The sequence below is a fragment of the Pagrus pagrus genome, assembly GCF_965226575.1.
Source record: "Pagrus pagrus genome assembly, chromosome: 12".
Taxonomy (NCBI): domain Eukaryota; kingdom Metazoa; phylum Chordata; class Actinopteri; order Spariformes; family Sparidae; genus Pagrus; species Pagrus pagrus.
The window spans coordinates 5,726,819-5,867,649 of NC_140196.1; the positions used below are offsets into that span (position 1 = coordinate 5,726,819).

The 140,831-nt window shown below is 42.1% G+C and overlaps 11 protein-coding genes across 16 annotated transcripts in view; 8 read left to right on the forward strand and 3 right to left on the reverse strand.

Annotated features, from left to right (window-relative positions):
* Nucleotides 1-5,736, reverse strand: part of LOC311266742 (calsyntenin-2-like) — a 151,844-nt gene extending 146,108 nt beyond the window's left edge. Inside the window, exon 1 of the mRNA XM_084369264.1 lies at nt 5,550-5,736. Coding sequence (XP_084225390.1) covers nt 5,550-5,622 — 73 coding nt within the window. The 5' untranslated portion in view covers nt 5,623-5,736. The remainder of the gene's footprint in view (nt 1-5,549) is intronic.
* A 3,073-nt stretch (nt 5,737-8,809) lies between these two features.
* On the forward strand, nt 8,810-17,824 carry nmnat3 (nicotinamide nucleotide adenylyltransferase 3). Its single transcript, XM_084368581.1, has 5 exons — nt 8,810-8,887; nt 10,870-11,015; nt 12,710-12,893; nt 14,652-14,737; nt 17,059-17,824. The coding sequence occupies exons 2-5, from the start codon at nt 10,904-10,906 to the stop codon at nt 17,472-17,474; spliced, it is 798 nt and encodes a 265-aa protein (XP_084224707.1). The 5' UTR covers nt 8,810-8,887; nt 10,870-10,903; the 3' UTR covers nt 17,475-17,824.
* A 1,957-nt stretch (nt 17,825-19,781) lies between these two features.
* Nucleotides 19,782-23,640, forward strand: rbp1.1 (retinol binding protein 1, cellular, tandem duplicate 1). Its single transcript, XM_084368764.1, has 4 exons — nt 19,782-19,929; nt 20,273-20,451; nt 21,152-21,253; nt 22,963-23,640. The coding sequence occupies exons 1-4, from the start codon at nt 19,857-19,859 to the stop codon at nt 23,011-23,013; spliced, it is 405 nt and encodes a 134-aa protein (XP_084224890.1). The 5' UTR covers nt 19,782-19,856; the 3' UTR covers nt 23,014-23,640.
* A 2,272-nt stretch (nt 23,641-25,912) lies between these two features.
* Nucleotides 25,913-27,896, forward strand: rbp2b (retinol binding protein 2b, cellular; the record flags this gene model as incomplete). Its single annotated transcript, XM_084368763.1, has 4 exons — nt 25,913-25,985; nt 26,440-26,618; nt 27,604-27,705; nt 27,843-27,896. The coding sequence occupies 4 exons, from the start codon at nt 25,913-25,915 to the stop codon at nt 27,894-27,896; spliced, it is 408 nt and encodes a 135-aa protein (XP_084224889.1).
* Nucleotides 27,897-29,842: 1,946 nt separating this feature from the next.
* On the forward strand, nt 29,843-36,805 carry copb2 (COPI coat complex subunit beta 2). Its single transcript, XM_084370240.1, has 22 exons — nt 29,843-29,958; nt 30,430-30,567; nt 30,736-30,822; nt 31,002-31,128; nt 31,261-31,409; nt 31,586-31,732; nt 31,999-32,098; nt 32,192-32,334; nt 32,487-32,686; nt 32,796-32,906; nt 33,000-33,088; nt 33,182-33,288; nt 33,535-33,678; nt 33,917-34,047; nt 34,248-34,455; nt 34,716-34,826; nt 34,930-35,144; nt 35,274-35,412; nt 35,572-35,709; nt 35,819-35,896; nt 36,028-36,180; nt 36,352-36,805. Exons 1-22 carry the CDS (start codon nt 29,956-29,958, stop codon nt 36,445-36,447), a joined length of 2,814 nt encoding a protein of 937 aa, XP_084226366.1. The 5' UTR covers nt 29,843-29,955; the 3' UTR covers nt 36,448-36,805.
* Nucleotides 36,806-38,050: 1,245 nt separating this feature from the next.
* Nucleotides 38,051-53,478, forward strand: LOC311266120 (segment polarity protein dishevelled homolog DVL-3-like). Its single transcript, XM_084368317.1, has 15 exons — nt 38,051-38,846; nt 40,678-40,747; nt 43,477-43,592; nt 44,072-44,184; nt 44,586-44,718; nt 45,443-45,533; nt 45,660-45,729; nt 45,990-46,129; nt 46,714-46,790; nt 47,233-47,300; nt 47,447-47,596; nt 49,400-49,531; nt 49,962-50,129; nt 50,288-50,491; nt 52,154-53,478. The coding sequence occupies exons 1-15, from the start codon at nt 38,686-38,688 to the stop codon at nt 52,510-52,512; spliced, it is 2,052 nt and encodes a 683-aa protein (XP_084224443.1). The 5' UTR covers nt 38,051-38,685; the 3' UTR covers nt 52,513-53,478.
* Nucleotides 53,479-54,213: 735 nt separating this feature from the next.
* LOC311266333 (AP-2 complex subunit mu-A) lies at nt 54,214-67,050 on the forward strand. Its single transcript, XM_084368656.1, has 11 exons — nt 54,214-54,368; nt 55,822-55,943; nt 60,117-60,382; nt 60,783-60,869; nt 61,716-61,871; nt 62,738-62,882; nt 63,742-63,861; nt 64,057-64,192; nt 64,347-64,444; nt 65,112-65,223; nt 65,846-67,050. The coding sequence occupies exons 2-11, from the start codon at nt 55,870-55,872 to the stop codon at nt 65,978-65,980; spliced, it is 1,329 nt and encodes a 442-aa protein (XP_084224782.1). The 5' UTR covers nt 54,214-54,368; nt 55,822-55,869; the 3' UTR covers nt 65,981-67,050.
* Nucleotides 67,051-67,339: 289 nt separating this feature from the next.
* Nucleotides 67,340-77,283, reverse strand: pcyt1aa (phosphate cytidylyltransferase 1A, choline a). Its single transcript, XM_084368485.1, has 9 exons — nt 76,873-77,283; nt 74,164-74,277; nt 72,960-73,059; nt 72,637-72,753; nt 72,000-72,151; nt 71,742-71,820; nt 70,604-70,746; nt 70,308-70,496; nt 67,340-69,717 (listed from the first exon to the last, which is right to left on the reverse strand). Exons 2-9 carry the CDS (start codon nt 74,275-74,277, stop codon nt 69,499-69,501), a joined length of 1,113 nt encoding a protein of 370 aa, XP_084224611.1. The 5' UTR covers nt 76,873-77,283; the 3' UTR covers nt 67,340-69,498.
* A 3,872-nt stretch (nt 77,284-81,155) lies between these two features.
* Nucleotides 81,156-83,644, forward strand: LOC311266620 (uncharacterized protein). Its single transcript, XM_084369051.1, has 5 exons — nt 81,156-81,188; nt 81,600-81,663; nt 81,887-81,931; nt 82,452-82,600; nt 82,700-83,644. Exons 1-5 carry the CDS (start codon nt 81,177-81,179, stop codon nt 83,378-83,380), a joined length of 951 nt encoding a protein of 316 aa, XP_084225177.1. The 5' UTR covers nt 81,156-81,176; the 3' UTR covers nt 83,381-83,644.
* A 1,020-nt stretch (nt 83,645-84,664) lies between these two features.
* On the forward strand, nt 84,665-92,372 carry LOC311267235 (dynein, cytoplasmic 1, intermediate chain 2a-like). Of its 4 annotated transcripts, none has more exons than XM_084370178.1 (17): nt 84,665-84,807; nt 86,281-86,389; nt 86,475-86,607; nt 87,042-87,177; nt 87,553-87,615; nt 87,844-87,971; nt 88,062-88,151; nt 88,323-88,485; nt 88,574-88,673; nt 88,809-88,934; nt 89,030-89,176; nt 89,276-89,389; nt 89,483-89,616; nt 89,716-89,860; nt 89,955-90,095; nt 90,627-90,752; nt 90,921-92,372. In XM_084370178.1, the coding sequence occupies exons 2-17, from the start codon at nt 86,282-86,284 to the stop codon at nt 91,020-91,022; spliced, it is 1,956 nt and encodes a 651-aa protein (XP_084226304.1). In that variant the 5' UTR covers nt 84,665-84,807; nt 86,281; the 3' UTR covers nt 91,023-92,372. The 4 variants fall into 4 exon arrangements, with proteins under 4 accessions (XP_084226304.1, XP_084226305.1, XP_084226306.1 ...); XM_084370179.1 differs by having other exon boundaries at nt 87,093-87,177; XM_084370180.1 differs by lacking the exon at nt 87,553-87,615 and having other exon boundaries at nt 84,666-84,807.
* LOC311267234 (electrogenic aspartate/glutamate antiporter SLC25A12, mitochondrial-like) lies at nt 92,317-105,015 on the reverse strand. Of its 3 annotated transcripts, none has more exons than XM_084370175.1 (18): nt 104,943-105,015; nt 100,907-100,960; nt 99,791-99,936; nt 98,674-98,789; nt 98,206-98,345; nt 97,935-98,081; nt 96,875-97,013; nt 96,661-96,754; nt 96,414-96,498; nt 96,137-96,218; nt 95,859-96,017; nt 95,530-95,582; nt 95,071-95,151; nt 94,439-94,579; nt 94,187-94,325; nt 93,800-93,958; nt 93,614-93,704; nt 92,317-93,342 (listed from the first exon to the last, which is right to left on the reverse strand). In XM_084370175.1, exons 1-18 carry the CDS (start codon nt 104,994-104,996, stop codon nt 93,132-93,134), a joined length of 2,091 nt encoding a protein of 696 aa, XP_084226301.1. In that variant the 5' UTR covers nt 104,997-105,015; the 3' UTR covers nt 92,317-93,131. The 3 variants fall into 3 exon arrangements, with proteins under 3 accessions (XP_084226301.1, XP_084226302.1, XP_084226303.1); XM_084370176.1 differs by lacking the exon at nt 104,943-105,015 and adding an exon at nt 101,718-101,789; XM_084370177.1 differs by lacking the exon at nt 104,943-105,015 and adding an exon at nt 101,326-101,668.
* Between the last annotated feature and the right edge of the window lie 35,816 nt (nt 105,016-140,831).

The following is a 140,831-nucleotide window of genomic DNA, read 5'->3' on the forward strand; positions in this document are numbered from 1 at the left end:
GTGAAATTAATGAAATTATACCGATTCAGAAAAAAAGGGTTAATTTTACAGTCTAATTCTCAGGTCATCCGATGCCGATGCTCCTACTACTCTTGCCACAGTTACATGGCTGTTTCTGTGGAAGTTTTGGTCCACGGGCGCCGTACGGTGGCTATCCACTGCTCCTCAGGGGTGGGTTTAATGTAGAGAATGAAGTTTCACTACATTGTACTAAGTATGCTTGTATGTGACCAACAAAGCTTATTCTTATTCTTAAACTCGCGCATAGAGAATTCTGGTCCTCTGCACCAATGTCCACCAGATGTATGAGCGTCTCACTCGTGGCTTACATACAGTATGGCTCTAAATGCCTCTATTTATTGTCATGAAATTAAAATAATTAAAGATATAGTTCATTCATTATTGGCTTCATCTTTTAGTACACAGAACTTTGTAAAAAATAAAGGGCAAAGTAAAAAGGAAAGTAAGAACTGTGGCATGCATTCCTTGATTATGTGGATATCTAGGATATCCAATATATTTTGGAAGGCATTTCCGAGACAAAGAAAACATGGTTGAATGCTCAAGGGAGACTCTGTTGTCTGGTTTTTATTTTTCTCTGTTTTTTGGTGGATTTTTTCGTTATAAAAGATGTTTTTATTTATTTTTATCCATTTGTACTACCAGATTTGTGTCCCAGGACAATGCTGTGTTATGTGTACAATTTTGGAGGGACTGTGCTAGGGAAAATACTGTGTATGATGTAATTACTGTTTGATTAACAATAAAAACATGTTCAAAGAAAAAAAATGTGTCATGTATAACCAAAAAGGATCTCTTACCACATCGATTACAAATGAACTTCGATTGTGTGCAGGGCAAGCAGTTTTAAACACTATTAGAAAAGTGGCTGCTTGAAGACGCTCGACTTAGTTTGAGACCTTAGTTTAAATGCAACAGAGACCCGTTGGAGCTGCGGGGCAAACTGATTGTGACTCGGCTGCACCCAGTTGATATGAGGGCTTCTCTCCTGAGCCTTAACATTACACTGAGTTAATTCACACTTCCCACTAATGACATGACATGTCCTTAAGTGGGACTGACTAAAGCTTGAGACAAACCTGAAGCCGAACTGAAGTACATACACTGCAGGCAACAGTATGTACTTTGCAAGGGCAGCTGCATTGTGTATGCAATTTAGAACGCAACCATAGACTGAACTTGTGCTGGCCGACCAAGGTATATTAACAGTCACCAAGGCCTATTTCAGCACTTTCTCTTTCATTTTTTTAGCAGTCTGAGAGAACAACTTCAACCATGATCAGTTAACTATTGGACAACCTGCCCTCGCTCTACCCCTCTCATCTACAGACACTCACACACTCTGCAGGGAAGCACATAGCAACAAAGGGAGAGCGATGTTCTCTAATAACATGTCCCTCCTACAAATGCAATGACTGTGATGCAACCTCTCCTATTTAATGTTGGCCTTGTACGCCGTTGTTTCGTAAAAGCTTGTAAGTGCACCTGGTTGTTGCAAAGTCATTCAGTACCCCACTGGTTTTCATAGTTTCCAAAAGGCTGCATAATTAATGACAAGCTTCCTGTTATGAAAAGGGAATCAGGGCTGAAAAAATCCCGAACATGAGGTGAGTTTTTTGAAGCAACTTATAAAACAAACTGCTGACGAGAGAGAGCAAAACAGAAAGTTAAGGCAAGCAAGCGTGTGTGCATTAAAGTACAGTTAAAGCAACACTATGTAGGTAAACTTTTAAAGTGATTCAGAAAAAGAAGTCTCATTGTCATGTTGTCAAATACCACCCCTCCCTCCTACAAGTACATGGCCATTTTGCAGGAGACAAAGCAAACTGTGTTTCTTAATCTCTTGATGTCTAATACATTTGTGTCCCTAAAGCATACAGAGGAAAATTATGAAATAAAAATGTGAAAGGGTTGTGATGAAATAATTATAGAGAATCATCAGGCACGTTACATAAGGTTGAAAAAAGAAAATCATGTTCCTTTTTTTTCCTCTTTTTGCTCGTTCCTCTCCCATTACTTTCTCTGTCTCCTCTACGGCACCACAGCAGCCATTCACTGACAATCAGCCACCTGGTGAAGCTTGAAGGGGAAAATATGTGTGTGTCTTTATTAAGAGATAAAAACTGTTTACTCAGATAGTTTCAAGGAGTGACCGGGTGTGCAAGTGTGTGTGTCGCGTCATTAGTGACAGAACGGGGAAGAGAATGCAGAGGGTGTCTCTCAGAAGTCAGGACTGCATGCAATGTTTATCCACCACATATTGAGCAGCACTAACCAGAAAGCCCCACCGGGGCCATTGGACCAGCTGGTGTAATACTGGCATATACACACAGCCCTAAACACAAACACCTCTCTGTGTCTGTCACATACACACACACACACACAACAGACACACTCATTCTCTGATCACCACACATACATCATCCTATGGCAGCCCTTCCATTCTCACTCCTCTCCTCCACCTTACGCCTCATCAGACATATTATAATTAGCCGTGCTGAGTAATTAACATCCAAATTAGGACATTAATTTACATATCTGCCCTAATTTGCATATACTTCCAGCAGCACACAGACCTGACGATCCTCTGCACACTTATAAATGCCAGTGCAAAGCACAAGGGTACTCCGTCTTCTTCAACACAACTGCCTGCCATTGCAACTCATGCGCACGTCTTTCAACACAAAGCAAACATGTCTTTTTTTCTACTTTGTGAGGCATTTAAAAAACAAAACTGCAGATGGCAAATAAGAGAGAAGTTGGAGGGAGGCTGAGAAAAGGTACAACAGGAGTAAAAGACGGGAAAAGTCTGGACAGGCTAGGAAAGGGAGAGAATATAGATGGGACTGAGGAGGGGGTCGGTAATAGAGGTACCCGGGATAGAGTGAGAATGTGACACTCTCCAGATGAGAAAAGGCAAAGTAAGACAGAAAGAAGACTGCCTCGCCATTTATACATCTCACTTAAGCCCATAAAACTTTGAAATTGAATCCATGGCTGTGGAGAAAGAGAAAGAGAGAGAGAGAGAGAGGTAGAATCGGCTTTGGAAATCAGGACCAAGACTGCTCGAGCTTGGAAAGAGAAGTGAGGAGGAGAATGACGAAACACTTCTCTCTCTCTGTGACATTTGCCCTCTGAATGGCATCAGCTCAACGGAGCGAAGCAACCAAACAGTGATGTGGAGTCAAAGGGGGGGAGAGAGAGAGAGAGAGAGAGAGAGACAGGAGGAAAAGCACGAGTGAGACAGCGGAGGAAAGACAAGAGAAATAGAAAGGAAATGAATGACAGTAAAGAGGAAAAGAGCGACAGGACGGGCCGAAGAGTTCCCGTCAGACATTGTTTCACCAGTCATTGCACAGAAGAGGAAAACCTGAGTTATGCTTCTGTGTTCCACATCGCTTTCACGATTTATGTTCCAGCGAGGATAATGCAGCTAGACGGCTCTGTTGAAAAGACACCCATAAATCTGATCTTGTTTTCGATTTTTTTTTTTTTTTTTTTCCTCCCTTTCTTTCTCTTTCAGCGCCCCTCTAATCCTCTCAGTCTGTGTTCTCTGGCATTCATCTGCTCTGGTCTATTTCCTGACTTCTTATGTAAAGGTATTCAGCAGCAGGCCTTTGTCTCATGTTTACTGTATTCTGCTGAGCTTGTAAATACCAAATCTACACTCACACACACAAAAACTCACTCTCGGTGTCCCTCTCATACCCCAAGCAGACATCCAGCCAGGCGGGCGGCACACAGAGGCCGTGATCCGTTGCTTTTAAAATGGAAATGGCTGTACTTTAATGCCAAGTATTATCACAATCTAAGAGATTACCTTGCTTTTATTACTGAGTCAATGCAAATTCAGCCATTTCATAAAACGTGTGCACTCCATAGAGAATGATAACCGTGGATATTTACAGTACGTGAAGCATATAGCAATCAAGGTGTTTACACATCACATTTACCTTTCACTGAGTCAATTAAGTGAGTCATTGGGGTCTCTAAAGAAAACAGGCTCCTCTGTGAAGATAGTCTGAACCTAGTTAGCCTTCCCTATGGCTCACGGCCATATGGAGGTCTTTTATAAACAGGGAAAAAAACTGATAATGTTTGGTTGAGCGCAGACAGCCAGTCAGCCCTGCGCTCTCACTCCAGAGACCCAATTAATACCACTGTAAACCGCCGCTGCCCTTCATAGGCAACACCAGCCGACGCTATGTGTGTGTGAGAGAGAGAGAGAGAGAGAGAGAGAGAGAGAGAGAGGGGCAGAGTGAGTGGCAGAGAGAGAGAGAGAGGCAGAGAGAGTATCACAGGGTGAGGGTGTGATTGAATACAACGCCCTGACCATGGCTGCCCTCCTCGAGCACAAAACGATTATCATAGACAGAAATCATCTTCAGTTCACTGGCCAACCACTCAATGATGACCGGCAACACGACCGCTGATATCCTCGGTAAATATTATGTTCATGGTGTTAATCATTTCAAAAGCAACTGAGGCATGTAAGGTTGCCTCCAAGACATAATAATAGTCTGTGGGGAAGATCTTTAAGGGTGACATATATAAATACCTATAGTGAGTTAGGGAGACAGTGGTGAGTTGTGCCTATCATTAGAGCTGAACGATTGGTCAATTAGTGTCAACTGATTAGTCAATTGACAACATGTCTGATATTTAATTAATTAATTGATTGTTTAAGTCATTTTTTCAAACACATTTTCATAGTGCAAGTCTCTGCTTGTGATGATCTGCTGCTTTTTCATTATTATATATATATATAATATTAATACATAGCCTAAATTAAATTTTTTATTTAGGGGTTTCTAAATGTCAGTTAGTCGAAGAGACGAAATATATCTGACAAAACATTAGTTGTTTGAGCACCAACCATTTTCTAGTTTAACTTTCTTGTTTGTGAGGATCAGCCTTTAATACAGACCTTAAATCTAATATTTTTTAAACGTTAGTTAGCCTAATAGACAAAATATCGCTTAAAACACCAACCATACTCTAGTTCAAGTTTCTTTTTTTGTGAGAATCTTTTACTTTTCATTTTATGTACTGAAGAGATTCAATTTAATAGCTTATATTAAGGTTTTCTTAATGTTAGCCTACATTTTCATGGCTGTTTTTCCACTATTATCTGTCATGTTTTAGCTTAAAGCAAACAATTACTCAGTAGTGGCCCTAATTTCTATAATGGCGGTTATTCATAAATCTTTATTTCATTTATCCCATCAAGAAGCTGAAGCACCAAACTGAACACCTGTCTTGCTAACTGCTCTCCTCTCTGCCAAAACGTAACTTTGACTGACAAGTCATATTTCCCCCAAAAAAGAAAACAGAAAAACATTTAGCACAACTTCACTTGAGACAGCCCAAAAATTCAAAAACAAAAAAAAAACACCTAAATGGCGACGAAGTTGTTCAACGGCTGTCGCTCGCGCCGCTAAACTTGCGCAACTCAAACGCGAAAAACCAGCGAAACACTGAAGCCAAGTTAATTTCTCCTGAACAATTTTCTTTTTTCGTGTTCCTACCTTTGCCGCCGAGAGCGCAGGAGTGGCCCCAGACGAGCCAGAACAGCAGAAACGGGAGCCCGAGTGTCTGCATGGTTGTCGAGCCGTGGAGGTGATGGTGTCTGCCCGTCCGCTCCTCTTCTCAAATCCTGGAGCACCTCCCGAGCGCGAGGATGTTTTCAACTGGCCGGGCGCGCGAGGGCTGCTCGGCGGGTCGAGAGACACTCACTGAGTACTGTAAGAAAGGAGAGAGAGAGAGAGAGAGAGCGTGTGACGTTTAATAGCGTCAATAAAACAACGTTTCCGGTTAAGACTTTTCAAAATAAAACATAACCGACCGTTCATGTTGAATTATATCAAAAAACGGGGCTAAAACGAGACCAAAATTATACAAAGTAAAAAAAACATTTTCAAAAAAGCGCCATTTCACACACAAGTAATCACAGGCGCTCTGAAATATGTTTCCTTCAAGTATGACACATTGTAGACTTTTATGTTGAAGAGTAAAACCGTCCTTTTCGGGCTAAACCTAGCTAACTTGACAAAACTATTAATAAGGGAGAATGAGGGGAAGAGGTGTGGAGAAAAGGATGTGCTGGAGTGAGATGAGTGTGAATGTGCTGCTAGTTTGGTGTTGAGAGGGGAAAATGATTGATATTGACACCACCCGGAGAAAGGCCTGCCAGTTAGCTGCCAGTGATTGCAGGAATACAGCTGCAGTTGTTTAATCAATTCAATAAACCCCGAGCTATGGCAAGGCAAGGCATCACGCACACATTCTTGAAAATAAACCACACAGAGAACTTTAATTATCCTGTTATTCGGGTGTTTTAACGCATGAAACTTCTCCAAGCTTTCTGGCTTGTGACCCGATAAAACAAAGCAATTTCCTGCCCAAATGTCTATTAATTGGAACCTGTTGGACCAAAAACTATTTTTTTCCCTGCTTTGCATGAATCATTTAAGAGGCCTGAAGAGGGAGAATAATCCAGTATTCACTACAAGACAAGCATGGATAAGTGAGAAATCTATGTAACTAACATTTGCATCATAATACATACAGAGACAAGATCAGATTTGATATTAGATCAGGGGCTTCACATTTTGATATTCAGATTAGTCAGCAGCCACGGTGCATCCTTGAGTCAGTTTATTAGCTGTCATCCTGCATTAATTGCCTGTGTAAGTTGGGAAATGTAGAAAGATATCACGTTAATTGAGGAGTAACATCGACTGCAGTTGTTGTTGTTTTTTTCATTTTCTTACAGCATCACTCCTTTCATAATCGAATGAAGCAGCTGCTGCATGATGTTTTTCCAGCTGTATCCTCCTAACAAGTGCCCAAACAGCGCAGCTATACTCCCCCTCACAGATTTGAGTCTTTCAGTTTTCACCCTGTGGCAGAATCACTGGCTCTCTCTAACGGCCGTATGTTCCTCAATTATTCCCCCATGTTTCGTCTTCTGTTGGGTGTGGGAGTGCGTTCTGGGGATTAGAGAGAGAGAGAGAGGGCAGACCTCAAGTGAGTTAAGAGGATAACAAAGATAGAACAGACACACACACACATACACACACAGGCATGCAGGACCACATTTACATGCACACATAGTCACTTACACACACACATTCCCAATTGGCTGTTTCCATGGGTAGTGGCAGCTAAGTTACAGCAGAGCAATGATGCGGGAAAGATGGTGCAATGAGCAGATTGTCCTTCTAATTGTGGTCAAAACCATGAGCTCAGGAATCATTCAGGACAGGAGACAGAGGAGGTATATCACACTGGCATCACTGAAGTTATGGCATTGGCAAATATCCATTTTACTCTCAACACTCACAAGCTGATTATCTTTTTGACTTTCTGCTTTTTACAGGTTCTCCCACAAGCACAAACAGTTTATGACTCATTCATTATTTAACAGTTTATGACTGCTAAATTATTCATTTATTAGTAAATAGATTAACAGATTAAGGTACTGAAACCTCACTGCCATAGGAACCTGAATCTAACTTTAAAAACAAAAAAACACACACAATTGTTAACCCTAAGATCTTGATTAGTCTGATCAGTATACAAACAGACCACTGAACCAGCGATGCTGTCAGGGCACACTAGGCCTGCATGGTTGTCACATCATCAATCTGACACGTTAACCTCATGTCACAAGTATTACCCTCAAAACAAGTCAAATCACAAAATGTTCCCTCAATCACAGTAAATGAATCTGTGGGCTCCCTTTCTGTCTATCTGCACTAATTGTGGTGTGGTATCACAGATGTTTGGCTCAGACAAACTTCTCTCTGGTATGAAGGCAGTTGAGGATTTAATGGATACAGTCCAAGCTATCTGATGAAAAGCACCTTTTAGCCCAGAAAGGTTGCAATAATGAACCTAGACTTAAAACACGAAAGGCCTTCTGTGTCCCACAGATCATGAAATTAGCCACTTGTTCGTCCATGCGCATTCAGTATGCATGCATGTGCTATTTTGTACCCTTAACTGTCCACACTGGGCACTGAGCAGGGTTACTCAGTTTTCCAGTGGTCTGTGAAATGCCACGGCGCTTACTGAACCTTCATATTATTTCAAAGTTATTCTTGTCCCTCTGCGACAAAGTGGAGTTATCGGAAAAACCATTTGCTTGTACAGCCATTTTGTAATCAGTGGCAGCTTGCACTACAGACAGTCAATTAGTGTTCGACAAAGCTTCTCCTTTTCATCTGACAAGCAGCTAACAACAAAGGAAGGAAAGGTTACCAGGAACGCGTAGGTGTTTGATGCTGCACCACTGTAAAGGTCATCTGAAGAATGTAGTAGGTTTGGGGCGCCTTAGTAGCTCAGTCGGCAGAGCGCATGTCCCTTGCACAGAGGCTTTGTCCTCGCTGCAGAGGCCCAGGGTTCGAGCCCGACCTGTGGCCCCTCGCTGTGTGTCATACCCCCTCTCTCTCATCCTATTTCCTGTCATCTCCAAAGCTGTCCTATGAACAAAGCCATAAAGCCCAACAAATACTTGGGGGAAAAAAATAAGATTTCAGTAGGTTTCTGCTGGGAAGATGTCCTCAACCATAGAGACTGCAGGAGAGGAAGTCTCTTCTGCAATCTGAAGTCACAAACCATTAGGCCCAGATATTATAATAAGGCTGGCCCTCCCTCCACTGCGTAATTACAAAAACTTAAACTGCTTGTGCAGTGTGTTTCAGCACCACGGAGAGCTCCGTCACTGTGCCTACCATCCTCCACCAGGGGTCGTAGTTGAGTCGGCTTTTCTCTGCGGAACCATGGAGCAGTAGCGCCTCAGAACGGGGGAGTGGAAAGAGTGTGACACGCAGTTACCAAACAGCAACAATGTGAGAAGAAGGTAATACAAATCTTTGTCATTGCTGCTCTTTAAACGTGTGTTTCGCTGTACGACCGTCTGAATGTGCTAATGTTTGTTTTTCATTCATACTTCCGCTCTGATTCGTGTTTGTCGCTCTGTGTGTAGCTGGTTTGGTCCGTTAGGCTAATTAACGTTAGCCGCTTGTTCAATGTCAAGACTGACTGGACGTCGTTGCAATTTGTTTGTAGTCCTCCGACTTAAATCACAACATAACAACCATATATATATAAAATTAACTCGTATGAGCTCGTAACAGTAGCTGTAATGTGAAAGGCGACAGTCTGTGATGTATTGACGACAGCCTGCACCTGTCAGCCTGAACTACACAGCATCCAGATTCCTTCACAGGAAGTTACTCATGATGTCTGAAGTCAGTGACAGGGAGCATCTTACAGTTTGTTCACTGTCTGCCATATTTTAGAAGAGCAATGACCCTAATGCAAAATACATTAGAAATACAAGAAATAATAGTCCTTTTAACAGTCCTTTGGATAGTATTTTTAATGCAAGGAGCACTAATTTAAACCAAACTGCAACCAAAACTTTAATATGACACAATGACACAGACAGGAAATTAAAAGCAGTTGTGGAGGGATCTGTAAAATTATGGTAAAAGGCAAAACAGTCCATGAACAAATACATGATCGAATGTATTGAGAGGAAACATACACTCTTATGGTAACATGACAGGGCTTTATTATGTGAACACTGTATTTAGTGATGTTCAGACAGGAAGCTGACACTATAGTTAATAGTCTTAGAGGCATGATATACATTAGACAGCATATTATCTGTTATTTAGGGCTGCGCGATATGGTCAAAAAGTGATATTGCAATTATTATGGAGGATTGCATTTTACATCACAATTGTATTTCTCCTGGTCTCTGCCAAACAGACATGTTTTATTACATCTGGAGAACCAGACGCCAGAGCATCTCTGCAGCACTACATTTCATTAAAACACTGGTTTGTGACACATTGTACCGTCATAAAATAATTCCAGTTCTTACAATTTGGAGTCTTCTCTTGCGAGTCATATTGCGATTTTGATTATTTTTGCGATTAATTGTGCAGCCCTACTGCTATTACTCTGTGTACATATATTTAATAACGTTATTTATGGAGCACCTTTAAAAAAAGAGTTTACAAATTGCTATGGCAGAACAAAAGCAGGACACTCAGTCAGATAATATGACAGGATGAATGTTTAGAAGTCAAGCCAAACTAGGAGAAGTTAAAACAAGAAGGCGAATAAAAGAAAGCACAAATACATAGATACTTATATACATATACATACCTGTACACACATAGGAATATACATCAATATATACATATACGTCAATCAATTAACCACGTAACTTAAGTGAAATAAGTTACTGAGATGATGGCTGGACACCTTCCAGATGGTGGTGGTGGAAATAAACCATCTTTCCAAATATGTTGAGTAATGCTGCTGTTAACTGAACTTTAGGCTCTCTACACAAACATGTACGCATTAAGACAAAATGCCGCTGCATTCGTTCCCCTCCTCCAGTGTCTGACTCCAGCAGAATGCCACCACATATATTTTCACCGGTGCTCCTAACTGCTTTGTGTGTCCCAATGAGGAATGGGCAGAGAATGGCTCTGCTATGGGTTTCCTCTCAGTGGGGTCACCTGTGCGAACGCCGTACTCATACATTGTCAGGCTGTCTGATATTACAAATTCCCAACAAATGACAAATTGGTTGTTAAGGGTAGTTGCAACTGAGGGGAACCTCTGCAAAATGGCACAACACAGCATGTACTCAGAAGTGCAGACTGACTTTTTGATATCTATAAAATATTCATCTTTCTGCACTGTAGCCTGTATAATGTGTGAGAAGAGGACTCCCTGTGCTTGCTTGCTTCCTTCAGTCTTCTCTCATTTGCATCCCCATTCTCACAAAGTTAATAACTCCCTCTTCTGATTTCCTCCAAGCTTCTTTGAAAGTGGTGTAAGGTGGTTAACCAAGATGGCCACCCGCCGTGTTCCACTCGTCTTGCTCGCCTGCGGCTCTTTTAATCCCATCACCAACCAGCACATGAGGCTTTTTGAGCTGGCCAGAGACCACATGCACAGCACAGGTGAGACCTCACAGACACTGTGTCTGCTAATCGTTTGTGTGTTTTATTTGACTTTGCTTTTAACCTTCAGGGTCAAAGCAGCTGCTGTAAAAGCTCCTCGATAATGGCCACCAATTCTTTTTATTAACAGTTAATCAAATGTATATGTGTTCAGAGAAAGAGGGGTTGCTAACAGTGATTAACCTATAGAGAATTATGACCCAACTCTGCCGCTCCACAGGCTTTTTAAACTCTAGCTAATTTTTTTCTTTTACAGTCTAGAAAATTTATGGTGAGGTTTCCCATCCACCTTGCTTCCAGCGGCAGCAGCAGGCTGCAGCTGTTTCCAGCAAACAAGCCCTGATAAACCTAATGTCTCTTGTTTATCTAGCTCCAAACAGACGACAAACAAAGTTAGCTGGAGAAGAAGCCGGAGGAGTTAGTTGAATCCAAGAGCTCAAAGGAAAACAAATATAAGACTAACATATGTCAGGTTGCCTTAAACACAACTCCAGTTGAATGCTAATGTTGCTTCGTGTCCCCCTCATGTGAAAACAGGCTGTTTGCTAGCACGTTAGCTGCAAAAACTTAATCAAATAATGAAGGGTTTTGTTTTTTAGATTGTTGTGGAGTCCTATCCTCCTAGTGGCCTAATATCGATTAATGCAGCTTAAAGGAAATGTTCACCCAAAGGTGGAAATTGGATCATTATCTCCTCATCCTCATGCTGATGGAAATTCAGGGGAAGTGTCCTAGTCCACAAAACATGTTTGGAGCTTCACTGCAGAACAGCTGCAGTAGATGGGGACTTTAAACGTAACAAAGCAAACAAAATAAAACATAAATTGGCTCCATACAGCTCATCTGGTGTTATCAAAGTCTCCGAAGGCCCCGAGATCCCAAATTAATCTGAAAAGAAGTTATTTAAAATGTAATCATTTTATTGATTGTATACAAATAAACAGTCTTTGTTTTTCTGATGCTGCAAAGATCAAAGTTGCACTCCTTGTTCATATCTTCAAAGCTCAGTCACCTTTGGGTGTTCTGTGTTACATGTAGTGTCAGCAGGTCCAGTCTCCTTATACAAACCCAGGTCCATTCATTCCCAAAGCTGCTCTGCTAAAGACCACTGGTGTGGTCACATGGTCAGAACAACATGATTACACCTTAAGCGTTATACTGGGTCCACTCTCTCTAAGATGCTGTTTGAATCTATGCACAGTGCAGCATATAAGTGCACTGGAACATAAATAATGCTCTTACAGTTTCACTTTGACCCCTCACTCATAACACGTCAGGTGGCTAATCGGAGGCCAATCAGGAAATCACAGCGAGCTGAATGCAGAAGCTGTTTGGTGAATGGTCTGTTTCTAACTAAGTTTTAAAACACTAGAATTAAAACAGTTTGAATCTGTACCCCTCGATCAAAACAACACATTTTGAACTTTTAGTCAAACTCATTGTTTAAAGCTTTTTCTAAACCCTTCAAATCAGTTACACATAATACGTTAAGCAACGATGGAGTTTGAAACAAGCGCCCTCATCGCCCCGTTTTTAAAAGATCAGTTGTAGCGTTTGTCCTTAAATTTGCAATCTGACAAAGCAGTAATAATACTAACATCAGTATCTCTTAGAGATTACATACTGATTTATATTCCATGTCTGTATCGGCTGTCATGACCCAGAAAAACTGTATTAATCTTCTCTCCCTGCAGGCCAGTACCAGGTGGTGGGTGGCATCGTGTCTCCAGTGAGTGACGGCTACGGAAAGCAAGGCCTGGTACTGGCTAAGCACCGAATAGCCATGGCAAAGCTGGCGCTCCAGAGCTCCAACTGGGTCAGGGTTGATGAATGGGAGAGCCAGCAGCCAGACTGGACAGAGACTGTGCTCACCATGAGGTATAAATCACGTTTGCAGCAACAGCAGAGTTTAAATGGCTGCATGTGAAAAAGACAGTTGCCACGGTCCAATTAGGAGAAACTGCAGGATAATATCAGCCGTCGGTCCTTCTGTGCTGCCTGTCACCTGTCGACACAGTACATCATTAATGACATCCACTGCTGCACAAGATATTTATAATACAGCTGGTAAATCCCTGTCCTTCCACTGTAGAATTAAGGATGCTTCAGAGACAAGATTTACCTCACAAAAATTTAATTTGTGCAGAGAATTGAAGAAGCGGTACTGCTTTGTGTAACCTGACATTGTGCGAGTGCATTTATTGTGCAGCTGGGCGACGTGTTGGGGCCTTAATATCGGCAGGGAACAATCTTATATCGCCATGTGGGTGTTGTTTCAAGAACATCATAATGACCTTACTCTCTTCCCTCACTCACTATGTGGACTTCTGTTTATTATGATGACAACACCAACACAGTTATATCAGATGAACCATGAACAGGTGTCCCATTCCTTCATTTTTATTCCTGCGTTGAACTACAATATCTTAGCTGTGATTACCCAAATTACTGATGGCTACACATAAGGATTTCTCTTGCATTCTCCAAAGCAGTGTCCTTCACTGACATGATAAGCGTGTCCTGTCATGGAAGATCTTTTGGGCTGTGCACTTCTTTGACCCAGTTTATATCGGTTAACGCAGTAGCTTCTTCCTGCAATTTCTTTCTTTTCTGACACATCCTAGTTGTACTACAGCGCCGGCAGAGTTCACAAGGATGTCCTCCTCCTCTGACTGCCCTGCTGCATGCCAGCTTCTTCCACTGATGTAATGGAGTGTTGCCAGGCCCTTTGAGGCTAATTTACAGTTTCTGGTCAATTGGGAGCTGTCAGACTAGACTGGACCCATGTCAGGTCTTGGTGTTTCATGAGGGGGAAATCAGGGACACGGGCTGTTAAATTCACTGGACAAGTGGGAACTGTGCAGTCGCAAAAGGCTGACTGGGACATGAATATGAGTTAAGAGAGGCAGGCAGAGGTGATGTGAATAAGAGATGTCTGAGTAATTGGCCCGCCACCATATTGCAGAAGTTTACTGTGTTGAAACATGAAATTAAATTCTGCAGTTTGGCCCAAAGGAATTAATCATCTGCCTCACACACCTGCTGTATGTCATGTATGACATTAAGTCTTCGATAAAAAAAGTTCTCTAACACGTTCTTCATTGAACTTTTTCATTTTATTCACTCTCCCTCTCCCCTGCTCTGCATTTCTCGTAAATCCCCTCATGAATTAACCCTCCTCCCTCTAAGCAGCGTTTGCGCAACAAGGGTGCTGATCAGGCATGAAGTGGCCTGTTGTCCGGAGCAGGCCACGTCACACGCCTCTCACACACACACACACACATGCACACACACAAACATGCACGCACACACACATGCACATGTACCAGAACACCTTTAAGAAGCTTTACTTGAACACAGTGAAGTTTTTCATTCATCTTTTTTACATGATCCTCGGTGACTCATGCATATTTCTCTCCTCAGCTCAGGTTGACAAGGCTTTATTGGCATTAGGTTTAAAATAGAATAGAATAGAATGCATTTATTGTCATTGCACACACACACACACATAAACAGAGGAGGGTAAACAATGAGAGAATACACATGAAGTAATGACACATATCACATGTGTACAACAACCTGTAACAACCTTTAATGACATGGAAGAAATGACCCCTCTGCCCGTCTTTCTCTCAGGTATCACTACGGGCGTGTTCTGAAGGATTATGAGCAGAGCACGGGAACACACATCGACTCCAATAGAAACATCATCCCCCTCTCAAGTAAGGAACCTCTTACTGTTGGGAACCTGGGATCAGCTCAGAAACTCTTTGACCTTTTTTCAGGTATTTTATGTATGGTTTTAATTTGTGGCATTGAGCCGCAGATTCCTCGATTTTTGGGACGGCAATGTCGGTTCACCACCCTGGTGCCTATGTACAATTAATATTCATATAAATATAATAATAAATACACATCTCAACAACTATTTGACGGGTTGCCATGACATTTTCTACAGACATTCAAGGTCCCTAGAGGGTTAGTTTCTAGTGTATTTAATGATCCCTCTTAGCCACCAGCAGGTTTGACTTTGTCCAAAACTAATGACATTGCCATCAGTCTCAGCTGTATGTTGTATATAGTGCTAATTAGCAAATATTGGCATGCTAACACACTTAATAATAAACATGTTAAACATCTTCTCTACTGAACATCTTCATATTAGCATTGTAAGGCAGCAGATGCTGTCAAAGTTTCACTGATCGTCACAATCTTAGGATCTACTTCTATGATGAAAAGCACGCCGTCTTTCCCCGTTACACCACAGAAAACGTCCAAGCTCAAAGTGTACGAGATTTCTTTTTAATCAGTCGCTCTTCCTTAACCAAATCATCTCGCTTCAAAGGAAAACACAGCATGCGTCCGTCTTTTCTTTTATCGTCAGCTCTGCATTGAGATTTCGGGAATGATTACCTTAAAAATGAACAGTGGCAGTCAAACTGTATTTCACACTATAATGGTTAAATTTTGCAATTAATCTGTGGTTCACATTCATGTGAAATGGTGGGGGGTTCAGGGTCCGTATGGATCATTGATCAACTCTGTTCAGTTAAACCACAGCTACTTTTTAATTTGCCAGAACAAAAACAAGCCCCATCAGTCGTGTAACATCAAACCAGTTTCAGTTCGTACACTGGATCGGTGCCTTTGTATGCCCTCACAGATGCATTAATGTAGCTGTAGAGGATCTACATAATAACAGGATTCTTCCTTTGTACAAAACATACAGTGCTTCATTTAAAAAACAAAATCAGAGTATCTCTTATCACATCTTTAACAAGCTCTCTAACAGTGTCGGGGTTAAGGATTCGATTAATCCCACATAATGTGCGTGTGTGTGCTTAACACGTGCAAAGTAGAAGCCCAACGGTGCTCAGTGGTGCTAAAAAAGAGTATTAGGGATACTTGTGATGTGTGTGCAAATGGACGGACAAACTCAAACTCAAATATATCACTACAGCGTGTGTGAACATGATGGTTGGAAGCCAGCCAGTCAGTAATCAGCAACATTTTCCTGGATTATCTGGGATTTATTGAAAATCAAAATCAAGCCCTGCTGCTTTTTTAACACAACGCTGCATAAAGATGAGAAGTTTGCTGACAAGTAGAACTGTGGGTAGGAAGAGCCAGGAGATCCGTTAGAGATTATGGATTGACTGCATTTATTATTTCATTTGTTCTGCTTCTTTTTAGGTTATTCTATTTCGAGTCCTCTCAGCACAAATTGCAGTTCAGTTTGTGTTTTTGGTGTTTTCATGATTTGCTTTAGCCTCCAGCGGCATGAATATCTAAGTTGTGTACTTTGAAGAAGGGGAAAACCAGCTTTAGTCATCATGTTCTGATTATTCATTTGCCAGGTCCACACTCAAAATGTCCACTTACTTTTTCCTGGATATTCTCAGCGCTTATCAGAATAGTAATAATAATTGAATTTTGCTCCTGAACAGTGTGGGCACTCTGGGATCGCCAGTATTTTAAGCTTGATTGTGGACCAGCCAGTTGGCAAACGCTCACTGGACTGTTTCCATTTATCCCAACCAGCAATTCTTAAGGATTATGTCACTCTTTGCCATAATGTTTGCTCAGAATTAGAGAACAGAGAAAAAGGACTGAAATATAAGTCATTTAGTGAACAGGCCGATCACTGAATTACTATTTCTGGGTAAAATCGTTTGAAGAAAACCAGTGACCAAGAAAGGTGAAATTAAAATTGTACAGGTGACTTGTTGAAGATTAAAAAAAAGGATGCAGGTGTTTGAGGTGAGGCAAGATATTTTTATGGGGCATACTTTGCACCAACAAGCATCATAAACTCAAAATGAATCAAAATGAGCTGTAGCTTTGGCCCCTTCCTGCATATCACCATCTTTCAGCTGTAGGAAGCTTAAAAATAACAGACACCACAACCTATTTAAATGAAGCCTCTGTGAATATATCATATTTGTCATGCCATGTTTTTTTTTTTGTTTTAAGCTATTTATGGTAAATATTCAAAGACAGCCTGGTTAGTGCAGAAGAAATCTCATTCCCCCTCTCCCCTCAGGCCCGCGTCCCCAGCTGAAGCTCCTGTGTGGAGCTGATTTCCTCGACACTTTCAAGATCCCCGACCTGTGGCTGGACGACCACGTGGAGGAAGTCGCCGGACGTTTTGGACTCGTCTGCATCAGTCGAGGGGGGCTTCAGCCGGAGCGAGCCGTGCACGATTCAGACACGCTCTCGCGCCACCATAACAACATCTTCCTGGTGAGGGAGTGGGTGAGGAACGAGACGAGTGCCACCGAAGTCCGCCGGGCTCTGAGACGGGGGCAGAGCGTGAAATACTTGATCCCAGACTCTGTGATAGATTATATTCACCAGCACAACCTCTACACTGAAGACAGTGAGAGGAGGAACAAGGACACAGTGCTGAGGCCACTCAGCAAACAGGCACAACAGCCTGTGAAGAGTCTGGATGACTGATAGGTGGAAGGCTGCAGCAGTGAGCTGAACACGGGAGTGTGAATTCAACCCACAGATCAGTGCTTCTCTTCAGGGACTGGAAGCTCTGCTACCTTCCACTGTTCTGCAGCACAACCTGCAAAAGAAACACCACCTGGCACCAAAGGTGTTTTCCAGGCATCACTTGTTTTCAGTAGGAAGCATCTACACAGTGCCACAGTGTTTTTTTAATCATACACATCAAGTGTTGCAAATACTGAGCCTCATCTTTGTTTCAGTGTGAATGAACAGTTTTCATCCTTTGTAGTTTTACACATTGCAGAGCATTGCCGAGTTGGATAAATTGGAATAAAACCTGTATATTTAAAGTATTTTCCTCGGCTGGCTGTTTCTTCCTTGTTGCTGTCGAAATGTATACAATGTAAACCATGCAGGGCTGTAAGCCTTTTAGAAATAATGAGCTCGCTCCAATAAGCTCAAAAATTCCCAGCTGCAAAAACACCATAAGAGGGTTTGAACAATGCACTTCACTACCTTGGGAAAAATACAACATCTCAGAGTTTGTCAGGAATAAAACGAGGCCACAACTTACCATCGTTGTCACTGGTGGAGACTAGAGTTACAGTAATATACTGATTTCAAGGTCTGAAAACTGCTTTTAAAGCATTGTGATTCTAGTTTTTTTATTATTTACTTATTCTGTAGGCCTGCTGTCGAGAATCAGCCCATAAAATACCCTTTGTGTGTTTGTGTGGTTTTTTATGACGTGCAAAACCAATGTAGGCTACTTAGATAAGACAGAACTTTATTGATCCCAGAAAGAAACGAAGGAAATTTGTCTGCAAGAAATTAGACTAACATAAAAATTAGAGAGAGTAATAAAAAGTGTAAAAGTAATTAATTCTGGGATCAGTTCCTAGCCGGACAATAAAAGTAAGATACATTTATTTAACTACCTCACTGCAGAGTGCATACCTCCACCAAGACCCAACTCACACTCATGCTAGGACTCACTCATAGATACCAGCCCCCTAAATACACCTGAGTTTATTTTCATCAAGATCCGTGCATTATGCTATGAGAAATTAAAATAAATGTCGATATCACATGTTAAAGAAAGTGAGAAAGAAATTTCTGGATCTGTACTTTTATCAAGAACCACACCAGAAGTTAATGGGGTCAATTCTGGGTCGAGACCCATCCTCCATCCAAGTCTGGTGGAAAACCGTTTAGTAGTTTTAGTAGCGACCAACAAACGGACAAAGGTGAAAGCAGAAACTCCTTGGCGGAGGTAATGAGAAAAAGTAGTGTTGCAAATACTAATTAAACGGGGATGCCGCCATGTTTAAGCTTTTATTGTGAAAGTTTGAACTGCAGCCTGTTTTTAATTTCTTCTCCAATGTGAATCATAGCTGGTGTTTACTCTGCAGCAGTCCTCCGATGGCAGTTCGTTGTAGATGTGTTCAGGTTCCTCATTATCATCCACACAGTGTCTGTGGCCTGCATTTTTTTTTTTCACTAAAGGATTTAAAGTAATCCTGACAGTTGCTCAGCTACAGGAGGTGTTTTCTCACTGAGGCCGATGGCTGGAAGCGCCACTGTGAGTGATACTAACTGGCATCCTTTGAAAGATGCTGTGTGTGTCCGTGTGTGTGTGTGTCTTTGTCTGCCTTCCAGTCAGTGAAGGATTTAGACAGCGGGTTAGCTGCAGCTGGCCCAGAAGAGAGATTATCAAATTAATTGAGTTATTTAAGCGAGACAAAAGATGTGACAGTTCTATTGTGCTTCGTTTAATTGTTCCAGTTGGATCATTTTAAGCTCAGGTGATTCTGCCTTTGTCGTGTGCTGCACATTATCCACACTGCGTGCTCCATTCAGCCGCATTCACAGGCTGATCAATGTTTGTGTCATTTCACCCCATTAGTGTGATTGTTGATGGCCCAGCAGCATGATTATAATACTGATTTAAACTGCTCCATCTTATACAACAGAGCCAGACCAAATCTGCCACACGTGGGACTCTATGTAACGACTCCTGTGTCAATTAATAAAGGAAGTGTGTTCATCCTAATCCCAAACAGGGGGAGTAAGCATTTCTCCAACATAAAGCACACAAGTGTATCACACATTATGTATGCATGCCACATGTTTCCAGCATACAATGTGTAGGGAGAGCGTGGTGAGGATTGAGGGGTTACGAGGTGTCAGCAGAGGGAGGGGTAGTGGGAGGTGCAAATGCCTTCCAATGAAAAAAAATGAAACCTGGCAGATAATCGGATTAAAGCGAGTTTGGTTCAAATGGAGGCTTTTTGAAAGCAGGTTCTGCACTCAGCCACAAGTAGCCATCCACAGCGGACCTCCTCGATCACTGGAAGTAAGGAAAGCAGCAGAGAAACAGTCAAGATGCCTGTCGATTTGAACGGATATTGGAAAATGATTTCCAGCGATAACTTCGAGGAGTACCTGAAGGCCCTTGGTGAGTAGAGTTCAGCTGGTGGTACGGATGACTGGCCTCTACTATTCCTAAAAATCCTCATATTTCAACTGTAGTAGAGCAAGACTGCAGCCATCTGATATTTTGTTTTATATCTCACATTGTATCAGTACAATAATGCAAGACATGCAAATTTGTTGTGATACTTGCAATTCCAGTAGTGTAATAACGATAGTTGCAATCAGACAGACTGCTTTTAAAGAATCTGTACATACATACATGCATCTGTCTGAATGTGTATACATGCACTAAAACGACCTGCATCTCCTCGTCCTTCTCTCCTCTGTCTCACTTATTTCTCGCCTTCCTTGTGGACCTGTTGCAGATGTTAACGTTGCCATCAGGAAAATCGCCACCTTGTTGAAGCCGGACAAGGACATCTCGCACGACGGGGACCACATCGTCATCAAAACCCTCAGCACCTTCAAAAACTACAACATGGACTTCCATGTGGGCAAAGAGTTCGAGGAGGATCTGTCCGGAGTGGATGACAGGAAATGCATGGCGAGTATTCCCACAAATGTATTCAGAAGGGAATAAATACGATGCATTCGTTTTTTAAACTCTTGAGAAACTTGTCACTTAGTCGCTTCAGTGAAATTGCAGCTGCAGGTGAGGGCACCTGTGGCGTTAACACATCTCCCATTGGTTTAAAACCTGCAGGTGTATAACTAACTTTTCTTGGTGGCACCCCTCCAGATTATAATGAGCATATGGTGTAGCGACATTTGGCCATTTTATTAAAAAAAAGAAACTTTCTACTCTCTCACAAAACTTTCCTCACACATCTCACACTCTTGCCAATGAGCTGATGTAATGAAGACCGATATCAGATACTGCAGAAGGAGAACTTGAGAGAGGCGAGAGTCAAGACTTGCGCTTTTTTAATCAGATTGAGTCGGCCCATACTAAATAGGATCAAAGATTATCTGTGGTCCCTCTTGAAAAACCTTTTTTGTATGCTGATTATAGATAAGCTATAAGCTGTTTGGAGGGTGGCTGAGAGAAAAGAGCCACGTGCCGCTGCCTGTATGTGCAGATCTTTATCAGGATAATTATTTTCAAGAGACATTAGAGCCTCTTGCTCAGCATTTATGTTTTCACATATGTATCCATGAGAGGAAACTTGCATCCACATGGTTACATTTTTAATTAACCCCTGTATTATAATCACATTTCCTCACTGACCTGTGACCTCACACAGACCACCATCACCTGGGAGGGAGACAAGCTGGTGTGTGTGCAGAAGGGAGAGATCGAAGGCAGAGGCTGGACCCACTGGGTGGACGGAGATGAGCTTCATCTGGTGAGAAAACAGCAGCTCCTGCCATGAATATTAATGCGGGCAATTTGGAAACTTTAATCCAAAACCCAAATGCCTCTCAGCGCTGTATGTGCAGTGCATATATTTTTACGTGTGGCTCGTGAATCAGCCCACCAGCCCCGGCAGCAGTGAGATTACATGTGTGCTGTGTGAGGTGCATGAAAACATTAAATGAAAAGTGTGTGGATGGAGCTCATGTTTTGCCAAATCAATCATAGTATTCCTGCATAAAGAAAAGGTCTGTCTTCAGGGAAAAGAAGACAGATATATATTTGGATTCTCAACTGTTCCCTCCAGATCAAACAGGAAGATTGATACAAGGAAAAAAAAGTAGAAATTAAACTTTTGTATTTATTTTGAAATGAAAAGATTCTCATTCATCTCGTCTCCCAGTGATCCGGCGCGTATGAACATCAGCTTCTGTCGTGTTACTATCTCGACTTTTCCAATCTAATGTCTGTAGAAGGACTTCATTAACTTTTTTTTCTTTTCAACATCTCCTCTGTGATATTCATAGTGCGGCCCAGTGTGGCCTGTAATGAAAGCATTAACATCTGAAAAGACTTTAAAGTAATGACTAGCGCATTACCATTTTCATTAGCTCAGCATTATCAGATTTCCCTCTCTCTGATTACTGCAAATCAAAGCTAAGCAAAAAATAATCTGCCAAATTATTTGGTTTAAGTGATGCCAACAGATGTTTTCAATCAGCAGCCATGAAATTAGTTATTAGTCGGAAGGTCCCAAGAGCTGGAGGAGGGTTTCAATTACAGCAACAGTGACCTCTGCTGGCAGAAAACTACTGCTGTCCTTCAGAACAAGCTGGTTCTCAAGCTGAGGGCTGCCAGCTGATTTCCAGGGGTCGACAGATGGTTGTGGAGAAAGAAATAAAAGAGTGAACGGGAATATTCTTTATTTTAAATTGCACATACCAGTGATATAATTTGCCTAACAACAGATTTTATTGTGTGTGTTTTCATGAGTCAAAATGTGCGTGAGTTCTGATTGGACACAAATACTTAATTACTAAAAATAGTCTGTGTTGTAAAAAGTACCCTAATAAAATCAAACGCACCCAAACAAATACTACTTGGATAAAACTCTTAAAGTATCTGATACTAAATGTACTTGAGCTTCAAAAGTAATTTTCTGGGAATAAATTTGCTAAAGTATCGTAAGTATAAGTAGGCTAGAAGTTGTTTTTATTTTTATGTGTACTGTGGACACTATGGGTCAACCAATTATTGTATCTGATTGCCTTGTTACTAGTTACTAAACATCAAACAACATCAAATAAATATAGTGAAGTAGAAAGTACAATATATGCCTCCAAAATGTAGTGGAGTGGAAGTATAAAGTAGCCTAAAAATGGAAATACTAAGGTAAAGTACAAGTACCTTAAAATTGTACTTAAGTACAGTACTTGAGTAAATGTACTTAGTTAGTCAAATGCCTCCTTACATCCTTTACTAACAATTGACCCATCCTCACCCATAGTTACTGTTGCTAAGTCAGACCAGCTTCTTTCCCCCTGTAATTGTACGATTTAGGGATAAAAGTAACAACAACAAAAAACAAACAGAAAAACGAAGACAGACAATGATCCAATAAAAATGTAGCAATACAATACAAAAGTTCTCAGTCTGTTTTGGTCAGTTTAACAACTTTCACCTGTCCTTTGTCCTCTGCAGGAGCTGAGAGCTGCAGGAGTCGTTTGCCAGCAGGTCTTCAAGAAGACCTAAGATGGCGCTCGTGGAACCAGACGGTGCCCCCGGCTGACACTGGCTCACAGAGACACACCATACACATCACACGCCTCCGACGTACCATCTAACTTCCCTTTTGGTCCATGCATGCATCTCATCATAGGTCCATACCAAACTTTCACCTGTTCTTTCTGTTAAAAATGCTATTTTTGTCACATTTGACAAAATATACCATCAAAGCCATTCTCTGCCAAAGCCAATTCATATTACTACACAAGTCATTCCAGTGAGGTCAGCCTGTGCATCACGTACCATCACGTGATGCATTACTGTATATCTGTCTCAGGGTGGGTGCTCTTTTGATTAACAGGTTCATGCATACTGCTACTGTAGGTGTAGCTGATCTGAGTTAGCCAGATTGATGACACTGAAATGACCAGTGGGGAAGAGAGAACAGTAATAAGCAAATTGAAAGGGTTAATCCTGTTGTAGTTCTCTGAATGATGGCTGAGGGTGGTAGAAGATGAAGCTATGAGCATGATTGAGGGCTTTGCCACTGCTTAGTCTCCAGAATGGATATCAGATATGATGTGTGTATTTATCTCTCCCAGTTCCTTTGAGATCACGCCAGTGATAGTAAAATGAATCAATCAATAAAGTAAACAGTGCTCAATAATGTCATTTGTCTTTTGTCTGAGTGGTCATTTTCCTCGTTTTGTTTTGTTGACTTTTTTGGGAAGATTAAATGGTTTGTTTTTGGCAGGTCAGTCACACACCAGACAAACAAGTGACATGATTGGTTGTTATTTACTGAAGTTTCCACAGGCCAACAGATCAGGTGTTAGAGGCTCCCTCTGTCTGAAAATGCCTCTCCAGACAAGTTCGGCCAATCTAAAGGGGCCTCGGCTGGAGAATTTCATTGACTGAAGTGAAGCCTGCGGAGCTTCAGCCAGACAACTCGAGTCACGCTGTGCTCTGAATCAGCTCATCTGTCAGCTCACTTTGTGCCGTGCCATTACCAATTGGGCAGTCTATATAAGCTGTCCAACTCACTTGCTCATTCTTTGCTGCTGCTGCTGCTGCCGCTGTTCTCACTGAGGTTCTGTATCCTGCTGCTCCTTGTGCATGCACACCCCGCCTCCACGCCCAGCATCCACCTGCAGACTCTGTTTATTTATGGCTCCCCAGGGGGTAGTTATTGATCTCTCCTTGCTCCTGCTTTGGCCGGTTAAAAAAAATTATGCTCCCAGGGAGGGGTCGAAACAGAGTCTGGCGCCAGACTAAATTCTGCATTTGCATTTATTCTCAGCAAAACGTTTATACTAAGTGCATGAGCTGTCTGGCTGAAAGTCAGATGCCCGCCTATCATTTTCCATCAACAATCAACAGGCGAGCAGCTCACTAGGGAGAGAATCTACAGCAGTCGCTTTATTTAAAAACCCCCCTCTGCTCAATAATGCGTTATTATTTGTTGAATTGGATGTTTGCCCTTCACTGTGCAGAATGATTTATGTTCAGAGTTTGAGATGAGAAGATTGTTTTCACATTATTTGTTTGACGGGGGAAAGCTTTGTTTTTTGCTTAAATCTGACCTTCTGTGACGTCACAACTAGCATGCAAGCCAATCATGGTTCAACATACAACTTACAGAATATGATATGGAAACATGAAACCTCAAGCACAAACACTGGACACTGAGAATGGACTTTTAAATGAGGAAAGAGGCACCTTGTCTTGAGGAGTTAAAGATGTAATTGTTAAAATTTTAGTACTGGCTGATTTGGCGCCTCCTGTGGTTACAAGTGGTAATGCTAAGAAAATAAATGTTGGCATACGTATCTGCAAACAATGGATGAGTCAAATTTCACACCAACCCTATCAACATTTCTACAAAATGTGTCGTATCACGTTCAGATAACGTAATAATGTATGTGAGCTTACTTTAAAGTCCGGAGGACGCAGGCATGGTGGTGACGTGGCAGCTATGAGAGAGAACTGTTTGAGGCGGCAGTGAAACCATTTTCCAGCCATGTTAGTGGTGGGAAAACCGGACGTTGGGACAATTTGCAGCCAAAAAACAGGTATTTTTAATGAGACAATGGGACAATTTTCCAGCTGTGTTTGTGGCGAAAGAACTGGGGGAGCCAAAACTTGATTCCCCCCCCACATTCAGCTAACAGAGAGCAACATCAGCTGACTTTAGTTCAGAAATGGTGTCCGCTAACATAAACTAACGACTGGTTTCTAGCGCAATACACAAGGTCCACAGGGCCCCTTTAATGGCTATAGCAGTATAAATGCAAGCCATCAAAAAGTTAGATTTGATCTGAGGAAAATCTCAAGGATCAAAACTTCTGAAATAGAAAAATTAAACATTAAAGACAAAAATACCCACATTTGAGAAATCTATTTATTTTAATTCAAAATTAGTCACAGATGCTGATTTTTTTTTTTCCACACCAGTTGAACTTTATTAACTTTCATGCTCAAAGTTCGGGGATCCAGGTTTAGTATTTGACCTTTACAGAGAAAAAAGATTAAATACACAAAGTGCAGAATACGCAAGTGAGCACACACTGTTGGCAAATACCTTCTCCTGTCTGTACATTGCACAGACTACCACCGGGATGTCCGCATGTGTGTGTATTTGAAAGTGCATGTGAGAGAGTAGTGGTGTGTGTGGGCACCCTCGCATTTGCCCTTTGCAACCTCCCCATATGGCCGTGCGAAGGCTGAAAGAAAAGGGTGAGTCTGCCCCCTCCCCCTCCAAATCGACTCCCCCTGCCAATCACCTGCAAGCCATAAACTCACTTATCAATAGTTTTCTGGCCTCATGCCCCCTGACTCCAATAAAAGCTGCAGGACTCCCTGCACCCTCCCCTTTCCTGCACTGTCTAAAGTCTACACACACACACCGGCATCACAAGCTGACACCATGCCTGCAGACTTCAATGGGAGATGGATACTGGAAACCAGTGACAAATTTGAGGAATATTTGAAAGTGCTGAGTAAGAAACTTTTACTTTGGTTTTGGTTTCTTTTTGTTCTGAGATATCTTAGTTCTGTGTTACAGGGTGATGTGACAGGTTGGACAAGCTCCACAAGTAACAAAATCATCCAATTTCATGCTCTCTTGATCTTTCTGTGAACGCTGTGCTTGCGTGTTACTGTTTGATTTAATGTGGAGCCAGTGCATTAAGGTTTTTCTGAGGCAGTTATTTCACCACAGACTCTGAGCATACAACTATGATATCAAATACAAAAATTATTCAGATTTTAAAATTACACCTTGTCCGTCTAAAATGATTTATGATCATGGATAGAAATCTGAAGTATACTCATAGAAGCGATTGAAACTTTGCACATTATCTATTCATGTAAAAATGTGATTTATTCACTGTAATATGGCTGCTCTGAAAAGTATAATATGTATAATCAAGTCTCTCCCTGTTCCTGCCCTAGATATTGACTTTGCAACAAGGAAAATTGCCATCTCCCTGTCTCAGACTAAAGTGGTTACTCAAAATGGAGACAATTTTGACTTCAAAACACTGAGCACCCTGAGGAATTACGAGCGCTCCTTCACTGTTGGGGTTGAGTTTGATGAGTACACCAAAGGACTAGACAACAGAAATGTCAAGGTGGGTCGACCTCTCGTATGCAGAGTCCTTGAAGTGACAATAGTCAGTGATAGTTTATCTGATGAGGCAATATTTCCCTTTTTTTGTGGCTTATATGATAATGTGAAGTGTTATCTATGTGTGTCCAAAGCAAGGACTGGTCTTTGATATCAGTGCTGAAAACACATGCAATCCACAGCGGTGTGCCGATGATAAAAAATCAACAGAGATTAGCAATGATGCGCTGTTACACTGAATGCCAACGGATGGAGGACTTTTGAAAAAGCAGTCCAGGGAAATGGGGCTTAAATATGTTGCTCACATCTGCAGGCTCTCATTATATCACTGACATCCAATCGCTTTGTTCTACAAAATGAGATGCCAGTGGTACATCAGCTAGCCACAGGCGTTTTAGCCTGTTGATTATCCAGGAACAAGGAAACTTATGTGCGTCACTATGTAACAGGCGTAATATAAATATATATGTTTTAATATTTATTATAAAATATATTCACTTCAGTCGGTCAGCAGACATACAGTTGCTACTGCTGTAGCAGCATTATTTTAGATCACACTACCTTGCTCGGCATGACCTGCCCTACTCTACCTCTGATTGGCTAAATCCTGGCTGTCAAGTAATGCACATGCAACTCTTACAAAAGATTGAATTAGATTGAAAAAGATTATTCCAGAAGTAGAGCAAAATAATAAGTCTTTACAAAATGCTGGTTTCATCCAGTGCTAATTGAAGTTGTTATACGAAGTTATCTAACACTGAACTTAAAAATAAACGTATTAAAAGGTGAAATACATATGAATCTTAGTTTGAAACATTCAAAAATGACAACAAAATGTGAAGAAGTAACAGTGATGACTTCAAAGACGTCTATGAATTGTATTAGCACGCTAACCAGCTAGCCCCTATCCACTTTGTAGCTCAAGAAGTGAGCCTGTGAGTGGTAAAAGTTTGAATTTAAACTTAAAGTTTGTCTATGTTGTCTTGCAGTGTCTGGTGACCTGGGAGGGGGACAAGCTGGTGTGCACACAGAAAGGAGAGAAGGCCAATCGTGGCTGGAAACACTGGGTTGAAGAGGACAAACTCTACCTGGTGGGTTCACAGTATCTGTCGTGATTACTGAAGTTGAAGTTGATTGAAGTTGAAGTTATCAGTATGGACACTTTTAACAGTTTGTTGCTCTTCATTTCTTGCTTAATGATATTAACTGATTCATTTTCCTCTCACAGGAGCTGACGTGTGAAGATGTAGTTTGTCTTCAGGTGTTCAAGAAAAAAGAATAAAAGCCCAAAATGTCTGTTTGTATTCATTTACTCGGATAACAAGGTCTCTTTTGGTGCTCAATAACATATTTTCCTCAAACTGATAAACAAAATGAATAAAGGTGCTTTTCAGACAACGTATTGTGTTGTGTATGAGCAGAGACAAACCTGTTAATATCATGAATCAGCAGTCAGTTTGGCTGTTAAGGGTCTAACATTAAATGGTAAATGGTCCGCATTTATATAGCGCTTTTCCAGTCCTCTCGGACAGCTCAAAGCGCTTTACAACACATGCCACATTCACCCACTGCAAGGTGCCAGCTGCTCATCAGGAGCAATTTGGGGTTCACTATCTTGCTCAAGGATACTTCGACATGTAACTCGGGGGAGCCGGGATTCGAACAGTGACCTTCCGATCACTAGACGACCCGCTCTACCTCCTGAGCTACAGCCGCACAGAGAAAGTGATGGTGAGAAGATGGTGAAAGAGTCCAAGTCCAACTAATCAGCATTTCTTCTTTCTAAAACTTTGTAATTGAAATCACACTCCTTCCTTAGAGACGGCAACAGCATGCCTGAGTAGTCACATACTGCACAAAAGACTAATGAACTAACTCACTCTCAGACTAATTTTCACATTGTTTCATCAGCAACACGTCCTATCAAACTAAGCTTCTGGTTAATGTTGGGTATTTTATATAGCAATGCTTAAACTGCCCTCTGCTGGAGAACTACGGTAGCATGTTGGACGTGAGATGAGATTATCTGATAGTAAAATAATAACTTTAATGGATGTAGGCTCACAGTAGAAATGACACCTCTGACCTCTGTTCATGTTACGTGAGAATAAACCAAAATAACGTGTAGTTACCAAAGTACTGTGTGACTTAAGAAACTAAAAGTTAATGTGACTGACTTTACTACTTCTACTATCAGACTATATATACAACAAACAAACTAAAAAAAACAAACTAGATGATTTAAACACATTGAATCTCTGTTTAAATTTAATTAAAAAAATGTAAATCCTTAACATGTGCATAAACCATGTGTAAAGTGATTGCTTGTTTTTATGTCCTCACTCAGGTGTAGGTTACTTTTGAGGGAGCACATAGATAATTTGTAAAGTATATAAATTACAGCTATCGCTGATCGTATAGGCTAAGACAATCAATGCATCAGATAAAAAATGTTACTGCAACATTTTTCTTGTTATAAGACAGCCTTCTTTAATGTCACAATACACTCATTATAAACAAACCAACTTACTCCAATCAATCAATCAATCAATCAATCAATCAATCAATCAATCAATCAATCAATCAAGCTGTTACAGTAGGAAAGAGGTAAAAAAAAGAAAAAAACAAATCAAAAACATGACACCTTGCAAAAACTCAAGGCCATGCCAGTGTTTTCAACAACAGTAATAATACTCAATGTTTCCAGTTAACTATAATAACAAAAAACAGTCATCTCATGCTCACTGCTCAACAAATCTCAGACATATGAAATACAGCAAATTTGTAAATATGTTGGTATAATGGCATCTGAACTTAAAGGGCACTATGTCGTTTTGGAGAAGAAATTCACACTCAGAGTTTTAATAAATACAACATTAATGAGATAATCATATAAACTCAGAATATTTAAAATATTTATTTTTTTCTATAACTGAATAAACAAGCTAATCTCACTGTTTGAAGCTAGTAAGGTGGCAGGGTCCGCCAAATATAAAAAAATGTAACAGCATGAAACTGTGTTTGTCCTTTAAGGTCAGTTTGTTGACCTTGGATAAAAAAATCAGTCAATAATCCTCTGATTAACATTCCCTCCCTAACACTACGCAGTGCACCTTTAACAACTCATTTTCTCTTCCTGTCTCGGTGGCAGTCCACCGCAGCTGACCGACCTTCATGTCACGTCACCACTTCCACCGCGCAACTCTCGCGAGATTGGGTTCCAGGAACTTCCACGTCAGTATCCAGTGCCCTGTTCACTGAAGTCGCAACATTTGGACCCCGGATTGCAATTGTTCACAACACATTTCTTTGATCTTATTGCGACAACACAGGGATAAAACATGGTAAGAGACATTTAACATAGTTTAGAGCACGTTGTGTGTCCGTACGTGTCATCCGGTTCGTTTTAAAGGACGTAAGCAGTGTCAAATAATAATAATGCATCATTGTAAATAGCTTAGCGGCTAACTAGCTTGAGTTAGCACGACAGCTTGAAGCTAACGGCTTTTAACATCTCTAACCGTGTCTGTTTGTTAGATTCGTATGTGCTTACAGTTTTTTTTTGGCCAGTTAACGAATGATTTTGTTACAGGACATGTAAGTAAAGGATTATTTGAACCACTGGAATGAATTGGGCTCAATGTTAGCATGCTAACCGTTACTTTGGCTTTACTACCTGTTCTACTATTCCGGGTTTTGACACTGACGCGACAGTCAGTGTTTTTACCAAAATCGCCATATGCCAACATGTAACGTAAATCATATTGACAGTTTGAACAGCATAGACAAGATACTGATGCCCTCTGTCTTTTCAGCCTCTGAGGCTGGACATTAAGCGGAGGCTGACAGCCAGGTCGGACCGAGTGAAGAGTGTGGACCTTCACCCAACTGAGCCATGGATGCTGGCCAGTCTGTACAACGGCAGTGTCTGTGTGTGGAACCACGAAACACAGGTACAGATCAATGGTCCACCCACACAAAGATGCACAATATAGACTGATTGGTAAAAATTTCATGTTTGAATATGTTACTTTATGATAAAAGATGAATTGACAGGCACGTAAAAGCAGTGATGATGCAGCAAGACATAACCAAATCATCACTTTTCTCTTTTTTTCCAGACTCTTGTCAAGACCTTTGAAGTGTGTGACCTCCCTGTCAGAGCCTCTAAGTTTGTGGCGAGGAAGAACTGGGTCATCACTGGAGCGGTGAGCTACATCCAGTTGTTTTTATTGGGATCACAACTCCGAGACTTGTCATCCATAACACCAACAGCTTTGCAAACTAGTAGCGTAAATAGAGTATGATCTTAATTTGGGCTGTTTTAAGTGCTATGTGCATATTTGGCCTTTTGTCTCATAGTCAAACTATTTTTCTCCTGGTGCAGGATGACATGCAGATCCGTGTGTTCAACTACAACACCCTGGAGCGAGTCCACATGTTTGAGGCCCACTCTGACTACATCCGTTGCATCGCTGTCCATCCGACCCAGCCCTACATCCTCACCAGCAGTGGTATGCTAGTAAACTTGTGATACTTTGATTGGTGAACATACTAGACTTTTCACATTTATTTGTCACAAAACTCAAATGTGTCTTTATACTGGTGTCCTCAAATGCATGTGAATGGTTTCTGTTTCTGCGCAGATGACATGTTGATCAAACTGTGGGACTGGGAGAAGAAGTGGTCGTGCAGCCAGGTGTTTGAGGGTCACACTCACTATGTCATGCAGATTGTCATCAACCCCAAGGACAACAATCAGTTTGCCAGTGCCTCCCTGGACAGGACGATTAAGGTAGAGACAGCTTGCTTTGGCTGTTGTCACCTTTACGGCTGCTATTTTTATCTCATTATTGGAGTACTGTGGGGACACCCAGATCTCACTGCAGTACTGCAGCTTGTTTAAGGACTACAGTTATTTTTAAATGTTTACCTCACACATATATATAATCTAAAGGTCTCCTGTTTCAGGTTTGGCAGCTAGGCTCTTCGTCTCCTAATTTCACTTTGGAGGGTCACGAGAAAGGAGTCAATTGCATTGACTACTACAGTGGAGGAGACAAGCCCTACCTCATCTCAGGGGCTGATGACCGACAAGTCAAGATCTGGGACTACCAGGTTAGACATTTTTCAGTTCATTTCCCTAAGGGAAAGGTGAGAGTAAGCCACAGAACACAACATGATACTAACAAGCTCTTAAGCAGTGCACAGGCTAATTTCATGCTAAAAGATAGCTGCTTAGTTACATTATGTTTCATAAAATGATTATAGCCTACTCAAGAGTTGATAGTTCTAAAAAGAATGTATGTTTTCTTCACTGATCGGCTGCATCGTTTCTGTGAGGATCCATAAATGTTTCCACTATCTTCCTATGGGTGTTGTAGAATAAGACCTGTGTTCAGACTCTGGAGGGCCACGCCCAGAATGTCTCATGTGTTAGCTTCCACCCGGAGCTGCCCATCATCATCACTGGATCAGAGGATGGTGAGCAGTAACCCAACTCATCCTTATATCTCTATGCTAAAGCATATCATCATTTATTATGGCTTCATGCAACGTTACCTCCTCCCTCTGTAGGTACGGTGCGGATCTGGCACTCAAGCACTTACCGCCTGGAGAGCACTCTGAACTATGGCATGGAGAGAGTGTGGTGCGTGTGCGGCCTCAGGGGCTCCAACAATGTGGCGCTGGGCTACGATGAAGGCAGCATCATTATCAAGGTGAGTGGAAGAAAGTGCAACATTTAAAAATATATTTTTATTAGAGTTCGAAAGTGACATTTGAAATTTGCAAGTATTTAGCTTTGCACAATATCCATAACTTCTTTCTCTTTCCATCTTTCTGCTTTGCTTTCCGTCCCTCTGCTGTGTAGGTGGGTCGGGAGGAGCCGGCCATGTCTATGGACACGAACGGAAAGATCATCTGGGCTAAACACAGTGAAATACAACAAGCCAACCTGAAGGCCATGGGTGACGCTGAGATCAAGGACGGTGAGAGGCTGCCACTGGCTGTCAAAGACATGGGCAGCTGTGAGATTTACCCTCAAACCATCCAGCATAACCCGAATGGAAGGTATGCATACACTCAGCCCAGGACCTCTGACTGTCTTCAGTAGCCAGATTAGAGATTAATTTACAATTTGATTTCTGTCACTCATTTTGGGCGTTTTTGTGTGCTTTAGGTTTGTCGTGGTGTGCGGAGATGGAGAGTATATCATCTATACTGCAATGGCTTTGAGGAACAAGAGCTTCGGCTCAGCTCAGGAGTTTGCCTGGGCCCATGACTCATCTGAGTAAGTGTGACGTTTGTAATACATGAGGTAATTCCCTACTCTATGCCTCTGTATCAGAGCTGATATTTCACTAATGCACTCCTCTTTTTATAGATATGCCATCAGAGAAAGCAACAGTATCGTCAAAATCTTCAAAAATTTCAAAGAAAAGAAATCTTTTAAGCCTGACTTTGGAGCTGAAGGTAATGCGAACATTGTACTATAGAAGACTTCTGATTTTGGAAGTGGAAAGTTCCTACTGTATTGCTCACTTGATGTGTTCCTCTTCCCTGCAGGGATTTATGGAGGTTTCTTGCTTGGGGTGAGGTCAGTGAATGGCCTGGCGTTTTATGACTGGGAGAACACAGAGCTGATCCGTCGCATCGAGATCCAGCCCAAACACGTAAGACTGGCTTACTTTTTTTTTTAAGTCCTGGTCTCCATATGACATAAATGTAGTGTCTGGCAATGTTTATCAAATTATTTGCTTCTACATGTTTGGATTTTTGTGTAATTGTATGTAACAAAGTAGCTATGAATGTGGCTTGTGTTTCCTATCTTGATCTTTACCAGTGCAGCATGTAAATAATTTATTAGACTTGTTGTTCTCTCCTTTACCGTTTTTCCCTCTTGTTCATAATTTTCCCAGATCTTCTGGTCAGACTCTGGTGAACTGGTCTGCATCGCTACGGAGGAGTCCTTCTTCATTCTGCGTTACATGGCAGAAAAAGTAGCTGCCTCTCAAGAGAACAATGAAGGAGTGACTGAGGATGGTATTGAAGATGCCTTCGAGGTGGGTGTGTGAATATGGACGCCTCCACAGCCCTTGTTAGGATGGCATTTTTATATTTAATATTTTTACTTTCTATGATAAAATGATAAAACACACATAAAACCAATAAATTAAATCTTAATGTGTGTTCATAGCAAAGCTTCATCTTGAAGATTTATATTTACAATGGAGGCATGTTCTTCACTTAAAAACTCTACCATACATGTCTCACCTTTGTGTCCTTGTTTCTTATGTCCAGGTCCAGGGAGAGATCCAGGAGATTGTGAAGACTGGACTGTGGGTGGGGGACTGCTTCATCTACACCAGCTCTGTGAACAGACTCAACTATTATGTTGGAGGAGAGATTGTCACTATTGCTCACCTGGACAGGTACAAACAAGATGGTTTAGCTTGAATTTAAGTGGCCATATTGTATATATTTAGACTGTGAATGCTGTGTATATCTCCCAAGAAACTTGTAAACTTTAAGCTGAAAACAATAATACAGTCTTGACAGTTGCATACAAGGTCTAGAAAAACAGCAGCTACGCTTTAAGAGTTTATTGGAGTGCTCCCTTCCTTCCCTGCAGAACCATGTACCTGCTGGGCTACATACCAAAAGACGACCGTCTCTACCTGGGAGACAAGGAGCTCAACATCGTCAGCTACTCACTGCTGGTCTCCGTCCTGGAGTACCAGACTGCTGTAATGAGGAGGGACTTTCAAATGGCTGACAAGGTGCTGCCCACAATTCCTAAAGAGCAGCGGACCAGGGTGGCACATTTCCTGGAGAAACAGGTAAGAAAATACAGTCAGAGTCGAGTTCCTTTTTTATTTAACTGCAGTTTCTCAGTTTAAAAACAGAAAATATCCAGATGCAGTATTATTTGGCTTGATACGAGGTTGTAAGTGTAAAGTTGCTCTGCCATCAGCAGAACTATATGATAAGGCTGTGCAGTGGCACCATCAGTAATACCATAATAACTGATGACATTATTTTTAAATGTCATTTTTGTGCTTGTAGCATGCTGATGGGTTTTATTTCTTTGTCTCTTCAGGGTTTCAAGCAGCAGGCCCTGGCTGTGTCCACAGACCCAGAGCACAGGTTTGAGCTGGCGTTGCAGCTGGGAGAGTTAAAGATCGCCTACCAGCTGGCTGTGGAGGCCGAGGTAAGAGCATACTAACTCTATAGCATATCACATCTTCCCCCCTCCTTAAAACACTGCCACTGCCACACTACATTTCTAATATTTGTCATTCTAACCCCTGCAGTCGGAGCAGAAGTGGAAGCAGCTAGCAGAGCTGGCTATCAGTAAGTGCCAATTCGGCCTGGCCCAGGAGTGCCTGCACCACGCCCAGGATTACGGCGGCCTGCTCCTCCTTGCCACAGCCTCTGGTAATGCCACTATGGTGGGCAAACTGGCCGAGGGAGCAGAGAGGGACGGCAAGAACAACGTGGCCTTCATGACCTACTTCCTGCAGGGGAAGTGAGTACCAGATATATGAGACTGAAAGGCGCTGACATTGGTGGACAAATTAGGGAATAGATATGTATTGGTCACACCGAACACGTGGCAACATGTTTGACTGTTCTAAATGTCATCTTTTCTCCGCAGACTGGATCAGTGTCTGGAGCTTCTGATCAAGACAAACCGACTACCTGAAGCTGCCTTCCTGGCTCGCACTTACCTGCCCAGTCAGGTGTCCCGTGTGGTTAAACTGTGGAGGGAGAACCTGGCTAAGGTCAACCAGAAGGTCAGTTCTGTTTCAGGATTCTTAGGAGGTTTACCCCGCCTGTAAGAGTTTAAGACCAGAAGTTTTGCCCTTTAAAAAAGAGATTAAAGGAGTTTGGATGTTTGGATATCTGTTTATTACTTCTTGACCGTGACACATTGCTCTGAATCTTGACTGCAGGCGGCCGAGTCCCTAGCAGACCCCACAGAGTACGAGAATCTGTTCCCCGGGCTGAAAGAAGCCTTCGCAGCTGAGCATTACCTCCGAGAGTCCTGCTTGGGCACCACCAGGCCTGCTACAGATTATCCTCTTGTCACGGTGAGTTTTAAATAGCCAAATAAGGTGGCCATGTTCTGTGCAGACAATATTTCTGTAGTTGCATCTCAAGCCTGCCTCATGTATTTAAACAAACTCCGACATTTTTCAGCTCAATGAAGACAGGAATATTCTTGAGGAGGCTCAGGGGTATGAGCCCAAAGGAACCTTCATTCCTCTTGTGTCCAAGGTTCGTCTGCAGTCTCAGACACGTTCTGCTGAGCCAACTTTGTTATAATAGTAACCTGATTTTATACCAACAATTTGAGGAATCAATTCTCAGTAATGTTCAAGCTTTCTTTCATTCATGTTTTCTGGCAGACACAGGATAGTGAGGAGTCAGTGGCACCAACTTCCGTCGCTGCAGCAGCTGTGACATCTGCAACACCTGAACCTGCTGCTCCTACAGTAGAAGATGAAGAAGAGGAAGAGGAAGAGGAAGAGGAACTCCCTGAGATCTCACAAAAAGATAAGGTGGGCCTTGTCTTTATCTTTTGAGCATAGTGTTTGTTCTCAAAAGGGACAGACCAATTTAAAGGCCTGGCCGATTATATACATCTATAACCTTTTCATCTGATTCCAGAGAATAATAATTATTCTTGTAAAAAAAAATACTCATTCTCCTTTGTGTGTGTCTTTGTGAAGGTTCTGGACGAGCTGGAGGTGGACCTGGACAACATGGAGTTGGACGACATCGACACCACAGACGTTAACCTTGACGACGATTTTCTAGATGACTGAGACGTGTGTGACCGCTCTGATCCCCAGCACTCTTCAGAGCCTATTTAAAACAGAGAAAGAGACCAAACTCCCTTTTCCCCCTTTTTTTGTATTTGTACGTAAAAATATTATATTGTCCACCAACAGGAGTGACAGGATTACAGTAGATGATGATGATGATGATGATGATATCACTTATGTTTTATTCGCAGAAGGTAAATAGACAGATCATGTCCATTTCAGACTCTCCATTTTGTACCCCATTTATTGATTGTTTCACTAACTGTCCATTGAGTGATATGTTATATTTACTCTTTGCTTTGTGTTGTCAAATCAGAATGCATTCAGTCCAATAAACTGCGGTTGCTGTACATATTCACATTTGACTTCAGAGTATTGAATACTAGACGCTACAACATGGTTATACTAGTTACATAGTTTCAACATGTAACCTATGAGGGAAGCCTTTGATTAAAGTGGAATGAACCTTACATGTTCCAGTTAACAAGGTATTAATTGGTAATTGTTGGCAATTATTGGTATTCAAGGACTACGTACAGTCCTAGTGCCAGACCAATTGGTAATTGGACTTGTGTCTACTGATCGCTCAAAGTGTTTTACGACACTTCTCACATTCACCCATTCACGCACACATTCATACACTGATGGCAGAGGCTCCTGATGCCAACCTGCCCATAAGGAGCAATTTGGGATTCAGTCTCCTGATCAAGGAAACTTAGACATGCAGCCAGGGGAGCCGGGCAGTCGAACCAGCGACCTTCCAATTACCGGACGACCCGCTTTACCTCCTGAGCTACGGCCGAAGGCTATTTTCTGAACGGGACCGCTTTCTGAATGGGGAGTATTTAACCTTTACCAAACCCACGAGACTTATTATGTGTCTAAATGAGGTTACTCGTCACTCATGTACACGTATGTAAGGAGTCTACTGGCTATTGGACTCTTAACAAGAAACTATGTCTACCTGTGTTATCCTATGTCACGTTGTGTGATCCTGAGGTCACATGTAACACAATCTAATAGGACACTGCCTGTCTGTGAGAGTCTGAGGCCGAGTACATCACATCTATTGGCCTTGGTTGCCCTGGAGCCTGAGGCGGAGTTATCAGGACAGCTGCCCTGACCAGTCAATCTTATGAGACACAGAGGTGAACTCGCTACGAAGGTTAACTGGTACCAGTTGTTTGGTTTGATTACAGTGCAAGTGCAAGGACATTTACTGTTAAAATGCAATTATTATGAAGTAAATCTCAAAGTAAAAGTAAAGTACTGAATCCCAAAAAATGCACAGGACATCTAGACCAAATCCTACAAGGAATAAACTTGTTGATATTTCCCAGTGTATACTGGAAAACACTACTCAAAAAACCCCCTGCTGTCAATCAATCAATCAATCAATCAATCAATCAATCAATCAGTCTTTATTTGTATAGCGCCAGAGAAACTGTGGGAGAGAAGGCAGGAGGGGGGGATACAGTAGCCACAGCGGTTATAACAGCTTTATTAACTGAGATATGAATAGTAATAACACTAAAAGTATAATAATAATAGTAATAATAATGATGATGAACATAGAAATCAGGCAACACTGCAGCAGCAGGGCCAACCACCATCCATGGTTATCTCACATCATATGATTTTTGTCCCTCACGGCCCCCCGTCCTTTGACTGCAGGGGCCTCAGCCCTCGTGTGTGGCCGCCTCTGTTGACTCATGCTCTGCAGCAGGGATCCTGTCCCGGGGAAGGCTGTCGCTCTCCTCCTCTCCTCTGGATGGCGCCCCTCCGAGACAGGCTTGGACAATTTTTGTGCAGTTTCGTGTGCAACAAAGTCCCGAGCTTGGCAGCTAGCGAGAAAAGAAAACCGACCCTCTTGAGACTGTTTATCTCTCCTGCGCTTTCAAACAGTTTTTCCACATATTTCTAAGCTTTCAGCGGCGCATCGGAAGTTTAATACAAACGGGAACTAACGCGATTCGGTCTTCGGGCGGTGTTAGGACGCTTCGTGGAGGAGCAAGGTGCTTTTTTTTTTTGGTAATAGAAAGGCAGGCGTCACATTAGCAGGCTGGCGTAGAAAAGAGAGAACCAGGGCTACGCAGCGTGTCGGTCAGCCAGGGAGAGCCGGGAGGACCACGGCACAGCCGCCGCCAGCGCCACGGGGAGTCGGGGCCCGAGAGGGAGCCTGCTGCCAGGCCCTCGGCTTGATGCACCCTGCCTGCTTCGCCTTAGCCGCAGTCCGAGATGGGGGAGACCAAAATTATCTACCACCTCGACGACCAGGAGACACCGTATCTGGTGAAACTGTCGGTGCCGGCGGACAAAGTCACTCTGGCAGACTTCAAAAATGTCCTCAAGAAACCAAATTACAAATTCTTCTTCAAATCTATGGACGATGACTTCGGGTAACTGTTAAAGGGTTCATTGTGTTCAACATCAGCATAACAGCTTTTCTCCACAGCTAGATTAACGCTAACTTAGCTAGGTGTTACCCCCCCCCCCCCTCTCCAGCTGGGTTGTCATCGGTTAACGTTACCTGGCAGCCGATCGTTAGCTAGCTACTTCCATTGCATTTCCTTTGTTAGCTGCTAGCCGCTGCTAGCTGGTCTGTTTAGCGTCCCGACCCCGTTTGTTTACATTGCCTGTGTGGCTAGCTTACGCGTCTTGTGCCTCGACTTCGCCTGACCAAGTTTGGTATTTGTCAGTTACGGGAACACCAGCGAGAGTCCTGAATCACAATTTTAACTCATTTCAGATAACGAAGGGACAGGGGTGGTTAGTGATAACCACGTATCGGCGTTGCTTCTGTCAGTTGCCGTGAAGCTAATGTATGGTATGTTTATGCTAACGGGCTAATGTCAGAATGTAAACGGGCAGTGGGAGTGAGTCGGTGAGGGCAGCAGGCCCCTGCTGTTGTTGTCTATTAGCCCGAGGAATGCAGAGTTGGACACAGGAATGCCCTGTTCATCACTCTGGCAGCTTTATGAGCGTGTCCTTTTGTGTTAAAACATGGCTGCAAAAGTAGACGCTTTATGTCCCACCACACACAGTCCTCTGCATAGTTTTAAAGAAGAAGAAGAAGAAGGGGGGATGTACTTTTTTTTTTTTAAAACATTTCAGCCAGGTTTCCTAAGTTGTTTTTGGCTTAACTCAAACTAGGGTGGGGCAACAACTTTTTTAACATTTGCAAGTGGAGAAGGCATGTTTTGAAAGGAGCCACAGCTATTCATGTTGTGAAGAGCGGAGCTGGATCTTGTAAAGAAACCATAGAAACCTTTAGTCTGAGCTGTGGTATACATTGAGCAACCTGTCAGACTGGAATAGAGAGACTGGCCTCCGCACTTGGCCCAGACTCTCAAAGGATGTCTCATTAACCGTCACTATTGATTTTTCTCTGAAAGGTGCAGCTAATCTTATCATTGCCTCAGAAGTCTCAGGTTGGTTTGTCCTCTGGACTGTTTCACGAGGTGTTGTCGAGGTATCATCTGACACCTGATTCAACAGACCGATGACGCAGTTTGCTGAGAATTCAGACATTAGAATCTGTTATAAAAACCCAGCTTTCCCTTTCAGCAGCCTGTGATGTAGAGACAGACATTAAGGATTTCTTATAATTATTTCCTGATCAAATTTATTCCCAACTCGCCCTCTTTTCACTGGGTCTCCAAGTCTGTGCTGGTGGCCTCTGACATGCAGTGATGTTGGCTGCTCCAACAGCGATTTTCTGGGCTTTTGCACAACAATGCTAAACTGTAAAATCTTGATTGACACATCTTGCACATTAAGCCAAATTCAACTAGCTCCAAATCTGCATCTAGTTAGCGAGCAGTAATGTTGCTTTTATTCTTTCTTGGGTTCCTTAAAGCAACAAAATGTATGAGACTCAACAATCAGCTGTCTTTCTTCCAGAAGTTACATTTTGTTGCTTTAAACATGGTGTTTCTTGACTTCTGGTGAAAGTATCAAGGAGTATTTTTTATCTTTGCAGAAAAGTTTCAGGGAATTCATTTATTATGCATTAATCATCACTGACGTTCTCTGTGGTCAGTGTTATTCATCTTGCTGGAAATGTTTTTAAACTAATGTGCATTGGTTGTCCCAGTTTCAAGTGTCCATCCTTGTTGATGGTACTATTGTCTATCTCCATTGCCTGTAAATGCAACCCCATGTTTTATTACCCTGAGAGTGCTTTTGTGTGTAAAGGTTTACTGAGACAGAGCTTTGTTCTCTTTACAGGGTGGTAAAGGAGGAAATATCTGACGACAACGCTAAGCTGCCCTGTTTTAATGGACGCGTGGTGTCATGGGTAGGTTCAAAATACATCCTGGAGTAATTTTCTCATTTGTTCATTTTTTTGTTCTTCTCTTGTCTGTGTTCGCTGTATTCTTGTGGTCAAGTGGCTGTGTGGCAACTGCATGCGTTCGTGTGTAACAATGATTCCCATCTGTTGACTAGTGACCACAACCATACTCGCTCTCCAGGGAGAGGCCCTGTGCATCTGTGTGATAATGTCATCATCACATAATGATCCGAGCAGCAGCAGCACACACATGCATCTTGTTTTTTTTTAAAGTACTTGTTCAGAGAAAGAGCTGCAAAGGTTTTTAAGTAATTTCATACAAGTCCCCCACGCATGCTAGTCACCACACGCAGCACATGGGCCACGTACATGTACTCGCATGTAGTAAATCATTTTAACTCAATAACTCTGTCTCCACAACACAAGAGACATCTGGTGCCGGTGCTCAGCCTCCCTTCCTCTCTTGTAGACGCTGAAATTGAATTAAGAGCAAGTGAAATCACAGGATAGAGAAGAAAATACCACCTAACAAAGAGCCCCACTGCATGTCATCTAACAAGAAGATTGAATCTCACAGGGTGGGGAGACTCAAGTTGAGAGAAAAAGAGTGTTCTGTGTCCTGATGCGAAAGGCCAAAGCATTAGGTTAATTTAGCGCAGCATGGTTATGATTATAGGTTTTATTTCAGAGTCATCAACACAGTCTTATCGCTAGATGCGCGTGTACGTACTCCAACGTGCTCGCCTTGATTTCCCTCTGTTGTGGTCATTTTCATTAGAGGTTTGGTTGGCTGTGGTTCAAAGCCAAGTCCTCTCTTTCTATGTGTGTGTGTGTGTGAATTTGTTATCTCTCGGGGGGGCTGTTGAAAGGTTCCACGTACAATGAAACGTTATCTCTGTTACAGTGCGTCCATTTGTTTGTCTCCACCGTTCATCTGTTGTTTCAATGACCTGATTGATTGTCCCCTTGGGTCTGAGGGCCTGGCTCGCTATCATCACATCACAACAGGCCCCCACCCTCAACTGGCATGTTATATTTTATCGTCAGCTGACAAACAGATTGTCTCTCACGTTATTCTTTTTCAGTTTATGTTTGTGCACCTCAACCGTCCTGCTGTAAATACACTTCTCCCCTCTCTGTCAGCTGAAAATAAAGCAGAATAAACACAGTATAACAGTATAAACTGGATAAAGAGGTAAATAAAATGAGTAGTTGGGCCTGTGTTTATTATTCTGATATATAGATGCTTCTTTGACCTATTACAGCGCAGAATAGTTAAACTGCGCTCAAGGCACCACTTGTTTGCTTTCATTCAGAGTTTCTGTCTCACATATCGAATCACTCACACTGATAAACACATTAATCAGACATTTTTAGACACCCCCGTCGCCTCAGAAACTGAACTGAGTCATTTTATTTGTTCATGTTTTTTTCCTACATATACTGAATTTGCAGTAAAAAGCCTGTTTGTCTGATTTGATATCATTTGATGGCTCCAGCTTCTCAAATGTGAGGATTTACTGTTTCTCCACAGTCTAGAAAACTGAACATCTTTGGCTTTTTTCACAATCAGCTGATGATTAATCAGTAAAGAAAGTTTATTAGTCCTACTTATGACTGTGTAATAAGTTAAAAGTCTAAGTGCATTATCCAAATTGCAAGAAGCTTTGACTTGTCTTTGATAAAGGCAAAATGTGTTAAAAAATAGCTGACAGAGATTCAATTGAATTCAGTTCAAAAAACTTTATTTGTCCCCGAGGTGCAATTAAAGAAAGCTCTTGTTCTCCAGATGTAACAAACATGTGTGTTGTGTACAGACCAACAAACATCACATCAGCTTGATCTTAGTACATTTTTTGATGAAAATGAATGAAATGAAATGCTTCCCAGTAAATCGCAATATCTGACAAACAATTTTTTTGACCATATCGCCTGCTGTGTATAAACTGATATTGAACATGATTCTTTGCATTGGACTCTTGTTCAGAAAGCCGTACTTCTGTACCGTTACAACACAGCACACTTGTTGAATTACAGCCCAGCTATAAACAGTTAACCAGATGCAGGCTGCTTATAGTGGAGACCGTTTCTCACTGATTTCATGTTAGCTTTAAACCGGTTTTTGCACGCAAATCATGCAAGTACATGCTTCATATCTAGTATGGACAACATCCAACATGCCGCAGAACTCGAGATCCATGGCTGAATGGGAAAAAAATCTGAATAAGTAGGACTAACTATTCAAAGGAATGTCCTCACAGTCAAAGGAAGTAATGATGGAAATACAAATAGCCCTAATACTCTAATGTTACAATTCATATAATTTCCCCTGAAAACACAGTCATGGATGATTGGATCCCACTTTTTCCCACACTTCGGTAACTTAGGCAACATGTCTGTTAGACAAATCACTACTCCTGGCACGAATCCATTATTTCACAACTCTTTGAATCCAAAGCTGCTTATGTCGAGCTTTGTGCTTTCAGCAAAATATCAGTTAAAGACAGAAATGTTCCATTTAATCAGACGTTGTGGTCCATAAATGCTGAGCAGCCTTAAGGGAGTGACATTAAGATGGCATACACGACCCAGCCATTGACCACGGTGTAGTGTAAACACAGTGGTGCTCTGACGTGGGTCTGCTGCCGACTTGCTCCATGTCTTTCAAGTGTGTTCTTCCTTCTTGAGTGTTTGTCTCGTCCCTCTGACTGACCCGACTCTCTGTCTGTTGACAGTTGGTTTCTGGAGACGGGGCCAACACAGATGCAGTCTCGGTGGCAGATAGTTTAGAGGCCGCACCCCCTTTGGAGAGGACCGGGGGCATCGGAGACTCAAGACCACCTTCTTATCAGTCAGTCTTTATGTTGTTTTTCTTTTAGCGTGCAACAGGGAGATTTTGTGAAATGTGTGAGAGAGTTGCCATGCGTACTTGTGTTTGGCTCAGTGCATGCGTCCTGAATAAGTCCGTCTGTGTTTCCTAATAAGCTCAGTAACAGAGGAGACGGCAAATTGAATGAAAAAAAGTATGTCACCTTGTGACTGCCCAGTAGGAAACTATCCTGTAAATTAATTAGACATATATGTTGTCAAGTTGATTTCTTAGTCATTGCCGTTTTCTACATTTGTAATTGCAGTTTGTTTCCATCTGCAAGTAAAGCAAAGTGTAAAGTGTTTCAACACAGTTTGGAATGGGATTATAACAAGAAGCATTTCAAGTTAAAGTGTGTTTTAGTGGCTGTAAAATTAACTTTGCCTTGATAATGATGCGGTGTAATGTGTAATCTCTTTTAAACACTAACTCTGGCTTCTGTTCACCGTCTCTGTCTGAAGTGGGAAGGCAGCGAGCGGTCGGGACAGTCTGGACAACGACACAGAGACCGGCTCCATGGTGTCGCAAAGGAGAGAGAGGGAGAGGCCGCGACGGAAACACACGAACGACCACGGTCAGAAAGATGTTTGCTGCATAGTGTTTTTCACATCGTACTCTGTGTGACAGTTTTATCTCCATGATGTAATGTATCTGGTGCTTTACTCGGCTTTAATAAAGGCTGACCCTATGGTATAGGCACAGTGACTTTAGAGACTCGCATCTCCATAATCCTATAAGCATGCTAGGCCTGTGCAGATTTTGGAGTAACTAGGAGAAAAGTTGCAGAAAAGCATCAGTATCCCACAGTGAGAATAACATGTAGGTGCTCTGCAGTCCTGAAGATTTATTGATCTTTATGACCAATGTAAACTGTGGTAAAGGTGTATGAACCCTGTCTGAGCTTTTATCTGTTAACAAAACACCAAGATTTTCATGCATTTACGTCATCCTGATCCTAATGCTGTCTCACTGCAGGTGGAAGGCAGAACGGCTACTCGCGACCAATGGGACGTGGGGGCCCCGAATACGACAGCTGCTCGTCCTTCATGAGCAGCGAGCTGGAGTCTACGTCCTGCTTTGATTCAGAGGATGATGACGCAACCAGCAGGTCAGACATCATGTGTAGCTCCTCAGCTTGTTGTTCACAATGAGAACAGTCTTTTCTGTTTGAGGAATGCATCTGGAAATTCAGTTGAGGGGTCTTGGCAGAGATGAGTGCAACCTAATTGTCTGGTGGTTTTTGTGGTTACCCCACGGGTTCTCCTCCAGGAGCCGTATAAATATCTGCAACCCACTTAGAGACTGTGCTGTTCTCAGTCTTCAGGATCTCTCAGGATGTTTTTCCTGTTGATGCAACTTCTAACAAATCTGGATAAAAGTTTCATCAGCATACGAGTTTCTCTCAGCAAAACAAAGAAATGGATTTTTGCCTCAGCCTGTGCATATTGGTTTCAGCCGATGCTTTATTATCAGTCAGATCACAACTTCCAGATGAAGTGGGTTTATAGTAGTTTTAGAAGCAGTTAAAGCTGGTCAAGCACCACTTTCATTATGGAAACAGTGTTTAAAGCACATTTTATTGGGTAGTTGACAGAAAGGCTTTAATTTGATGTTTAGACAAGTTACATTGGGGAAAATGTTTTCTGTTTCCATCCTGGTGGTTTTTAAGCTTAATTCAGTTCCAAATGTTTTCCGATAACTACGTTTATATTGTATAATTTCTTTACTTAAGTTAATAGTGTAGCAATAAATGATAGCTTATAAATTGCAGCCATTCCGTACGTCCGTATAATTTCTAAAAAAGTATGTTTTTCCTCTTTTCTTGCGTTCAGATTTAGCAGCTCCACTGAGCAGAGCTCCTCTCGTCTAATGAGACGACACCGCCGCCGCCGACGGAAACCTAAGGCCTCCAATATGGACCGGGTGAGACCACGCACACTTTAGACGTACAGGACTGCAAACCAGCACCGGACTTCCCAATTAAAGTCGTATTCCATTTTATGACTCTTAATTCTTCTACTTCTCATATTTCCTTTCTTTTCTTCCCAGTCTTCATCATTCAGCAGCATCACAGACTCCACCATGTCTCTCAATATCATCACTGTCACTCTGAACATGGGTAAGTGGCTTTTTCACGTGGAAGTTTAGATCTGTTGGGACAAGTACAGCCAGCTTTCTCTGCGTAAAGTCTCCTTTTACAGCTGCACACTGAGCCTAAATTGAAAAATTCCTTCCACAAGATAGGAAAATATGCATGTAACCAATTTGTTCCATATTGATGCAGGTCAAGATTATTATTATTATTTTGTTTTTGTCTTTACTTTCATCAGTGCTGCTTCTCTTCACTCTTGGGTACACATTGTTTGTTCCTTTTCACAGAGAAGTACAATTTCTTGGGTATCAGCATTGTGGGTCAGAGTAATGAGAGAGGAGATGGAGGAATCTACATCGGCTCGATCATGAAGGGAGGAGCTGTGGCTGCAGATGGACGGATAGAGCCCGGGGACATGCTGTTGCAGGTGTGTGTCTGTATGTGTGTGAAAGACTGAGAAAGAGAGATGCACACGGAGAAAGAAAAATGTGTGCTTGTGCATACCTGGGACTTGGACCAGGAAAGTCTGTGTGTGTTTGGTTTTAGTGCCAGCACCTGCAGTGAAGTAAAAGTAGTTAGTAATGTGAAACCAGTCACAGGATTTTGATTCAGATCTCCATGTGTAAAGGATTAAAAAAAAAAAAAAACATCTTTCTTAACTGAGATCAATGCAATTAGTGCACATGGCAGTGACTCATTACACAGCAAGTAATTTAATATTTTCCAAACTGTTGTCCTGCAGTCTGTTTTTTTCCCTTATTCTCATTCCCACTTTTTCTATGTGATCTAACTCGTATTGTAAAATAATGTACAAGTGTCGGCCAGCTGGATCCAATGATTCTTTCAATTTTCATTAATTGTCGAAAACCCACTTCCAGTTTTTTCATATGCATGTTGAGCAGTCCCAGTAATGACTTTGCGCAGGGGGGTTTATTGTAATAAGTGAAAGTGTTTATTCCTATAACAATTTGTTTTTTTGATTTTTTTCTTTGTTTCATTTTATCCCTGTAGGTGAACGACATAAACTTCGAGAACATGAGCAATGACGATGCAGTTCGAGTACTGAGAGACATAGTGCACAAGCCAGGGTACAGTACATGCATTTTCTTTAGAGGTGCAATATGTAAGAATTTTAGTTTAAAACATTAAAGCAATTAACTGAAGTTGTCAACACAATATGGTGAAATATCAGTTTTGACATTATGTTGATGTGTTGCAGAGATATCTATTGAAGTTAACATGCTAACAAGCTGCCCGCAGCCAGTTTATACCTCAGGAGGTGATAGTTTGATAGTAAACAACACCTTCTGGTGCTCTGAGCAATGAGTCAGCCAGCAGCAGTTAGCAGTGACTCTGGCGATACGTTGCCCCCCTTTTAATTTGGTTTATGAATTCGACAGGTGGCCAGTTCCTACATGTTGTACCATTTGCAGCAATACATTAAAATAGTCTTGAATAAAACAAAAGCAAAAAACAAGCACGACTGAATCCAATGTTGAATCTATTCTTTGTCTCTTTGTTTGTCACCAGCCCCATTACTCTGACTGTGGCCAAGTGCTGGGACCCGAACCCTCGGAGCTGCTTCGCTCTGCCAAGGAGTAAGTGTTTCTTTCTCCTGTTCCCTTTGCTCTTTTTCATTTCAATAACATTCATACCTGCAAATACATGCAAAGCCATCTCTTTTGGTGTGCTGCACAGGTAAGATCACGAGCTGTAACTGCGTACCCTGCATTTGATTCAACAGGTGAGCCAATCCGGCCCATTGACCCAGCCGCGTGGGTGTCCCACACGGCGGCCATGACCGGGGTATACCCTGCGTACGGCATGAGCCCCTCCATGAGCACCGTCACTTCCACCAGCTCCTCCATCAGCAGCTCTATCCCTGAGACTGAACGTGAGTCACAGCACCCCCTGCAGCTGCCTGTTTAATTCAAAACGAGTTACATTGGATGTTAGTCACAGTTTTCCATTCACTTTGGTCTTTATAAGGATTTCTCATGTTTCCTCTTTCGCAGTGTGTTTTTTTGTTGTGCAGTCTCTCTTTTGTTTAAGTTTTACAGCATTTACAGTGTTTTCCGTCGGCTTTTTGATAACCTACTTGTTAAAGAACTTAGATTTATGTGACCGTTCACACTATTATGGTATGAGGCATAACGTCCTCCAGGATTTTAGATGCTTCAGCATTAATTTTTTACTACAACATTCAGCTCTCATTTTGGATCTCCCACCTCCTGACCTCCAAAGCTGCAGTAAAATATGTATCTTCCTCAGATGTGTTAGTAAATTTCAGAGTTACTGTTGATCGCTGTGGCCCTGCCCTTTCTCTGCATTCCTGCGACTGCGCTCTGTTCCAGCATTTACTGAGTTCAGCCTCACAGCGTCCATCTGCTGTCAAAACTAAGCCATAACTCACAACGCCCATCTTCCCTGTAATCTTTGGAAACGACAGTGATGTTTTTTCCTTCTGGAGAAAAGTTTTTCCGTTCCTGACACACTTTTGTGGACATATTGACACGATTCACATTTTTGTAGCTTTTTTTTCTCTCGGACAGAACATAAATTTCATGCAGTCATTTTAACACTGTTGCACCTTGCAGGTCTGGTTACAATTTATGGTTTAACAGTGCATTTTTAAAAAAATAATCTTTGGATAACTGGCCAACAACAAATGTTCAGTTGGTGCCTGGAAGTCTGAGCAATAGCTTGTTTTATACATGGAGAAATCTGTCATGGACAAGATGAGTGCAACAGTTTCTCCACTGAAAATGGCCTCAGTACATAATGCAAAGTGGCCACATAAAAGGTCGAGTTTTGCATAAAGAGTGTGACTGTTGTTAATGTGCACAGCTGCAACAACCTGCACTGCACTGAAACATTAAAAGGAAGTCAGGTTTATGTGAGAGAGGAAAAATGCTGGTGGGTTTGTGAATGCTGGAAACATTTAATTGAGAAGTTTGAAAAGTGATTTCTCAAATATTAGTTTTAAATTGTTTTTAACCTCTTAGGATTTTGAAAATCTAATAAATAATATTCACAGAATATCAAACTGTCACATGTATAATATTCTAAAGAGAAGATTTTCATACGCTTTGTGTTGGGGGATAGTCACGAGGCTCCCTGGGGAAATAAATAAAGGAAATCACTGATTGAAGAGGAGATATATTAGACAGATCGAGAGAAAGTATGAACACCAAAAGGAAAATTCAAACACATTATAAAAACATCTTATCGGCGGGAATGTTGTGAAACTTATTGAAATTATATGTTATGATTTAATAGAGTTCGAGGGAGGACATTTTATGTTATTATGATCTGGTTTTCATTGGGGTTTTATCAAGACCGGCTCGGTTGTAGTCCAACTCAAACAAAGATGCAGCCTTATCCAGTCTGATTCATGATCGAGACATAACAGGGGTCGAATTACAGTCCAGACCACAGGAAACCAAATATTATTTGAGGGTTAGGGTTAGGGTTAGAGTTGTCTTGATAGGATAATAGCCGACAGATATGCTATAAGTTTGTCGGAAACCAAACAAATGTCCCACAACATTTTGATAATTTTGTGAGATAATTGATATTGTCCTCACAACCGGATCAGCGGTGTTAAACATAAAAACCCAAACTACTTCATCGTTGAAATGAATGTGTTGTTCAGCTCCTGAGATGACGTGTATGCATGTCCTCTGATCTTTCACAGGATTCGATGACTTCCACCTCTCCATTCACAGCGACATGGCAACAGTCGCTAAGGCCATGGCCTGCCCAGAGTCAGGTCTGGAGGTGCGGGACAGGATGTGGCTCAAGATAACCATCGCTAACGCCTTTATCGGTATGTCTTTGAAAGCACAGGGCATGGTCCAGCATTTGTTATTTCCTTCATCAGTATGCACACACAGCTGTATTCTTCATTTGTAGACTACTGTGCAGAGTGATGTGGCTGAAGTGATGCCTTGAAGCCTTGTGTATCATTTCAGAGGTTTTAATTGTTTGGTTAAATTACTAGTTTTCATCCAGAAGAATTAATTATAATCATCCCTATAATCTATTGATATCATTTTTCCTTTATTGTTCCAAGCTGCACATCATTGCAGTTGTGTTTGCATTGTTTTATTGTCGATTTATTGATGACTGAACAGTATGTGTGAACAGATACATGTCTCATAGATATAAATTATTGAAATTATCATGCAGTATGTAATGATGAATGTGATGTGATGAGCAAGCATGGCTCGTTCATGTCTTTGTCTTTGTGTCCTCAGGTTCTGACGTGGTGGACTGGCTCTTCCATCATGTGGAAGGGTTCTCAGACCGCAGAGAAGCCCGTAAATACGCCAGCAACCTGCTGAAGGCCGGCTACATCCGACACACTGTCAACAAGATCACCTTCTCTGAACAGTGCTACTATATCTTTGGAGACCTCTGCGGCAGTAAGTGGATGCCCAGCTACTCTTTGGTTAGCTTAGCTCTGCAAAATGTGTATAGTTGTATCTGTGTCTGTGGTCAGCAGGACAAACTTTACATATTTTAAGTTTTCTTCCAAGTGAGGTGTTAGTCTTAATAATTGATTTTCTTCTGTTTCCCTCAGACATGACCCACCTGTCTCTCCATGACCATGATGGTTCCAGTGGGGGCGCCTCAGATCAGGACACTCTCCCCCCTCTGCCCCACCCTGGAGCAGCCCCCTGGCCCATGGCCCTGCCCTACCAGTTCCCCATTCCACACCCATACGACCTGCCACAGCCCTTCCATGGTGGACCAGGTGCCGGCAGTGCAGGAAGCCAGCACAGCGGTGAGTGCAGTTAGAGTGCACTGTATGTGTTTGAGGACATAACAGTGCTGCCACATTAATATTATATATTGTAATATTCATCTATACTCGTCTATTTGTGATAAGTTTAGTATGCTCTTTCCAAAGCAGTGGTGAGCTTGAATTCATGTCACTAACAGCAGATTTTGGTGATAAGGTTTACCTAAAAAAGTAGCAAATTGTCCATTAAGACTTTTCCAGTGACACACTAAATGGTTGTCACAATTGGGGCTGAATGATTTGGGAAAAAAATCTAATAGCAATTTTTCTGACCGATATTGCAAATTGATTTGCTCAGTCAAGCTTCAGTTCAATATTCACTTTGTAATGGATTTAAAACTTCTGATGGAGCATTAACACATTGATATACCATCAAAATATGAACTGATCTATATTCTGATGAAAAGACGAGAACTTAAAGATATGAATTGTGTTTTTTTCATTTGGTGTGGAACATATAACAATCAAACACACCATTATCACAAAAGTTGTGACATAAATAAAGTAATAATAAAACAAATAACAAAGAAATACGACATTTCTGTAAACAATTAATCGCAATCTCTGCAATTTTCAATTTTCAAATCGTGTTTTCGATTTATAATCCATTAATCATTCAGCCCTAGTCACGGTCATTGCAGCTGATGTGAGTTCATGCTAGCTACAGCTGCATTTTTATGATGGAGCAAACTACAAACCTTTAACAAGCACTTTTCAAGCCTATGGAGACAAATACTATGGCTGACGTGTAACTTTGCACAGAGGGAAGTAGAGGAATCCTCCTTACATTTTCTGTGTCTCACTTGTTGTTTGCTGTTTCACCCTGAGCCAGATGACACCACACATTTCTTATCTCCACACTTTCTCTACAGTTGTGGTCCAGTGCATGTTTAAATTAGCTTACTTCAAAGAGCTGAGGGAAACCGTTGAGCTCTGGCAAAAATGTAAAAAATATTCCAAAGCTGCTTTATTTACATGGTTTGTTTGTATATTTAACGTGTAGAAATAGAAAAGCAGACTTTGTGGTTTTAGGAGCAGTTTGCTTACGCAATGGAGATATTTACTGAGCAAGAACAGCTGGGCCCACTGACTGCACAACATATCTCAACATGCTGTCTTCATTTTGGAGTTGCTCACTACCATTGCATGTATTTCTGTATGGTTTACTAGGTTACAAGATACAACATGAGTTCTGGAGTTGTTACAGTTAGTCCAAGACCTACCAATCCAAACGATGCAGAGGGATGAAATATATCTTTTCGTTTGTCTGTGGCGGTGATGAAACTAGCCTGCTTCTCAAAATGTTATAATGTTCCCTTCAGCACAGAAACCGCTATGGTTTTAAATTGATCAGTCTGAAGAATTTGCCTCTAAAGCAAGCAGGTTGTTTGTGGTAATAAAATGAAAACATGTAATTGCCTTCGGTAATGGGTATGCCGTCTTGCCTGTGAAATGCAGTGAAATGCTCAGTGACCACGTCTGCATTAGTCATGCAGCTCTCCTGAGAGTCTCCCACAAACTGGGTCACTTCACTAACGCTCACATTGGAGTGAGTGGCTCATATAGCTCACTCAAAACAAAAAACTAATGTGTTTCTATATTACACTCAGATAATAATCGTCTTCTCTTCTACTGTGTCTACAGGGAGCAGCGGCTCGAACTGCAGTAAGAACGAGGGTCGGAAGTCTGGCGGCAGCGGCAGTGAGACTGAGATCAGGAGCCACCGAGCTCCAAGCGAGCGCTCTGTGGCTCCCCCAAGTGAGCGAAGCGTCCGCAGCTCTCTCAGCCACCGCAGTGCCAACTCCCACTCGATAGCATATGGTGCCGGCCTCGTCTACGGCCCCCCTGGCCTGCCGCCCCAGCCCCCGCATCTGTCTACGGCTGCACCTGGCGCCCCACCAGGCAGAGAGCTCTCCTCTGTGCCCCCTGAGCTCACCGCCTCGCGCCAGTCTCTGCGCTTGGCGGTGGGCAACGCCGGAGAGTTCTTTGTTGATGTGATGTAACGAAGGTTGTAGGCCGATAACAAAGTAGCAGAATGGGCTTTCTCGTGTCAGTGTGAGGCTGAGAAGGACAAGCAAGACGGGACAGGAAGGAGGGAAGATTGCAAAAGCTGTAACCCAAGACTCTTCCTAAAAGCAAACATGGAAGCAACCCCCTGTTGTGTATGCAGAGAGAAATGTTCCTCCTCTTCTGTGCTTTTCTTCCTAGTAGTAGTGGCCATACTTTCTTCAGTGAAGAAACCCCCCCCCACCCACCCACCCTCGCTCCAGATGGAACCAAAGCGCCTCTCTCAGTTTCCGCTCCTCAGTGGGGAAGAGTTTGCGTGAGGACAAAAGAGCAAGAGAGGGAGGGAGGCAGTGGAAACGGACAGCTGAGAAAGATGACTCAGCGCTTTTCTACATGGATGTTTTTCATTTGTTCTTCTCTTTCACTCTTCCCTCCTCTCTGCCTTCCTTATCTCACACTCTCTGTCCTCCCCACCCCCCGTTCACGTCTGAACTGAGAGAAAGAAGCCTCTTCCCTCCGTCTGTTCTTTCAATCCCCCCCCCTGCCTGACCTCTAACAAGAAAAAAAAAAAATCCCTGACAGAAAGCTGAAATGAACACTAACTGTTAACCTTATTCAGACTTTTTTTTTAAATGTTTGCTTGACTTAAGAGAGAAAGAAATGGACAAATTTGTATGTAGTGCAAGAGAATCGCAGTCCTTCTTACTGTAAGAATGCATTTGTTTTATTATATACGTAGTTGGTCACAACTAGTTTCATTTTTCAACGCTAAACATGAGCATCCAGCTTCAAGAGTCATTTTTACACTACACAGCTGCATTTTCATCCGTTTAACCAGAGCATTTTCAGACTCTGTGTTGTGATAATGTATAGTGGAAAAAAAAATTTCTTACCATGTCTTTCACACCTTTTAATCAAGGAAAAAATGTCTTTTTATTTATAAATATAGTTTTATGACTTAACGCTGCTTTGTGTCGTGTTTATTTGAGTGTGCGCACGTGTTTGTGAAGCAGAAATTTGCCTAGTGTGTGTGTGTGTGTGTGTGTTTTCCACGGTACCTGAGGTCATATTTGCATTTAAAGGCAGTGGTTTCCAGACTGTCCAACATCAGGAATGTGAAGGTTAGGCAATCTGGTGCACAGATGTGTGTGTGTGGGCTGCGGGTGTCTGCAGGAGATCAGCCTGTGTACATTTTAGTTTTCAGCCTCAGAACTGAATGACCCCTATGCAAGATGTTCCCTGTGGTTAGAGGGGCGGAAAACTCCTGTAGAGTTTATTCAACTTGGACAAAAAAGGGAAAAAAAAAAAAAAGAGTTAAGGTGGACTCTGCAGGACATTAAAATAAGACCACACACACAAGGACAAACATATTTCCTGTTTTCCCCACTGGGAAATTAGTTATCTTGCTTCCATCCTCTGAAAGTGGGAGTTTAAAAGCAGTTATTCACCCCAGATAAATATAAAAAAAGGAGTACCACTGTGTTACTCAATCAATCCAGCAAGTCTGACACATGCCAACATGGTCCTAAGTCCATATGTTAAAATGGGACTAACGCAATTATACGTATCACAGACATAAATATTAATGTGCACCAATGAAACGAATAATAATTGACCAGTAGTCAATGTAGCTTATCATAACAAGGCCTGGGTGCGGTTTACACACCGCTCCAGCCGCGCCTTTTCCTGTCACAGCGGAACGGCTGTGCGTAAGGACGGCGGGTCAGCTGACAGCTATCAGAGGACCTGGAGGAAGGAGCGGAATTAGCGGGTGTGTGAACTGGGAAGCCGCCGGATCCTGACACAGGCAAACGGGGAGCGAAAGACTGGTGGCGTTCGCGAGAGAACTAGGGTAAGCTCACCGGAGTCGATGCGGGCACACGTTTCTCATCAAAATGACCACGCTTGTAGCCCGGTAACGGTATCGGACAGCCGGCGGAACCGTTTCATTCGGGAGCGATGCTAACGTTAGCGGCGTTAGCTGCGGCGCCGTTAGCTAGGGTCAAGCTAGCAGCGGCAGCTACTGTGGTAACGGAAACGAGGCGCTTGTCCGTCAAAATAAAAGCATGCAGTGTGGCATTTCTGCACTGTAATGATGAGGTCAGATTGTTTGGGACTGTCGGTACTAAATTTTTTAAATGGTTAATTTGTAAGTTGGTGATAATCAGTAGCGCTAAACGTTGAAAGGTCGTCAAATGTCTGAGTTTCTTCTCACCGGAAATCAGTTTGAAATTCACGGCTCGGCGCTGGTTCGCTAACACCGCCGCCAGCTAGCCTGCTATCGTAAGCTAAATTAGCTAGCTACCTCTTACTCGGTCTATTCTCCATCACTGTGATCTTAGCTGAAGGTCAAGCCCCCCATCTATGCCGTGGACATCTAAGTATGTTTAAAACGAGGCGTCTCGAACGGACCTGCTCCTCATCGTTCGGGGCAAAAAAGAGCAAATATGAAAAATGTATGAACGTTTGGAAAATGGCCCGAGTGAGCAGACATCTTGACTTCGGCCAATAAACCCGCTCATGTCTTGTGCACGGTTTGCTCCGTCACGACTCGGTTATGTTCATGTGGGGAATTAATTTTTCTAATCTCGGGCATATGATTGTGTTGTACACCTCCTTTTAGCGCCGTGTGTTTAAGGTGTCTGGCCTCTGTCTTCGAGGAATTTCAAGCATGTCCTTCATCCCCTGGTTTCCAGAAGCTTCATTCTTGAATGGGGGCAAACTCCTCTGATTTGATGGTCCCAGCCATAAAACACTCAACGCTAATTGTCTGGCAACTGCTCTCAGATAAACCTCGCTGTCTGTGGGTTTTTTAATTCAACGTAAGAGTCCATGTGTAGTCTAATCAGATCCAGGCTGCATCTAGTAGTAAAAAATGCAACAGATTTTGTAGCTGGCTACCTGGTGACATCCTGCTTCAAACTAGAGACTGCTAATCTGCTTAATCTTTCTTTGGAGGAAAACAGGGAATTGACTGCGGTGAGGGTGGTGGTACTGAAGTCCTTTCAGCCTGTGTTGGAGTGAGAGTTGATGCATGTATTGTGTATGCACATGCACGAATAAAAAATGAGTCACCACAGTGGGCCAGCTGCAGGGTTTATTCAGTTGGCAATAGTGTCTGTGTGTGTGTGTGTGTGTTTGTGTGTGAGTAAGAGGGAGAGACAGAGAAAGCGGATGTGAGGGACAAGCGCCTCCCTGTACTGTCGCTCTCTCCCTCACTTTCCACTGCTTTCACTTCTCTATAACCCCTTTTTTCCCTCGTTTCCTTCCTGCAATCTCTCGCTCCATTTCTGTCTCTTCTCCAGGCGGGGTTTGGTTTCACCATGGCCAGTTGGGACTGAGAAGCAGCCACAATGATTGGAGGATTGTTCATCTACAACCACAAGGGGGAGGTCCTCATCTCCCGGGTCTACCGAGATGACATTGGGTACGTTTCGCACGAGCAAAAGCTGCTGTAACGTTCCTAAATTTCTTTTGGGGGGGGGGAAGGACTGTCATGTCAACGAGAAGGTCGCGACCCGCTGGGAGTGGACAGGTTGATTCTGAAGCGATGAGAGAGGATTATGTCCCTCCCCCCCGAAGCTAAGGACTTTACATTTGTCTGTTTTGTCATCTCCTCTAAAATGTGTTTAGAAAAATAGCTAAGCCAGGATTACATTTAGGATTACATTTACGATAATATCACCAACTCAAAGAACGCAATTAATCTGCGAATACAAAAACCTGCAAAAAAGATTGTTAGTATGATAAAAAAAAAACATGAGTAAAACAATTATGCACATCAGCAAAAAAAATAATATCCTCCTTCATGGCTTCACACGGTGTGAGGTAATGATTTGGTTCACTCACACTGGTGTTTATCACACCACACCTTCTATTTACAAGATTAGCTGTAGTTGTGTGAAAAGCTCGGCCAGATTGACCTCAGTGTTGGTACAAGACACAAGTTATTAGGTATTACCGTGTAGAGATGACGTGCTGATAGCAAGCACCTATTTCCTCTTCTTAGATGGGGAAGTAATCTCAAAGAACAGAATATCCTTAGGTTTGTCATAAAGGGATGGGGATTTAATAATACATGTTAAAATGGCTTAAAAAGAGTAGTTAGTGAGTCGTAATGGCTCATTATAAATGTGGATGTAAAAAGAGACTTTAACTAACTCAACAGGACTGTGGCAGGAGCTGACACAAAGCTGCTGGATAAAAAGGTATCAGCGAAAAGGAAATCTGTCCCGCTGCCTAAGATGGACGACTTAAAATGTGTCTGAGTCATATCCAGAGTAGACTGGGGATAATAGATTAAAAACCAAAGCCTGTGGCCTCACCACATGGTAAAGAAAATGGTGGTCAAGGTCTGGTACTTCACGTGTGAGGTTAGAGACTGCATCAGGACAGGAACTGAGCTGTGTGGCTAGAAAAATCACTTTCTCTCTTTCGTCGTCCCTATTTGTTTGTGAAAAAGATATCTCCTTGCTTACTCCTATTGATGGCTTTTTATTCGTGTAAACCAAATTCAGTGATTGAGTTGAGGGTGAGGTAGGCATCTCTCCAAAATACACACCAGGCCCCCAGTGCCTTATACAATGAGGGTTGGCAAGGTACAGAGAGGGCACAGGTGATTTATTTGTGTCAGTTATGTGGGTACAGAGCAGCAATGCTGGGTCACTGGGTTACTGTCTGTGCAGACCCTTGAAGTATTTTTTTAACATTTCAGTTTTTGTTGTCGTTGTAGGGTTAGACGTACAGAGAAGACATCAGAAGAGGGCAGACACAGAATCGTACATGCTGCATTTTTCAGAGCTGTTCAGTGTAACAAGTTGCATCAGCAGACTGAGACACCATTAAATAGTCTGTTTGGATTCAGTGAATGCAAGGTCTGCAGGTTTGTTTAAAGGACTTGCAGCCTTGTGTGTACCAGGATCCTTCCCGTCTTTTGTCCTTCCTGTGTCTAGCTAGTAATCAGTAATGTGATTGTCACTGTGTTATTTTTAATCAGCGCTGCTCCTTCCTATCTAGCAGAAGCACAAATACAGTGCAGCTGCTCGTCTCTACCTTCTCAGACACGGCACAGTGTGTACTGCCGAATATCACTGGATACATATTAAAAGGAAACAGAAATTGAATTCAGGACATCTTAATGACAGCTTTGCTAAAACGTGTAAAAAGAGACGCTTATTTTGTGAGACGTCATTATGAAAAAATCTATAGGGCTATTCATATTCAGTACAAAACCAGAAAATCCATACGTTTTGTCTCCGATGTGGTCCCAGCAGGTGATAAGTACCCATTATGCTGCTCTCATGGCTGCGGAGTATGTGTTATAATATTGTGATGACGACTATGGTTGCGCTTGAGATTTCATCCACTTGAAATAGAGAGCAGCGCAGGGATGGCACATTTTTGAGGGCTAATCCGGAAGTTAGCATCACCCTGGTTCTGTTGACAAAAAGCCTATGAGAATTTTAATTGGATTTTGGATTATTGCAGAAAATAAGCTCTGTGGCAAACACAATTTCATGATATTTACATGTTTTCTTCAGCAAGATAATCTTCCAAAATGAACACCACTTGCATGGTTTTGGAGGCATAAATGCGATCAGTAGAACAGAACTACATCGCTGTCATATGACTTCGATGTCTACACCACTAAGCTTCCTGCTACTACTAGTGTACAGACTAGTGCGTAGATGAGTGTCCATGTTCGGTGTAATGACATTTAATGTCCCCGACAATATCTGTACTCTCATTTAGCCACTTGTTACACACATAAAGGCTTTAAAATTGACAAGCAGGCTATTAACTGATGTATTTTATGTCGTAGAACAAAACCACAGATGTTATCTGGGCATCCTATCGAAAACCTGTTCAAAAAACCTTTTGACTTTCGAGACGAGGGAACAGGAAGTGTAGATTTGTTCATGCAGAACTTTTAAACAAAGCTGTAATGGAGAGATACAAATCAATTAAGTTTCACTTTCTATGCTGTTGTGCCGATAACCAGAAACTTATATTAAAGAGCAATATGATGCTGCTGACATATTCGGTTCCAGGGATGCCGTCATAATAAACACCATGTTACTCACCTTGTCTGTGTACATGATGCACGAAAATGTCTCTTGTGCATTTTTGTCTCTCTCCTCTCCTTTTACTTCATCCTTTTTTCCTCTCTATCCTCTGTATCACCATTTTTCCTCCATCTGTCCATCTTGGCCCCTGTAGGAATAGGTAAGAGAAGCTCGAGCCTATCAAGCATGACCCATGACCCTCCCCCCTCATGGCCACCGATCAATGACCCCTCTGAAACCCCCTAACTGCATGTCCATTGATTCCACAGTCAACTTGTTACTTCCTCCGAGCATGAGTCACCTGTCATGACATTACAGTGGTGAATAAACCACCAGATACTGAGATAACGACAGCCGATCAGTGAAAAGCCAACAAATTTCAGCCACGACCAGAAGATTGATGCTCACAAACAGCTCTACCAGTGCCTAAGCATGTAGTCTGAGCATGGATTAATTTAGTCCTCTCATCCTTTTGAGTCTGCCCTGATTTTTCACAAAGAAACTGAGAGATGAGTCAGATCATAGATCATTTTGTGTTAATTTTATTGGCTCTTACATGTAGAAGTGGGCCTTGATTGAAATAAGATGAACTGAAATCATCTGTTTTCAAAATGTTTTTGATGTTTTACTGTAATTCGAAGACGATGTGTTGAATATATTTCTTTTTTAATGGACAAGACGGAGATCATGGCTGACACACTGTACCTCTGTCCTCATGGGAGTTCAGTTATCATCACTTATAGTTAAATTCCTAAACCTGCGAACAGATATTTATATTTTGATGACATTGTAGAAATTATATCTTCATTGTGTCTTCTTGTTTGTCTCTAACACATTTTTTTCTTCATGGTGACAATCAGTACAGTATTGTTTACCTGCAGACTCACTTCTTCTAAAATTAATATAGTTATTACATTTTAAGAAGGGAACGTTGATAGTATATCAGCTGTTAATTATTTAAAATAAGGTAGACAAAAGTCTTGACTGTCAGTGGTGTCGACATTTTGTGCCTCCTAGGTGTCGTCAGCCGTTTCTCAGTAGGATTTGGTTTTCTTGTTAGAACGTGCTGCGTCCTCTACACTAAGCCTTGTTATTTATATATCCACATTAAGCAAGGCTGCGTTTCCCCAAAGCACCGTGGCACTAAGGTATATTTAGGCAAACTTAACAGTAAACAAATAGTCCAGCTTATTTCACCAAACATAGTTAACACATTTTTTTTCCCATGGAAGTCTGGTTAGTTACGATGCTGCTGCCTGGGTGTCGACCTAAACTCTCACAGCCTTCCCTCTTCCTACTGGTAATTATCACCATTTACACAAAACAACACTCCTTTTTAACGTCTTAACGCACCAGCTCGAGGTGTCTTCTCCCAGTTGGTTGGAAAATGTTTTGATTATTTGCTCATTTCTTGAAACGGGTGGATATCTGAGGGGTTATGTTTTCACAGGATGTCACAGGATGAGATCTTTTATGTAAAAGCTTAAAACATTAAATATCTGTCTTTTTTTCTCTTTCTCGCCCTCCCGTCTCAGGCGTAACGCGGTGGATGCGTTTCGTGTGAACGTGATTCACGCCCGGCAACAGGTTCGATCCCCGGTGACCAACATCGCCCGCACCAGCTTCTTTCACGTCAAGCGCTCCAACATCTGGTTGGCGGCCGTCACTAAGCAGAATGTCAACGCCGCCATGGTGTTCGAGTTCCTCTACAAGATGTGCGACGTCATGACCGCCTACTTTGGCAAGATCAGCGAAGAGAACATCAAGAACAACTTTGTGCTCATCTACGAACTGCTGGATGGTACGAGACGATAATTGTAAAAATAATTGTGAAGGGATCCAAATGTAGAAGCTTTTGGCGTGACACCATGTTACCTTAAATATCATATAAAATGACATATAAACATTGAAGTGCTCACTTTTAATTAAGTAAAAGTTGACAACTGTCTTTACAAATATTTTATCAAGGACTCATAATCGACGTGTATTAAAGTATTCTGTGTTAATAGCAATGACCCCGGACTAACCTGAGACAACAGGCTGGTATGAATTGGTCATGCAGATTGACAAATCAAACATCAAACACAACGTTTGCGTGAAAGTTGAATAAATAAAACGTTTCACTCAGTCAGCACTGGTTCTCTCCATGACCTGATTGTTTTCTCTTCCTGACACTTATCTGTCCATGTTTGTTCGCACAGAGATCCTGGACTTTGGCTACCCCCAGAACTCAGAGACCGGAGCTCTGAAGACCTTCATCACCCAGCAGGGCATTAAGGGACAGGTCAGTGAGACAAGTTCAGTCTTTGCATTTTCCTGTGTTGCGAAAACAACGATATATATTCAGTTGCCAGATTAATAGATAAACTTTGCTAACTTCTTCATGACCGTCTTGAATAATGTTCAGTTTATGTTGACGGTTTTAAAAAGGTGTCAATTCAACTAAATTGCAATTATAGAGGATGTTTGTTTTTATTGGTTTTAGTTTTTTATGACTTTTATTATATTATAGAGGGTAGACTTGATATCAGAGACACCTCTGAGTGTAACTCCGGCGAATCACAAGTGATAAAACAGGTAATAAATACACTGTTTTATAGGGATGTCCCGAGCCAGTTTGCTCGATCTGGATTTGGCAGATCAAGACATATTTTACTAGACTGACGTTGATGATATGTATCCTGATCTATTCCCAGTCCTTGGTTTATTATTATCCATTAAACTTTGAGTAGCAGCTGTCAAATACAATAAACATTTCAATTCATTTGAATCTGCAGTATTCCTTAATGCAGCGCTGCGAGTGAAATGAGCAATAACTGACGGTGTGATTCACTGATGTCCTTATGGAAATTGTATAAAACACTGTGCACACAAAACATAAAAATTCTTTTAAATTAAATGTTATTTTTCTGTTTTTCTCTCCTCCTCCCGTCTTGTGTTCTCGGACTCTTCGTAATTCAGCACCAGGTAATAAACAACACTCAGAGATTCTGTCTCAGCAAAATTAATTTTGTCTGTGTATGGGACCTTGTCATATTTGTTTTCCTCTCACGCTGTAGCGCTAATGATCCCTCTTCATGCCTTCGTTCTTTTGTCAGTCTATCAGCTTTTTCCTTTTGTTGGTAGTGATACAGTTTCTCTCCCTGTCTCCCAGACAAAAGAGGAGCAGTCTCAGATCACCAGCCAGGTGACGGGGCAGATCGGCTGGCGTCGTGAGGGCATCAAGTATCGCCGCAATGAGCTTTTCCTGGACGTACTGGAGAGCGTCAACCTGCTCATGTCACCGCAAGGTCTGTTCATACACGCTCCCCCCTCCTCCTCCTAACATGGGGTGGGCTGCAAACATGAATGATTGATTGAAATTGTATCATTCAGAACAACTAGTGACAGTTGTTCAGGGTTTCTTCTTTTATGTCTCTTCTTGTTAATATTCACATATTTGAGATTTTTAACATTTAATCCTCAATGGGCTTGTCAGATGCAGGCCTTGAGAGTCTGTGCATCAGATAACATGTCGAGCACTTCCTCTCCCCAAGAAGCAATTAATTGGCCCATTAATAGCCAGGGATTGATAAAACAAAACAATTTCACCACAGAGTCCATTTGGTAGCTGCTCTGGGGCTTTCGATCCTATCACACCATCTTCTTCAGCAGAGTGGAGTGAGTCTCAGCTACAGATACTGAAAACGATGTCCTTCTCAGTGAAGCTTAATTCATAACACAGGTCTTTTTTCCTTTTGTGCTTAAAAACTTCCCTTTTATGAACAGATTAATTTTAAAGTGAGATCAAAACAAGATTGGATTTTTTTTGGTAGCATCTTTTACCCTTTTTGTTGACTTTTGGATTTTAGGTTTTAACTTTAAGTATCTGGTACTTCAAGTTTAAAAGAAAACTTTTTCTTTAAATAGTACTAGTTTATCACTACTTTTTAATAAGTAATAAAAATGGCAACTTCTGATCAACCCATGTCATTTTAACATGCTATGAACAATTTAATTTAATCCCTGCCCGATTATGGATACAGATAATTACACTGGTAGTTCAGATACAGATAAAGATAATTGTCTACTCGCTCAGTTGTTAAGTAGGAATATGATTTGTTGCGTTGCTAGTTTTAGACTCATAAATTAACATTTTTTTCTCCTTCCTGTCCAGGCCAAGTCCTGAGCGCCCACGTGTCGGGCCGAGTAGTGATGAAGAGCTACCTGAGCGGGATGCCCGAGTGCAAATTCGGCATGAACGACAAGATTGTTATCGACAAGCAGGGCAAGGGGGGAGCGTCTGATGAAGCAGGGAAGAGGTGAGTGACACAACAGGGAGGGAATATTTGAATATGATTTTAGATAATTTGCAATTCAGTTTTTTTTAATTCAGATTGGTCCTTTCTGTATTATTTCCATCTTAAAAACTCTGACAAGGAAATTAATTGTCAATTTTTAAGAGACCACCTCGTCTGTTAGCCCCTTGTCTGTGTTATGAGTGTTGTCTTGCTGTTTTACAACAAGACAGGCTTTACAATTTCTTTTTAATTTTTCTTTCCTTTGGATGCATCTCTCCTTTCTTTCCCTCTCTTTCTTTTCTATGTGCTGTACCTCAGTGATTTAGGGGGAGGAAGGTACTGTACTGATAAGTGTCCTCACCCTATGCTACCTCAACACACACAAACACACAGACACACAAACACCTGCCTTGTCTAAGCCCTTAAGCACATTAAGAATTTGTACATCTCATGCAGTGTTGCTCCTCACACACTCGATTCAAGTCAAACACGCCTTGTTTAACTCTTCAGTGTACTGCCCGGTGGTTGTTTGCCTTTTTGTGGAATGGTTGGTTTGTTTTCTTTTCCCCACACCTACCTGCTTGACTTTTTAACTCTTTACCTAAACACCTAACAGGGGTTGTGATTGTTTTGTTGCACAGTAGTGTCATCTTTATGTTTTAGTTTTCATGTCTTGATACTAGCAGTTGTGTCCCTCTGTGTGCTCATATCTTAATGTTTCCTTCTTGACTATTCACATCAGCTGAGGGAGAGTATTAGTTTAATCTTTGGAACAATTGGTATCATAATTATTATACATAATTTTTAATAGTAAACAGGCAAACTAATAATCTTTTGTCCTCTTTTGTGTGTGTCTCTGATGTGTTTTTTCTCCCGGCAGTGGGAAGCAGTCCATAGCCATCGACGACTGCACTTTCCACCAATGTGTGCGCCTCAGTAAGTTTGACTCAGAGCGTAGCATCAGCTTCATCCCCCCTGATGGAGAGTATGAGCTCATGAGGTCAGTAGATGGACTTTTTACATTTTTTTTTAAAGCATTTAATTATTAACAAACTGTCAGGACAAGAGCAGAATGTGAGAGAAAAGTGTGGGAGATCACAGGTGTATCATTGAATAAATTGTTTTGAGAAAAGCGTGGATAAACATTATAAAATGTATGCATTTTGTTTGTGGTTTCTCCTCCCCCCTTCTGCAGGTATCGCACCACTAAAGACATCATCCTGCCATTCCGAGTCATCCCTCTGGTTAGGGAGGTTGGCCGCACTAAGCTGGAGGTGAAGGTGGTCATCAAGTCCAACTTCAAACCCTCGCTGCTGGCCCAAAAAATTGAGGTGAGCTCTCGTTAAAGTTGAGGTGATTATAAATGCAGTTTCCTCACATAGCAGCTTTAACATGACAAAATGCATTGAGACACTTTCAGACGCCTCTCAAATGACGTGTTTGAAGTTTGATTGCCTTAACACGGCTTCATGTTCATCTCTTCAGGTCCGCATCCCAACGCCCCTCAACACCAGCGGAGTGCAGGTGATTTGTATGAAGGGAAAAGCCAAGTACAAGGCCAGTGAGAACGCCATCGTCTGGAAGTGAGTAGCTCTGCCCGTATATTCATATACAAACCAGAGGCTGTGTGATAGAAGTGGACGTGACGCCGGGGCCTGACAAGTGAATCAAGCGTTGAAGAGCCTTAAACCTGCATTCTGTCTAATGGTCAGCAGGGTGCGACTTCACTGTAATGAGTTTATGCTCTCAATCACTAGTTTCAAGTCTTCTCCATCACAGCATGATGTTCATATTGTAAGTTATGGTCCCGTTTAGAGTAAAACAGTCGATACAGCAGAGTATGCTTTAGGGAGTATCAGGATATCCTCCCCAGCTTCACCCTTTAATCCAAATATGGTCACTTCTTGCTCCGAATCACCAAGATGGCGATACATTAATGCCAAACTCTAGTATACAGAATGGTAGTCCTCAAACCAGTGGGTGACATCAAGGCAGCTACATCCACTTCTTGTTATAGTCTATAATACAAAGTCACTATTCTATGCTCTCTGTGTCAAGCTGATGATTAACAGCCTTCTCTTTGGTGCCTCTGTTTGTTTAACCTCAGAAACACAGACCTCTTCTCCTTTACAAACCCTTTTAAACTCGACTCTGACTCATTGTTATGAGGTTTCGAAACTTCATGAAAACTCCATGTTTGTGAAATCTTTACAACGCCTCCAAAGCTTTACTATTTGTGTGTGTGTTTAGGATCAAACGCATGGCTGGGATGAAGGAATCTCAGATCAGCGCTGAGATCGAGCTGCTGCCGACCAACGATAAGAAGAAATGGGCCAGGCCTCCCATCTCTATGAACTTTGAGGTCAGAACTCATTAATAGCTTACAGTCTCGTCCTTCCTCTATGTCACACAGACACAAACACTCACACCCAAATGGGAATCCCGGCAAATCAGAACCTGCTTACATCATGCACTTCCTGTTCAGAGCTCACGGTGAGAACCCATCGACTTGTGTGACCAACAGCTCCCAGCATGCCCCAACATGTCCTAAACCAGGGTGTTGGCAGGTCTTTAAAACATCTAAACAATGTCTTGAATTCAGTTTCTATAGATACAAGGCTTTAAAACTTTTGAATTTGTGAGGTTTAATCTAATTTCTCCATCTTTTAATTTTGATTCTGAAAAAATGATTCTGAACCTAATACTGTCTGTTGACTGGTAACAGGGTTGTAGACAGATCCTGCAACAGGACGAACTAGGCATTTTCACTATATTAGACAGGAGAGACTGGAGTCATGGGAGCAAACCCAAAGACGCAACTACAATTGAGAAACATGCCCAAAAAAACACAACCATCGACCACCGATATTTGTAAGAGACTTAACAGAAAGAGCAGCCTGGATGATGGGTCAGAAACAGTCTTGAATTAAAGTGCCTGATACCTGTAGACACCCTGTTAAACCTTCCTCTTCCCGTCCTCGCAGGTTCCTTTCGCTCCCTCTGGTCTGAAGGTGCGCTACTTGAAGGTGTTTGAGTCCAAGCTCAACTACAGTGACCACGACGTCATCAAATGGGTGCGGTACATCGGCCGCTCCGGCATCTACGAAACTCGCTGCTAAAAGTTCATCTCCTCTGGGCAGCGAACTGACCACTTTTCCTCCCATCTATCTTGTTAAGATTTTTTTCTTCTGCCCCTTCCTACTTTGTCTCTCTCCTCCCCTCAGTCCTTATAGCTTCTCTCATACAGCCCCTCCCTCCCTCCATCCACCGCCACCCTCACCCCTTCCTAACTAGGTGTTGGAGATTGAATTTACATCATTAAAAAAAGTAAATATGATATAATGCACAGATATATGCAAAATGTGAACCATTGTATCGTATATATCTCGTAGTGATGAGTAAACCTGTAAACCAACTGGTGTCTGAGAGATAAAGACACGTGATGCAGGAGAGAACCAGGGGGAGAGGACTGGAGGCACCTTTAGGTGTCTTTTAAAGGGTGCCCTGTTGTGTTTATTCAGTGTTATTGTTCCACTATTTTCTCTCCAGTTACTTTAGACGCCCCACAAATTCCTAGAGTTAATCACTGGTAAGATGATTTGTAGCTGTTGTGGTTTAAGATGAATCCTGATATAGTTCCTGTGTATGAATCTGTCTCCGTAGAGTCTCCCCTTCAAATTGAGATGCATTGTCTGATTCTGTATTGTGGACTTGATTGATATTTGATCTGTGTTTGTTGGGAATGGTCATTTGGCTCTAAAGTCTCATCTCAGCGTTTACGGGCAGTTAGGAAAGTGAAGGGACTGAAAGCGGCCGAGCTGTTTTTGTACTTATCCCAAGATCGTTTCTCTCCCTCGCTATTTTTCCACGATTAGTTTTACCAGCAATTCAGTGAGCAAGGTCAAAGTAAAGTTGAAACAAAGGGGAAACATTCCAGACAGTTTTGAGGTTTGACCATCATCCCGATAAGCTCGTACGTGACTCAAATTTCCTGTTCGTTAAGCACGAAGATCAACTTTTGTCACACTATTTTGATTGTGAGTTGCTGTGGGGAAAACTGGCTCGGCTCTGGGAGTGTGTTTGCAGTGAGGTGAGGTCTCCCCCTGGTGTTCGCCTCGTCACCGTCTGCTTCTTCATGTTTGTAGCCCTGGTGACCGTTCTGTCCAATAAAATCTGACTATGTAACCAACCCCTCCTCTGCGCTCTGTGTGTTTTCATTCTTCTGATATTTTAGGTTTCCATAATTATATTGTGTCAGTTTCCTCTTGATATTGTCTGACATGAGGGCGGGGCTGGTGTTGGAACAATGGATTCTGGGAGATTGTAGTCCTGTTTTCATCCCGTCTATTCATTTGAAAAATGTTTATTATTGCCCAAACCACGCCTACAGATTAAAGGTTTAAATTTGCTGCAAAGGAAGAAATTAAAGCTCATTACGCAGCAGTTGTAGGAGACAATAACTGGTCAAGATCAAGAAATGCTTTGGCCAACATGTTTAATACATTTTTCCTGTCTTGCTCTCTCTACATCCAAGACAATAAACAAAAATAAACCCAAACAGTAGAATAACACATGATTTTAAACACTTGCTGTTAAAAACATTTACATTTGTATCTAGTAGTAGTGGCCGTTATCGGCCTCGAGTCTTTGCCACCTTGAATCGTAACGTGGACATGCGCTGACTGAGGATTTAAGGGAAGAGATTCCACGAGAATCAAGGCGAGGCTTCCCAAAAGTAGCTTAGCACCAAAATCTAGGCTAGATTTCCTCTGCTAAATACTAAACGTACAACTTCACAACTGTGGTAATCCTTTTCAGATATTTCCCAACCTTTAAAATCTGATTTATACCCACAAGAATAGAGGCAGTCTTTGTGGCTGATTGAGACCACAAGTGCTTTTGGGAAACCGAGCCTGGAACAGATCAATCCGACATCTGTCGACATTTATATTAGTGTCATCTGACAGGACTGCGTCACATCTTCAGATCCACCTGCAATGTTTCATTTCTCAGATGTACAAGAAACACAAGACATGCTTTTATTAACGCTTGAGATGACACACACCGAGCCCAGAAAATCTCAAATATTTGACCCAGCCATGTTTCTTCGGCGCTGCAACAATGGCTCTGTTCAGAGAGGAAAGAAAAATGCTCGTCCCTTGTGCTCGTGTTAGGAAACAGAATCAGTTTAGGGAGGGAGGAGGTAGCTACATAAAATGTTGATCTGGAGTTTTTTTGACCCCTCACACTGCAGTCGAGTCTGCCAAAAGACACCTCAGGTCACCTTTGGATTGGTACATTTTTGGGACGGGCTTGTACATTTTGCTGTTTGTGCGCTGCCAATGAGGAGGCCTTATTCATAAAACAATCCTGTTTGTGCTCCAACTAACCCAAAGATAAGAAGTGGGGCAATAAGACAGATCTCAGGTCTTCTTTGCTATATGAAAACATAATACTTTTTATTGTCATCACGTGTGTCAGATGGAAATTATTACTTCCCTACAGGCCCAGGTGATGCAGAAAAATACTCCAGCCTTGCTCATGTTGATTCACAGCTCAGACTGTCAAAGCACTTCTAAACAGGGATGGTTAAGATCTGTACACAGGACAAAGAAAGGACAGAGGAAATCTACAAAAATAAGTATTTCTACATTTAAAACGGGTCATCCTTGCATGATTTCTTCACGCCACAAGAAAGGCGTCCAGTTTCAAACTACTAGTCTTCCAAAGACCGAATCTTGTCAGCAGACGAAGAACATTTAAAAGCAAATTCATTACTATATGCAGTCAAGTCAAAGCTGAACCCAGATCTGTCACGAGGTGGAGAATGTTGACAGAAGACATTTCAAACATGCTGACGTAAGAGCTTGCACGCACAAACATCACATGCACACACACACCGACAACCCCGAAGCAGGCAGACGAACGTGGGGAAAAGCTGCTGTAAGTAGACATTTAACACTTGACTCTCAGATGTGATGTAATCTGGAGTTTCCCTGTTATTTAAGGAAAAAAAAAAAAAAAAAAAAGCCAGGTTGGTTTCTTGTTAGTATGAGCAGAATATAAACTGCCCCACATGAGCAGATCTTTTAAAAGTCCAGTTTTCTGCTCTGAAAAGCTCCCCCGGAGATATCCAGCAGTGTCTCTGTTGTGAGGTCTCAGATCACCAAACTACATGTGCTGTTCCAACAAGTGACCAAAAACCTGCGAGCCCTTCTGCTAAAGCCACGACTGAAACAAAAAAACTTTCACTACAATGACAGCCGAGTGTAACCCCTGCAAAAACTCCTAAGTGCCAGTGAGTGACTAATAACTCAACATCGAAAGTGACTGAGATAAATGAGATTAATTTTCAAAGAACTCGGGTGACTAGTGGTAACTTTTACTGACCGTTAACACAAGAAGAAAAAAAGGACAAAATCGGCTGTTAAAAACAAGAGCGGTGGAGAAACTGGCTGTTCAAGTGAACGTGACTGAAGTGCTAAATTTCAAAGTAAAATCATAAACAAACAAACAAAGAAAATGGAAGCAGGGTGTCGATGAAAACCACGTGACTCGACAGCTCAGTTAACCGGTAGCACTGACTGCAGCCCCTCCCCCCCCCTCCCCAGACGAAAGCGAAGGATTCAAACACGCTCTAGTTTTCGTCGTCTTCGTCGTCGTCCTCGCTGATGAGGTATCCGCGGGCCCCGCTGTGGTGGGGCGGAGGCGAGGGGGGCGGGGAGGTCTTGGTGAAGAAGGGGAGACGGAAGGTCGGAGAGGGGGAGCGCTCCTCACGGGTGGGGCTGCTGTCGGGGCTCTGCCTGGGGCTGATGGCCTGCAGCATGCGGCCCTTCCCTTCCTTCAGCATGTGTTTCTGTGGAGGTGAGACGGAAACATGAGGACAAACACAGGATGAGTTGAAACCCTGCTTCAAACAGGCAACAGTTCTGTCTATACACATCTATTTACTTATGTGGAGTTACATCATATAAACCCCTATAGTGACCGTTTACAGACTCAACAAATATTACCACCTTCTGGCTGTACATTCACAAGCATCTCGGCTAACACTCAGCATGTTTCCCAAAATGTCAAACTATTTCTTTCAAAGATGTTGAAGTATGAACACAATCAGATGACTAACTAAATCTAAATCCTCTAAACGTTGGGTCATTGGCATGAAATCTTATCAACTGGTGGTGTATGGCCTGACAGTACAGTTGCAGTGCTTTGCATGTTCTGTAAACATACCAACAGTTTTGAGGTTTGTGAATGTTTTTCATACTTACATACAGGAGGTGAGTGGTTATTAAGCTCATACCAGTGCAGAGTTCATTGTTATGCAAGTCACAGTAAGTCTCAAGCCTTCTTACCTCTGCGACTACAGTGTAAATAAGGATGTGTTCTTAGTGACACCGCCGGATTAAACAGTGACGAAAGACAAAACAAAACCAACATCCTCACCAGAGCTCCCTCAGGGCCAAACATCTGCAGGAAGTTGCCGATGAACTCCCTGGATTTCTCCTCCCATTTCTGGATGAGATCGATGCTCTTCTCCTCCACCTTCTGGACGAACTCTTTGCTCTTCTCCTCCACGTCACGGACCTTCCTCTTCACCTTGTCCACGCGCTCCTGCAGGTGGTACTTCTTCTCCTGAAAAGGAAAACAGGTTACAAAAAATAAGATAAGAAATCTGTAACGGCCACGGATATATTACACGCTCTCTTCTCATCCATTCAAACCAAAGCTAAGTTTCATACATTAATGAAGCTGACGTTGAGCTCCTTTGCCGTGTATCCTCTCTGCAGGTTGCGTCTGACGTACACGTCATAGTCACGGACTATGCGTGTGATGATGTCAGAGGTGGAGATGCCCTCTGTGCGCTGGGTGGGAGCGAACATACCTGTGGAGGGCATTAAAAGGATCACACTCTGAGGAGAAGATGAACTACAGAGACGACTCTAACCAGTGGCTAAAATTGGCACAAATGATTGAAGTTTATAGATTTCAGAATGCAGTAATAATCTAATACATTAAGGATGCAGGAGAAATATGTGCTACAAGCCCAATTCAAACAGTTGGACGTGCTGTAAAATGTAAATAAAATCATGTGGTGAGCCTCGCCCCATCTGACCTGTGAAAGACTGAGCCTTTCGATGATGCCCCTTTCATAGCAAATCATGACACTATCACCTGTTACCAGTGAACCTGTTTACCTGCGGAATGATCCAAACAGGTGTTTTATGAGTCTTTCCCAGACTTTTGGTGCTCCTGTCTCAACATGCTGGTATCAAGTTCAGAATCAGCATGTTTACGATATATTTTTACATTACTTTTAACAGTCGATCACATTGAGACATGTCGCTGGAAACATGCTGCCAGCACATTAAGGTTAAAAATATTCTCAACTTTTCAGCGCAAGGCACCTACCCACTCCATTAATTAGACTTGATCACTCAATTTAACACAGACCTGCTCCACAGGTGTAGCACCCTGTTTTTTCCAAGCGTTTTTTATGCAACTGCACCTGTAGTGACAAGTCTCAGTGTGATCAGAGCCTTACTCATCACCCTTTAAAACGGGTATCAGTTAACAAGTATTACTGTTAATGTGTATTTCTCTTACCTTCAACTACCATGTATGTATGTAACCCATGTGTGTCTGCATGCATTGATTTATGTTCACTCTGCCTCTGATTGGCTAGCACACATCGCCTTGGTTGGTTGGGTTTAGCCATGATGAGTGAGATTGTTTAGGGTAAGAGTATCAGGGTAAGCCAATCAGAGGAAGAGTAACTTAACCATGTTGCATAACTACAGTACTATACAGTGCCATATGTGCATTGGAAGCAGTAGTAAATACTGAACATATCACACTCTTGGTTACTTTGACACTCACCAGCTTCTTTAATGTGCTTGTACACATCATCACTGCCCGCTGAGATGTATGGGATGTCGTCATGGGCCACAAAGTCAATCTGGAGAGGTCATGACAACATACATCAACACAGTAGATTCAGATCTACAAAATGTACAAAAACATAAATACACAAAAAAAAAAACAGCAGGAAAAAGGTTACAGAGGTAAAAAAGTATTTGTCTCTCAACTAAAGATGTCAATTATTTAACAGGCTGTTTCTCCATTTCATCCACTCACGCGATGTCTTGCGAGGAACTCCGGCGTTAACGTCCAGGGAGCGTTTCGCACCACTTCATCCACGTAGCGGCAATGTCTAATGGCATCGTAGCGCTCGTCCTCATTCATCACTGTGAAGCCCTTGTATTTGTGGGTCAGGTCATCACTGCACACTTTGAATAGTTTGAAAAAAAAAAAAAAATGCAGAAATTATTGCTTGAAATGCCTTACATTTGATTTCAATTCTTAACAAAAAAAAAAAAAAAAAAAAAAAAAGGAAGTTGGAGGTTTTTAAAACTTTGAAGATTGAAATGTAATTTACTGATGGCGGAAGGGAAAGCAGAAAACACTGTGGTCTACATTAATGTTACTTTGGCCTATTTTTTCTGCATTGCAATGAAAAACTGCACCATTTATATTTCCTGAGTACAAAACAGACCTGATAATATCTAGCAATAACTCACAGTATCCCTCAGTTAGCTTTCCTTATCTTGATACAATATCAGTTATCTAACTTTTCCCCTGATGTCTGAAGTCATGAGACTCGTACTGGAACCATCTCAACTGATTTTTTGAGTTTCACACTCACGGCAGCAGCAGCTAATAAGACTGCTGTGAAACCCTTTATAAACGCAGACAGTGACAGACTCACACTTACCTCCGACAATGAGGTGCGTATTTGGGAAGAGGCATTTTGCCTGCATGAGCGCTCTGGCGTGACCCGAGTGGAAAACATCGAAGATGCCGTCTGCATACACCCGCACCGGTCTGTCAGCTGGACGGAGAGAGACGAGACATCCAGTGATGAAAATATATTTTTTGTATAGATGGAATATAGATTTGTACTGCAAGAGGAAATTAATAATATAATATAAAATATTGAGAAAAGACAGGAGAATGAGTTAGAAACAGGAGGAGAAAGTCAAACATGAAAGGTCTCAGAAGACCAAGAGGCACCAATAAAAGAAGAGTAAGACTCACGTGGTGTTCCCCTCTTGGCCTGCTCCATGGTGACTCTCTCATAGGGTTTACCATCTGCGCGCTCCAGCTCATCTGCGAAAGGTGCGGGATGCTTCAATCCCTAAAAGATTCACACCAACAGAAGGGGAAGTTCAGTGATCAAAGACATTGTCTAATTTTTCAGATTGTGTAAATCTAGGGTGCAGCTGTTGTGGATAAACAGCTGATGACATCTTTTCAAGCACGCTAATTATCAGCCGACATAAATTTTGACACATGATGCACACAGCAGATCCAAACTGACAAACAAAGACGTCACAGTCCGGTGCACGCTGTGAAACAATGAATACTTCTGTCATTTGTCAGTCGGCGTAATTATAACCGTTCTGATCCACAATCCAATCCAGTAAATGGCGGTAATGCGTCTAAAAGCTGTTTTCTAACCACCATTAAACAACAAAAGCAGAAGAAGATAATAAATGAAGTCTAAGATAAAGACACAAAAAGATCGGACGAGGACGGTTTGTCGGTGTGTCAGTGTTGTTTCACAGTTGTATGTGAGTGGAAAGAAGTTGAAAATGCTAACATGTGACAGACGGCGACAACAAGGTGTGACGATCACTGGAGCGAGGCAAAAAATAAATAAAGAATAAAACAACTTCTCCCTGCTGTTTTCAGGCAGTCTCTGGATATGAAAGCAGACACGGCTGAAGACATTAATGAAGCAATTTGCAAGCATTTGTTTTTTATCAGCCCTACATAAAAATATGACCTGTGCCAGAGCGTTTGTTCAAGTGTTTACTGCTTAATGCACTGTTATCAAGGTGAAGCAGCTTAAGTTTCTACCCTCTCCACCTGTGGAATAAGCTTCCTGAATACCTGAGCTCTGCTGAAACTGTAAGCTCATTTGAATCACGGCATAAAACATTACTGTTACTGTGGCTTTCCAATAAGTTAGATAGATAACCTCTGTCTGTTATTACTTATTTGCCTGATTTAGTTTTTATGGTCTCTTACAGACAATTTATTTATTTGCTCATTTGTTTTATTGCCTTTTAAATGCAATTTAAAGACAAATTAAATGTCTCATTTTACAACCCTCAGCGTTATAACCCTCGTAGATTCTCTAAGAAAACGTAATGTTTATTGTGTTTACTGAGAGACATTTTCATCTATCAGTACATCACAGGTATGCATGCATGCAGGACAAACACAGCTGACTCACCACAGTACATCTGGGGATTTTCCCAAGCCTCTCTCCCTCCTCGGTCTCCCCATTGGAGCCGTCTCTTCTCCTCTTTCTGGACAGCAGCAGCCCGCTGGAGCTCTGGGCCTCCATCTGTGTCAAAGGGCAAAACATACGCAATTAAAACACAGCAGACTTCACAGACACGTTGGTCATCCTCTAATTCAATCTTTAAAAAAAGGGAAACACAGACACTCTTCTCTGTATAATGTCCCAGACATGAACTCTATGCTACATAATTAAAGTAAGAGTTATATAACATATCCTACAGACACACTAGACTGCAGTGATGTTATGTCAGATGACATATACCCAGTCAACTTTGACCCAGTACCACAGGGGGAGAATTAGAGAAGTATGTCCTTTGGCTGAATGAACAACCAGGACACACTGGATTAAAAAACTGGTTTAGTTAGCTGGCAAACATATAAAGGTCGGCTAAAAGAAAATAAGCAAACACCACCTGTTACAACACGAAACATTTTGTTTCTAAACATACAGAAATTTAACCATGTCGAGCCTGCACATCAGATTCTCTGTCGGTCTTTTTCAAAGATTGTGTGAGGCTGAGACGTTGTCATCAGATTTGGCAGATCCAGTCGTGTTTCGCCACACTTCAGCTTTTATACTTAATGCTGCTCATGAGCCAACACAAAACTCCATTAGCAAGTATTAAAAAACAAAACTTTGAATTGTTTCATGTGTAGGAATTTCAATATGCTGGATATATATTATCATTTAGTACGGCTAAAAATAACCCAACAATCTGATCTTTGATTGATCCGCTGATCATCTTCTCAATTCACTTGTGAAGAGTTTGGTCTAAAAAAACACAAACATAGATAAAATGTAGTTTTTGTTGTTGTCATTTGTAGTTTTATTGTAGTAGATTCCTTGTTTTAACTGATTTTTGCAGTTTCGTTTTGTGACTTTTTGCCTTGGGTTTTTAATTGTTTTATATAATGATGTTATTTTGACTAGCTTCTACCTCAGTAGTGCCTAATACGGATCCAAATAAGAAAATCACAATAGTTGAAGCTTAATCTTCTGTGAATTAATTGACTCTGCAGAACCAAAAAAAAAAGCTGGTCACAGTTCAGTGATCAGGCTCTAAAACTGTCCTGTGAATCCTGGCAGAACAGTACCAGGACCTGAAATAATCTCTGAAATCTCACATGACTTTTACGCTAAACAAAAATTGACACACACTCAAACATCCCATTCACAACGATGATGTGACATTCACCCTATCTGTCCAGATTTAGTGGAAGAATACAAACTCCTGCTGATATCCTATTACAAGAGCTCCTGTGTTGTGGGTAAAGGCTCTGCCCCATTCCACACATACCACTGTACCACCAACAATGAAGCCAGAAGGTCATTAAAGGGAGGATTCATTATTTTTGGAAATATCTTGCTTCTTCTCTCAAGTGTTAACCGCCCTCAGCTACAGTTCTGCTGTTGTGTCAGTTATTAAAGTGTGACTCAGTACAATGAGTGCCAGACATACACGACACGACACGACACGACCTACACGTTCCCGTCGGTGACAAGCTACCTGATCCAACTCCGGGCACTTTCACAAGCAACCCCCTGCCTCACTCTCTTGGCAACAGCTGAGCGCCGAGTGAGAAGCCCTGCAGGCCTCTCACACTCTGACAAGAGAAGATTTACATGAGCAGCAGATACCCTGATTACTGAAGCAGGCTGCTAAAATAAGAAAGAAACAAAAAGGGCAGTGCCAATTCTCGACTAACCAGAAGGTCGTGACAGCCCCTTATAAAAAGCATGTCTCTCAAAAAACCCCAATCTCACATTTTTCTTGAATACGTCTTGGATTTAAAGTAGCTACCAGAATTTAGGTAATTATTTATTATTTTTCTCCATTAGCAGTTAATTATTAATTCTGCAAAAACAGAAGATAGTGACTGTAGACCACCAGAGTCAAATCTTAAGTTTTCATATTGCTTATTTGGTTCAACAAACAGCCCAAAACCTAATTATATTTTCCTTATAACCATGTAAAAATCCACACATTTGAGAAGCTGGAGCCAGAGAATGTTTGACATGTTGCTTGATAAATTACTTATTAATTAAATATTAAAATAGTTTCCAATTAACTTTCTGTTGATTTATCATTTAAATGGCTAACTGTTTCAGCTCTGAGGGTACTGTGTAAGTGTTGGGGTGTAACAGTGTGGACATGGAGATCCTTTAAAAAGTCACAGTTATCTTCTGTTTTTTTGTACTTGCACTACAGTTAAAACATCAAGAAAGAAGAAATCAAATGTCCATTTTGCTGCTGGGCCACAGAAACCCATCCCTGGCCTCCTGATGGTTCTCGGACCACACTTTGAAGAACCACATGCTTCAGCTGCATTTCACACAATGTTCCCAATGTCTCCTTTCTCCTTCATTTCAATAGGTCACTCAGATGACGTGACACAAACAGACAGAAATGTGCTAAAAGTTATCAAAAGTAGTGACAGAAGTGAAACCAGTGACCACAGCAGCTGACAGAGTTGTACTGGTGGGACTGGTTTTGCAGCTGACCTGTCAAAGCCCGGCTTACTGGACGCTTTTGCCTCTGGCTAAAATCCTTAAAATCAATACGCTAACTAACACAGACAACACTGATTGTGATGTTAGCTGACGTTAGACAGCTACTCTAAGTTCCTACCTACTTACCGTTCACTCTTTTGTCCGGAAAGCTGCTTTGCAGGAGTGGGCGGCTTCCTAGCGTCGTACCGCCAGCAGGTTAGCTAGCTAACTGGGAAAAAAAAGCCAGCTAGCTATCGTCGAATGCTAGCTAGCAGGCTAGCTGTCAGGCTGTCCGGCTTGTTAGCTAACTTTAGCCGTTAGCTCGCTCGTTTAGCTGACACCAGCAACAACGGTTAAGTACGAATAATCCCGTGTGTCCCACGCCCTGGAGCTTGCCGTGTCGCTGGCGGAAAACTGCAACTACCAGAAGGACAGACAAATTATCAGCAGTGACAGCTTGTACTACAACGCTGACAGGTCAACTACACAGGAACTACAAAACTTCGACAACCTTAAAGGAACTGACATACCGAGGCAGACATTTCCGGTGTCACTGAACCGTGCTGCCACCTAGTGGCGGTAGTGTGCGCGGCAGGAGGACGCGTCAGTGACATCATGTGACCATCATGTAACATGCTGCTGCTGCAGGGTGCAAAGTCAAAAAAATGAAAATACATTAAAAAATGTAAAATGTAAGTAAGATGCAAATGTAAAACAAATAATATACAACATTATGAAATAAATTAAATAGAAACTTAAATAATGACATAAAATGAACTGGGTGAAATGGAAATGATTAAATCAGTGGTATGGACTTAAAAATAATGTCAAAATATGTCGTTTTTCTTTTGTATGATTACCACCGATGTAACACATCACACACACACACACACACACACACACGCTAAATATATATTTATAAACCTGTCATGTGTGACATTTCAAGAGCTCTTGGGCTCCCCCTGCTGGGCCAGCCCTGAAGTAAGCCACTATCACAGTGCAGAAGTAAATACCATCACAAATAAAAATCCCACTTTCAGAATCTTCTTTGAGTAATTGTATATAATCTTTAAGCTGTCAAAATGACCAAAAATAACAAATGTTTAAAAAAGATCAAAGTATAATATCGCCTATCTGTATCGGTCTATATGTTGTCCAATATGCAACATATGAAAACTTTAGTTTTATAAATTATAATGTAGAGAAAGATGTTTTGGGTAACTTAGAATAAATTGATTCCTAGTGATATTTACTGTTTCAGTACACTGATGTCATTTTAGACAATAACTTAATTGTAATATGTTACTAATTGTATCCTGTCTACATTTGAGGGATTACTGCAAAACATGTGTGTAAATTGGCTGTTAAATTGATATCAAAAAAATATTTTTACTCCCTAATATTGTTATCAGCAGTCGTGTATGGGTCAGGCTCTAGTTAACGTCACTGTGAAATTAAAGTAGTGGAGTGAAAAGTACAAGATTTCCCTCTGAAATGTAGTGGAGTATAAAGTAACCTGGCATTAAAAAGAAACCTTTAAAATGTACTTAAATTCAGTTTTTTACATTTTGCACATAGTATTGATTGTAAGAATACGATTATATACAGTATGTGTTTAAACTGCTTTAGACCACTGTTGTTGAGACAACTTCAACATGGACCTGTAATGCAGAGTGTGGCTGTCACATGTGGACTGAGTGAGCGTGGACTGTGTGTGCCGTCACTGGGCCAGACCAATTTTCTATGAAGGGGTTTTTTTTTTCAGCTCATTTGACTCAATAACTGCAAATTTCCTTCAGCAGCAAGCTAGAGGGAAGTTTCAAACTATCTGCAAAGTTAAAGGAGCAGCGACCCTTCACATGCACAGTGGAAGTGTGGCTGATAACTGTAGCACCGTGTTCATGGTCAAAGCTAAGTTGCCTCATTGCTCTTGAGGAAGGACAGCCCAGAGGCACCGTATAGCTGAGGAATGAAGGGTACAGAGCTGAAAACATTACTCTTGAGTCCTGCAGAGAGCTCCAGGACAAGGTGTAATTTCACTTGAAGATCAGAGGGGCACAGGCTATGATAATTGACACCTTGGAGATGGTAAAGTTGTGCAACAAACGCCGCTGTATGTTGCAGTAATGCAGCTAGCGCGTGGTCTCCTTCATGATGGGTTTGACTTGAAGTAAAGAACAGAGATCAAAGGTGACTTTCTGCTATTAAGAAGTGTTTAATGCCACCAAGGAGACGATTCTGGGTCACATTCAAACATTACAGCATGATATTTCATTCTTCTGAGAGTTTATTTCTTCATTTTACTGTCAAACTCATCCAGATTCACTTTAACAAGTACTAAACTCATGGCTCTATTTGTTTTTTCTCTATGCATTACCAATATAAGAAAGTACTACACACATTTCAGCCTGATAAAAATAATAACGACACAGCACTACACGATGGTAATGCATGTTTTTTTTGCCCTACTTATACCTTCTGTAAAACAAGTTGATTTATCTTGCGAGGCGGCTGGTTGTCTCCGAGCACAGCTAACATAAATGTATATCATTTAACAGTAACAGGTACCCTCACCCTTTTATGTTTGTCATGCGTGCAGAGCAATTACAGTATGATCTTCACCATTAGCCACCTGGTAGAAGTCCTATAGACTCCCTGTCTCCTTTGATTGCAGCCTCACCTGCTGGTTTGAGGGATAGAATTTGCTTCACTGTTGAAATGACAAACACTGAGCAGACGGGCAAGTCGAAGGAATGTAATGAAGGAAAAATCAGTCAGCTAAAATTTTTTTACCTGCCTGAGCTGAGGTGCACGTTTGACTGCTTTCGATTTCACGTCCATTGCGTGTTGTAGTCAGTGAGCCAGTCGAAACATTACATTACATGGGTCAGATGGCTAGATGACTGAAGGAGCCTATGACAACACATTGTTATATAATAAAATGCTAGTTGTACTGCCTTTATGAGTTGTGTGAGTTGAGCTAGATAGCAGCAGGGTGAACTGACTGCTGCTGGGGTGAGTGATGTCTTTTAGTGTCCTCCTGTTCTGGGCGGTTTCAATCACTTCCCGTCCACAAACCATGCCAGTTTGTGATGTTTCCAGTCAGGAAGCTGTCTAGTGCTCCTCTGTAGAAGTTGAAGTCAGGTGGGCATCTCTAACAGTAAGACGTGACAGAGTAAGTTTCTATTCTGCAAGAAAACACAACATTTTCTTAAGGTGCTTTCAGTATATCTTGGAAACCTTTACAAAAAACATTCAAACCAAAAAACCAAACCAGGAAAACAAACTACTTTGCTCTTGAATGTAACTTCTTTTAACTGTGGTTAGTTTTTGTTTGTTTGTTTTCTCATTAATCATCTTTGCGTGTATTAGTTTGTTGTAAGTGTAAACGTGACATAACTGGACTCAGTGATTCTTAAAGATTTAAATAAAGTTGTATGACTGAATGAATGGCGAAACATACGTCTGCTGTACCACCAGACTACACAGCAGCTTCTTTCCTCAGGCTGAGACTTCTTAACTCAGCCTCTGCTCTCAATATAACAATTGTTTTTTTATGATTCATTGATTATTAATCTATCAATTTGGTTTCTATCTTTATTAGTACAATAAAAGGACTATAAACTACATTCTGTTATACAACCTTGTGTTGTAAAATGATAAATGAATTGAGTATCAATTGAGATAGGAAAGACACAGAGTATAAAACAAAGGCAACAAGGTTCTGGTTTCATACATTTATCCACATAGTAACTTTATTATGCAGGTTTATGAGTAAACTAATAAAAGTAGGGTTTTGAAGTCTCTAAACAACGTTTCCCAGGCTGTGCTACATTGACTTGGTGTTCAGACAAGCTAGCCCATAATTCCTGCATATTTCTTGGGGACTTAAACAGCAGTTGACGCGGCTCCCCCTCTATTTTTTGACTGGCCGAGACCAAAGTTGAAAGGACATATCCAGCTGTTTTCGGACAGAGGGTTAATTTTTACCCGCCAGGCATGTTTTGTCAAGAGTTTAGGCTACAGTAGCACGGTGCATGTCAACAAATTCTGCATATCTGGTCCATAAACCAAGCAGAGAAAACCATCAGCTCAGGAAAATGTAGTGTTTTTGAATGCATTATACCTACCTGCACCAAAAGCTTCATCCAGGACTATGACCTCTATAGAAAGAGCTAGGAAACTGGACAGTCTGTGCACCCAGTCGGTGCCCTGCTGTCATAGGGCTGATTCTTGTGGCTTTACAAGGAGTCACATTTTGTTTGAAGTCGGTTTTTAACGGCTGTTTCCTGCTCAGTGTGCTAATGAGCTCTTCCACGTCTCAACAGAAAATGTACGAGGGGTGGAGTTCGGCCAACTTGCAGCTCAGTAGCCAATGAAAAGGCCCCAGTGCAAACAGCAGTATTTAGGAACAGTTAGGTTGTGCAGCAGATTAGACCAGGACTGGGAAGATGCAACAGCAGGTGAGCAGGTTTGGTTTTATTTTTCACTTTTGCAGCCACGTCACGTTTAAAAGTAGAGGTGTTAGCTTAATGCAACCTTTGTTTTGCATCATTTGTATTGCATGTTTAGCAGTTTGCATGCCATGACGCAGAAAATACCCACAAAGAAGATTTTTTTGACAAATTCTCTGACAACTAATTCAAAGTTAATCTGCAGATGTTTCAGCAAAAGAAACAGGATGTGTGAACAAATATCAGAGAGCTGCTATATTGAAAAAACATGGAGGGTCCAGAAGTGACTTCACAGGAAATTAAATAACAACTTAATGGATCATTTTTAATCCTCTTTTAGTGAAAACAGCAGTGGTGTCAGACAGAATAATGAATAAAATAACAAAATAATGAGGGTTTTGTGTGATATTGCAATTGCAGATGCTGAAGATGATTTCCCAGGTGTCCCTGTCGAGGGCGCTGTGCTACCTGCTGATAATGCCAGGTTTGTCTGAGTAAAATGCAGAGACGTATTCTTCTTTTACATTCATGTAGCAGCTCAAACTTTACTAAAATCTTGAATGAGCATTGAATGGAAGATTGTAGCTGCTGATATCACTGGTCACTCATAGTCATGCCTTGAATGCCTCATTTAGTTGCTGTGTAATACTCTGCAGAGTGAAGTGTTGTTCGGGTAAATGTCTAATAAATGATCTGCGTCCCTCCAGGTTTGCTAGAAGCAACATCTCTGGTGAAAGTTAAGAATCCTGGAGGTATGTAATAAGCCGACTTCTAGCAGATTGTAATTTTGAACAAGTTTATGTGTTAATCAGATATAGAAAGTAAAAAAAACAACAACAGATAAGTAGTGTTACAAACTAAATGCATGTTATCATAGTTGTAGTTATCTTAGTTTCATGTATGATGTTTTTAGAATAATATTACTGTTTTTTACTGGAAAGGAAAGAATGGAAACATGTAATCTGGAAAGTAACTTGTAACTAAAGCTGTCAGACAAATGATGTGGAGTAAAAAAAATACAGTATCTGCCTCTGGGATGTAGTGGAGTGCAAGCATCTCAAATTTGTACTTTAGTTGTAGACTTAAAACAAAGTTTCCTACAAATTCTAAGTTTAAAACAACTAAGTGTAACTTCCTGGGGAAAGATCTTTGACTCTGACTTGAGCTGCCAACCCGAGACTCATCAATTGACTGTCTTTCTCCAGGAAATTACATGTTGGTGCTTTAAATCGTAACAGACTTTATGATTCCCTATTCTGTGTTCCTCCACAGGGAGTTCGCTCAACATTGACTCTGCTCAGGCGCACGATTTCCTGACTAACTCTCGACCAAAGAGGAACATTGAACCAAAATGGTACAGAGGCAACCCTGATTTCCAGTCCTACTACCGCTTCTACAACAGTATTGGACACATTGAAGGAGTAAGTTGAGCTTGATTGGACGTTCTTATATATTGTGTTTCAACTTTGGTTTCACAATTCAGCTAAAATGTTTTCCCTCTCTGATGTTTCTCTGCTCAGATCTATGAGATCGACAGGATCAGGATGTTGTATCAGCAGATGCGTCACTTGGAGCTGACCTATGGCCCGGATGCCTCCAGTTACCAAAGTGTCATGGGCGTGCTGACTACCACTGAAGCACCGACTACAACCACTCAGCCTCCTCCACCTCCCACCACCCCTGCTCCGACACCAGACCCCCTGGAGAATGCTCAGAAGATCTATCTGTGTCACCCCAAAGATCCTCTGTGCAAACCTCAGATCGTCTACCTGCCGACAGGCGCTGTTCCGGTGCTGTGTGATCCACGATTCAACCCCGCCTGCAGGCCCAAAACAGAGGAGGAGATAAAAGCTGTTGCTCCTCCCCCACCACCACCACCACCACCACCTCCTCCTGCCCCTAAAAAGTCTGCCCCACCTCCCCCTCCTGCTGTCACTGCTAAAGCTATGGAGTATGACTGCGACCCATACTGGGACCCCGACTGCCTCATCGACCACCCTCCCCGCCCGATCCAGGAGACGTCCGCACCGGAGGCACCTGCTGAAGAGAAAGTGGTGAAAGAGGAGGAAGCAAAAGTCGAGGAAAGTGCCCCTGCAGCAGCAGCCCCCCAGAAACCCCTCTACCCTTTCTTTGACCCTTATGATTTCAAACGTGACCTCTATGACCCCTCTCAGTACGCCAATCCAGCTCCCGAAGAGTAAGTGAGACTGCAAAATGAAATCACAAGAGCGTACCAAGGCAGGACTGCGAGCAATTCCACTTCAAAAACAAAGAGGAAAACATCAAATCATGCAAATAATCAAATGTTTTTCAGGACAGAGATGAAAAAACACTCGTTCATGCTCAGAGTTTGTCCCACATGACAAACCATGTGATTGATTTGCTGCTTGTTTGTTTGAGTGGTCATGATGCACAATAAACACCTTTTGTATGGAATAGAAACAATAAAAAAGAATAAGAAATGATGATGGTATTAAATATGTGTGATTTTATATTTCATGTTGTTGTGTTTTTCTGTGGTATTTGCATGGCAGTGGTGGACTCAGGCTGTCTGAGGTGCAGGGGCAAAAATAAATAGAAGGGGCACCAGTGTGTGAAACAGTTTCAACCTTTGGTTAAGATTCAAATTGTTTATTAGTCAAATTTGAAGGAACAACTTTACCTCTGTAATAAAATCACACAGGGAAATATCAACTATACATCCATTTAGAGGCAAGCAGAGGCCAACAACACTGGTAACTGTAGAGGTTTTTATCCATAGGGGCATCTAAAATGGCATTTTTGCAGAAATGTATGTCAAATAGGTTGGAAACAAACAAGAAAATATACCTCATTAGAATTTTTTGTCACATTTCTGTGATACGTGGACTTAAAGTTACTTTGAAGAACAAAAACAAATAAATAGCTAATGACAGAAGAGCTCTGATATTTTACTCAAGTAAAAGTAGCAATACCATCATCTAATAGTCTAATATACTGCATTCAAAATCTTACTGAAGTTAAAGTGCAGCAGCATTAGCACCAAAATATACATAAAGTAGCCTACTAGAGGTTAAAGTGCAGAATGGCCCACCTCAGAATAACAGTTATATGACTGGATTATAATAATCGATGCATTAATGTGCATTGGATATCTTAATATTTAATAATATGTCCATTTATTAGATGATTTTTAAGTCTATATTAGTAATCTCACCCTGCAAATAGTTTCCTCCAGAATGGGATGAAGTGGCTTTGAGGTATGATGTGGCAGAAAACGGAAACCTAGATTTCTCTCTTAACAAACATGTGCTTTTATATAAGTTTATTTTATTGTATTGTTAATTGCAACCTAAAACAGCATGTGAAAAACACATCTTCCACCTTTCCTGCCAACAAATACCTGAAGAAAACCCATTAAAACAGGAATTCATCCCTGACATGTGTAGTTTCTACCGGCAGGGGGCGGTAATGCTCTACGTCATTGGTTGTGCGACCCGCCGCCGAGGAAGAAGGACGCAGTGAAGTAAACTACTGTCTTCTTCCAGCATCATCAGGCTCCACCATCATCACTGCTACTCACACTAAACGCGCAAGAAAACTGGATTCTCTCGTCACCTGCCTGCTTGAGTCTAACATCTGATATCAGGTATATTACCGTGCCTTTATATCCGTGTGGCTTTTAACCGTGTCAGTGAGCGGGACAGCGCAGCGGACAGTGTCGGGCGTTGGTTATGCGATGCTCCCGTTAGTCGCTTATTATAACGGCAGGCCCGCCGGCTGCCATGGAGATTAGCATGCTAACGCAGCTAGCTAGCTAGCAAGCTGACAATGTAGCCGTTAATGAGATTATAAAACATGTTTGACACATTCTTGACCCATAACGTGAGGCGTTCACTATATTATGAAATTATAATGAAGAAGCTCAATGGGGGAAATGAACACAATGGCTAGTTTCTGACAGAGAGGTGTTGGATCATCTTATTGACACTGACGACACAAATCTGCCAGGATTACTTTGGATATGAATGTTTGTATGTGTGTACATGCTGACGTGATTAACTTACAGCTACAACACTCTGGATAATAAACGAACATGTGTGTTAAGCATTGATAATGAAGCAGGCATAATTACCTTTTAGCTAGTGTTTTTATTTCTGGAATGATACACCCACCTCTATCATTAGCCTTGACATTATGGAGAACACAGATAAAGAGGACATTGTTATCCACAGCTGCTTGGTGTTCACATGTTTCCAGGATGACAGGCCCAGGGCTACTGCCTGATGCTGCACAGTCCAAACATCACTGTCTGGATCTTGCAGCGCTGATAGATGTGGTTTCCATACTGGAAAAGTCACAAGGCAAAGCACAAATTCCCCAACTCAGATATTTTCTGTTGCTGTGCAGAGCTTCTGATGTGTATTGAATGACCTCAATGTCCTTAAATGTATCTTTCTAACTCAGGCACCCACTCTTTTTAAAGTGTTTTTGTCATCCCGGTTAAAGAAAGCAAGAACAAAAAGCTTCCTTCTTATACAATCATTTCTTTCATTATTGAATAATCTGCTGATCTCTTCTGCAATAACCATTTTGTCTATAAACTGAAATGCTCTGATTTATCCAACATACAGCCCAAAACTACCATCACATCACATCACATGACAAAGAAAAGCAAGAACATCGTCACATTTGAGAAGCTGAAAAATGTGTGTGTGCGTAACTTTTGCGTGAAAAATTGCTTATCACTTAGTCGGTTATCAAAGTACTTATGTTTATTTTTTGATGGTTGACTAATCAGTTCATCAACTAATGATTTCAGCTCTGAAATAGATCTGCAGTGTAGTTTTGAAGCCTTTGCAATTAGACAACCTCAGCCCAAACTATCTCCTTCCTTGGACCTTTTTCATAAATTGGTTGTTGGATGCTCACATGGTCTCACAGCGAATTAAAAAAACATAATCATAATATAATTGCAATAATGTTTTACTTTAAGGATCCCAGACTTCATGTTAAATCACAGAACAGTAATGGCTCTTCTTATGAGACTCAGTGTATTGCTCAAGGACATTTTGTGTATTTGTTGCCAACACTCGAGGTTTAAACGTCTCTCCTCCTGCAGTATGTCTGACAAGAGTGAGCTGAAGGCTGAGCTGGAGAGGAAGAAACAGCGGATCGCTCAAATTCGAGAGGAGAAGAAGAGAAAAGAAGAGGAGAAGAAGAAGAAGGATGTAGGTTGAATGCCTGCAATTTCATGTATCGCTGAAGAACCTGCCAGGCCGCTGCTTTGTTTTTATTCTGCCCTGTACTCTGTAGGGAGACTCGAAGCGTGGGGCCGATGTGGGCGGCGGTTCTTCTGCCCGCCACGAAGACTCCGACCTGGAGAGGAAGAGGAGGGAGGCAGAGGCTCTGCTGCAGAGTGTCGGCATCACCCCTGACATACCTCACGGTAAAACCAGCATGCTTCTGTTTTGTTTACCTTTCACCCGCACTTATCTCCCATCACTTTCTGGTCGTTTTCCTGATGGATTTGTGGTGTTTATAAATGTCACCTCTAACTTTTTTGTCTGGCTTGGTTTCTGTCACTGCCACACCAAACCACACCCCCACACCACCCACCCCCTCCTCACACAATATCTGAACATTTAATATAACTGTTGTGCATGACACCTAAACCTTGCCTGCCATTTATTTTCATTCTCTCTTCTCTCCCCTTTGTCTGTCCTTTTGTGTTTTTATCCCCTCCTTACTGCATGCATCACTCACTCACTCACTCACTCACTCATCAACACACTTCTTCCATACCTCACTTCCTCCCTCACCGACTCTCTCCCTCACTCACTCACTCATTCATCGCACCCACAAACACACACGCAATCACAGCTCAGCCCCTGAGGGTAGTAACAGAAGATACGTGTCTGTTTCACTACCTAGTCCCCGCCCCCATGTCTCCCTCCAACAAATCAGTGGGCAGCGATGCAGGAAGCCAAGATTCTGGCGACGGAAACGCAGGACCAAGGTCTGTGTGTATGTGTGAGACAGAGAGAGAGAGATGGGGATTGGTCGCTTTTTAATTTAATGTTTTGTTGTACTTGCATGCCCAAGTGTCTGTGTATTAACGTGAAATATTTTTGATGAATTCTGACATGTCTCCTCTTTGCCTTTTCACCGGCACGCTGACGTTTCTCAATTAACACGCACTCAATTCTTCTTCTTCTTCTTCTTCTTCTTCTCTCTCGGTCTTTCTTCCTCTCTGTTTGCTGTCTTTCCCATCTTTAACGTCTCGCCTTTTTGCCCGTGTTCTGCATTTGTTTTCATCCTCTTGTTTTCCTCTTCCTTTCTGTCTGTCCTGTCTCTCTCTTACTAACACCGTCTGGTGGTTTGGCTGTATAAGGACATTGCATTGGGATCCTGACCCCTCTACTCTGCAACTCCACTCCGACTCTGAGCTCATGGGGTACTGCTCCTCCTCTCTCCTTTAGCTTGTCTTCCAGCTTTATTCAGTTTTTGTGGTTTCATCTTAGATTTGTCTAAATGTGTTAGTATTTTGTCTGTATATCATCATTTATGTCTCCACATGTCAAATTTGCATTCAGTTCTTGCTTTGTATTGCAAAACTACGTGTGTGCTTACTTCGACAATGGCTTGTGTGTGTGTGTGTGTGTGTGTGTGTGTGTGTGTGTAGACGTGGCGCTGTGAGGCTGGGCATGTCAAAAGTGACCCAGGTGGAGTTTGTGCCAAAGGAAATGGTGTCCTACTGCAAAGAAACACAGACACCCACCGAGGTGCAGACACACATCGATCAAAAAGCAGGTAATGCAAAGGCAAAGCTGTTTTCTCTTCTACCCTGGCTGAATCAGAACTGAATAAAAACTCAATCAAATCTGTGTGTGTGTGTCCCAGATGAGGAAGAGGATGAGGAGACCGCTGCTCCCCCACCAGCAGAGGACACCCAGGACGAGAAAGATGAACAGGGTGAACAGGAGGAGGAGGGTAAGGCAAAAAATAATTTCAAATGTTGTGCTTTTACTACCGTTCTTTATTCCTGTCTGCCTTAAGTAATGAGTTTGAGCTGATTTCAGTCATTCCAGCAAAATGCTATCGGTAAGCAAGATCTTTTCTTGCACATTTTTCCTGAGCTTATGCTGAATTATCTGTGTGTAGACGGTCCCAAAGAGCTGACAGAAGAAGAGAAGCTGCAGGTTCTGCACTCGGAGGAGTTCTTGTCATTTTTCGAGCGAGGCAGCAGAATTGTGGAGAGAGCTCTGGCCGAGCAGGTGGACGTCTGCTTCGACTACAGCGGCAGAGATCTGGAGGACAAGGAAGGGTGAGGGCACTGAAGAAAACATTGCGTTCTGTAGAAAGGTAGATGGATAGGCATGGTTGATAATACTTTTCTTTTCGGTCCCTTCCAGGGACTTGCAGGCCGGTGCAAAGCTGGTTCTGTACAGACAGTTTGCAGATGATCGCTGGACTAAAAACAGAGTGGTCACCTGTCTCGACTGGTCTCCTCAGGTGGGTCAGAGCGCTGACACAGGAGCTTTAACCCTCTGCTGTCTAACGTTATAGGCCCTATTTTTTCCTTTATGTTTACTCTTAGTGTCACTGCTTCTTCTCTGCATCTAAAAATGGCCTCCATCTTCCTTTCAGTATCCAGAGCTGGTGGTAGCTTCATATAACAATAACGAGGATGCTCCCCATGAGCCCGATGGAGTGGCACTGGTCTGGAACTTGAAGTACAAGAAAGGCACACCTGAGTACATCTTCCACTGCCAGGTACAAGACCACAGCCCTACAAATATAAAAAAAGTTTAATACGACAAAGATTTAGGCAAAAGCAGAAATATAAATTGTATTCTTGCTTCCTCCAGTCAGAGGTGATGTCAGTTGGGTTTGCAAAGTTTCACCCCAACCTGGTGGTGGGTGGGACGTACTCCGGACAGATTGTCTTGTGGGACAACCGGAGCAACAAGCGCACCCCTGTTCAGAGAACCCCTCTGTCTGCAGCTGCACACACGGTAATGCACTGGAGCTCACACACCTTTTGTGTTAACACACACAGGGTTTTGTCTTGTGTAGGTCTAACTCCTCTGTTTGTCCTCCTCTGCTGCGTTCAGCACCCAGTCTACTGTGTGAGCGTGATAGGAACCCAAAACGCCAACAACTTGATCAGCATCTCCACTGATGGCAAAATGTGCTCCTGGAGCCTCGACATGCTTTCCCAGCCGCAGGTACGTTGAACTTGTATGGACGATGAACAGGGATGCCGTCATGAATATCAGTTGCTTCGTCAGAGTTGAAGGCTGCGTGTCTTTTCCCTGCAGGACAGTCTGGAGCTGGTATTCAAACAGAGCAAAGCGGTGGCCGTCACCTCCATGGCCTTTCCTCTGGCTGACGTTAACAACTTTGTGGTGGGGAGTGAGGACGGCTCTGTCTACACAGCCTGTCGCCACGGCAGGTGAGTCCTCTTTGACCTCTGTCCTCAGAGCAATCCTCAGATCTTTTTTTTTGGGAAAAGTCCTGTCCTGACAGTCGTTTTCATGCGTGTGTGTTACAGTAAGGCGGGAATCACTGAGGTGTTTGAGGGCCATCATGGTCCGGTGACCGGGCTGAGCTGTCACAGTGCTGGAGGACCTGTTGACTTCTCTCATCTCTTCATCTCCTCCTCTTTTGACTGGACTGTCAAACTCTGGAGCACTAAGGTGACACATTTAAGGTTACAATCACAGTTTTAGTTGCATTGCTAGTGATGTTTCCTAACTTTAATCCATTTCTTCCTCGTTTTTTTCTGCTCAGAGCACCCGTCCATTGTACTCGTTCGAGGACAGCTGTGACTACGTCCACGATGCGATGTGGTCTCCAACTCACCCTGCTCTGTTTGCATGTGTGGACCTAGCTGGACGCCTGGACCTGTGGAACCTCAACAATGATACAGAAGTATGTGCATACACAGACCTTTTGTTTCACCCTTTAAAGGAGACATGCTATTTTTTGAACATTAAAACATGTAAACCTATTTTAGTAGTAACCCAAACCAAAACTATAAAACTGAGAATGAGCACGATATGTCTCCTTTAAAGGAATAGTATGACATTTTGGGAAATATATATTGTTGACTTTCTAGCTAAGAGTTACACAAGATTGATACCTCTCTCTAAATATGTTGATGGATCTGGCAGCTGCTTAGCCTAGCTTAGCATAAAGACTGGAAACAAGAAGAAACTGAGCTTGGCTCTGTTATCTGTTTAAGAACAAAGTGTAAAATACTTATTTAATAGTTATATGTGGTATAAATCTTCTCATCTAACTCTTGCCAATAAAGTAATGAAATCATGAGCTAGATTTCCTAAGATTATGGCACCTGCCACATGAACAAGTTAATGGCACCCCTGCATCTGTGAATCTGCCTCTTTGTAAGCTGGTGTTTGTTTTTTTCTTCATCTTCTTAAACTTTTTTTTGTTTTTAAGGTTCCCACCGCCAGTGTGTGTGTGGACGGGGCTTCAGCGCTGAACCGTGTGAGATGGGCTTACTCTGGCAAAGAGATTGCCACCGGGGACTCAGAGGGGCAGGTGCAGGTCTACGAAGTAGGGGAGGTGAGATGTCATCCCATATATTGCTATCATGCTTTAATGAGATTTTTAGATTTAGCTGCCCTCAGTTATACAACTGAAAACAAAAGATTTTGGTTCAGATATTGGCATCACTCTCTCCACCTCTTGCTTTACATGCTGTCTGACGTGTCCTCCTTTGTCTTTCTGCAGCAAATCTGCGTGCCCAAGGCTGACGAGTGGACGCGCTTCGTCCGGACGCTGGATGAGATCAACGAGAACCGAGATGAAGCGGAGGAACTGGCCAACGTCTGATACTCCAAACCCCACACTGACAGCCCTGCTCATACACCAACACACCTAAAGCACACAACACGACACTGGCTTCCAGCTTTTCCACCCACGACAACATGAATTGGCCTGAGGAGACGTGCAGAGCTAGAAGGGATAGAAAAGACAGCTTTAGACGAGTTTTAGAAGTGTTTTTAAAAGTGTCTCGAAGAGTTTTAGAGTACATCTGTAGGAACAATGAATGTCAGGTGTAGCAGTAGTCGTACAGAAGTGGTTGAAAGTTCAGCTGACAGAGGAATACAGGGATGTGTTTTTCAGCATATGTAGATGTGTCTGTCCACTCTAAACTTCTAGCTTTGATAACATCCTCAGGGCTCCAAGAAACTGCTCTTCTCCTGAGGCCTCAACCAACTCAGTTCTTTTTTAAATATGCAAACCTTTGTACCTGCACCTTTTTATTACCATTTGAGTGTTTTTACATGTTTTAATATTTTTCCGGACACACTTGTGCACGTGGCTTCTAAAGAGTGTGTCAGCAGAGCGAAAAGAGAAAAGCTGACATATCACTATCGGATCCTCTTTCTCCTCAGCAGTACTTGAATTTGATGACTGAAAAAACAGCTTATGCGCTTACACGTGCTCACTCTGGCCTGTGCAGAGGTGTGTCATTCCTACATTTTAACCACTACAATATTTAATATTTATTCTGGTGGTTGCACTTATTTAAATATTTTGTGTATTGTTTCAAGAAATGCTGCTTTGTACTAAGAGCTTGAGTAGTACATTCCTAAAATTAGCACTACAAGCTTTGTACCAGGCAAAATCCGTTCCTACACTTGCCTTGAATTTATTGACACTAGTACAGTTAAAAAGTGATGTTTTTTTTCTGTACCAAAGGTGATTGTTTTTATACTCTGAATCTGTGTAACGAGTAGTAAAACAAACAACAGTTTCCTGACTTGTCCTCTTTAAGAGGATTAAATAAACTACATGAAGTTTTAAATGGAAATGTAAAGCTGAGGTTGGAAACTCGTTTTTAATCACAGAACATGATTTGAGTTTCCTTTTCCATCCAATTCCATCCATTCCTTCCAGGATGCAGCAGTCCAACCTCACCATACAAAACTTCAGCTTCAAATGCTTTCTCTTTAAATATTTAAACTGAGCTTAAAAATGCACTGTAGCAACCATATTTGTTATAATCTGAACAAGATCAGTATTCTGCATAGACTAACTGTACTGTATTCTTTCCTGTTACTGTTTCTGATACGGTCAATGGTTGCACTTTTCCATTGGAATAAAACTCAAAGACATATTGTTAAAATTAAAACCATATGGATGATTTATTTCAATAAAATACAATGACTGAATTCAGATACATTTAATTTATTAATACCTAATTCTCTGCTCATGATTCTTGTTTTATCAAGAAAACACTCAATTGAAAATTTCTGTACATCAGTAAGAGAGATTCTCAGAGACCAGGACCAAAAGGCCCCATGTTGCCGTAACATTATAGGTGCTATATAATGATACTGACCAAATGTTACGGATCTTTGTCTTGTAACATTTTCTTCACTGCTTCCTGTCGATGTGCTGTCTCAGTACAGTTATACAATATGTACAGTATATAGCCCCTATGCGAGGACCATTCAAAAGTGAAGACCCACACACCGTGCTGACCAATCTAATATTTGCTATCCCCGCCGTCCAATAAGAGAAGTCCTACTCACACTGAGTATCAGACAGAAAACAGAATAAAAATCATATCAGCTACTCATGAGAGAGAAAGAGAGAGGGGTGCCTGGAGCTCCGTTTTCAGACAAAAGAACACAAAAGATGGAGATGGCAGGAGCGTAGCAGCCACTGAAGATACAACACAGTCAGCGCTCTGGTCCTGACGCTGTCTGCTCGGTCACATCCACAGCTGCAGCCAGCTCTCCACCTCCACCACTGGCTGCGGGGGACCAGTGGATGCACACCTTCACCCTGGGGAGGGGTTGGTGTTGTTATGGCCCCTATGTGTGGAGTGTGTTTTAACTGTGTGTGTTTCGTTTATGTATCTATCTAAGTGTCTGGCTCCTGGTAGAGAAGGAGAGGGATGGCAAAGTGATATGGAGATTCAGATCTCTACTAGGCCTGAGATGGCGTGGCAGTGACTGGCTCTGGGTGATGAATGGAAACCACGCCGGAGGACTTGAATTTAGGGAGGTGGAGGCCAAATTTGTTCTCCACCCCGGCAAAGGTGGCCGCAGCCAGGCGGTAGCCTCCGAGGTGGTCGGAGTTGATGGGAGGAAGCTCAGAGATGCGGGTCTTGGATGTGGGCTCAGATCCTGTCGGACGACTGCAGATAGGAGAGAGAAAAGAGGGGAATGGTTATTACACGGATGTAATGCCAATTTCAATATTAAAAAAATGAAGGCAAGAGCTACAAACAAACAAAATACTGACAAGTAAACCTTAAGATATGTCCAGCAGACTGGGTATAATAACAGGTACTGCCTCCATACAGGCCATTAATCCTACCAGTGCAATGTCTTATGTGCTTCCCCAACCTCTCTCCCTGTTAACTTTTCAGTTGTCTAAATTCATTACAGTAAAAAAAATTGACTTACTGTCCTCCAAAGTCAACGTAGAACCACCGCTGTAAGAGCTCATAAGTCACCAGAGTCACACCAAACTGGGGAGAAGACCGGCACATACGAGCTGGAGAAAAGAGGAAGACAAAATTCAATATTTTTTACGTGCAAAAACAATCTGAGATGCATCGTGTCTATGCATGCTGGTGTACACAAACACACCTCCAGCTCCTTTCCACAAAGCCCTGAACCCTTCCTCTTTCATGATCTTCCTGAAGCAATCGATGACTCCAGTGTAAGTGGTTTGTCCTGCCCTCGCTGCAACCTGCAGACGCGTCTTGATGACATCAGCAGGCGTCACGAGGGAGGCAGCAGGGATACCTGGGAAATGGAGGAAGTCAGATGTTACTTCAACCCTGTGAAAAACGGAGTCTATGACTGAAACATGAAAGGAACTTTTAACTGGTTATCAAACAGTTTCAATTTGATATTGATCCGTTTCTAGAACCTACATAAACAAATGAGACCCTCAGCAAGCAGACTGGCTATTTCTTTATAATTACTATAGTTATTCTTAATGCCTGTCATCGGGTCATAATCTGAGGTTACCTGCAATCGCTCCAGCAGTGAGAAGCTGCAGAGCTCCCAGCCTGCCTTGTTCGTCAGCAAACTGGGACTTGAGGTGGGCATACGCCGGGAAATAGATGGCTGAGAAGGGGATGTCTCTCAGGAAACATGCTTTAGCACCCTGGTTGGACACAGAGGGAGCAGACAGTTGTATGAGACAGTGCTTGGAAGAAGACCATGAAAGAGCAAGGCAAAGAGAAAGAGTGCATGAATACTCGATCAAAGACAAGTTACCTTGTAGAGGCCGAAGAAGCCCAGGTCACGGACCACGCTGACTGCGCTCACTCGAGGTCCAGTGGTGATCTCGCCCGCCACCTGCAGTCGAATCTTCACAATCTCCAGAGGGTTGGTAAAGATCACCTGAGAGCCTCCAGCCTGGATAAATGAGAAAAATAGGAGCTTATTCACACAATTAAATCAAAGAGAAAATAAATCACTGCTTCTGCATCTCACATGTACACAGCTGAGGGATGGGAGCCAAGTCAATAGTAAAAAATTTAATCCTGATCAATCATTTACTTTGCAATTTCCCCGGATGGTAAGGTGTGCTGGGCCAAAGTGTGTAAGGATGAACAACGCTATCAAAAAAACAAAAACAGAAAAACAAAACATGTTGCGTTGGACAATGACAGTTTAACTCTGGATGCAATCAGGGTTGCAGTCCACTGTTAGTAATGTCATTCTCAATGTCAACTCTGCAAAGCAAGTTAATACCACCGATAAACAGACTCCATGCACAAAATACAAGTAAGGAGGCACATTTACCTAAGGGTGGTAAATCTGCATTTTTATCTAGCCTCGAGTTCTTCTATGCATTCACAAACAGATTAAGCAGGATACAAAAGTGTTATGGACCTGACACTTACACAGCCACCGGAGAGAACCTCAGCAAGAAAAGGAATATTGTTGTCTTTGTCGGTGAACTTGTCTCGTACAAAGTCATTCACCTGTTGGACACAAACACAGAGCAAGCATGAGACCAAAGACAAATCAGAGGAAGATTGAAAATCAGTCAATGAGTTGAGATGTTATCCTGCCTTTTTAAAATCTGATCTAAATTGGTAAATGTGATGTCTTTTATCCTGTAAAATGTTACTTTTAAATTGATTTTAAGCTTCTTCTTACTGTATTTTTCATCTGGTGGAGACTTTTTCATTGATTTTCATTTAGCTAATTTAACTGTGCATGTGTTGTGTGTGATTTTGTCAACATGCAGTTAACTCCTGTGTAAACAACCCATTATTACCACTGTAACAAGTGTACAAGCAAAGCGACTAGAGGATGGAAGATTATTATGTGTTGTATATATGATCTGAGGTACTTACTGTGAGTTTGATAGCCTTCTCAGGTGCCACACCTATAAGCTGAGGAACCAGACCTGTGGGGAATCATGGGGGATTGAGTAAGAGTAGACTCTCATTTCATTAGTATGACAGAACAAACAGGAGTACGACAGGAGGAATCAAAAGGGAATGTACATCAGTGGTGAAAGAGAACTAGGCACATGAGGTAAAATTCTCCAACTGAGCAAATATAACTGAAACAGATACATGTTTAAGAAATGGATGAATGGTAGTGAGGAAAAATAACATTAGTACAGTGTGGGTGCAGACAGGTGATTATACAGCTGCCATTTGAGACCTTTCTGGCCTACCTCTATAGAAACCGAAGAAGCCCTCGTAACGAAGCACCTTCTTAGCACAGTCAAAGCTGCTCTTGTACATCAGCTCTCCAACAAAGGATCCCGTGGACCTTTGGTTCTGCATACGAGTCTTCACCAAGTCGATGGGGTACACGGCTGTCGCTCCCGTAGCTTTGTGAACACAAACACACAAAAATATGATTAAATACTACACCTTTAATTAGATATATCAGTAATTGCTGCATTTTCAGACAGCCATCTGTCTTTGGGTGTACAGTAGGATAACTCACCTCCAGCAATAGAGCCCAGGGTGAACCTGTAGGCCGACTCTGCAACCTGGAGATACACAGGCCTGGAAGAGTCCCCATGAGTCTGAAAGGAAATCACACATGGGAATACGGTGAGTTAACATGAAGAAAACTGTTTACAGTTACGAAAATTTCTGTTTCCCATGCAAGAGAAAAAATCCTTCTTTCATGGTTTCAGTATAGAACGTGCTATATAGCATATTTTCTGATTTGTTTAAGGATAAGGAGTTGCACACACAGACTGCCACAAGCATCCTACCTGTTTTTGGGTTTCAGCCAGGTGATAGGGCAGACATGCTTCCTCTAGTGGAGCTATCCTCTCAATGTCACTAAAATTCAGGCGCCTAAAACACAGATGTTAATTTCCCCATTATTTTCCATCACTGTCTTCGCACAGGTCATTATATTTTCTACTAAATATCCATAAATAAAACTGAGGTGAATTAAAGGATTTGGGCCACACTGACTATCACAGGATTTAACCGAGTTGCAGTGTGAGTGTTTACCCAGAGGGGGAGTGCAGGCCTGACAGCTGGTACAGGATGTCGATTTCCATTGGAGTGATTTGACCGAACTTGTTGGCAGCATGAACAAACTCCTCTGCAGCGAGAAAGAGATAAAAGAAAATTACCTTTTATAGTAGCACTGACATGTATGACACACTCGTGAAGCATTTTAGCTGAAAGATACAAAATCGTGGTAATGTAACAATCCCAGCACCTTTGGTGACGAGCGTGTCCTTCCGCGTGCCGGCCAGTGTGCTGTAGATCTTGCGGATCAGCTCCATGTTGTTCAGGAGGGAGTTGAAGGCATTGAAGTACGAGAAGCTGACCATGTGTGAGGTGCTGCCACCTGCAGCCTGGAAGAGAAAAGCAGAGGATGTCTGGTACTGATCTGACCAAAATTAAGTTTGTCTTTTTTATATTAAAAGGTGCACTATCGGCAGAAATTTGAATAAGAGAAAGATCTTCATTGACTTTTCCTTAATTTTATGATAAATAAACTAAATTACAAAACTCTGACAGGAAATATATGTTCCAAAAAGATGTCAACGGCACACAAAATGTATTCCTCTAATGCCAATCCTACGATGCAGGATATCTAACTGTATGTTGGCATGCAATGGTATGAGATTTTCATGGTAAGATGACTGTCTCAGAAAATCTCAGTCCAAATATACCTAGAAAACAGTATACGGCTACAACCATGTGTATTACTAGAATCTCAGGGAAATCAGGATAAAACCACTGTCACTGTTTAGCCCTGTCAAGAAGTGTCAGAAATTATAGTAAGAATGTGCAGAAAAGCCTAACACAAGAGAACGCTTGGCAGAGCCTGAGCAAAGCTTAAAAGATTATTCAAATTAGAAAGGCCCAAGGTGAAAGTGGCCAGTATTGTCCTGTAAGGCTAATAACCCCAGACTGGAAGCGGATGAGGATTTACCTCTGTTGAGTGTGTACATTTTCATAACCCCACAGCTCAGAGTGAGTTATATTGGCACTTGTAAGTGATCAAAATATACGTATTGTTTAGCATTTTCTGGGCCACATGAAAAACTTTTTGCCCCAGTTTGACTTGAATTATTAACAATTTGCTACTCCAAAGAGTGGGAGATGTCACAGCCTAGTACGAACTGAAATGAGGGAGCTTCCAGCTATGAAAATTATTTTTGGACCATCAGAGCTTATCTGAAAATAACACTCATCTATTAGATCTGAATATTCTCTGTGGTGACAAATTGTTCTGTCAGTTAGCTCTCCTCGCACACAAAAACACTCACTGAGACAAGGTTCTCCTCCACAAACGGTGTGAGCACATGGTGTCTGATGGTGGCCATAATGTCACTGAAGTCCATGGCAGAGATGACGCCATTCTTCCCTTTGTCCTTTTGGGCGAATGCCTGGCGTGCATGCTCCAACTGCAGCTCCTAAAAAAAAACCAAAAAAAAAAAAACACATGACACCAGAATGCTGAGTGTAAATATAGTCAACTAAAAGACGAAGTGAGAAACTTAACACTGATCAGAGGGCGTCTGTAAATAACCGACGTACCTGCAGGAACTGGGTGAACTCGAGGTAGCTGAGGTCTTTCTTGCCGTCGTGCCCGAAGTGCAGGCGGATGAACTCGCAGTCCCAGTTGAAGGGAATGTGGTGGTGCACTGTAGTCTGGCTGAAGATGTCCCGCACATTCTCTGCAGCACAAATACAAAAAAAAAAAGGATCAATAATCAAACTTCCTGACATGATGAATGACGTAACATAAAGCTTTGTGTGTTGACATAAGAAAGAAAGCTCAAGTTGGAATGAAACAGCGCATGAGTGGTTATGTAAGTCGATCCATGTGTAATGACTTAGACGTGGAGTAATCTGGTTAACTATGTCATATTAGCAAATTCTTTCTGCGCACTGCACCGCTCTGATGACGCAACACACAAACAAATCTACAGGACTTCCTTCAAAGATGTACAGTGCTATATTTATATTGTCATTCATGCAAAAATACAGAAATGTGGGTTGTACCGAACGAAATGGCTCCAGTTCCAGTCTTGTCAAACAGCTGGAAGGCTACTATGAAGAGAGCGTCAGGTGCACACAACACTGATTCAAATGCAAGAAACTCCTGGAACGAGATCAGCCTGCAGTTGTTGGTGTGCATGTGGTGGAAGAGGGGAAAAAGATATAGTGTTAAACACATGGAAGACTTTGGAGGGAAGCCAAGATCAGAGCATTCAGTATTGCTTATAGGAACAGTTGCATTGTCCATTCTAATATTAACTGAGCCGATATTTATTAATGTCAAGTCAGTGCAACTGGGAAGTTGGCTGTGTCAACCTTGCCTGCTCAGCCTGGCTGGAAGCCAGTTTTACTCAGGGAAAAAGTTTTCTGGTTGCCGTCACAAAATAATGACTGAATGAAACTTGCTTCAGGCTAATGTTGGCTGGGTTAATGTTCTAACATCACCTTCAAAGCTTGTGAGGGAGGCATGTCCGTCTGTCCTGCTGTTGTAGTGAAACATTGTGTCTAAATGAGCATTACATGTCGCAACTGTAACATTTATAGCCTGCATTTTTATTTATTCATATATTTGGACCAGCAGCTTGTATTTATGCTCAATCCATTTTCACTTGTGCTCACCAGAAAAACATTATGGCGGCTCTGAACATTGCATTGCAGTTACTATCTAGTCAAACTGTTGTTTCTACGTTACACAGCAATTTATTTGTAAGATATCTGTGTATGTTTTCTTAGCTCTAAGGCCAGGTAGGCATAGTAATCAGCTAATTGTTTCAGCACAAGTGTGATTGCAATGGTAGTATTTGTAGGTAAAACCTACACAAAAGCCTGTTAGACTTGTCTGGAATGTTTGAAGAAGAAATCTGCAAACACGAAGCAGATATATTGACTCAAATTCAACAAAAAAATACGACCTTTCTTTGACTAAAACTAGAATAGCTCCTAAAATAAACACTGCCTCATAAGCAAGCAGTCAGGGAAATTGGTGACACTGGAAGTTTTATCTTATCTGAAAGTGGCTATAACTGTGAGTACTGATCAGACATGGCTCAATAAACTGTCAATTAGTGATGATAAGCAGCGTGTAATTGTGTGTGTATATCATTTCTGTTTCAGTACGTACCCGTCCTTAGTGGTGTCGGCCACAGCAGCAATGAGCTGTACAGTTTTGGGGTTGTGGTGGATCTGCGTGTGTAGTCCTAGATACCTCTGGACAAAGTCTCCTGGGGTCATGAACCTCTCTCCATCCTTGTCCGCTACACTGGCAAACTGAGGAGAGAAACAACAAATAATACGATAAACAACAATAAAAAAAGCAACTCTGTTAAACAAAGTTTCCTCGCTGTGCTGGGGATTCATGCTGCACCTGAACAACCAAGGTCACTGGTCCTGCAGTGTAGGAGTGACATAGCAGAATGACACCAGCACATACTTAAGCAAGTATGAGCATGCACACATGCACTGATGTTTATGGTTTTAGTTTCTAAGCTATCTGACCTATGCATATCAGTGTAGCGACAACTGCTGGCCCACACGACAATCACACAGTGGGCCACTCGGTCACCACGCGAGAAGACAGAGGAGCAAGGTGAAGGTTAACCAAATCCCTTCTCATTGCAGTCACTCATGCACATCTCATGGTCATAAAAGGACCGTACTGCTTTTGCATCCTCTCTCCAAAAACTGACAATTCAGCCTGAACCGGGACTTTGAACCGGATTAAATGTCTGACGCTCTACCTACTGAGCTATCCTGACTTATAAAAAGACAATATGCTCATATTTCCTGTAAACCAGACCAACCCATTCCCTCTACACGACATGACGATCAAGGCAGAGACAGAGAAAAGCAAATGTTAAACACTTAAACACAACCTCTCCCATTTACAACAGCTGCTGCCGAGTCAACGAGCATTGACCACAATCATGTAAAGCTTCAACAATAAACGTGAGGTGAACTGATGTACACGTTCACCATCAAGCCATTCAGTTACAGTCATTTGTGTTTTTAATGCAACGACAGCAGCCTGTGCTGGACCTTTAACTGTGGCTAATGCTGTAACTCAAACCCCATGACAAACTTACAAGCTCATTCACCAAGTGAAGACAGTCTGGGCGAGCTGCTTTCTACAACCAGCTGTTTACATGGATGTGTAGAAGATATATTATGTGTAACACTGAGCTTTGCTAAAGAAAACACTTGAAATCTGATTGTGTGTTAGGATGAAATCAAACCTTACCTTCTGGAAGATTGCTTTCAGCTCACTCGGGTCCCCACGTTTGGTAGATTGCACCTAAAACAATGCACAGTAAAAACAACATTATGATGCGAAGGTGCCGTGTTCACATGAGCAAAACACACGTAGCTTGACGCAATATGAAGCAAAACAAGCAAACTACTTTGGGGGCTCAAGTCTCCTTGAAACACCAACTGCTGTGAAGGAGAAACAACCAGCTGCGACATGAAATAACCTACAGCGAGGCTTCACGACTACACCCCGACACAAAACATCGCGTTGAACAAGTTTAGGCAGCTAACCTAAACAATCGACCAAACCAGAAGCTAAACCTGAACACTAGCTCAAAGTAAGGTTACAACTGGGTAGCCGGCTAGCAAGCACAAACCACACACACACACACACAGGAAGAGGACACAAACCGTGGCAATGACATGTTAAGATCTGAACCGGCTAAAAAAAAAACAACGAGAGGACGAGAGCAAATCGACAGAGACAGACGCTGCGGAAAGATGCGACTTCAGCTAGAGCCGCTGGTTTCTTATCACAGCAGCGTTAGCAGTCCGATAGCTGTGTAGCATTATCTCGCTAACTTTGAGGTTGTGGATGTCTCATCAAGGCCAGCCGGGCGGCGGCTAGCCCAGTGATGCTACAGCCACAGCCTCAGCCTCACGGCCGCATCCGAGGCGCCCTGCCCGGACAGCACCGCACAGCCCGTCTGGCACAAGTCCCGCGCGAGAAAAGCGAGCGGAAGACATGCAGATATGCGCAAATAGAGGTTTGAAAATCGCTACGAGAGCGATGCCGAAGTCACCTTGACCGCCATGCTGGTTTGACGTCACGTACAGTGCGCGAGCAGGGGCGCAGCGCACGCCATCGGACGCGTGTAGAAGAGCCAGGACGCGAAAACGAAACCGGGCGGCCTTTCAAAACAAAAGGCCAAAACAACAAACAAACAAACAAACAGTCCGCTGGGATACATTTAAACACATTTAACGCAATCAATGTGTTTCATTCATCAAATTACAAGAGAGTAATAATATTTGAGGTTATGTTGTGATGAAGGAACTGTATCCTATTCCCCATACGTAACGCGCGCGTGCACTCTTTTTCCTCTCTCTCTCTCTCTCTGTCTCACACACACACACACACACACACACACACACACACACACACACACACACACACACACACACACACACACAAGAAATATGTGTCGTTAGTTTAAGAATAACTATTAAAATATCCAGCTATTCTACAAAATAAAAGTCCTGCATCATCACCTTCATCATCTGCTAGATGCAGGGGTGTAACCAAGGGGGGGGGGGGGGGGGTGGTCGGTACCGCGGACCACCTCTGAAGTCTGATTGGACACCCAAGGTGCCATTGATTCATTGTGACCTATGATTGGCCGTCTGCGTGGTCAGAGGCGGGACTTAGTGTGAACCAACTGTATTGACCTTCCTTCATGAAACATTTTTAAAAACAACACAAGAACAGGTCAATTTAACTGTTTTTAATGCCCAGCACACCTCGGACCGCATCGCAAGAGACAGAGGGCTTCTGTGGCATTTCACTGTGGCATACTTAACAGATTTGAGAGATCATTTTTATTATATTGTTTCTTTTCACTACTATTATTATTGTTTATTGTAATATTACTGTCCTTTGGCTGCTGTGACAAGGACATTTTCCAGTTTGTGGGACAAATAAAGGAATTCTGATTCTGATTTGAATTTTGTCAAAAAATGATATTTTGTCCACACAGGCTTATTTATTTTAATTTTATTGATACTTGATACTGTGTCTTTATTTTTGAATGTTCATTGTTTCCTTTGTATATAGCCACCTTTGAAGGTACAACTTCTATTTTACTTTCTCTTTTTAAAGAATAAAGCATTGAAGCTTTGTTTTAAGGTGCCTGTTGTGTTGTGATTGGTAGGTCTATTAAATCTTTCAAATAAAATTTTAAACACAGTAATGTAAGAAACTGCAGTGTACATTGTAATGAATGCAAATTTATTTTGGACATGTGGAAACAAAACAAAACAAAAAGTTCAAATTAGTTTGACAAATATGATGTTGAATGTTTTACTTTAATACTAGTAATTAAAGTAAAAGTGAGTGGTGGAAACAGAAATGGTAAACAAATGTGTGGGCGTGCTTGTACTTAATGCCAACACTGCAAAAGTCAGTGATCCACTTTCACCACCCCCATCTAAAAAGTCTGGAAACACCACTAGCTAGATATAGTTATAGTAAATATACTCATTGTGCAGTAAAATGGTACCTGAGTGTGTTTTACTGCAGCAATAATGTGTAGGCTGCATATTACTGCTGTAGATGTTTAAAGTTGTGCTACTTTTAACTTCTTTTCATACTGTTAGATTTTATCTACAGCTGTGCATCATGTTCTACAAGGTCATCATATGTTTTAGTTTTAACCATACATGTCTAAAAAAAAAATAGCCCTGTTTTCAGCTGTGTGAAAATACATTTTCCAGCTAATCCAAGATGTTTTTTTAATAGTTCATTTCGAAATAGGATAATTCTCTCAACTCATAAAGGAACAATTTAATCTTTCTGTTTATCACAACATTCAAAATCAAGACTTTTGCATATAAATGGTTTTCACTACACAGGAGAGAGCTGAGAATTGTAATCTGAAAAGCAGCCAGTAATTATAGCTGTCAAACAAATGTAGTGGGGTAAAAGGCACAATTTTTACCTTTCAGAGTAAAACTGACTTAGTTACATTCCACAAACACGTCAGGGCATGTTTACTTTTAAAAGATTCGCTCTAGGCAGTGAACCAGAAGCAGCTGAATCTGGAAAACATTGACTTAAGTAAAAGCGCATATTTAATCAAAACAGAAATATGCACTACATGGACATTTAGATGACATTCTTCCACAAGCCATATAGAGTAAAGGCCATTTGACTTACATAGTGCTAAACATTCCTCTGCTTGGACAAATACACCAATCAGGCATAACATTATGACCGCCTGCCTAATATTGTGAAGGTTCCCCTTGTGCAGCCAAAACAGCTCTGACCTGTCAAGACATGGACTTAAGACCTCTGAGGGTAATCTGTGGTGTCTGGCACCAGGGTGTTTTATAGTGGATCCTCTGGGTCCTGTATGTTGGGGGGTGGGGCCTCCGTGGATCAGACCTGCTCCAGCACATCTTATAGATGCTTGATCAGATTTGGATCTGGGGAATTTGGAGGCCCGGTCAACACCTTGGGCCTTTTATTGTGTTCCTCGAGCTGTTCCTGAGCAGTGTTTGCGTTGGGGGGGCCACTGCCATCAGGTAGTGTTGTTGTGATGCAGTGTTTGGATGGGTGGTGCGTGTCAAGTGGCATTTACATGAATGCCAGCACCCAAGGTTTCCCAGCAGAACATCGCATTGTGATGAGATGATCGATGCTATTTACGTCACCTGTCAGTGGTTTTAATGTTGTGGCTGATCGGTGTAAGTGAGCCAGGACAAATCATTATAGTACAATACAAACTAAGGGCTGGGCGATATGGCATGTATACAACATATATCTCAATATTTTTAAACCTCCTCAAAAGAGCTTCATTAATGCTACAACTGGGAGACTGAAATACCTTCTCTGTTCGGACAACATTGGTGACAATTGGTTCTTTCACAAAATATTAACACAATGATATTTTTGAGAAATAATCATCAATAATGTAGATATAATGACTAAGTGGGTAAAGACAAGTATTAGAACAAGTTGAACAGTCTAGTAGGTTCAGAAAATTACATCACTTTACTTCAATGCAGCAATGATATCCAAAATCTAAGACAATATATAGTCTCATATCACGATAACGATATGATATCTTTATATTGCCCAGCCCTAATACAACTGTAATGTTTATTAAAACAAGGAGGAAAAAGATCACTATAAAAGTTCAACAGAAAATCACTCACAAGGAGGAAAAAAGTCACTAAGACAGCTAATAAACAGGAAATCTACTAACAAAACCAAAGGCTTGACAAAGTAGCAAACAAAAGTACAAAACCTGACAAGACGGGCATGGATCAAAGGCTGACAATTCTTGACGCAATGATGGCATGGAGCTGGTTCACTGGCACACAGACAAAGGGAGACGCAGACCATATATACACAGGGTGGAACAGGTGAACAGGTGGACAGGTGGAAACAATCAGGGCAGGGAAGACAATCAGACTGGTGGGAAAAACACAAGGGGAAAGGCAAGTTACCTGAAACGAGAGTAGAATGTCAAAATAAAACAGGAAACCATAAAACATAGACACAAGACATTTAAACACTGCCAGCTTTCTTGGCCATGACACTCACTTGCGTGGCTTTTTGTGGCACTTTAAAAGCCATCCTTAATGGTATTCATTGCACATGTGGTTTCACCATTACAACAAGTCAACATGTCAGTTGTGAACAGGGCCATTTTTTTTAACTGACACTTACTGGCTTTGTTCCAACATCCAGTAGGTGTAGCAAATGTTTATTTTTGTGCCAAGAAAAATGTTTCACTTTTTTTCTGTTGAATACGTATGGTTGATAGCTTATCTCATTGACCTTGGTGAGGTGTCCATATGAGATACCACCAGTGTTTGTTGTCACTGATAAGGCAGTGACCTATTACAGCATCACCACTACCTGTACTACAGCACAGTACCAGCAATGGCCTGTGTTCTGTAACTTTGTTTAACGATAGTTATTTGAGGTAATGTCCTATATCAGTGGTATTTATGGTTTCAGAGGGCTGGGGTTAAAATTCCTGCATCAGGCTTAAAGGACTGAAAACCATCCCATTCATTTTTCCATGTTGTTGCCTACATCTACAGTATGAACAATGCTTTAAGTGAGTAATCATAGTCTCAATAACTGAATCAAGAATGAAAGCGTAAGGTTTTTTCAACAATAATCACATAATTGTTACAATACTGGGGTGTGACTCAATTCTAGTAGATATAGTTTGAGCAGTTTAACTGTATTCAAGAATACTTTCTTAATTTGTCTGACAAGACCAAGGTGAAATTAGTTTCAGGTTGAATATTCAACAGACATTCACTCCGGGGACACCCAGCAGCAAGTCTTACTCAGTTTCACCCAGTGTTATCAGGCGGTTAGCTCACCTCGCAGAACTTCCCCTCCCTGTGCTGGAGGCTACTTAGGGACCATCAATAAATTATGCAATTGTTTGTTTGATTTACACAAATACACAGATGTGTGTTGATTTACACAGATACATGAATATTTATCATGAAAATTCAGCGGTTTCTTTTCAATAGCTTTCATTTTATGGGAAAATTTAATTGATTTTTTAGAGAAAATTTTTATTTTTTAATTTTTTTTTGATTTTTTTATGAAAACATCAGCTTGATTTTTCAATAGCTTCCAAGTCATTTGACCAATTGACTCACATTCAATGCAGAAATGTTTTCCTATATTGGTTGAATGAGACACACCACTTTTTATTGGATTTATCTGGGAGTTTTGTTTTTGATGAAGACAGCGGCTTGTTTTTTCAGTTTTCAATGAGTCGAAAATAGAAATTCCACTAAGATCCAATTAAAACAGGTGTTTCTCATCCAACCAGTCTAACAAGACATTTTGACAAAATGCCGACTTTTCTTTAAAATATTCACCAAAAATACAAATTCCACCGGAATCCAATAAAAACTGCTGTTTCTTCTTTCGGCCAGTGTCGAAGACATAACCCTAACCCTAACCCCAGCCTTAAGCCAGCCTCATGAAACATTGTCCCTCTCACTAAAATATTCACCAAAAATACAAATTTCACTAAAATCCAATAAAAACGGGTTAGGGCTAGGGTTAGGGTTATGGGGCTAGGGTTAGGGTTATGGGTCTAGGGTTAGGGTTACGGTCGTCTTTCGACCAATTGACTCGAAATTGAAGACAAATGTTCTCCATACTGGTGAAAGAAAGGCCAGCAGTTTTTATTGGATTTTAGTGAAATTTGTATTTTTGGTGAATATTTTAATGAAAAAAGTTGCCTTTTTCATGAAAACGTCGGCCGATTTTTTCAATAGCTTCCAGGTCTTTGGACCGATTGACTCGAAATTTCTCCCAGATGTGGCCCTATACTGGCTGAACGAGACACAGCAGTCCCCATTGGATTCGGGTGGAATTTGTATTTTTGGTGAATATTTTAATGAAAAAAGTCGCCTTTTTTATGAAAACGTCGGCCGATTTTTTCAATAGCTTCCAGGTCTTTGGACCGATTGACTCGAAATTTCTCCAAGATGTGGCCCTATACTGGCTGAATGAGACACAGCAGTCCCCATTGGATTCGGGTGGAATTTGTATTTTTGGTGAATATTTTAGTGAGAGGGACAATGTTTCATGAGGCTGGCTTAAGGCTGAGGCTAGGGTTAGGGTTAGGGTTAGGGTTATGGGGCTAGGGTTAGGGTTACGGTCATCTTTCGACCGATTGACTCGAAATTGAACACAAATGTTCTCCATACTGGCGAAAGAAAGGCCAGCAGTTTTTATTGGATTTTAGTGAAATTTGTATTTTTGGTGAATATTTTAATGAAAAAAGTTGCCTTTTTCATGAAAACGTCGGCCGATTTTTTCAATAGCTTCCAGGTCTTTGGACCGATTGACTCGAAATTTCTCCCAGATGTGGCCCTATACTGGCTGAACGAGACACAGCAGTCCCCATTGGATTCGGGTGGAATTTGTATTTTTGGTGAATATTTTAATGAAAAAAGTCGCCTTTTTTATGAAAACGTCGGCCGATTTTTTCAATAGCTTCCAGGTCTTTGGACCGATTGACTCGAAATTTCTCCCAGATGTGGCCCTATACTGGCTGAACGAGACACAGCAGTCCCCATTGGATTCGGGTGGAATTTGTATTTTTGGTGAATATTTTAATGAAAAAAGTCGCCTTTTTTATGAAAACGTCGGCCGATTTTTTCAATAGCTTCCAGGTCTTTGGACCGGTTGACTCGAAATTTCTCCCAGATGTGGCCCTATACTGGCTGAACGAGACACAGCAGTCCCCATTGGATTCGGGTAGAATTTGTATTTTTGGTGAATATTTTAATGAAAAAAGTCGCCTTTTTCATGAAAACGTCGGCCGATTTTTTAAATAGCTTCCAGGTCTTTGGACCGATTGACTCGAAATTTCTCCCAGATGTGGCCCTATACTGGCTGAACGAGACACAGCAGGCCCCATTGGATTCGGGTGGAATTTGTATTTTTGGTGAATATTTTAATGAAAAAAGTCGCCTTTTTTATGAAAACGTCGGCCGATTTTTTCAATAGCTTCCAGGTCTTTGGACCGATTGACTCGAAATTTCTCCCAGATGTGGCCCTATACTGGCTGAACGAGACATAGCAGTCCCCATTGGATTCGGGTGGAATTTGTATTTTTGGTGAATATTTTAATGAAAAAAGTCGCCTTTTTTATGAAAACGTCTGCCGATTTTTTCAATAGCTTCCAGGTCTTTGGACCGATTGACTCGAAATTTCTCCCAGATGTGGCCCTATACTGGCTGAACGAGACACAGCAGTCCCAATTGGATTCGGGTGGAATTTGTATTTTTGGTGAATATTTTAATGAAAAAAGTCGCCTTTTTCATGAAAACGTCGGCCGATTTTTTAAATAGCTTCCAGGTCTTTGGACCGATTGACTCGAAATTTCTCCCAGATGTGGCCCTATACTGGCTGAACGAGACACAGCAGTCCCCATTGGATTCGGGTGGAATTTGTATTTTTGGTGAATATTTTAATGAAAAAAGTCGCCTTTTTTATGAAAACGTCGGCCGATTTTTTCAATAGCTTCCAGGTCTTTGGACCGATTGACTCGAAATTTCTCCCAGATGTGGCCCTATACTGGCTGAACGAGACATAGCAGTCCCCATTGGATTCGGGTGGAATTTGTATTTTTGGTGAATATTTTAATGAAAAAAGTCGCCTTTTTTATGAAAACGTCTGCCGATTTTTTCAATAACTTCCAGGTCTTTGGACCGATTGACTCGAAATTTCTCCCAGATGTGGCCCTATACTGGCTGAACGAGACACAGCAGTCCCCATTGGATTCGGGTGGAATTTGTATTTTTGGTGAATATTTTAGTGAGAGGGACAATGTTTCATGAGGCTGGCTTAAGGCTGACGCTAGGGTTAGGGTTAGGGTTATGGGGCTAGGGTTAGGGTTATGGGGCTAGGGTTAGGGTTACGGTCATCTTTCGACCGATTGACTCGAAATTGAACACAAATGTTCTCCATACTGGCGAAAGAAAGGCCAGCAGTTTTTATTGGATTTTAGTGAAATTTGTATTTTTGGTGAATATTTTAATGAAAAAAGTTGCCTTTTTCATGAAAACGTCGGCCGATTTTTTCAATAGCTTCCAGGTCTTTGGACCGATTGACTCGAAATTTCTCCCAGATGTGGCCCTATACTGGCTGAACGAGACACAGCAGTCCCCATTGGATTCGGGTAGAATTTGTATTTTTGGTGAATATTTTAATGAAAAAAGTCGCCTTTTTCATGAAAACGTCGGCCGATTTTTTAAATAGCTTCCAGGTCTTTGGACCGATTGACTCGAAATTTCTCCCAGATGTGGCCCTATACTGGCTGAACGAGACACAGCAGTCCCCATTGGATTCGGGTGGAATTTGTATTTTTGGTGAATATTTTAATGAAAAAAGTCGCCTTTTTTATGAAAACGTCGGCCGATTTTTTCAATAGCTTCCAGGTCTTTGGACCGATTGACTCGAAATTTCTCCCAGATGTGGCCCTATACTGGCTGAACGAGACATAGCAGTCCCCATTGGATTCGGGTGGAATTTGTATTTTTGGTGAATATTTTAATGAAAAAAGTCGCCTTTTTCATGAAAACGTCGGCCGATTTTTTCAATAGCTTCCAGGTCTTTGGACCGATTGACTCGAAATTTCTCCCAGATGTGGCCCTATACTGGCTGAACGAGACACAGCAGTCCCCATTGGATTCGGGTGGAATTTGTATTTTTGGTGAATATTTTAATGAAAAAAGTCGCCTTTTTTATGAAAACGTCGGCCGATTTTTTCAATAGCTTCCAGGTCTTTGGACCGATTGACTCGAAATTTCTCCCAGATGTGGCCCTATACTGGCTGAACGAGACATAGCAGTCCCCATTGGATTCGGGTGGAATTTGTATTTTTGGTGAATATTTTAATGAAAAAAGTCGCCTTTTTTATGAAAACGTCTGCCGATTTTTTCAATAGCTTCCAGGTCTTTGGACCGATTGACTCGAAATTTCTCCCAGATGTGGCCCTATACTGGCTGAACGAGACACAGCAGTCCCCATTGGATTCGGGTGGAATTTGTATTTTTGGTGAATATTTTAGTGAGAGGGACAATGTTTCATGAGGCTGGCTTAAGGCTGACGCTAGGGTTAGGGTTAGGGTTATGGGGCTAGGGTTAGGGTTATGGGGCTAGGGTTAGGGTTACGGTCATCTTTCGACCGATTGACTCGAAATTGAACACAAATGTTCTCCATACTGGCGAAAGAAAGGCCAGCAGTTTTTATTGGATTTTAGTGAAATTTGTATTTTTGGTGAATATTTTAATGAAAAAAGTTGCCTTTTTCATGAAAACGTCGGCCGATTTTTTCAATAGCTTCCAGGTCTTTGGACCGATTGACTCGAAATTTCTCCCAGATGTGGCCCTATACTGGCTGAACGAGACACAGCAGTCCCCATTGGATTCGGGTGGAATTTGTATTTTTGGTGAATATTTTAATGAAAAAAGTCGCCTTTTTTATGAAAACGTCAGCCGATTTTTTCAATAGCTTCCAGGTCTTTGGACCGATTGACTCGAAATTTCTCCCAGATGTGGCCCTATACTGGCTGAACGAGACACAGCAGTCCCCATTGGATTCGGGTAGAATTTGTATTTTTGGTGAATATTTTAATGAAAAAAGTCGCCTTTTTCATGAAAACGTCGGCCGATTTTTTAAATAGCTTCCAGGTCTTTGGACCGATTGACTCGAAATTTCTCCCAGATGTGGCCCTATACTGGCTGAACGAGACACAGCAGTCCCCATTGGATTCGGGTGGAATTTGTATTTTTGGTGAATATTTTAATGAAAAAAGTCGCCTTTTTTATGAAAACGTCGGCCGATTTTTTCAATAGCTTCCAGGTCTTTGGACCGATTGACTCGAAATTTCTCCCAGATGTGGCCCTATACTGGCTGAACGAGACATAGCAGTCCCCATTGGATTCGGGTGGAATTTGTATTTTTGGTGAATATTTTAATGAAAAAAGTCGCCTTTTTTATGAAAACGTCTGCCGATTTTTTCAATAGCTTCCAGGTCTTTGGACCGATTGACTCGAAATTTCTCCCAGATGTGGCCCTATACTGGCTGAACGAGACACAGCAGTCCCAATTGGATTCGGGTGGAATTTGTATTTTTGGTGAATATTTTAATGAAAAAAGTCGCCTTTTTCATGAAAACGTCGGCCGATTTTTTCAATAGCTTCCAGGTCTTTGGACCGATTGACTCGAAATTTCTCCCAGACGTGGTCCTATACTGGCTGAACGAGACACAGCAGTCCCCATTGGATTCGGGTGAAATTTGTATTTTTGGCGAATATTTTAAAGAAAAAATGGCCTTTTTCATGAAAACGTCGGCCGATTTTTTCAATAGCTTCCAGGTCCTTGGACCGATTGACTCGAAATTTCTCCCAGACGTGGTCCTATACTGGCTGAACGAGACACAGCAGTCCCCATTGGATTCGGGTGAAATTTGTATTTTTGGCGAATATTTTAGTGAGAGGGACAATGTTTCATGAGGCTGGCTTAAGGCTGAGGCTAGGGTTAGGGTTAGGGTTAGGGTTATGGGGCTAGGGTTAGGGTTATGGGGCTAGGGTTAGGGTTACGGTCGTCTTTTGACCGATTGACTCGAAATTGCACACGCATGTCCTCCTCACTGGTGGAATGAGGCTCGCCGGTTTTGGTTGGATTCCGGTGGAATTTGTATTTTTGGTGAATATTTTAAAGAAAAAAATGGCCTTTTTCATGAAAACGTCGGCCGATTTTTTCAATAGCTTCCAGGTCTTTGGACCGATTGACTCGAAATTTCTCCCAGACGTGGTCCTATACTGGCTGAACGAGACACAGCAGTCCCCATTGGATTCGGGTGAAATTTGTATTTTTGGCGAATATTTTAAAGAAAAAATGGCCTTTTTCATGAAAACGTCGGCCGATTTTTTCAATAGCTTCCAGGTCTTTGGACCGATTGACTCGAAATTTCTCCCAGACGTGGTCCTATACTGGCTGAACGAGACACAGCAGTCCCCATTGGATTCGGGTGAAATTTGTATTTTTGGCGAATATTTTAGTGAGAGGGACAATGTTTCATGAGGCTGGCTTAAGGCTGAGGCTAGGTTTAGGGTTAGGGTTAGGGTTAGGGTTATGGGGCTAGGGATAGGGTTATGGGGCTAGGGTTAGGGTTACGGTCGTCTTTTGACCGATTGACTCGAAATTGCACACGCATGTCCTCCTCACTGGTGGAATGAGGCTCGCCGGTTTTGGTTGGATTCCGGTGGAATTTGTATTTTTGGTGAATATTTTAAAGAAAAAAATGGCCTTTTTCATGAAAACGTCGGCCGATTTTTTCAATAGCTTCCAGGTCTTTGGACCGATTGACTCGAAATTTCTCCCAGACGTGGTCCTATACTGGCTGAACGAGACACAGCAGTCCCCATTGGATTCGGGTGAAATTTGTATTTTTGGCGAATATTTTAAAGAAAAAATGGCCTTTTTCATGAAAACGTCGGCCGATTTTTTCAATAGCTTCCAGGTCTTTGGACCGATTGACTCGAAATTTCTCCCAGACGTGGTCCTATACTGGCTGAACGAGACACAGCAGGCCCCATTGGATTCGGGTGGAATTTGTATTTTTGGCGAATATTTTAAAGAAAAAATGGCCTTTTTCATGAAAACTTCGGCCGATTTTTTCAATAGCTTCCAGGTCTTTGGACCGATTGACTCGAAATTTCTCCCAGACGTGGTCCTATACTGGCTGAACGAGACACAGCAGTCCCCATTGGATTCGGGTGAAATTTGTATTTTTGGCGAATATTTTAAAGAAAAAATTGCCTTTTTCATGAAAACGTCGGCCGATTTTTTCAATAGCTTCCAGGTCTTTGTACCGATTGACTCGAAATTTCTCCCAGACGTGGTCCTATACTGGCTGAACGAGACACGGCAGTCCCCATTGGATTCGGGTGAAATTTGTATTTTTGGCGAATATTTTAGTGAGAGGGACAATGTTTCATGAGGCTGGCTTAAGGCTGAGGCTAGGGTTAGGGTTAGGGTTAGGGTTATGGGGCTAGGGTTAGGGTTATGGGGCTAGGGTTAGGGTTACGGTCGTCTTTTGACCGATTGACTCGAAATTGCACACGCATGTCCTCCTCACTGGTGGAATGAGGCTCGCCGGTTTTGGTTGGATTCCGGTGGAATTTGTATTTTTGGTGAATATTTTAAAGAAAAAAATGGCCTTTTTCATGAAAACGTCGGCCGATTTTTTCAATAGCTTCCAGGTCTTTGGACCGATTGACTCGAAATTTCTCCCAGACGTGGTCCTATACTGGCTGAACGAGACACAGCAGTCCCCATTGGATTCGGGTGAAATTTGTATTTTTGGCGAATATTTTAAAGAAAAAATGGCCTTTTTCATGAAAACGTCGGCCGATTTTTTCAATAGCTTCCAGGTCTTTGGACCGATTGACTCGAAATTTCTCCCAGATGTGGCCCTATACTGGCTGAACGAGACACAGCAGTCCCCATTGGATTCGGGTGGAATTTGTATTTTTGGTGAATATTTTAGTGAGAGGGACAATGTTTCATGAGGCTGGCTTAAGGCTGAGGCTAGGGTTAGGGTTAGGGTTAGGGTTATGGGGCTAGGGTTAGGGTTATGGGGCTAGGGTTAGGGTTACGGTCATCTTTCGACCGATTGACTCGAAATTGAACACAAATGTTCTCCATACTGGCGAAAGAAAGGCCAGCAGTTTTTATTGGATTTTAGTGAAATTTGTATTTTTGGTGAATATTTTAATGAAAAAAGTTGCCTTTTTCATGAAAACGTCGGCCGATTTTTTCAATAGCTTCCAGGTCTTTGGACCGATTGACTCGAAATTTCTCCCAGACGTGGTCCTATACTGGCTGAACGAGACACAGCAGGCCCCATTGGATTCGGGTGGAATTTGTATTTTTGGCGAATATTTTAAAGAAAAAATGGCCTTTTTCATGAAAACTTCGGCCGATTTTTTCAATAGCTTCCAGGTCTTTGGACCGATTGACTCGAAATTTCTCCCAGATGTGGCCCTATACTGGCTGAACGAGACACAGCAGTCCCCATTGGATTCGGGTGGAATTTGTATTTTTGGTGAATATTTTAGTGAGAGGGACAATGTTTCATGAGGCTGGCTTAAGCCTGAGGCTAGGGTTAGGGTTAGGGTTAGGGTTATGGGGCTAGGGTTAGGGTTATGGGGCTAGGGTTAGGGTTACGGTCATCTTTCGACCGATTGACTCGAAATTGAACACAAATGTTCTCCATACTGGCGAAAGAAAGGCCAGCAGTTTTTATTGGATTTTAGTGAAATTTGTATTTTTGGTGAATATTTTAATGAAAAAAGTTGCCTTTTTCATGAAAACGTCGGCCGATTTTTTCAATAGCTTCCAGGTCTTTGGACCGATTGACTCGAAATTTCTCCCAGATGTGGCCCTATACTGGCTGAACGAGACACAGCAGTCCCCATTGGATTCGGGTGGAATTTGTATTTTTGGTGAATATTTTAATGAAAAAAGTCGCCTTTTTTATGAAAACGTCGGCCGATTTTTTCAATAGCTTCCAGGTCTTTGGACCGATTGACTCGAAATTTCTCCCAGACGTGGTCCTATACTGGCTGAACGAGACACAGCAGGCCCCATTGGATTCGGGTGGAATTTGTATTTTTGGCGAATATTTTAAAGAAAAAATGGCCTTTTTCATGAAAACTTCGGCCGATTTTTTCAATAGCTTCCAGGTCTTTGGACCGATTGACTCGAAATTTCTCCCAGACGTGGTCCTATACTGGCTGAACGAGACACAGCAGTCCCCATTGGATTCGGGTGGAATTTGTATTTTTGGTGAATATTTTAGTGAGAGGGACAATGTTTCATGAGGCTGGCTTAAGGCTGAGGCTAGGGTTAGGGTTAGGGTTAGGGTTATGGGGCTAGGGTTAGGGTTATGGGGCTAGGGTTAGGGTTACGGTCATCTTTCGACCGATTGACTCGAAATTGAACACAAATGTTCTCCATACTGGCGAAAGAAAGGCCAGCAGTTTTTATTGGATTTTAGTGAAATTTGTATTTTTGGTGAATATTTTAATGAAAAAAGTTGCCTTTTTCATGAAAACGTCGGCCGATTTTTTCAATAGCTTCCAGGTCTTTGGACCGATTGACTCGAAATTTCTCCCAGATGTGGCCCTATACTGGCTGAACGAGACACAGCAGTCCCCATTGGATTCGGGTAGAATTTGTATTTTTGGTGAATATTTTAATGAAAAAAGTCGCCTTTTTCATGAAAACGTCGGCCGATTTTTTAAATAGCTTCCAGGTCTTTGGACCGATTGACTCGAAATTTCTCCCAGATGTGGTCCTATACTGGCTGAACGAGACACAGCAGTCCCCATTGGATTCGGGTGAAATTTGTATTTTTGGCGAATATTTTAAAGAAAAAATGGCCTTTTTCATGAAAACGTCGGCCGATTTTTTCAATAGCTTCCAGGTCTTTGGACCGATTGACTCGAAATTTCTCCCAGACGTGGTCCTATACTGGCTGAACGAGACACAGCAGGCCCCATTGGATTCGGGTGGAATTTGTATTTTTGGCGAATATTTTAAAGAAAAAATGGCCTTTTTCATGAAAACTTCGGCCGATTTTTTCAATAGCTTCCAGGTCTTTGGACCGATTGACTCGAAATTTCTCCCAGACGTGGTCCTATACTGGCTGAACGAGACACAGCAGTCCCCATTGGATTCGGGTGAAATTTGTATTTTTGGCGAATATTTTAAAGAAAAAATTGCCTTTTTCATGAAAACGTCGGCCGATTTTTTCAATAGCTTCCAGGTCTTTGTACCGATTGACTCGAAATTTCTCCCAGACGTGGTCCTATACTGGCTGAACGAGACACAGCAGTCCCCATTGGATTCGGGTGAAATTTGTATTTTTGGCGAATATTTTAGTGAGAGGGACAATGTTTCATGAGGCTGGCTTAAGGCTGAGGCTAGGGTTAGGGTTAGGGTTAGGGTTATGGGGCTAGGGTTAGGGTTATGGGGCTAGGGTTAGGGTTACGGTCGTCTTTTGACCGATTGACTCGAAATTGCACACGCATGTCCTCCTCACTGGTGGAATGAGGCTCGCCGGTTTTGGTTGGATTCCGGTGGAATTTGTATTTTTGGTGAATATTTTAAAGAAAAAAATGGCCTTTTTCATGAAAACGTCGGCCGATTTTTTCAATAGCTTCCAGGTCTTTGGACCGATTGACTCGAAATTTCTCCCAGACGTGGTCCTATACTGGCTGAACGAGACACAGCAGTCCCCATTGGATTCGGGTGAAATTTGTATTTTTGGCGAATATTTTAAAGAAAAAATGGCCTTTTTCATGAAAACGTCGGCCGATTTTTTCAATAGCTTCCAGGTCTTTGGACCGATTGACTCGAAATTTCTCCCAGATGTGGCCCTATACTGGCTGAACGAGACACAGCAGTCCCCATTGGATTCGGGTGGAATTTGTATTTTTGGTGAATATTTTAGTGAGAGGGACAATGTTTCATGAGGCTGGCTTAAGCCTGAGGCTAGGGTTAGGGTTAGGGTTAGGGTTATGGGGCTAGGGTTAGGGTTATGGGGCTAGGGTTAGGGTTACGGTCATCTTTCGACCGATTGACTCGAAATTGAACACAAATGTTCTCCATACTGGCGAAAGAAAGGCCAGCAGTTTTTATTGGATTTTAGTGAAATTTGTATTTTTGGTGAATATTTTAATGAAAAAAGTTGCCTTTTTCATGAAAACGTCGGCCGATTTTTTCAATAGCTTCCAGGTCTTTGGACCGATTGACTCGAAATTTCTCCCAGATGTGGCCCTATACTGGCTGAACGAGACACAGCAGTCCCCATTGGATTCGGGTGGAATTTGTATTTTTGGTGAATATTTTAATGAAAAAAGTCGCCTTTTTTATGAAAACGTCGGCCGATTTTTTCAATAGCTTCCAGGTCTTTGGACCGATTGACTCGAAATTTCTCCCAGACGTGGTCCTATACTGGCTGAACGAGACACAGCAGGCCCCATTGGATTCGGGTGGAATTTGTATTTTTGGCGAATATTTTAAAGAAAAAATGGCCTTTTTCATGAAAACTTCGGCCGATTTTTTCAATAGCTTCCAGGTCTTTGGACCGATTGACTCGAAATTTCTCCCAGATGTGGCCCTATACTGGCTGAACGAGACACAGCAGTCCCCATTGGATTCGGGTGGAATTTGTATTTTTGGTGAATATTTTAGTGAGAGGGACAATGTTTCATGAGGCTGGCTTAAGCCTGAGGCTAGGGTTAGGGTTAGGGTTAGGGTTATGGGGCTAGGGTTAGGGTTATGGGGCTAGGGTTAGGGTTACGGTCATCTTTCGACCGATTGACTCGAAATTGAACACAAATGTTCTCCATACTGGCGAAAGAAAGGCCAGCAGTTTTTATTGGATTTTAGTGAAATTTGTATTTTTGGTGAATATTTTAATGAAAAAAGTTGCCTTTTTCATGAAAACGTCGGCCGATTTTTTCAATAGCTTCCAGGTCTTTGGACCGATTGACTCGAAATTTCTCCCAGATGTGGCCCTATACTGGCTGAACGAGACACAGCAGTCCCCATTGGATTCGGGTGGAATTTGTATTTTTGGTGAATATTTTAATGAAAAAAGTCGCCTTTTTTATGAAAACGTCGGCCGATTTTTTCAATAGCTTCCAGGTCTTTGGACCGATTGACTCGAAATTTCTCCCAGACGTGGTCCTATACTGGCTGAACGAGACACAGCAGGCCCCATTGGATTCGGGTGGAATTTGTATTTTTGGCGAATATTTTAAAGAAAAAATGGCCTTTTTCATGAAAACTTCGGCCGATCTTTTCAATAGCTTCCAGGTCTTTGGACCGATTGACTCGAAATTTCTCCCAGACGTGGTCCTATACTGGCTGAACGAGACACAGCAGTCCCCATTGGATTCGGGTGGAATTTGTATTTTTGGTGAATATTTTAGTGAGAGGGACAATGTTTCATGAGGCTGGCTTAAGGCTGAGGCTAGGGTTAGGGTTAGGGTTAGGGTTATGGGGCTAGGGTTAGGGTTATGGGGCTAGGGTTAGGGTTACGGTCATCTTTCGACCGATTGACTCGAAATTGAACACAAATGTTCTCCATACTGGCGAAAGAAAGGCCAGCAGTTTTTATTGGATTTTAGTGAAATTTGTATTTTTGGTGAATATTTTAATGAAAAAAGTTGCCTTTTTCATGAAAACGTCGGCCGATTTTTTCAATAGCTTCCAGGTCTTTGGACCGATTGACTCGAAATTTCTCCCAGATGTGGCCCTATACTGGCTGAACGAGACACAGCAGTCCCCATTGGATTCGGGTGGAATTTGTATTTTTGGTGAATATTTTAATGAAAAAAGTCGCCTTTTTTATGAAAACGTCGGCCGATTTTTTCAATAGCTTCCAGGTCTTTGGACCGATTGACTCGAAATTTCTCCCAGACGTGGTCCTATACTGGCTGAACGAGACACAGCAGGCCCCATTGGATTCGGGTGGAATTTGTATTTTTGGCGAATATTTTAAAGAAAAAATGGCCTTTTTCATGAAAACTTCGGCCGATTTTTTCAATAGCTTCCAGGTCTTTGGACCGATTGAATCGAAATTTCTCCCAGACGTGGTCCTATACTGGCTGAACGAGACACAGCAGTCCCCATTGGATTCGGGTGGAATTTGTATTTTTGGTGAATATTTTAGTGAGAGGGACAATGTTTCATGAGGCTGGCTTAAGCCTGAGGCTAGGGTTAGGGTTAGGGTTAGGGTTATGGGGCTAGGGTTAGGGTTATGGGGCTAGGGTTAGGGTTACGGTCATCTTTCGACCGATTGACTCGAAATTGAACACAAATGTTCTCCATACTGGCGAAAGAAAGGCCAGCAGTTTTTATTGGATTTTAGTGAAATTTGTATTTTTGGTGAATATTTTAATGAAAAAAGTTGCCTTTTTCATGAAAACGTCGGCCGATTTTTTCAATAGCTTCCAGGTCTTTGGACCGATTGACTCGAAATTTCTCCCAGATGTGGCCCTATACTGGCTGAACGAGACACAGCAGTCCCCATTGGATTCGGGTGGAATTTGTATTTTTGGTGAATATTTTAATGAAAAAAGTCGCCTTTTTTATGAAAACGTCGGCCGATTTTTTCAATAGCTTCCAGGTCTTTGGACCGATTGACTCGAAATTTCTCCCAGACGTGGTCCTATACTGGCTGAACGAGACACAGCAGGCCCCATTGGATTCGGGTGGAATTTGTATTTTTGGCGAATATTTTAAAGAAAAAATGGCCTTTTTCATGAAAACTTCGGCCGATTTTTTCAATAGCTTCCAGGTCTTTGGACCGATTGACTCGAAATTTCTCCCAGACGTGGTCCTATACTGGCTGAACGAGACACAGCAGTCCCCATTGGATTCGGGTGAAATTTGTATTTTTGGCGAATATTTTAAAGAAAAAATTGCCTTTTTCATGAAAACGTCGGCCGATTTTTTCAATAGCTTCCAGGTCTTTGTACCGATTGACTCGAAATTTCTCCCAGACGTGGTCCTATACTGGCTGAACGAGACACAGCAGTCCCCATTGGATTCGGGTGGAATTTGTATTTTTGGTGAATATTTTAAAGAAAAAATGGCCTTTTTCATGAAAACGTCGGCCGATTTTTTCAATAGCTTCCAGGTCTTTGGACCGATTGACTCGAAATTTCTCCCAGACGTGGTCCTATACTGGCTGAACGAGACACAGCAGTCCCCATTGGATTCGGGTGAAATTTGTATTTTTGGCGAATATTTTAGTGAGAGGGACAATGTTTCATGAGGCTGGCTTAAGGCTGAGGCTAGGGTTAGGGTTAGGGTTAGGGTTATGGGGCTAGGGTTAGGGTTATGGGGCTAGGGTTAGGGTTACGGTCGTCTTTTGACCGATTGACTCGAAATTGCACACGCATGTCCTCCTCACTGGTGGAATGAGGCTCGCCGGTTTTGGTTGGATTCCGGTGGAATTTGTATTTTTGGTGAATATTTTAAAGAAAAAAATGGCCTTTTTCATGAAAACGTCGGCCGATTTTTTCAATAGCTTCCAGGTCTTTGGACCGATTGACTCAAAATTTCTCCCAGACGTGGTCCTATACTGGCTGAACGAGACACAGCAGTCCCCATTGGATTCGGGTGAAATTTGTATTTTTGGCGAATATTTTAAAGAAAAAATTGCCTTTTTCATGAAAACGTCGGCCGATTTTTTCAATAGCTTCCAGGTCTTTGTACCGATTGACTCGAAATTTCTCCCAGACGTGGTCCTATACTGGCTGAACGAGACACAGCAGTCCCCATTGGATTCGGGTGGAATTTGTATTTTTGGTGAATATTTTAAAGAAAAAATGGCCTTTTTCATGAAAACGTCGGCCGATTTTTTCAATAGCTTCCAGGTCTTTGGACCGATTGACTCGAAATTTCTCCCAGACGTGGTCCTATACTGGCTGAACGAGACACAGCAGTCCCCATTGGATTCGGGTGAAATTTGTAATTTTGGCGAATATTTTAGTGAGAGGGACAATGTTTCATGAGGCTGGCTTAAGGCTGAGGCTAGGGTTAGGGTTAGGGTTATGGGGCTAGGGTTAGGGTTATGGGGCTAGGGTTAGGGTTACGGTCGTCTTTTGACCGATTGACTCGAAATTGCACACGCATGTCCTCCTCACTGGTGGAATGAGGCTCGCCGGTTTTGGTTGGATTCCGGTGGAATTTGTATTTTTGGTGAATATTTTAAAGAAAAAAATGGCCTTTTTCATGAAAACGTCGGCCGATTTTTTCAATAGCTTCCAGGTCTTTGGACCGATTGACTCGAAATTTCTCCCAGACGTGGTCCTATACTGGCTGAACGAGACACAGCAGTCCCCATTGGATTCGGGTGAAATTTGTATTTTTGGCGAATATTTTAAAGAAAAAATGGCCTTTTTCATGAAAACGTCGGCCGATTTTTTCAATAGCTTCCAGGTCTTTGGACCGATTGACTCGAAATTTCTCCCAGATGTGGCCCTATACTGGCTGAACGAGACACAGCAGTCCCCATTGGATTCGGGTGGAATTTGTATTTTTGGTGAATATTTTAGTGAGAGGGACAATGTTTCATGAGGCTGGCTTAAGGCTGAGGCTAGGGTTAGGGTTAGGGTTAGGGTTATGGGGCTAGGGTTAGGGTTATGGGGCTAGGGTTAGGGTTACGGTCATCTTTCGACCGATTGACTCGAAATTGAACACAAATGTTCTCCATACTGGCGAAAGAAAGGCCAGCAGTTTTTATTGGATTTTAGTGAAATTTGTATTTTTGGTGAATATTTTAATGAAAAAAGTTGCCTTTTTCATGAAAACGTCGGCCGATTTTTTCAATAGCTTCCAGGTCTTTGGACCGATTGACTCGAAATTTCTCCCAGATGTGGCCCTATACTGGCTGAACGAGACACAGCAGTCCCCATTGGATTCGGGTGGAATTTGTATTTTTGGTGAATATTTTAATGAAAAAAGTCGCCTTTTTTATGAAAACGTCGGCCGATTTTTTCAATAGCTTCCAGGTCTTTGGACCGATTGACTCGAAATTTCTCCCAGATGTGGCCCTATACTGGCTGAACGAGACACAGCAGTCCCCATTGGATTCGGGTAGAATTTGTATTTTTGGTGAATATTTTAATGAAAAAAGTCACCTTTTTCATGAAAACGTCGGCCGATTTTTTAAATAGCTTCCAGGTCTTTGGACCGATTGACTCGAAATTTCTCCCAGATGTGGCCCTATACTGGCTGAACGAGACACAGCAGTCCCCATTGGATTCGGGTGGAATTTGTATTTTTGGTGAATATTTTAATGAAAAAAGTCGCCTTTTTTATGAAAACGTCGGCCGATTTTTTCAATAGCTTCCAGGTCTTTGGACCGATTGACTCGAAATTTCTCCCAGATGTGGCCCTATACTGGCTGAACGAGACACAGCAGTCCCCATTGGATTCGGGTGGAATTTGTATTTTTGGTGAATATTTTAATGAAAAAAGTCGCCTTTTTTATGAAAACGTCTGCCGATTTTTTCAATAGCTTCCAGGTCTTTGGACCGATTGACTCGAAATTTCTCCCAGATGTGGCCCTATACTGGCTGAACGAGACACAGCAGTCCCAATTGGATTCGGGTGGAATTTGTATTTTTGGTGAATATTTTAATGAAAAAAGTCGCCTTTTTCATGAAAACGTCGGCCGATTTTTTCAATAGCTTCCAGGTCTTTGGACCGATTGACTCGAAATTTCTCCCAGACGTGGTCCTATACTGGCTGAACGAGACACAGCAGTCCCCATTGGATTCGGGTGAAATTTGTATTTTTGGCGAATATTTTAAAGAAAAAATGGCCTTTTTCATGAAAACGTCGGCCGATTTTTTCAATAGCTTCCAGGTCCTTGGACCGATTGACTCGAAATTTCTCCCAGACGTGGTCCTATACTGGCTGAACGAGACACAGCAGTCCCCATTGGATTCGGGTGAAATTTGTATTTTTGGCGAATATTTTAGTGAGAGGGACAATGTTTCATGAGGCTGGCTTAAGGCTGAGGCTAGGGTTAGGGTTAGGGTTAGGGTTATGGGGCTAGGGTTAGGGTTATGGGGCTAGGGTTAGGGTTACGGTCGTCTTTTGACCGATTGACTCGAAATTGCACACGCATGTCCTCCTCACTGGTGGAATGAGGCTCGCCGGTTTTGGTTGGATTCCGGTGGAATTTGTATTTTTGGTGAATATTTTAAAGAAAAAAATGGCCTTTTTCATGAAAACGTCGGCCGATTTTTTCAATAGCTTCCAGGTCTTTGGACCGATTGACTCAAAATTTCTCCCAGACGTGGTCCTATACTGGCTGAACGAGACACAGCAGTCCCCATTGGATTCGGGTGAAATTTGTATTTTTGGCGAATATTTTAAAGAAAAAATGGCCTTTTTCATGAAAACGTCGGCCGATTTTTTCAATAGCTTCCAGGTCTTTGGACCGATTGACTCGAAATTTCTCCCAGACGTGGTCCTATACTGGCTGAACGAGACACAGCAGTCCCCATTGGATTCGGGTGAAATTTGTATTTTTGGCGAATATTTTAGTGAGAGGGACAATGTTTCATGAGGCTGGCTTAAGGCTGAGGCTAGGTTTAGGGTTAGGGTTAGGGTTATGGGGCTAGGGATAGGGTTATGGGGCTAGGGTTAGGGTTACGGTCGTCTTTTGACCGATTGACTCCTAATTGCACACGCATGTCCTCCTCACTGGTGGAATGAGGCTCGCCGGTTTTGGTTGGATTCCGGTGGAATTTGTATTTTTGGTGAATATTTTAAAGAAAAAAATGGCCTTTTTCATGAAAACGTCGGCCGATTTTTTCAATAGCTTCCAGGTCTTTGGACCGATTGACTCGAAATTTCTCCCAGACGTGGTCCTATACTGGCTGAACGAGACACAGCAGTCCCCATTGGATTCGGGTGAAATTTGTATTTTTGGCGAATATTTTAAAGAAAAAATGGCCTTTTTCATGAAAACGTCAGCCGATTTTTTCAATAGCTTCCAGGTCTTTGGACCGATTGACTCGAAATTTCTCCCAGACGTGGTCCTATACTGGCTGAACGAGACACAGCAGTCCCCATTGGATTCGGGTGAAATTTGTATTTTTGGCGAATATTTTAAAGAAAAAATTGCCTTTTTCATGAAAACGTCGGCCGATTTTTTCAATAGCTTCCAGGTCTTTGTACCGATTGACTCGAAATTTCTCCCAGACGTGGTCCTATACTGGCTGAACGAGACACAGCAGTCCCCATTGGATTCGGGTGGAATTTGTATTTTTGGTGAATATTTTAAAGAAAAAATGGCCTTTTTCATGAAAACGTCGGCCGATTTTTTCAATAGCTTCCAGGTCTTTGGACCGATTGACTCGAAATTTCTCCCAGACGTGGTCCTATACTGGCTGAACGAGACACAGCAGTCCCCATTGGATTCGGGTGAAATTTGTATTTTTGGCGAATATTTTAAAGAAAAAATTGCCTTTTTCATGAAAACGTCGGCCGATTTTTTCAATAGCTTCCAGGTCTTTGTACCGATTGACTCGAAATTTCTCCCAGACGTGGTCCTATACTGGCTGAACGAGACACAGCAGTCCCCATTGGATTCGGGTGAAATTTGTATTTTTGGCGAATATTTTAGTGAGAGGGACAATGTTTCATGAGGCTGGCTTAAGGCTGAGGCTAGGGTTAGGGTTAGGGTTAGGGTTATGGGGCTAGGGTTAGGGTTATGGGGCTAGGGTTAGGGTTACGGTCGTCTTTTGACCGATTGACTCGAAATTGCACACGCATGTCCTCCTCACTGGTGGAATGAGGCTCTCCGGTTTTGGTTGGATTCCGGTGGAATTTGTATTTTTGGTGAATATTTTAAAGAAAAAAATGGCCTTTTTCATGAAAACGTCGGCCGATTTTTTCAATAGCTTCCAGGTCTTTGGACCGATTGACTCGAAATTTCTCCCAGATGTGGCCCTATACTGGCTGAACGAGACACAGCAGTCCCCATTGGATTCGGGTGGAATTTGTATTTTTGGTGAATATTTTAATGAAAAAAGTCGCCTTTTTTATGAAAACGTCGGCCGATTTTTTCAATAGCTTCCAGGTCTTTGGACCGATTGACTCGAAATTTCTCCCAGATGTGGCCCTATACTGGCTGAACGAGACACAGCAGTCCCCATTGGATTCGGGTGGAATTTGTATTTTTGGTGAATATTTTAATGAAAAAAGTCGCCTTTTTTATGAAAACGTCGGCCGATTTTTTCAATAGCTTCCAGGTCTTTGGACCGATTGACTCGAAATTTCTCCCAGATGTGGCCCTATACTGGCTGAACGAGACACAGCAGTCCCCATTGGATTCGGGTAGAATTTGTATTTTTGGTGAATATTTTAATGAAAAAAGTCGCCTTTTTCATGAAAACGTCGGCCGATTTTTTAAATAGCTTCCAGGTCTTTGGACCGATTGACTCGAAATTTCTCCCAGATGTGGCCCTATACTGGCTGAACGAGACACAGCAGTCCCCATTGGATTCGGGTGGAATTTGTATTTTTGGTGAATATTTTAATGAAAAAAGTCGCCTTTTTTATGAAAACGTCGGCCGATTTTTTCAATAGCTTCCAGGTCTTTGGACCGATTGACTCGAAATTTCTCCCAGATGTGGCCCTATACTGGCTGAACGAGACATAGCAGTCCCCATTGGATTCGGGTGGAATTTGTATTTTTGGTGAATATTTTAATGAAAAAAGTCGCCTTTTTTATGAAAACGTCTGCCGATTTTTTCAATAGCTTCCAGGTCTTTGGACCGATTGACTCGAAATTTCTCCCAGATGTGGCCCTATACTGGCTGAACGAGACACAGCAGTCCCAATTGGATTCGGGTGGAATTTGTATTTTTGGTGAATATTTTAATGAAAAAAGTCGCCTTTTTCATGAAAACGTCGGCCGATTTTTTCAATAGCTTCCAGGTCTTTGGACCGATTGACTCGAAATTTCTCCCAGACGTGGTCCTATACTGGCTGAACGAGACACAGCAGTCCCCATTGGATTCGGGTGAAATTTGTATTTTTGGCGAATATTTTAAAGAAAAAATGGCCTTTTTCATGAAAACGTCGGCCGATTTTTTCAATAGCTTCCAGGTCCTTGGACCGATTGACTCGAAATTTCTCCCAGACGTGGTCCTATACTGGCTGAACGAGACACAGCAGTCCCCATTGGATTCGGGTGAAATTTGTATTTTTGGCGAATATTTTAGTGAGAGGGACAATGTTTCATGAGGCTGGCTTAAGGCTGAGGCTAGGGTTAGGGTTAGGGTTAGGGTTATGGGGCTAGGGTTAGGGTTATGGGGCTAGGGTTAGGGTTACGGTCGTCTTTTGACCGATTGACTCGAAATTGCACACGCATTTCCTCCTCACTGGTGGAATGAGGCTCGCCGGTTTTGGTTGGATTCCGGTGGAATTTGTATTTTTGGTGAATATTTTAAAGAAAAAAATGGCCTTTTTCATGAAAACGTCGGCCGATTTTTTCAATAGCTTCCAGGTCTTTGGACCGATTGACTCGAAATTTCTCCCAGACGTGGTCCTATACTGGCTGAACGAGACACAGCAGTCCCCATTGGATTCGGGTGAAATTTGTATTTTTGGCGAATATTTTAAAGAAAAAATGGCCTTTTTCATGAAAACGTCGGCCGATTTTTTCAATAGCTTCCAGGTCTTTGGACCGATTGACTCGAAATTTCTCCCAGACGTGGTCCTATACTGGCTGAACGAGACACAGCAGTCCCCATTGGATTCGGGTGAAATTTGTATTTTTGGCGAATATTTTAGTGAGAGGGACAATGTTTCATGAGGCTGGCTTAAGGCTGAGGCTAGGGTTAGGGTTAGGGTTAGGGTTATGGGGCTAGGGTTAGGGTTATGGGGCTAGGGTTAGGGTTACGGTCATCTTTCGACCGATTGACTCGAAATTGAACACAAATGTTCTCCATACTGGCGAAAGAAAGGCCAGCAGTTTTTATTGGATTTTAGTGAAATTTGTATTTTTGGTGAATATTTTAATGAAAAAAGTTGCCTTTTTCATGAAAACGTCGGCCGATTTTTTCAATAGCTTCCAGGTCTTTGGACCGATTGACTCGAAATTTCTCCCAGACGTGGTCCTATACTGGCTGAACGAGACACAGCAGGCCCCATTGGATTCGGGTGGAATTTGTATTTTTGGCGAATATTTTAAAGAAAAAATGGCCTTTTTCATGAAAACTTCGGCCGATTTTTTCAATAGCTTCCAGGTCTTTGGACCGATTGACTCGAAATTTCTCCCAGATGTGGCCCTATACTGGCTGAACGAGACACAGCAGTCCCCATTGGATTCGGGTGGAATTTGTATTTTTGGTGAATATTTTAGTGAGAGGGACAATGTTTCATGAGGCTGGCTTAAGCCTGAGGCTAGGGTTAGGGTTAGGGTTAGGGTTATGGGGCTAGGGTTAGGGTTATGGGGCTAGGGTTAGGGTTACGGTCATCTTTCGACCGATTGACTCGAAATTGAACACAAATGTTCTCCATACTGGCGAAAGAAAGGCCAGCAGTTTTTATTGGATTTTAGTGAAATTTGTATTTTTGGTGAATATTTTAATGAAAAAAGTTGCCTTTTTCATGAAAACGTCGGCCGATTTTTTCAATAGCTTCCAGGTCTTTGGACCGATTGACTCGAAATTTCTCCCAGATGTGGCCCTATACTGGCTGAACGAGACACAGCAGTCCCCATTGGATTCGGGTGGAATTTGTATTTTTGGTGAATATTTTAATGAAAAAAGTCGCCTTTTTTATGAAAACGTCGGCCGATTTTTTCAATAGCTTCCAGGTCTTTGGACCGATTGACTCGAAATTTCTCCCAGACGTGGTCCTATACTGGCTGAACGAGACACAGCAGGCCCCATTGGATTCGGGTGGAATTTGTATTTTTGGCGAATATTTTAAAGAAAAAATGGCCTTTTTCATGAAAACTTCGGCCGATTTTTTCAATAGCTTCCAGGTCTTTGGACCGATTGACTCGAAATTTCTCCCAGACGTGGTCCTATACTGGCTGAACGAGACACAGCAGTCCCCATTGGATTCGGGTGGAATTTGTATTTTTGGTGAATATTTTAGTGAGAGGGACAATGTTTCATGAGGCTGGCTTAAGGCTGAGGCTAGGGTTAGGGTTAGGGTTAGGGTTATGGGGCTAGGGTTAGGGTTATGGGGCTAGGGTTAGGGTTACGGTCATCTTTCGACCGATTGACTCGAAATTGAACACAAATGTTCTCCATACTGGCGAAAGAAAGGCCAGCAGTTTTTATTGGATTTTAGTGAAATTTGTATTTTTGGTGAATATTTTAATGAAAAAAGTTGCCTTTTTCATGAAAACGTCGGCCGATTTTTTCAATAGCTTCCAGGTCTTTGGACCGATTGACTCGAAATTTCTCCCAGATGTGGCCCTATACTGGCTGAACGAGACACAGCAGTCCCCATTGGATTCGGGTAGAATTTGTATTTTTGGTGAATATTTTAATGAAAAAAGTCGCCTTTTTCATGAAAACGTCGGCCGATTTTTTAAATAGCTTCCAGGTCTTTGGACCGATTGACTCGAAATTTCTCCCAGATGTGGTCCTATACTGGCTGAACGAGACACAGCAGTCCCCATTGGATTCGGGTGAAATTTGTATTTTTGGCGAATATTTTAAAGAAAAAATGGCCTTTTTCATGAAAACGTCGGCCGATTTTTTCAATAGCTTCCAGGTCTTTGGACCGATTGACTCGAAATTTCTCCCAGACGTGGTCCTATACTGGCTGAACGAGACACAGCAGGCCCCATTGGATTCGGGTGGAATTTGTATTTTTGGCGAATATTTTAAAGAAAAAATGGCCTTTTTCATGAAAACTTCGGCCGATTTTTTCAATAGCTTCCAGGTCTTTGGACCGATTGACTCGAAATTTCTCCCAGACGTGGTCCTATACTGGCTGAACGAGACACAGCAGTCCCCATTGGATTCGGGTGAAATTTGTATTTTTGGCGAATATTTTAAAGAAAAAATTGCCTTTTTCATGAAAACGTCGGCCGATTTTTTCAATAGCTTCCAGGTCTTTGTACCGATTGACTCGAAATTTCTCCCAGACGTGGTCCTATACTGGCTGAACGAGACACAGCAGTCCCCATTGGATTCGGGTGAAATTTGTATTTTTGGCGAATATTTTAGTGAGAGGGACAATGTTTCATGAGGCTGGCTTAAGGCTGAGGCTAGGGTTAGGGTTAGGGTTAGGGTTATGGGGCTAGGGTTAGGGTTATGGGGCTAGGGTTAGGGTTACGGTCGTCTTTTGACCGATTGACTCGAAATTGCACACGCATGTCCTCCTCACTGGTGGAATGAGGCTCGCCGGTTTTGGTTGGATTCCGGTGGAATTTGTATTTTTGGTGAATATTTTAAAGAAAAAAATGGCCTTTTTCATGAAAACGTCGGCCGATTTTTTCAATAGCTTCCAGGTCTTTGGACCGATTGACTCGAAATTTCTCCCAGACGTGGTCCTATACTGGCTGAACGAGACACAGCAGTCCCCATTGGATTCGGGTGAAATTTGTATTTTTGGCGAATATTTTAAAGAAAAAATGGCCTTTTTCATGAAAACGTCGGCCGATTTTTTCAATAGCTTCCAGGTCTTTGGACCGATTGACTCGAAATTTCTCCCAGATGTGGCCCTATACTGGCTGAACGAGACACAGCAGTCCCCATTGGATTCGGGTGGAATTTGTATTTTTGGTGAATATTTTAGTGAGAGGGACAATGTTTCATGAGGCTGGCTTAAGCCTGAGGCTAGGGTTAGGGTTAGGGTTAGGGTTATGGGGCTAGGGTTAGGGTTATGGGGCTAGGGTTAGGGTTACGGTCATCTTTCGACCGATTGACTCGAAATTGAACACAAATGTTCTCCATACTGGCGAAAGAAAGGCCAGCAGTTTTTATTGGATTTTAGTGAAATTTGTATTTTTGGTGAATATTTTAATGAAAAAAGTTGCCTTTTTCATGAAAACGTCGGCCGATTTTTTCAATAGCTTCCAGGTCTTTGGACCGATTGACTCGAAATTTCTCCCAGATGTGGCCCTATACTGGCTGAACGAGACACAGCAGTCCCCATTGGATTCGGGTGGAATTTGTATTTTTGGTGAATATTTTAATGAAAAAAGTCGCCTTTTTTATGAAAACGTCGGCCGATTTTTTCAATAGCTTCCAGGTCTTTGGACCGATTGACTCGAAATTTCTCCCAGACGTGGTCCTATACTGGCTGAACGAGACACAGCAGGCCCCATTGGATTCGGGTGGAATTTGTATTTTTGGCGAATATTTTAAAGAAAAAATGGCCTTTTTCATGAAAACTTCGGCCGATTTTTTCAATAGCTTCCAGGTCTTTGGACCGATTGACTCGAAATTTCTCCCAGATGTGGCCCTATACTGGCTGAACGAGACACAGCAGTCCCCATTGGATTCGGGTGGAATTTGTATTTTTGGTGAATATTTTAGTGAGAGGGACAATGTTTCATGAGGCTGGCTTAAGCCTGAGGCTAGGGTTAGGGTTAGGGTTAGGGTTATGGGGCTAGGGTTAGGGTTATGGGGCTAGGGTTAGGGTTACGGTCATCTTTCGACCGATTGACTCGAAATTGAACACAAATGTTCTCCATACTGGCGAAAGAAAGGCCAGCAGTTTTTATTGGATTTTAGTGAAATTTGTATTTTTGGTGAATATTTTAATGAAAAAAGTTGCCTTTTTCATGAAAACGTCGGCCGATTTTTTCAATAGCTTCCAGGTCTTTGGACCGATTGACTCGAAATTTCTCCCAGATGTGGCCCTATACTGGCTGAACGAGACACAGCAGTCCCCATTGGATTCGGGTGGAATTTGTATTTTTGGTGAATATTTTAATGAAAAAAGTCGCCTTTTTTATGAAAACGTCGGCCGATTTTTTCAATAGCTTCCAGGTCTTTGGACCGATTGACTCGAAATTTCTCCCAGACGTGGTCCTATACTGGCTGAACGAGACACAGCAGGCCCCATTGGATTCGGGTGGAATTTGTATTTTTGGCGAATATTTTAAAGAAAAAATGGCCTTTTTCATGAAAACTTCGGCCGATCTTTTCAATAGCTTCCAGGTCTTTGGACCGATTGACTCGAAATTTCTCCCAGACGTGGTCCTATACTGGCTGAACGAGACACAGCAGTCCCCATTGGATTCGGGTGGAATTTGTATTTTTGGTGAATATTTTAGTGAGAGGGACAATGTTTCATGAGGCTGGCTTAAGGCTGAGGCTAGGGTTAGGGTTAGGGTTAGGGTTATGGGGCTAGGGTTAGGGTTATGGGGCTAGGGTTAGGGTTACGGTCATCTTTCGACCGATTGACTCGAAATTGAACACAAATGTTCTCCATACTGGCGAAAGAAAGGCCAGCAGTTTTTATTGGATTTTAGTGAAATTTGTATTTTTGGTGAATATTTTAATGAAAAAAGTTGCCTTTTTCATGAAAACGTCGGCCGATTTTTTCAATAGCTTCCAGGTCTTTGGACCGATTGACTCGAAATTTCTCCCAGATGTGGCCCTATACTGGCTGAACGAGACACAGCAGTCCCCATTGGATTCGGGTGGAATTTGTATTTTTGGTGAATATTTTAATGAAAAAAGTCGCCTTTTTTATGAAAACGTCGGCCGATTTTTTCAATAGCTTCCAGGTCTTTGGACCGATTGACTCGAAATTTCTCCCAGACGTGGTCCTATACTGGCTGAACGAGACACAGCAGGCCCCATTGGATTCGGGTGGAATTTGTATTTTTGGCGAATATTTTAAAGAAAAAATGGCCTTTTTCATGAAAACTTCGGCCGATTTTTTCAATAGCTTCCAGGTCTTTGGACCGATTGAATCGAAATTTCTCCCAGACGTGGTCCTATACTGGCTGAACGAGACACAGCAGTCCCCATTGGATTCGGGTGGAATTTGTATTTTTGGTGAATATTTTAGTGAGAGGGACAATGTTTCATGAGGCTGGCTTAAGCCTGAGGCTAGGGTTAGGGTTAGGGTTAGGGTTATGGGGCTAGGGTTAGGGTTATGGGGCTAGGGTTAGGGTTACGGTCATCTTTCGACCGATTGACTCGAAATTGAACACAAATGTTCTCCATACTGGCGAAAGAAAGGCCAGCAGTTTTTATTGGATTTTAGTGAAATTTGTATTTTTGGTGAATATTTTAATGAAAAAAGTTGCCTTTTTCATGAAAACGTCGGCCGATTTTTTCAATAGCTTCCAGGTCTTTGGACCGATTGACTCGAAATTTCTCCCAGATGTGGCCCTATACTGGCTGAACGAGACACAGCAGTCCCCATTGGATTCGGGTGGAATTTGTATTTTTGGTGAATATTTTAATGAAAAAAGTCGCCTTTTTTATGAAAACGTCGGCCGATTTTTTCAATAGCTTCCAGGTCTTTGGACCGATTGACTCGAAATTTCTCCCAGACGTGGTCCTATACTGGCTGAACGAGACACAGCAGGCCCCATTGGATTCGGGTGGAATTTGTATTTTTGGCGAATATTTTAAAGAAAAAATGGCCTTTTTCATGAAAACTTCGGCCGATTTTTTCAATAGCTTCCAGGTCTTTGGACCGATTGACTCGAAATTTCTCCCAGACGTGGTCCTATACTGGCTGAACGAGACACAGCAGTCCCCATTGGATTCGGGTGAAATTTGTATTTTTGGCGAATATTTTAAAGAAAAAATTGCCTTTTTCATGAAAACGTCGGCCGATTTTTTCAATAGCTTCCAGGTCTTTGTACCGATTGACTCGAAATTTCTCCCAGACGTGGTCCTATACTGGCTGAACGAGACACAGCAGTCCCCATTGGATTCGGGTGGAATTTGTATTTTTGGTGAATATTTTAAAGAAAAAATGGCCTTTTTCATGAAAACGTCGGCCGATTTTTTCAATAGCTTCCAGGTCTTTGGACCGATTGACTCGAAATTTCTCCCAGACGTGGTCCTATACTGGCTGAACGAGACACAGCAGTCCCCATTGGATTCGGGTGAAATTTGTATTTTTGGCGAATATTTTAGTGAGAGGGACAATGTTTCATGAGGCTGGCTTAAGGCTGAGGCTAGGGTTAGGGTTAGGGTTAGGGTTATGGGGCTAGGGTTAGGGTTATGGGGCTAGGGTTAGGGTTACGGTCGTCTTTTGACCGATTGACTCGAAATTGCACACGCATGTCCTCCTCACTGGTGGAATGAGGCTCGCCGGTTTTGGTTGGATTCCGGTGGAATTTGTATTTTTGGTGAATATTTTAAAGAAAAAAATGGCCTTTTTCATGAAAACGTCGGCCGATTTTTTCAATAGCTTCCAGGTCTTTGGACCGATTGACTCAAAATTTCTCCCAGACGTGGTCCTATACTGGCTGAACGAGACACAGCAGTCCCCATTGGATTCGGGTGAAATTTGTATTTTTGGCGAATATTTTAAAGAAAAAATTGCCTTTTTCATGAAAACGTCGGCCGATTTTTTCAATAGCTTCCAGGTCTTTGTACCGATTGACTCGAAATTTCTCCCAGACGTGGTCCTATACTGGCTGAACGAGACACAGCAGTCCCCATTGGATTCGGGTGGAATTTGTATTTTTGGTGAATATTTTAAAGAAAAAATGGCCTTTTTCATGAAAACGTCGGCCGATTTTTTCAATAGCTTCCAGGTCTTTGGACCGATTGACTCGAAATTTCTCCCAGACGTGGTCCTATACTGGCTGAACGAGACACAGCAGTCCCCATTGGATTCGGGTGAAATTTGTAATTTTGGCGAATATTTTAGTGAGAGGGACAATGTTTCATGAGGCTGGCTTAAGGCTGAGGCTAGGGTTAGGGTTAGGGTTATGGGGCTAGGGTTAGGGTTATGGGGCTAGGGTTAGGGTTACGGTCGTCTTTTGACCGATTGACTCGAAATTGCACACGCATGTCCTCCTCACTGGTGGAATGAGGCTCGCCGGTTTTGGTTGGATTCCGGTGGAATTTGTATTTTTGGTGAATATTTTAAAGAAAAAAATGGCCTTTTTCATGAAAACGTCGGCCGATTTTTTCAATAGCTTCCAGGTCTTTGGACCGATTGACTCGAAATTTCTCCCAGACGTGGTCCTATACTGGCTGAACGAGACACAGCAGTCCCCATTGGATTCGGGTGAAATTTGTATTTTTGGCGAATATTTTAAAGAAAAAATGGCCTTTTTCATGAAAACGTCGGCCGATTTTTTCAATAGCTTCCAGGTCTTTGGACCGATTGACTCGAAATTTCTCCCAGATGTGGCCCTATACTGGCTGAACGAGACACAGCAGTCCCCATTGGATTCGGGTGGAATTTGTATTTTTGGTGAATATTTTAGTGAGAGGGACAATGTTTCATGAGGCTGGCTTAAGGCTGAGGCTAGGGTTAGGGTTAGGGTTAGGGTTATGGGGCTAGGGTTAGGGTTATGGGGCTAGGGTTAGGGTTACGGTCATCTTTCGACCGATTGACTCGAAATTGAACACAAATGTTCTCCATACTGGCGAAAGAAAGGCCAGCAGTTTTTATTGGATTTTAGTGAAATTTGTATTTTTGGTGAATATTTTAATGAAAAAAGTTGCCTTTTTCATGAAAACGTCGGCCGATTTTTTCAATAGCTTCCAGGTCTTTGGACCGATTGACTCGAAATTTCTCCCAGATGTGGCCCTATACTGGCTGAACGAGACACAGCAGTCCCCATTGGATTCGGGTGGAATTTGTATTTTTGGTGAATATTTTAATGAAAAAAGTCGCCTTTTTTATGAAAACGTCGGCCGATTTTTTCAATAGCTTCCAGGTCTTTGGACCGATTGACTCGAAATTTCTCCCAGATGTGGCCCTATACTGGCTGAACGAGACACAGCAGTCCCCATTGGATTCGGGTAGAATTTGTATTTTTGGTGAATATTTTAATGAAAAAAGTCACCTTTTTCATGAAAACGTCGGCCGATTTTTTAAATAGCTTCCAGGTCTTTGGACCGATTGACTCGAAATTTCTCCCAGATGTGGCCCTATACTGGCTGAACGAGACACAGCAGTCCCCATTGGATTCGGGTGGAATTTGTATTTTTGGTGAATATTTTAATGAAAAAAGTCGCCTTTTTTATGAAAACGTCGGCCGATTTTTTCAATAGCTTCCAGGTCTTTGGACCGATTGACTCGAAATTTCTCCCAGATGTGGCCCTATACTGGCTGAACGAGACACAGCAGTCCCCATTGGATTCGGGTGGAATTTGTATTTTTGGTGAATATTTTAATGAAAAAAGTCGCCTTTTTTATGAAAACGTCTGCCGATTTTTTCAATAGCTTCCAGGTCTTTGGACCGATTGACTCGAAATTTCTCCCAGATGTGGCCCTATACTGGCTGAACGAGACACAGCAGTCCCAATTGGATTCGGGTGGAATTTGTATTTTTGGTGAATATTTTAATGAAAAAAGTCGCCTTTTTCATGAAAACGTCGGCCGATTTTTTCAATAGCTTCCAGGTCTTTGGACCGATTGACTCGAAATTTCTCCCAGACGTGGTCCTATACTGGCTGAACGAGACACAGCAGTCCCCATTGGATTCGGGTGAAATTTGTATTTTTGGCGAATATTTTAAAGAAAAAATGGCCTTTTTCATGAAAACGTCGGCCGATTTTTTCAATAGCTTCCAGGTCCTTGGACCGATTGACTCGAAATTTCTCCCAGACGTGGTCCTATACTGGCTGAACGAGACACAGCAGTCCCCATTGGATTCGGGTGAAATTTGTATTTTTGGCGAATATTTTAGTGAGAGGGACAATGTTTCATGAGGCTGGCTTAAGGCTGAGGCTAGGGTTAGGGTTAGGGTTAGGGTTATGGGGCTAGGGTTAGGGTTATGGGGCTAGGGTTAGGGTTACGGTCGTCTTTTGACCGATTGACTCGAAATTGCACACGCATGTCCTCCTCACTGGTGGAATGAGGCTCGCCGGTTTTGGTTGGATTCCGGTGGAATTTGTATTTTTGGTGAATATTTTAAAGAAAAAAATGGCCTTTTTCATGAAAACGTCGGCCGATTTTTTCAATAGCTTCCAGGTCTTTGGACCGATTGACTCAAAATTTCTCCCAGACGTGGTCCTATACTGGCTGAACGAGACACAGCAGTCCCCATTGGATTCGGGTGAAATTTGTATTTTTGGCGAATATTTTAAAGAAAAAATGGCCTTTTTCATGAAAACGTCGGCCGATTTTTTCAATAGCTTCCAGGTCTTTGGACCGATTGACTCGAAATTTCTCCCAGACGTGGTCCTATACTGGCTGAACGAGACACAGCAGTCCCCATTGGATTCGGGTGAAATTTGTATTTTTGGCGAATATTTTAGTGAGAGGGACAATGTTTCATGAGGCTGGCTTAAGGCTGAGGCTAGGTTTAGGGTTAGGGTTAGGGTTATGGGGCTAGGGATAGGGTTATGGGGCTAGGGTTAGGGTTACGGTCGTCTTTTGACCGATTGACTCCTAATTGCACACGCATGTCCTCCTCACTGGTGGAATGAGGCTCGCCGGTTTTGGTTGGATTCCGGTGGAATTTGTATTTTTGGTGAATATTTTAAAGAAAAAAATGGCCTTTTTCATGAAAACGTCGGCCGATTTTTTCAATAGCTTCCAGGTCTTTGGACCGATTGACTCGAAATTTCTCCCAGACGTGGTCCTATACTGGCTGAACGAGACACAGCAGTCCCCATTGGATTCGGGTGAAATTTGTATTTTTGGCGAATATTTTAAAGAAAAAATGGCCTTTTTCATGAAAACGTCAGCCGATTTTTTCAATAGCTTCCAGGTCTTTGGACCGATTGACTCGAAATTTCTCCCAGACGTGGTCCTATACTGGCTGAACGAGACACAGCAGTCCCCATTGGATTCGGGTGAAATTTGTATTTTTGGCGAATATTTTAAAGAAAAAATTGCCTTTTTCATGAAAACGTCGGCCGATTTTTTCAATAGCTTCCAGGTCTTTGTACCGATTGACTCGAAATTTCTCCCAGACGTGGTCCTATACTGGCTGAACGAGACACAGCAGTCCCCATTGGATTCGGGTGGAATTTGTATTTTTGGTGAATATTTTAAAGAAAAAATGGCCTTTTTCATGAAAACGTCGGCCGATTTTTTCAATAGCTTCCAGGTCTTTGGACCGATTGACTCGAAATTTCTCCCAGACGTGGTCCTATACTGGCTGAACGAGACACAGCAGTCCCCATTGGATTCGGGTGAAATTTGTATTTTTGGCGAATATTTTAAAGAAAAAATTGCCTTTTTCATGAAAACGTCGGCCGATTTTTTCAATAGCTTCCAGGTCTTTGTACCGATTGACTCGAAATTTCTCCCAGACGTGGTCCTATACTGGCTGAACGAGACACAGCAGTCCCCATTGGATTCGGGTGAAATTTGTATTTTTGGCGAATATTTTAGTGAGAGGGACAATGTTTCATGAGGCTGGCTTAAGGCTGAGGCTAGGGTTAGGGTTAGGGTTAGGGTTATGGGGCTAGGGTTAGGGTTATGGGGCTAGGGTTAGGGTTACGGTCGTCTTTTGACCGATTGACTCGAAATTGCACACGCATGTCCTCCTCACTGGTGGAATGAGGCTCTCCGGTTTTGGTTGGATTCCGGTGGAATTTGTATTTTTGGTGAATATTTTAAAGAAAAAAATGGCCTTTTTCATGAAAACGTCGGCCGATTTTTTCAATAGCTTCCAGGTCTTTGGACCGATTGACTCGAAATTTCTCCCAGATGTGGCCCTATACTGGCTGAACGAGACACAGCAGTCCCCATTGGATTCGGGTGGAATTTGTATTTTTGGTGAATATTTTAATGAAAAAAGTCGCCTTTTTTATGAAAACGTCGGCCGATTTTTTCAATAGCTTCCAGGTCTTTGGACCGATTGACTCGAAATTTCTCCCAGATGTGGCCCTATACTGGCTGAACGAGACACAGCAGTCCCCATTGGATTCGGGTGGAATTTGTATTTTTGGTGAATATTTTAATGAAAAAAGTCGCCTTTTTTATGAAAACGTCGGCCGATTTTTTCAATAGCTTCCAGGTCTTTGGACCGATTGACTCGAAATTTCTCCCAGATGTGGCCCTATACTGGCTGAACGAGACACAGCAGTCCCCATTGGATTCGGGTAGAATTTGTATTTTTGGTGAATATTTTAATGAAAAAAGTCGCCTTTTTCATGAAAACGTCGGCCGATTTTTTAAATAGCTTCCAGGTCTTTGGACCGATTGACTCGAAATTTCTCCCAGATGTGGCCCTATACTGGCTGAACGAGACACAGCAGTCCCCATTGGATTCGGGTGGAATTTGTATTTTTGGTGAATATTTTAATGAAAAAAGTCGCCTTTTTTATGAAAACGTCGGCCGATTTTTTCAATAGCTTCCAGGTCTTTGGACCGATTGACTCGAAATTTCTCCCAGATGTGGCCCTATACTGGCTGAACGAGACATAGCAGTCCCCATTGGATTCGGGTGGAATTTGTATTTTTGGTGAATATTTTAATGAAAAAAGTCGCCTTTTTTATGAAAACGTCTGCCGATTTTTTCAATAGCTTCCAGGTCTTTGGACCGATTGACTCGAAATTTCTCCCAGATGTGGCCCTATACTGGCTGAACGAGACACAGCAGTCCCAATTGGATTCGGGTGGAATTTGTATTTTTGGTGAATATTTTAATGAAAAAAGTCGCCTTTTTCATGAAAACGTCGGCCGATTTTTTCAATAGCTTCCAGGTCTTTGGACCGATTGACTCGAAATTTCTCCCAGACGTGGTCCTATACTGGCTGAACGAGACACAGCAGTCCCCATTGGATTCGGGTGAAATTTGTATTTTTGGCGAATATTTTAAAGAAAAAATGGCCTTTTTCATGAAAACGTCGGCCGATTTTTTCAATAGCTTCCAGGTCCTTGGACCGATTGACTCGAAATTTCTCCCAGACGTGGTCCTATACTGGCTGAACGAGACACAGCAGTCCCCATTGGATTCGGGTGAAATTTGTATTTTTGGCGAATATTTTAGTGAGAGGGACAATGTTTCATGAGGCTGGCTTAAGGCTGAGGCTAGGGTTAGGGTTAGGGTTAGGGTTATGGGGCTAGGGTTAGGGTTATGGGGCTAGGGTTAGGGTTACGGTCGTCTTTTGACCGATTGACTCGAAATTGCACACGCATTTCCTCCTCACTGGTGGAATGAGGCTCGCCGGTTTTGGTTGGATTCCGGTGGAATTTGTATTTTTGGTGAATATTTTAAAGAAAAAAATGGCCTTTTTCATGAAAACGTCGGCCGATTTTTTCAATAGCTTCCAGGTCTTTGGACCGATTGACTCGAAATTTCTCCCAGACGTGGTCCTATACTGGCTGAACGAGACACAGCAGTCCCCATTGGATTCGGGTGAAATTTGTATTTTTGGCGAATATTTTAAAGAAAAAATGGCCTTTTTCATGAAAACGTCGGCCGATTTTTTCAATAGCTTCCAGGTCTTTGGACCGATTGACTCGAAATTTCTCCCAGACGTGGTCCTATACTGGCTGAACGAGACACAGCAGTCCCCATTGGATTCGGGTGAAATTTGTATTTTTGGCGAATATTTTAGTGAGAGGGACAATGTTTCATGAGGCTGGCTTAAGGCTGAGGCTAGGGTTAGGGTTAGGGTTAGGGTTATGGGGCTAGGGTTAGGGTTATGGGGCTAGGGTTAGGGTTACGGTCGTCTTTTGACCGATTGACTCGAAATTGCACACGCATGTCCTCCTCACTGGTGGAATGAGGCTCGCCGGTTTTGGTTGGATTCCGGTGGAATTTGTATTTTTGGTGAATATTTTAAAGAAAAAAATGGCCTTTTTCATGAAAACGTCGGCCGATTTTTTCAATAGCTTCCAGGTCTTTGGACCGATTGACTCGAAATTTCTCCCAGACGTGGTCCTATACTGGCTGAACGAGACACAGCAGTCCCCATTGGATTCGGGTGAAATTTGTATTTTTGGTGAATATTTTAATGAAAAAAGTCGCCTTTTTTATGAAAACGTCGGCCGATTTTTTCAATAGCTTCCAGGTCTTTGGACCGATTGACTCGAAATTTCTCCCAGACGTGGCCCTATACTGGCTGAACGAGACACAGCAGTCCCCATTGGATTCGGGTGGAATTTGTATTTTTGGTGAATATTTTAGTGAGAGGGACAATGTTTCATGAGGCTGGCTTAAGGCTGAGGCTAGGGTTAGGGTTAGGGTTAGGGTGATGGGGCTAGGGTTAGGGTTACGGTCATCTTTCGACCGATTGACTCGAAATTGAACACAAATGTTCTCCATACTGGCGAAAGAAAGGCCAGCAGTTTTTATTGGATTTTAGTGAAATTTGTATTTTTGGTGAATATTTTAATGAAAAAAGTTGCCTTTTTCATGAAAACGTCGGCCGATTTTTTCAATAGCTTCCAGGTCTTTGGACCGATTGACTCGAAATTTCTCCCAGATGTGGCCCTATACTGGCTGAACGAGACACAGCAGTCCCCATTGGATTCGGGTGGAATTTGTATTTTTGGTGAATATTTTAATGAAAAAAGTCGCCTTTTTTATGAAAACGTCGGCCGATTTTTTCAATAGCTTCCAGGTCTTTGGACCGATTGACTCGAAATTTCTCCCAGATGTGGCCCTATACTGGCTGAACGAGACACAGCAGTCCCCATTGGATTCGGGTGGAATTTGTATTTTTGGTGAATATTTTAATGAAAAAAGTCGCCTTTTTTATGAAAACGTCGGCCGATTTTTTCAATAGCTTCCAGGTCTTTGGACCGATTGACTCGAAATTTCTCCCAGATGTGGCCCTATACTGGCTGAACGAGACACAGCAGTCCCCATTGGATTCGGGTAGAATTTGTATTTTTGGTGAATATTTTAATGAAAAAAGTCGCCTTTTTCATGAAAACGTCGGCCGATTTTTTAAATAGCTTCCAGGTCTTTGGACCGATTGACTCGAAATTTCTC

Bases quoted from the DNA above. Each gene is read 5' to 3' on its own strand.
- nmnat3 (XM_084368581.1), top strand. From the start codon at position 10,904: ATGGCCACCCGCCGTGTTCCACTCGTCTTGCTCGCCTGCGGCTCTTTT. The intron at 11,016-12,709 runs GTGAGACCTCAC...CTCTCCCTGCAG, and splicing joins AGACCACATGCACAGCACAG to GCCAGTACCAGGTGGTGGGT. The intron at 12,894-14,651 runs GTATAAATCACG...TCTTTCTCTCAG, and splicing joins GAGACTGTGCTCACCATGAG to GTATCACTACGGGCGTGTTC.
- LOC311267235 (XM_084370178.1), top strand. From the start codon at position 86,282: ATGTCTGACAAGAGTGAGCTGAAGGCTGAGCTGGAGAGGAAGAAACAG. The intron at 87,972-88,061 runs GTAATGCAAAGG...TGTGTGTCCCAG, and splicing joins ACACATCGATCAAAAAGCAG to ATGAGGAAGAGGATGAGGAG. The intron at 88,486-88,573 runs GTGAGGGCACTG...GGTCCCTTCCAG, and splicing joins GATCTGGAGGACAAGGAAGG to GGACTTGCAGGCCGGTGCAA.
- LOC311267234 (XM_084370175.1), bottom strand. From the start codon at position 104,996: ATGCCATCATTGCGTCAAGAATTGTCAGCCTTTGATCCATGCCCGTCT. The intron at 96,499-96,660 runs GTAAACACTCAC...TCTGTGTTTTAG, and splicing joins GGCCTGCACTCCCCCTCTGG to GCGCCTGAATTTTAGTGACA. The intron at 96,219-96,413 runs GTAGGATGCTTG...ATTTCCTTTCAG, and splicing joins TGGCTGAAACCCAAAAACAG to ACTCATGGGGACTCTTCCAG.
- LOC311266620 (XM_084369051.1), top strand. The intron at 81,932-82,451 runs GTATGTAATAAG...GTTCCTCCACAG, and splicing joins GAAAGTTAAGAATCCTGGAG to GGAGTTCGCTCAACATTGAC. The intron at 82,601-82,699 runs GTAAGTTGAGCT...TTCTCTGCTCAG, and splicing joins GTATTGGACACATTGAAGGA to ATCTATGAGATCGACAGGAT.
- pcyt1aa (XM_084368485.1), bottom strand. From the start codon at position 74,277: ATGGAGGCCCAGAGCTCCAGCGGGCTGCTGCTGTCCAGAAAGAGGAGA. The intron at 71,821-71,999 runs GTGAGTGGATGA...TGACCTCTCCAG, and splicing joins AGTTCCTCGCAAGACATCGC to ATTGACTTTGTGGCCCATGA. The intron at 69,718-70,307 runs GTGAGGATGTTG...TCACCTCCACAG, and splicing joins TTGGCCCTGAGGGAGCTCTG to AAACACATGCTGAAGGAAGG.
- LOC311266120 (XM_084368317.1), top strand. From the start codon at position 38,686: ATGGGGGAGACCAAAATTATCTACCACCTCGACGACCAGGAGACACCG. The intron at 40,748-43,476 runs GTAGGTTCAAAA...GTCTGTTGACAG, and splicing joins ATGGACGCGTGGTGTCATGG to TTGGTTTCTGGAGACGGGGC. The intron at 43,593-44,071 runs GTCAGTCTTTAT...CTCTGTCTGAAG, and splicing joins TCAAGACCACCTTCTTATCA to TGGGAAGGCAGCGAGCGGTC.
- copb2 (XM_084370240.1), top strand. The intron at 32,099-32,191 runs GTGAGCAGTAAC...CTCCCTCTGTAG, and splicing joins CATCACTGGATCAGAGGATG to GTACGGTGCGGATCTGGCAC. The intron at 32,907-32,999 runs GTAAGTGTGACG...CTCTTTTTATAG, and splicing joins TGGGCCCATGACTCATCTGA to ATATGCCATCAGAGAAAGCA.
- LOC311266333 (XM_084368656.1), top strand. From the start codon at position 55,870: ATGATTGGAGGATTGTTCATCTACAACCACAAGGGGGAGGTCCTCATC. The intron at 55,944-60,116 runs GTACGTTTCGCA...CTCCCGTCTCAG, and splicing joins GTCTACCGAGATGACATTGG to GCGTAACGCGGTGGATGCGT. The intron at 60,870-61,715 runs GTGAGACAAGTT...GTAGTGATACAG, and splicing joins GGGCATTAAGGGACAGGTCA to TTTCTCTCCCTGTCTCCCAG.
- rbp1.1 (XM_084368764.1), top strand. From the start codon at position 19,857: ATGCCTGTCGATTTGAACGGATATTGGAAAATGATTTCCAGCGATAAC. The intron at 20,452-21,151 runs GCGAGTATTCCC...GACCTCACACAG, and splicing joins TGGATGACAGGAAATGCATG to ACCACCATCACCTGGGAGGG. The intron at 21,254-22,962 runs GTGAGAAAACAG...TGTCCTCTGCAG, and splicing joins ACGGAGATGAGCTTCATCTG to GAGCTGAGAGCTGCAGGAGT.